General features: G+C 46.1%; 4 protein-coding genes across 5 annotated transcripts; 1 reads left to right on the top strand and 3 right to left on the bottom strand.

Moving 5' to 3' along the window:
• Positions 1-14,079: 14,079 nt before the first annotated feature.
• On the bottom strand, positions 14,080-35,148 carry LOC135883269 (cytochrome P450 2J6-like). The gene is made up of 9 exons (XM_065410290.1): positions 34,978-35,148; positions 32,267-32,429; positions 29,406-29,555; positions 27,239-27,399; positions 24,999-25,175; positions 20,839-20,980; positions 16,962-17,149; positions 15,385-15,526; positions 14,080-14,258 (listed from the first exon to the last, which is right to left on the bottom strand). The coding sequence occupies exons 1-9, from the start codon at positions 35,146-35,148 to the stop codon at positions 14,080-14,082; spliced, it is 1,473 nt and encodes a 490-aa protein (XP_065266362.1).
• Positions 35,149-43,782: 8,634 nt separating this feature from the next.
• On the top strand, positions 43,783-70,577 carry LOC135883760 (cytochrome P450 2J5-like). The gene is made up of 9 exons (XM_065411003.1): positions 43,783-44,025; positions 45,402-45,564; positions 46,177-46,326; positions 48,919-49,079; positions 58,451-58,627; positions 59,487-59,628; positions 60,756-60,943; positions 63,205-63,346; positions 70,399-70,577. Exons 1-9 carry the CDS (start codon positions 43,783-43,785, stop codon positions 70,575-70,577), a joined length of 1,545 nt encoding a protein of 514 aa, XP_065267075.1.
• Positions 70,578-71,954: 1,377 nt separating this feature from the next.
• On the bottom strand, positions 71,955-95,461 carry CAPN10 (calpain 10). 2 transcript variants are annotated; one of them, XM_065410716.1, is made up of 15 exons: positions 95,411-95,461; positions 93,128-93,204; positions 92,842-93,044; positions 89,810-89,941; positions 89,114-89,310; positions 86,505-86,722; positions 85,974-86,115; positions 82,975-83,141; positions 81,058-81,341; positions 78,846-79,048; positions 76,886-76,938; positions 76,683-76,768; positions 75,569-75,768; positions 75,083-75,128; positions 71,955-72,777 (listed from the first exon to the last, which is right to left on the bottom strand). In XM_065410716.1, exons 3-15 carry the CDS (start codon positions 92,983-92,985, stop codon positions 72,748-72,750), a joined length of 1,902 nt encoding a protein of 633 aa, XP_065266788.1. In that variant the 5' UTR covers positions 92,986-93,044; positions 93,128-93,204; positions 95,411-95,461; the 3' UTR covers positions 71,955-72,747. The 2 variants fall into 2 exon arrangements, with proteins under 2 accessions (XP_065266788.1, XP_065266789.1); XM_065410717.1 differs by lacking the exon at positions 95,411-95,461 and having other exon boundaries at positions 76,683-76,938; positions 92,842-93,037; positions 93,128-93,168.
• Positions 95,462-110,796: 15,335 nt separating this feature from the next.
• On the bottom strand, positions 110,797-140,026 carry RNPEPL1 (arginyl aminopeptidase like 1). The gene is made up of 11 exons (XM_065410296.1): positions 139,247-140,026; positions 129,655-129,795; positions 128,204-128,355; positions 125,837-125,953; positions 122,816-123,051; positions 118,548-118,661; positions 117,378-117,490; positions 115,934-116,042; positions 114,753-114,980; positions 114,407-114,549; positions 110,797-113,608 (listed from the first exon to the last, which is right to left on the bottom strand). The coding sequence occupies exons 1-11, from the start codon at positions 140,024-140,026 to the stop codon at positions 113,336-113,338; spliced, it is 2,406 nt and encodes an 801-aa protein (XP_065266368.1). The 3' UTR covers positions 110,797-113,335.
• Positions 140,027-144,179: the final 4,153 nt, after the last annotated feature.

Raw genomic sequence — 144,179 nt, 5'->3', positions numbered from 1 at the left:
TAATTGTAACTGCTAGAGAAGGGAGGGGTGGGAGGGGTAAGAGGGAGTAACAGAACAAAGGCTTACACAGAAACAGTTTGGAGTATAAAAGGTAAAAGTTGTTTGTATTTGTTGCACTGGATTTGAGACATGCTGGTCTCCTAGTGCCATTTCAGAGCTCTGAAATAAACTTGGCTTGCTTTCTCCCCTCGGTGTCTTTATTGGTGCCAAGCACACCGGGCCACGGACCATTGTTGTCCCCTCGAGCCCCTTAGGCGGGCAACAGTTTTGGCGTCCCTGGGTGGGCTCGAGGCTGAAATTTAGCCTTGCCCGGATCCCTCCTGGTGGCCGACGGATTACGACGATGACCGACGCCCAGAGCGCTCACCGGTGACTTCATCGGGGGCCTCGGCAGAGACGTGGTTTGCTCGACCCCGGAGGGCACAACGGTGCAACGCACACAGACAGTGGAGAAGCAGCTGCGGGCGACGGTGGGGAACCGGTCCCGTGGATAGGGCGACGGTGCAGAACCGGACCCTTGGATAAGGTAGGAACAGTCCAGTGGGGACTTTACCTGTTTTGACCTGGGGACACCCAGAGTCTCCCTAGAATATGGGGCAGGGACAGTGTACAGCCGGCAGGGTACAGTGTACACCCTTAGAATGCATTCTGGTGAACTGGAAAGTGTTTGGATCTGATCAGTTGATTAAAAGTAAATTGAAAAGGTTCTGTACAGTTGATTGGCCTCAGTACCAGCTGGAGTGCCAAGAAAGGTGGCCACCGGAAGGATCACTCAATTACAGCATGATCCTTCAGTTGCTTTTGTTTTGTCAGAGAACAGGTAAATGGAATGAACATCTCTATGCGTATACGTTTATGGTGTTAAGAAATAGGACTGATATTTTGCTCAAGTGCCATTTGACTCCGACAGGCTCGGTAGTATTGGCTGCTAAACCCCAGAACCCTCCCACTGTTGTAATGCCAGAATCGGTGTCCCCTTCGGCTCCTCCACCCCCACGGGCTTCAGAGAGTACCCCCCCCCCCCGTGGGATTGTATCCGTTGATTACTGAGAGTGTGGTAGCCCGTCCAGGAACACAAGAACGGCCAGCTCAGATAGTATCTGTATATTCTCATGTTGCTTTTAACCCTGTACATCTGGCTGCTTTTCAGGCAGAGGCAGGAGAATTCTCAACGAATCCAAGCAAGTTCATTTCTATCTTTGAAGGTTGTCTAGCTAGCCATAAGCCTGACTGGGATGATTGTAATATACTTATGAGAACCCTGTTGTCTGAAGTGGAGCGGAATCAGGTTATAGCTAAGGCTAAGGAGGAGGCACAGAGAAGGCATTTAAGGTTTAAAAGGGAAAGCTATTGGACACCAGAGGTTGTACAGAGTGGAATCCTCAGAAGTGAGTGTGCTCGTCCTGGTTTGTTGCTTCAAAGCTCTGTACAGAAGTTATGTTACTGGAAAGGGTGTATAATGGCAATGTGTATGTGTTAATGGTTGGAGAAAAGGTATATGAGTGAAGAGTGGAAGGTTCCTTTGGAAGTTAGAAGAAGCCGAGAAAGGGAGAAGAGGAAAAAGCACAGAATGAGTTAACTGAGAGGAAAATACAGCTAGCAAGTCCAAGGACATTGTACACAGCTAAGACTTGGCTGACAACCAAGAGAAAGGGGGGCCTGAATGTGCCCAAGCAACTATGAGATCAGCAAAATACTGCAAGGCATAATGAGGACAACAGAAGGGTTAAAAAGCACCTTTGTTGGACCGTATTGGCTCAAGGATTTAAAAATTCCCCCACTCTGTTCGGACAGGCTTTGGCCAGAGACTTGGAGGAGTGGGATAATTCAGACAGAGCCCTCCTGCTGCAATATGTAGATGACTTGTTAATTGCTGCTGTGGGTCTAATCCCTTGTCTCAGAGCTACTGTGAGTCTCCTAAACTTTATTGGACTGCGAGGATACAGGGTATCTCAAAGCAAAGCCCAAATTGCTCTTTCAGAGGTTCAATATCTGGGATTTCACATCAGGCAGGGAGAGAGACAGCTCTCAAATGAAAGAAAGGAGGCTATCTGCCAAGTTCCCATCCCCAGCAACCGTACACGGCTTAGGGCATTCCTGGGCATGGCAGGTTTTTGCAGAATATGGATTCCAGAGTTTGGACTGTGGGCTAAACCTCTGTATGAATGTGTTAATGGAGCGGAATATGACCCCTTTCACTGGTCCCCAGAAGCGGACAGAGCATTTCAGTTATTAGGTGCCTGGAAACGACCTGTGGCATACTTTTCTAAACAACTGGATCAAGTTTCAAAGGGATGGCCAGCCTGTTTGAGGGCGGTCGCAGCTACTGCTCTAGTGCTTGGGGAAGCTGAGAAACTGACACTGGGAGGAACTGTGCAAGTGTATGTTCCCCATATGGTCCGAGCCTTGCTGGACACTAAGGGTGGTCTTTGGCTCACACAGGCTCGGGTTGCTCGGTACCAGGCGAAGCTGTTAGAGAATCCTGAAATCACCCTGCAGATCTGTCCCTCCCTTAATCCAGCTACACTGCTACCAGAGACAGAAAAGCAGGAACATGACTGTCTAGAAATCATAGATGTTCAGTATTCTAGCCGCCCAGATCTAAAAGATCAGCCACTCCCAAATGCTGACTTAGAATGGTATACAGATGGAAGTAGTACTGTTGTGGATGGGCAAAGGAGGGCTGGTTATGCTATTGTGTCTCTTCATGATACCGTGGAAGCTGAGAGTTTACCGGCAGGAACGTCTGCCCAGCTTGCTGAACTAGTGGCCCTGACTCGGGCACTTGAGCTGGCAAAAGACAAACGGGTTAATATTTTTACTGATTCAAAGTATGCTTTTGGGGTATTGCATGCTCACGCTGGATTGTGGAAGCAAAGGGGAATGCTAACAGCCCAAGGCTCTCCGGTCAAGCATGGGTCTCAAATTCTCCGGCTTTTAGAAGCAGTACAACTCCCCTCAGCAGTAGCAGTGGTGCATTGCAAAGCCCATCAAAGGGAAGATCAAGATGTAACCAAGGGCAATGCCAGAGCAGACAGGGAAGCTAAGCGAGCTGCTACCCTGAAATCACCAACTGAGGAAAATGCCCAAATGCATGCCCTTATCCCATCAGTGGGTGAGCTTGCAGCCCCTCAGTACTCCCAAGAGGACAGAAACCTGGCTGACAGTCTCGGTCTCCAGGAAAAGGAGGGATGGCTTTATTCCACAGAGGGAAAAATCCTCCTGCCCAAGGGCTTGATTCGACCAGTGTTGCAGGAACTGCATCAAACCACACACGCAGGCAGAGAGGCTCTTACCCAGCTCATGAATAAATATTTTCTAACCTCTGGACTTAAACCCCTAGCATCACAGGTACAAGCTGAATGTTTAATCTGCCAAAAGAATAACCCTCGACCAGGAGTAGCAGTGCCACCAGCCACCCTGGAACCTACCCCAGGCCCAGGATTGGTGTGGCAAATAGACTTTACTGAGTTTCCCAGGACCCAAGGGTACAGGTACCTCCTCGTCTTAGTGGATCGATTCAGCGGATGGCCTGAAGCCTTCCCATGTCGCAACAACACTGCCAAGACAGTGGCTCTTAAGTTTGTCAAGGAAATCATTCCTCGCTTCGGCCTTCCCCAGTGGATGGAATCTGATAATGGAACACACTTCACATCTCAAATTGTTCAAAAGATATCAAGTGCTCTGCAAATCCCCTGGAAACTCCACACACCCTGGCGACCACAAGCCAGTGGAGTAGTGGAACGCACAAATCAGACACTCAAGCGACACCTCTCAAAGGTCTGTCAGGAGGCCTCTCTTAAGTGGCCTGATGCCTTGCCCCTTGTGTTACTTCGCATTCGTGCTCTCCCTAAGGGTAGGATAGGGCTTAGTCCCTTCGAGATTATGTTTGGAAGAGCATGGCCTATGAATGGTACCCCAGTTCTGGCAGGGGAATGGGAAGTGGGGTGTGGTTTCTTGTCTCAGTATATGTGCTCTCTGCCTGCTGTTCTTTCTTCTCTTCACAGGTACACCAAAGATTCACAGCCTCTTCTGCTGGATACTCCGGTCCACTCCCTGCAGCCTGGTGACTCCGTTCTCGTGCGGACCTGGAAGGACGAGCCTCTCCAAGAGAAGTGGAAGGGACCCCACACCGTCCTGCTTGTCACCCATACAGCGGCAAAGGTCGAAGGACACAAGAACTGGATTCATCACTCTCGACTGAAAGCAGTGCCCATTCCTAAACAGTGGACTGTCCAGCCTGCGGAGAAGACTGCTAACGACGATTTGGGACTTAAGCTGTTATTCAAAAGACAGTAAGGGTCACTGGGAATGCATTGTGATCTCTCTGAACAGTCACAGCATACTCCCCGCGAGAACCCTGAGCATTGGTTTTATTTTCTCACAGAAGGCCGACCTGCCCTATGTATTTGGTCAGACTATTGTCAAAGGTGGATGGTTACCAGCAGTAGCACCTCTGACAATTTAGGTTTGCGATCTAACTGTACTGCGGAAGCTCCTTATGGCCTACACAATGGCTCTTGGAATTCCCACTATAGTAGCACTCTTAAGCCCCAGCCTATTCGTTTATGTTCTCCACCCACTGGTCTCATATGTTATCAGCAAGCCAGTACGAGTAAACATACCTGGTTTGCAGGCATTAGTAAGTGTAGATTTTATATTGGTCCTGGTATAAGTCTCACTATTCCTGTGTTGAATGCCACCGGTTGGCAAACCGGAGCTGCATTCTTTACCCTTTCCCCACAAACCACCCTACAGGACTCACAAGGTAACAATGGAAAGGCTAGTTATGATGAAGCCTTTTGGGTTTGTGGTACTAGTGCCTACAAATGGCTTCCTAATGGTTGGCATGGTAGCTGTTACAAAGGCTATCTTGCTCCTCCCCTCCGCGTTCTACCCAAGGCTCCCTCAGGTCGTCCCAGGTACTATCGGTCCTTGAGAGCTACCCTGGAACCCATCAGTGAAGGAGACAGGTTTGGGATGATAGCCCTCCCTTCCTATGGGGTGGGACGGCTAACTCAACTTTACAGAAGACTGTCTAAATTTCTCACCCAGTTTGCCAATGATACCCTGGCCATAGAGAAACGCATAAGTGCTAAGCTGTACCAGCTTCGACTGCTGGCTGTGCAAAACCGTCAGGCCCTAGATTATGTGTTAGCTTCATGGGGCGGTGTATGTGCCCTTATTGGAGAAGAGTGTTGTACCTATGTCCCAGAGTTTTCACAGGACATTAACAAGCACATCGTGTCAGCTGAACGGGCCTTTAACCAGTGGAAGGCCCAGGAAGGGGAACCCACTATTTTGGATTCCCTTTGGGGTTGGATACCTGGTTTAGGGGAACTAGGGGATATAGGGGGAAGTATTGTTCGCATCTTGCTCACAGGTGTGGTGATATGTTTTGTTCTTGTTCTTTTGCTCATTTGCTGTAAAGTGCTCATACGTAAGAGTTGTACCTCCCATACCCCAGAAGTTCCCTTATACCCTCTCATTGATAATCCTGATTGCATGGAGCTTAATCGCATTTTGTCTTTAGAGTATGAGAAAACTCTGACAAAGGTTTGTTGAGTGTTCTCAAAGGAGGGATTGTTGGGGTCCACTAGGCATAGCTACCAGGTAACTCGGGAGAGCGGAAGGCCAGAAGTGCCGATGAAACTCTTTTGCTCTGGGCCTATCTGAACCCCCAAACTCCATCTTGTGAACTCTCACCTACTTCTATGCTAACTGCTTACATGCTCTGAAGCAGGCTGAAGCAGAAATGTAAGGGTCAGCTTTTCTCTAGCATACAGCTGCTGTTTTGCTCAGACTGCTGTAAACAGGCCTTGCAAGGCCAAAAGATAAGCAGACGAATGGGAATTTTTCTAATTGTAACTGCTAGAGAAGGGAGGGGTGGGAGGGGTAAGAGGGAGTAACAGAACAAAGGCTTACACAGAAACTGCTTGGAGTATAAAAGGTAAAAGTTGTTTGTATTTGTTGCACTGGATTTGAGACATGCTGGTCTCCTAGTGCCATTTCAGAGCTCTGAAATAAACTTGGCTTGCTTTCTCCCCTCGGTGTCTTTATTGGTGCCAAGCACACCGGGCCACGGACCATTGTTGTCCCCTCGAGCCCTTTAGGCGGGCAACACTGAGGTCTCTAGCCTCAAACAGTCTCTGGTGCTTCGGCCCTTCACAGGAGCCAGCCTGCTGGTCTGCTCCCTGTGGCTTTTTCCCTCAGCAGGATTCCCCCACTGCCTCCCTTCCCCAAGGACTCCGGCAGTTTACTCACGGGTCTCCCGGGTCCTTACAGGCCTTATCTCAGGGCCTTCCCCACAAGAGTCTGGTCTGCTCCCTGTGGGCCTCTTCCAGCCTGACTTCACCAGGCCTCTCCCAGAGAGGAAACTTCCCCACTCCTTTCTCCTGGCCAGGTCTCCTCCCCTGACCGAGTCAACAGCTCTGTTTAAATAGTCCTCTCTCCCAGGCTCTCTTCTGAAGGAGTTATGCAGGTTTCCTTTGTGGAAGAGGACTGATAGGTCAGATACAGAGCGATTGCTTTGTGAAAAGTGTTCACCCGTAGGTGATGGGATGTTTGTGTCTTGTCTCATTTTCCTGCGTGAGTTCATTCAAGAGCACAGTGATTGTCTGGTTTCACTCACGTAGTTGTTATTGGGGCACTGAGTGCACTTATGCCACATGTTGTGATAGGCATATGTAAGATCCATGGACCTTGCAAAGTGTGTTGTGGGGGGTGTTGATCATTGTAGAAGTGGAGATGGGAAGTCAATGGAGCTATGACAATTGGCAACAGCTGAGGAGCCTGTCACGGAGTTGGGGAAGACAAGGCCCTGCACCCTCGGCTTTCTGCGATTCACCGTGACTCTCAGCTGGCCAGTAAAACAGAAGGTTTATTTAGACGACAGGAACACAGTCCAAGACAGGTCTTGCAGGTACAGACAACAGGACCCCCTCAGTTAGGTCCATCTTGGGGGGCCAAGGGAGGCCAGGAGGTCTGTCTGGCCTCCCCTCCATTTTCCCAGCCAGCCCCAAACTGAAACTCTCCAGCCCCTCCTCTCTGGCCTTTGTCTCTTTCCCAGGCCAGGAGGTCACCCGATCTGTTTGTTCTCCAACACCTTCAGTTGGCACCTTTGCAGGGGAGGGGCCCAGGCTATCAGTTGCCAGGAGACAGGGTGTCGGCCATTTTCTGTGCAGACCCTTGCACACCCCTGCCCTCTAGGGCCCTGCAACAATCGCACACCCTTATCCCACCACCTAGATACTTAAGAAATGCATAGGGGAAACTGAGGCACCCACACAGTATTTAGAGAAAACATTAAGAACATTCCCACTTCGTCACAGAGCCGCTCCCTGGCTTCTACAAACAAAGGCACTGAATAGTTTGTGAACAGATTTCAGCAGTTGTTCATTTAGACCAGTGGCTCTCAACCTTTCCTGTACTGAGCTCCCATATTAAAACAGGAACAAGTTTTGCGGCGCTCCCATCTCCAGTCTAGTCATAGACAAAGTGAAAATGGTCTTCGCCCCCTGAGCCTGTCTGCAGCCCTCCCACTTGAGAACCCCCAACTCAAGATGATCCACCATTCACTATTTGTTATCTGTAGTTCTTGACGGCATGCTGGAGTGAGAGGAGAATAACAAGTGAGGAATGAAGAACACGTTTTCAGATGAGCACTTGCTCTACTAATATTCACAGAGCTTTCCAAATATATTAACATTTGCATGATTAAGCCAACAGTCCAGTGCTTGTGGACAACAAATAGTCTGGTCACCGGAATAACAGTGGAGTAAATACCCCATGTTTACTTGCTAAACTATTTGCAAATCTCTTTGTATAAGTCAATGGATTCGAATATCCTTTTAGAAGTATTTTTTGTTTTGGACTATCCTGGGCGGTGCACATTGCAGGGATAGAGAGCAATGGAATCCCATTAACTGTTACATCTCCTGTCCTCTAACCTCAGCTTTTCTAAAGATCTACCCAAATCTACATATGATGAAGACAACTTGGTTCAGATTATATTTGACTTTTTCTTGGGTGGATCTGAGTCCTTAACCACTACTCTGTGCTGGGGCCTGCTTTATGTGGTGCTTAATCCAGACATCCAAGGTGAGAGGGATATGCTTACCATGAATCTCATTCATGTAGTTAATTAGTCAATTCTGAGCCTTTTTGTAGAAGAATGCAAACACTAGTGGTGGCTGAGCTACTGTCAGAAATGGATGCATGGGGGCAAGATTTTCACTCTCTGGAAACTTAACTTAGTTTTACTGAATGCTGTCAGAATACTCCACCCTGTACAAACAACGAGAAAAACATGGTCTCAACCTGAAGGAGCTAGTCTAAATCTAAGGTAGACATAACAGTACCCATGGCTGAAGGCACTCAAGGCGAAACGGGAATTCACCCTCTACAGTAATATTAGGGTAAACATCCCTGTGCAGTGATCTCTCTGCAGGCTGCCAAAACAGAGCATCAGTAGCTGCTACAGAGCCAGCTGCTTAGGGTGACCAGATGTCCCGATTTTATAGGGACAGTCCCGATTTTTGGGTCTTTTTCTTATATAGGCTCCTATTACCCCCCACCCCTTGTCCCGATTTTTCACACTTGCTGTCTGGTCACCCTACAGCTGCTCTATCCTGTACTCTTGCTATCAGAGAAAGGAAAGGCAGAGATGAGGTTTTTAAGGTGAGGTTTTTAAGGTCAGGCTTGACAAAGCCCTGGCTGGGATGATTTCGTTGGGAATTGGGGTCCTGCTTTGAGCAGGGGGTTGGACTAGATGACCTCCTGAGGTCCCTTCCAACCCTGATATTCTATGATTCTATGATTCTATGATAAACTACGGGTGGATTGGCCAACCTAGATCAAGAGATAATGAAAAAAGCTTTCTTCCTTTCTTTTATTCTTGAGCCCAGTCTGAAAGCTGCAGAGATCCCTGTGTAGAACTCTGGGCAGGTCTGCACTTAAAAGGTGGCATCAGCACAGCTAACCCCCTCCTCTGGCCATTTTGTGCATAGCACCAATAGTCTGGTGGGCTCAGACTCTTGAGCGAATTCACAAATAGTTTTGGGTCGACCAAAACTGCATTTTTCAGCCGATAAACTTTTCACCCAGCTGTAATTTCAGTTCTGTGGGGAATGTGTTGCTCTCAGCATGTTCTATTAGTTTCCAGTTATATTCTTTTTTTTTTTAAAGTTGGGTCTTTAAATAAATAAACAATAACCAACGTATTGCAATGTGTATCACAGCAAATAAAAATGTCAGCACTAATGATCCCCTTTGCTGGGTAACAGAAACAATGTTCTATATCTATAGTAGTGTTAACATTCGTAGGGAAATGGCAGGAGAGGGATGAGGACGGGGGAAGGTCAGAGGAGGGAAAGGGGAATGGAGATGAGGGATGTAGTTGCACAGGGGGGCAGCAGCATTATGACTGGTTAAGACAGGTTGCCCTCCGATGGGAAGTACTGATGTAGCTATATCCTGTAGATCCACAGACTCTCCCTCCTTCCCAGGAAAGGGTCCTCTTCTCACTGATGAGGATCTCTCAGGGGCTCTGAAATGGGGGTGATACTCCCGTCTCATCTATGGGATCAGGATACCAGCAGGAACATTTCACCTCACTATCAGATTTTTTGTTGTTGTTGTTGTTGTTTCCTGAGTTGTCCCGAAGAACAGGGACGGGTCTACTCATTATATTCACTGTTAGGAATGATTTTGTGGTAATCCTTCTCGCTCTCCACAGCATCAGAGATGCTCTAATTTATCCCAGCCAGCTAATTTTATCATTAGGGGCCATTCTGCTAGTCCAGGATCACTGGGCCATAATGTACTAGGGCCACCTTTTCTCCTCCCACAAGACTGCTCTCCCTGTTCTGTCACATTCACGACACCCAGGGAATCTTCTACACAAGGAGAATCCCCAGTGGTTGCTTAAGCCCATTTTCCATCCTGTTTGCTCTGCTAAAGGAGCGCAATGGGAGTGGAGCAGGGCCAAAATCCTGGCCAAATATCACTTCCTTGACAACATCTTTACACCCTTTAACCTCCCTCCCCCCCAAAAAATTTAGAATATCTGGAAATGAGCAGTTAAGAGATTCACCCTGTTTCCCACAGCGACACAATCTTTCATCATTCATTCCAAGCCCACCTGACTATCACCACCCACCCAAACTTCACTTTGGCCCTAAACAGTTGCAAAAACTATACGCAAGGATCAAAGGAACAAATGACTAGAAGAGTATAAAATCCCATTTCTTATCCAAGGGGCCTACTTCCAATAATCCGTCATAATTTCTTTCACCCTTGCAATGAATTGGAATGAAATCTGTAACTCTTATTCTCCTAACAGAGTCACATACTAAGGACCATGTTACCTAGTGAAAATTATGTTCACCAGCAAGTAATAGGATGGCACATCCCATCTACCTCCCCCCCCCAACCCACGGAACTCTGATAGTCCCTAGTGCCTTAAATAAACCATCCCTTTCTAATAGGATTGGGCCAGACTGTGCCTGAGCCATCAGAATGTGGAGGGTGCAAGTCAGGATTCTGTGAATACCTTTGAGCTGCCACTGTGTGTGAGTGAGTCAAGGCAGCAGGATTCCATCATCATCACAGGTTAGAAAAGAAAAACGGTTATTTACCTGTACAGGAACTGTTGTGCTTCCAGATGTGTTGTGCACACATACATTGCACTGCAGGTGTTTGGGCACCCAATGCAATCGAGTCAGAGACTTTTGCCAGCAGTACCAGTAGACTGTGCATGTGCTCCTGCTATCCTCCTGGTTTTAGGTGAGGGCATAAAAGAGGCATGTCCACCATCTCTCTTGCCATTCCTTCACACCTCTGTTTGTAACGTCTGAAGTAGCTGGGAAGGGGGGAGAGTTGTTGGAAGAACAACAGTTACTGTACAGGTAAGTAACCATTTTTTCTCTGTCAAGTGATTGTGCAAATATACAGGTACATCAGCGTTTCCCTTGCAGGAGGAGGGGCTTCGGATCTTCTGAACAGAGAGTGTAACGCCAACTTGCCAGAGTTGGCTTCGCCACAAGAGACTTGAGTGATGGCGTAAGGTATGCAAGACAACCACATCGCTGCCTTGCAGATATCAGCTATTGGAACATTGCCCAGAAAGGCTGACGAAATGGACTGAGCCCTGGTGGACTGAACAGTTAGGAGAGACTTTAGCAAGACTGGAGCCAAGACAGAGCGAATCATCTGAAAGGAGGAAGAAGGACCCGGCACGGGTGAACATACCAGTCTCAACAGCTCCGAAGGAGCCGGAATCAATGATGGCGCCTCAGACGGGACTGCACTTGGATTTGTGAAGCCTTGATCTCATGCCAGAAGACTCACCAGAAAGCTTGGGAGAGGCCTGAAACGTTGTGCTCTTGTAAATGTCAGAATGCCTGGAGCGCTTCAACGAGGCTGGCGGTGAAGATTAAAAGTGGGATGCTTGTCACCAGACTTGTGAAACAACTGGAGGGGACACCTGGTTGATTTTGACTTCCCTTCCTCGTGATCGGGGCTTGGCACCAGTGCAGGATGCCTCAATTCTTTCATGAGGCGACCTTTTAGAGGAAAGTATCAGAGGGGTAGCCATGTTAGTCTGGATCTGTAAAAAGCAACAGAGAGTCCTGTGGCACCTTTAAGACTAACAGATGTATTGGAGCATAAGCTTTCATGGGTGAATACCCACTTCGTCAGACGCACCACGAAAGTTTATGCTCCCATACATCTGTTAGTCTTAAAGGTGCCACAGGACTCTCTGTTGCTTTTTAGAGGAAAGTCTCTGTTTTTTAGTCCTGGCGGGGAACAAGGTACAAATAGGGCATTTATCCCTCACCTGGCCCTCACCAAGACAAATCTGCGACAGGGATAACAGCCCTGCCTGTGGCACACTGCTCAAAACCTGGGGATTTTTTCATACCAAAATCCTCCAGGAAACTGCTAAACTATAACTAACTAAGTACTAAATACTACTAACTATAAACACTAAAACTATAAAATGCTGGCTAACTGATGCAAATGCTACAGGGACCTCCAACTCTCGCCATGGGCAGTGAGAAGGAACTGAGAGAGAGGCGGTGGGCGCCCCTTTTATGCCCTTGCCTGGCAAAAGTTTCCAACTCAAAAGCACTGTGCACACAGACCCCTGCAGTGGAATGTATATGGGCACACTCACTCGAAGAACAACGGTTACTATACAGGTAAGTGACCATTCTTTCTTTTCTAATCTTTGACGATGATGGAATCCACCTGCCAGGACTCACCTGCACCCCAGGAGCATTTCAATGGTATTCACTGATTCCTGACATCATCAAAGGTTAGAAAAGAACTGATGGTTGGAAGCACAGTGTCCCATACAGGAGCAGATATTCACTGCTCTGCAACTGGTTCATGAGTCCGGATCAAAGACTTACCAGAGGGACTCCAACCAGTCTTGCAAATGAAGCATGGACCCACATTCACTTTTGGAGAAAAACATATTATGCAAGAAGCTATAAGTTAGGAATAACATTCCTAAGGCACCCATCCCCACATGAACTATATGCACCTGACTCAGCCAGTCATTTTTTATTTCTCGCTTTACAATAATTTTGGATACCAGTACTTCAATAAGATCATTATCCCTCACACTGTGCCTTCTCCTTCTGCCTGATCCTGCAGTGAGATGACAGGAATCTGTACATTGCCCCAGTTGCTGAGGTCATCTACTGAGCACTATGGATTCACTGCAGGATTGAGCAGAAAGGGCCAATGATGGACTGAGAAACAGCAAACCCTGAAGAAAACGGGTGAGAACTGAAGAGATTTGTTGATTTGTAACCTTTTCAGTACTACAGACATAAACGTACAACACGTAGTGCTAATCCTTTGGTGCGCTAGAAAAACGCCAGTGCTCTAAGGGTTAAAAACCAATGTGTCTGAAAGTTCTATATTGTTGAAAGTCCCTCTTTAAAAATGTGTTCCTTTTCCTTCTTCACTAGTCAGAAATACTGTCCCCTGTTGTTTAATTCTTATAAACATCAGGTTTCATATCAATTTGACGCATCCCACATTAAAAAGAGATGGAGTTTAGCAATCAGGTTGATTTTCACATTCGCAATACTTTGACCACAACTTTCCCGAGCATGTAAAACTACTTTCTGCTACCAATAAATTTCACTTATTTCCTCAATTAGCCCATTAGACCATCAACCAACCAGAGTGTCTAAGAATAAATACCTTCATGAGGAGATCATGATGAAACTGAAAATTGATCTGCGCCCAGTTTCCAACAACTGGGAGGGGAATTGGTCCAGGAAGAAGTTGTCTTCCTGTGCCTGTCGCAACTTCAGAAACTTCACGATCAGAAGAGAGACAATCGAGGTTATGAGAACCTGACTTATGGTCAGCATTTCACTGCTTTTTTAACCACCTTGTCTGTAGCTAAACAAATCTATTGTAGCTGTGAAGGCTGCATCTCCCTGTTGATCTACTAGTTCTTCCCGCAGAGATCTAATTCCATACAACATCCGCGCATTTTCCTCCCTCTGTCCCTCCCTTGTTGCCACTGCCCTTCCCCTCCTCTGCTTCTATTGTGTTTAACACCTTTTCAGATTAAAGCATAGTAGATCTTTATGCAAAGAAACACTCAGTTGCTACAGATTTACAGTAGTAGTACATAGATCTTTACAGACTCAACACCTCAATTCACAGTTCACATACAAGAATTACAGGATTTATTATATTAAAACCCTGTCACCTTAATATTATAATAAATGACAGCATCTACCTTTTTAAATTCTTCCTCCCACTAGTCAGTTTTCAGGTCAGTGAGAAGTAAAGTCAAACGCTACATTTCTTTGCTGTAATTTTTTAATGTGTAGCACATCTGGAAGAAATTTACAAAGACTTTCTGAGCACACAACAATGATGAAACAGTTGCACTGTTCAGTTGCATCGCCCAGGGTCTAGCAGCTTGCGATAATGTGTGATGCTGACACCAGAAAAAGAATAAGAATAAGAGCTGCAAGGAGGAAAGTTATGGGGTCAAGCAATCTTGATGAATGATTCTTCTCCTGATGTGTGATGCACTGCAGCCTAACGAGGAACAACACAGAGCTTATATGGCTGGGGTTGCATTGTGCTCCCCAAAACAAGCTTTGTGCTGATTTCCTTCACTCCCTGTGGGAGGGTGAACTTGAACGCCCTCAGCAGGTTGGTGAAGAAGATGAAGAGCTCACTCCTTGCCAGCTGCTCCCCCAAACACACACGGGACCCTGAAGAAGAGAAGGGGAAGGACAGTAAGTACCCAAGGATTTCTGTCTCCACAGGCCGCCTTCCAACTTGCAGGTACTTTTCAGAAGCAAGATTGTTCATTCTCGTCAGAAAGCAACCTGACTCCCGGATATCACTGCACCTGCCCCCACTCATCAGCAAGAACTTGGCACCTATCATGGGTGTTTATGTGGCTATAATCACAAGCAAAGACACTGTGAAAAGGTGGCTGTCTACTGATCTCGACAGATTTATCTGTACAATGCTGATCATTATGGGGAATGGGCGGGGGGGCTCTGCTGCTTGAGTTGGGAGAGATTACCATAATCAAGGGGATGTTGATGTCCAGTATGAAGCTGGAAAGGTCAACAGCAACAGGCTACTGTTATATATATATACACACCCACACACACACAAAGGGTGCTGCCCTTCAATTATGAAGATTAGCAGCTCGTCTTATTCTGCTATATATTTCCAGGCACTTTCAGAACTGTTTGATTTTAACCCAAACCTTCTGTTACACAAAGGCATATTCACCATGTGAAGCTCTTCCAGTGGAAGAAATACTCCCTCTGTACACATCGGCATGATTTATATCGCCACAGGCTACCTTCTAACTTACATGCACTTTTCAGATGCAACATTGTTCATTCTCACCGGAAAGCAAAGGTATTTTTGCTGAACTTGTCATTTTCTCTTGGGACTAATTGACTGAACAATACAAAATGGGGTGTGTGTGTGTCTGTGGGTGGGTGGGTGGGTGTGGGTGTGTAAAGTTTTTTTAAACTACTACTACTTACTAACTACTAAGTACTACTAATAAACACTATAATAAACTAACTACTAAAAGAGCTGAGAGGACAAACTTGAGGTAAAACTCAACATAGACAATTGCAAAGGCTCCATCTCCGGCCAAGGTTTTTGAGCAGGAATGGAGGGCGGTTCGCCCGTGCAATTCTGCATAACAATGGCATGGAGCACAAGACTGAGTAACACCCATGCATGCACCAAACGGACACTGCTATGAAATATCTCCAATCAATGGCGCACGGGGCGCAGCGCACCTAGAGGGGAGCACCCATAGGGATATTACTCAAAGAAGAAGTGTTTATCCGTCAGTGCATTTACCTGTTGAGAATGGTAAAAAAGCTTCTCTGCTCACAAAATTTCCTTCCTTATCCAAGAAACGACTTGGGCTGAACTGTCGAGGAGACTCCCATTTCTCAGGATCAAAGAGGACAGAGTCTAAATTTGGCAGAATGAGGGTGCCCTGCAAGGAAGAAGCAGTTGGTCCAGTTCTCTGAGGGCTGGTCTACGCGGTGAGTTTGTGGGGTGTCATTTCTTGGCTGCACCAACCTGTCATGTGCAAACTGGCCTGTGTAGACTCGCTGGCACACACTAAAAGTTCCCTCATTTACATGAACGTAGTACGGTTTGAAACTGGAAGACATTAATGTGGATGAGGGAACTTCTAGTGCATGCCAGCAGGGTCCGCATGAGCCACTTACTGCACGACACACTCACGTGGAGTAGAATTTATTCTCCACTGGTGTAGACAAGCCCTGAGTCTCTCTCCATCAGATAAGTCAATAAGGAGAGGGACCTGGACAAATTTCAGTTCAAATTTATTGCAATGTGCAGAAGGTCACATGTAGAATTTGTCTGTCACATGATTTGGATTTAAATGGCCTTTTTTCAAAACCAAAAACTTTCATGTGGTTTTTCAAAATGTTTCAGTTATTCATCAAAACCAAAAATTTTGAAATTTCAGGTGTTTGTTTTCTTATCCTGTCTCTCTCTTCCCCCCTCCCCTTTTCTCCTTTCTGCCACTGAATGCAATAGAAGGGATAATGTCTAGTTTTCTTCAATTTTTCCCTTTGCCACCCTGTAACTTTTCAAAGCTTCTCCACATTTTAAAAAGTTATACGGGACCAGAATTGTAGCGTTTCATTTTTCCTTTTGACAGTCTAAAACTTTTGCAAAGTAGAAAATTCAAAATTGTTAGAAAAATATTTTGAATTTTTTTTCAAAACAAACAAACAAAAACAGTGGTTCCATTTGGAACCCTGCAAAATGGGAACAAAGTTGAAATTTCAAATATTGTAGTAAAATGGTTTTTCCATGTTTTGACCAGCTCTAGTCACACAGTGACAAGCCTGTCTACACAGGAGTAATTCAGAAGATACTGGACATTACACTGTTTATTTCAGACTGTCATTTTCAAGCTTGCTACCGGCAGCGGCCACGTTGCAGAAAAGCAATAATATTTATGTCACCAGTGACATGGAGCCCACTTTTACTTCTAATATTCAAGCTTTAAAGACACTGACAACAGTTGGGCTGTTTCAGCATTTGCTGGAGAAGCAAATTTGCTAGAGGGCCAATTCAGAAAAGCACTTAAGTCCATCCTTCTTCTGGAGATCATTTAACTATGTGCTTCACTAAAAGAGAGTCTTTGACTTAAACAGAGCTTAAGCATGTGTCCTTCATATGGATGCTTACCTGAATCAGGCCTCAGTAAGAAACTTTTAAAAAAGAACATGAGAGACACAGTGATATATTTGGAATCATGAGTTGACATGGCTTCCTAATGCACTACACCCCGTCAGTGGGAGAAGGGGGTTATAAACGTGCAGAGAGACGGCACCTCTTTCATAGATATTACACAGAAGACAAGCGTATCGAAGTGAACAATGTCTCTGTACCTTTGGAATGGGAAAGCCCTGCAGCGTTGTATCCTTCCCACTTTCTCTGGGGATCGCAATTAAAACAATGCTACAGTAACGCTGGATCTCATGAATCACGGCATTGGCGTAGGGCAGTTTCTTTCGATCCTCATAGCAGATTAACTGGGAGGGACCCAACACAGTGTCCAGCTCCTTCTGGACTTTCTCTGAGGAAAAGCATTCAGCTTTAGAGATGGAAGAAGAGCATATATTCTGCACACTGTGTATTTATTATGGGCACTTTCATTTCCCTTTTGGCTGTTATAATGATAAGAATACAATAAAGTAAATAATTAAAAGAATTTTAATTATTTGAAAACATAAAAGTAAATAAAGAATAAGAATATTTTCAAATTCCAGGACAAATGACTAAATTATCATTTGACTTTTCACATACTTCTGGGTTGCGTCTTCAGATAATTCGTTTAAACAAACACTAGGAGGCAGTAAAGTCTTACCATCTGCCCATTCCCCAGGAGATAGCTGATTTGGGGATCTTTTATAAAATTAGTCTTGCAAGTTGTTGTATTTATAGTTAGGCTCTGAGAGTGAACCATAAATAAAACATTAACTGTTTATTAAGAAATTAATTCAGTGACACCATCAAGGAATCTATTTTGCCCTCATAGGAGACAGAATGACAACACATTTAGACCACAAGAAAAACACTGCATCATCACAAAACTCGGAGGGCAGGAATATACTCCGAGAGCAAGATAACATTACCTAGCAACTACTGAGCGCTAATTAACCCTTCGCTGGTTGTCACATACCCCACAAGATTTTATTCAGCTTACAAATGTTAAAGGTTTAGAAAAGCAGTTAAGTAATAATTGATCTAAGATTAATTTCTGAAGTTCAATTAAAACTGGAAGTGCGTGCATACCCCTCCACTCCAGCATTCCAGAACCAAGGATACAAAAACCTTCCCCTCACTCAACTCAATTCCTCTCTGAATCCTGGCACACACTTTAGATCTCCAATGCTGAGGGGAAGAGGGAAGGGTCAATGTGAATCTGGGGAGGCATTGCATTCAGAAAGCAAAAGTTACTCCAGTGTATAGCCTCTTTTGCAACCTTAACTGTAACAGGTACCACTAATGCCAACACGTGGCCTGTTAACCCCATATCTAACCAATCACAATTCTGTACTATGCAACTATACCCCACCTCCTTGGTCTTCCAGTCTTCCTTTTACCTTCTCTTTGTTCAGTGGAGGGCAATGAAAATGATCAGGGGGCTGGGGCACATGACTTATGAGGAGACGCTGAGGGAACTGGGCTTATTTAGCCTGCAGAAAAGAAGAGTGAGGGGGGATTTGATAGCAGCCTTCAACTACCTGAAGGGGGGTTCCAAAGAGGATGGAGCTTGGCTGTTCTCAGTGGTGGCAGATGACAGAACAAGGAGCAATGGTCTCAAGTTGCAGTGGGGGAGGTCTAGGTTGGATATCAGGAAACTCTATTTCACTAGGAGGGTGGTGAAGCACTAGAATGGGTTACCTAGGGAGGTGGTGGAATCTCCATCCTTAGAGGTTTTTAAGGCCTGGATTGACAAAGCCCTGGCTGGGATGCTTTACTTGGGGTTGTTCCTGCATTGAGCAGGGGGTTGGACTAGATGACCTGCTGAGGTCTCTTCAAACCCTAATCTTCTATGATTCCTACTTCTCTTGTATAATCATCTCACATGTTGCCATTAATATTATTATGAAAGAGAATACTGCTATGGGTACCCGCATGGCCCCACAGTATGCCAACATTTTTACGGCTGACTTAGAACAACGCTTCCTCAGCTCTCGTCCTCTAGCCCCCCTCCTCTACTTGCGCTACATTGATGACATCTTCATCATATGGACCCATGGGAAGGAGGCCCTTGAAGAATTCCACATGGATTTCAACAATTTCCACCCCACCATCAACCTCAGTCTGGACCAGTTCACACAAGAGATCCACTTCCTAGATACTACAGTACAAATAAGTGATGGTCACATAACCACCACCCTATACCAGAAACCTACTGACCGCTATACTTACCTACATGCCTCCAGCTTCCATCCAGGACACATCACACGATCCATTGTCTACAGCCAAGTCCTAAGATACAACCGAATTTGCTCCAATCCCTCAGACAGAGACAAACATCTACAAGATCTTTATCAAGCATTCTTAAAACTACAATACCTACCTGGGGAAGTGAGCAAACAGATTGACAGAGCGAGACGGGTACCCAGAAGTCACCTACTACAGGACAGGCCCAACAAGGAAAATAACAGAACACCACTGGCCATCACATACAGCCCCCCAGGGCCGGCTCCAGGCACCAGCTTGGCAAGCAGGTGCTTGGGGCGGCCACTCCGGAGAGGGGCGGCAGGTCCAGCTATTCGGCGGCAATTTGGCGGACAGTCCCTCACTCCCGCTCGGAGCGAAGGACCTTCCGCTGAATTGCCGCCGCAGATCGCGATCGCGGCTTTTTTTTTTTTTTTTTTTGGCTGCTTGGGGTGGCCAAAACCCTGGAGCCGGCCCTGCAGCCCCCAGCTAAAACCTCACCAGCACATCGTCAGCGATCTACAACCTATCCTGGAAAATGATCTCTCACTCTCACAGACCTTGGGAGGCAGGCCAGTCCTCACTTACAGACAGCCCCCAAACCTGAAGCAAATACTCACTACCAACTACACAACACAGAAACATTAACCCGGAAACCAATCCCTGTAACAAACCTCGTTGCCTACTCTGGCCCCATATCTACTCTAGCAACACCATCAGAGGACCTAACCACATCAGCCACACCATCAGGGACTCATTCACCTGCACATCTACTAATGTTATATATGCCATCATGTGCCAGCAATGCCCCTCTGCCATGTACATTGGCCAAACCGGACAGTCTCTACGTAAAAGAACAAATGGACACAAATCACACCTCAGGAATGGTAACATACAAAAGCCAGTGGAAGAACACTTCAATCTTCCTGGACATTCTATAACAGATTTAAAAGTAGCAATACTTGAACAAAAAAACTTCAGAAACAGACTTCAAAGAGAAACTGCAGAACTGAAATTCATTTGCAAATTTAACACCATTAATTTGGGCTTGAATAGGGACTGGGAGTGGCTGGCTCACTACAAAAGCAACTTTACCTCTCCTGGAATTGATACCTCCTCATCAATTATTGGGAGTGGACTACATCCACCCTGATCGAATTGGCCCTGTCAACACTGGTTCTCCACTTGTGAGGTAACTCCCTTCTCTTCATGTGCCAGTATATAATGCCTGCATCTGTAATTTTCACTCCATGCATCTGAAGAAGTGGGTTTTTTACCCACGAAAGCTTATGGTCAAATAAATCTGTTAGTCTTTAAGGTGCCACCGGACTCCTTGTTGTTTTTGTGGATACAGACTAACACGGCTACCCCCTGATACTTAATACTATTTCTGCCACCCAGCAAAGGAGAACACTGTCATTCTAGTTATACTTTTCTGAGAGACCACTGCACAGGACAGTTTACTCTAACTTCATTGCAGAGGCCAAACTCCCATTTTATTTGGAGCACCTTCAGCTACTGTCTCACAATGTTAGGTCTGTATTGGAGTTAGACTGAGAGAACACTGAAGCAAAGACTGTGTCTTCCTCAGTGTCTGTACAGGACTGAACACTCAGACAACAATCAATAAAAAATGAAATACGTTCCCAAAGCATGACTATCCCGAAATCATATTTGCATTTCTGGTTGCAACTTATCTAAGTCGGCAGCTACTAAGAAGGAGCTTTAGCGTTTGCACTATTTCTTTTAAATATGCAGAAATGCCTATTTTTCTACATCAATCTTATGCATGGTTTGTGTGTGTCCTTGACTCACCTTGGATGTTGGGATAAACCATCATATAGAGCAGTGCCCAGCGCAGAGTGGTGGTTGTGGTCTCTGTACCTGCCAGAAAGAGGTCAAAAATAGACTGATTCATGTTGTCTTCATCATATGTAGAGGTGGGGTCATCTTTAGCCTGCAGATGTCAATCAGAAAGATGACGTTAGAGCACATAAGGTAGGACTATGTAACAATTAACCTGACTACATCACTGAAATGTGCACTGTATAATATTACATAACAAAAACATTTCTAAACGAATTAGACAATCAAGCTGATAGAATAATACAAAGAGATTTGCAAATACTTTATTGAGTAAATATGGAGAATTTGTTCCAGTATTATTCACATTGTCATGTTACTTGTTCTTCCAAAACCGTCAAATTTGTAAATCCACTTACTATTCTGTCTGTTAAACTCACCACCTATTGTAGCTCACCACACGCCTCACCTTTAACATTATGCACAGAGCTAGTCCAGCCAAAACATACCCCTCGTGTTTTTATCTCACCTTCCTTCTGTTGAACCCCTGCCCACTTGTTTGTTTCATCTATATGTTGCATATTGTCATTAACCAAGATTGTAAGATCTTTAAGGCAGGGACTGTCTTTATTGTTCTTAATCACACACACACACACACACACACACACACACACACACACACACAATTATAGCATATATATATTACACACACTCACAGTTACATTACAAGAACATTTTTAAGGTTGCAAAATCAAATTGCAAAGTTCTAACCGAAAAGTTGGAAAATGCCAGAATTAAGATTGTCTATGCAATCTGAATTCAGCCCCTTTGTGCATATGCATTATGATACATTATTGATTACATGATCACATACAATTTTTTCTATACCACCATTGCCTCATTCAGTGCACATGATAGATGGTGCTTTGAGGATGAATCGGGGCTGTGTAATGAGCAGGCTGTTGTCTGTGTGGATCTGTACCAATAATCTACTTGAAAATTACAGGTAAGTAACTCCTCTTTCTCCTTTGAGTATTGTCAGTTCAAATCCCCACTCTCTGGAGGCTCATAAACTATATTAACCTGACAGGGGTCTCTCATCTCTCTATTTATTACCTACACAAACAGCAACACTCCTAAAGATGCTGCTGCTAACAGCGCCCAGGACTAAGTTTATGACGGAAAGAGATAAAATAAGTTCACTCAAGGACTCTTACTAATAAGGAGGAAATAAGACTGAACCCAAACCCAAGTACCTTCATAACATGATGCCAAAAAACACCTGTTTTACATTAAAATCATTTAAAAAATCTTCTCACAATAAACAAAGACAAGGAGTTTCTAATGCTCACATGCAGTAAACAGCAAGGAAAGCTGATGGAGGAGAGGAACAGTAGAATCATTTGGGAACTCTGTTGAGCACAATGCTATGTGACTCATAATTAATGCATTTCATTCTTAGATGCTACAGTGATCAGTGCTCCAGAAGCACCGAAGATTAAACAAGCTGACTGACCAACCCTGATCAATTCAGTTTAGCTCCCAGCCTCGGTTTCCCTGTCTATAAAATAAAAAAGCTAGTATTTAGCTGACTCGCAGGAATGCTTGGAGCTATATTAGCGAATCTTTGTAGGCTGCTTTGAAGATATACCTCAGGATGTAAGTGCTAAGTGTTGTTATTTTTAAGCTGCCTGTTTGTCATGGAAGAAAACATGAGTCATAAATGTAGTTAAATAAGAAAGAGTCACGGGGCATGAGCTTTTAATATTAAAATGTTTTTCATGTGGACTCATGTTGTTAGATGTTAATTTTACATTCAATATAATTTTATACAATCTGAAAATATTTTTTAGATTTAAATACATATTAAAATGCACTTATTTAACCCCCTAAGGACTTTTCCTTATGACTAATGTAAAATATTTGTCTTTGTAATAAATCAAAAATACATTTCTTTAGACAATAGGTATAACAAATCAGCAGTCTCACCTCACCCCTTGAAGCTTATATCAACTATAATTTATGCAAACAAAATATGTAAACTCATTAAAAACTCATGCAGCACTGTAGTGAACTAGAGAGAGTTAAATTTGTAAAGCTGCCTAGGGGAGCCCTACTGAGCTGGAGTTTGTAAATATGACATAGACTGTGACTGTTTATAAAAGAAAACAAATCAATAAAGGAGCAGTTTTACTCTTGAGAGTCATGACCAGAGAACACAGGAATTACTTACTGGCTTAGACCCAAATCCAACATCCTGTCTCCCAAAGTGGCCACCACCAGATTTGTCAAGGGGCAGTCCAAGAAACTCCAGTGGAAAAGCATGGAACAAATGGCCTATAGCAGAAGTGTCTACCTAACCCCCATCACTCACTGCTTGTCTTATGCCCTGAAGAATGAGGTTTTATAGTCCTTAAAAACACCATTTATTTTATCTAGTCTAATGTAACTGTGGATGTTCTCTTCTAAGCCCTTTGTGAATCCTGCTTAACTTTTGACCTCAGTGATTTCTCATGTAAGAGACGGGAGAGATTCCAGAAGACTGGAAAAGGGCAAATATAGTGCCCATCTATAAAAAGGGAAATAAAAACAATCCAGGAAACTACAGACCAGTTAGTTTAACTTCTGTGCCAGGGAAGATAATGGAGCAAGTAATTAAGGAAATCATCTGCAAACACTTGGAAGGTGGTAAGGTGATAGGGAATAGCCAGCATGAATTTGTAAAGAACAAATCCTGTCAAACCAACCTGATAGCTTTCTTTGATAGAATAACAAGTCTTGTGGATAAGGGAGAAGCTGTGGATGTGGTATACCTAGACTTTAGTAAGGCATTTGATACGGTCTCGCATGATATTCTTATCGATAAACTAGGCAAATACAATTTAGACAGGGCTACTACAAGGTGGGTGCATAACTGGCTGGATAACCGTACTCAGAGAGTTGTTATTAATGGTTCCCAATCCTGCTGGAAAGGCATAACGAGTGGGGTTCCGCAGGGGTCTGTTCTGGGACCGGCTCTGTTCAATATCTTCATTAACGACTTAGATATTGGCATAGAAAGTACGCTTATTAAGTTTGCGAATGATACCAAACTGGGAGGGATTGCAACTGCTTTGGAGGACAGGGTCATAATTCAAAATGATCTGGACAAATTGGAGAAATGGTCTGAGGTAAACAGGATGAAGTTTAACAAAGACAAATGCAAAGTGCTCCACTTAGGAAGGAAAAATCAGTTTCACACATACAGAATGGGAAGAGACTGTCTAGGAAGGAGTACGGCAGAAAGGGATCTAGGGGTTATAGTGGACCAAAAGCTAAATATGAGTCAACAGTGTGATGCTGTTGCAAAAAAAGCAAACATGATTCTGGGATGTATTAACAGGTGTGTTGTGAGCAAGACACGAGAAGTCATTCTTCTGCTCTACTCTGCTCTGGTTAGGCCTCAGCTGGAGTATTGTGTCCAGTTCTGGGCACCGCATTTCAAGAAAGATGTGGAGAAATTGGAAAGGGTCCAGAGAAGAGCAACAAGAATGATTAAAGGTCTTGAGAACATGACCTATGAAGGAAGGCTGAAAGAATTGGGTTTGTTTAGTTTGGAAAAGAGAAGACTGAGAGGGGACATGATAGCAGTTTTCAGGAATCTAAAAAGGTGTCGTAAGGAGGAAGGAGAAAACTTGTTCACCTTAGCCTCTAAGGATAGAACAAGAAGCAATGGGCTTAAACTGCAGCAAGGGAGGTTTAGGTTGGACATTAGGAAAAAGTTCCTAACTGTCAGGGTGGTTAAACACTGGAATAAATTGCCTAGGGAGGTTGTGGAATCTCCATCTCTGGAGATATTTAAGAGTAGGTTAGATAAATGTCTATCAGGGATGGTCTAGACAGTATTTGGTCCTGCCATGAGGGCAGGGGACTGGACTCGATGACCTCTCGAGGTCCCTTCCAGTCCTAGAATCTATGAATCTATAAGAGTTCCAGCCTGTAGCACTGTACAGCTTTAGTTAGCTTGATTAGCAGTTTTTCAAATAATCCTTAAAGTTCACCTTTAAATCCAAAAAACCCCCAAGGAATATTTTCCGTTTAAAGCCGCAGCATCTCTTTACAGAATTCTGTTCGCACCAGGTGGCTGTAGGAGGTTTAATGGTGCTTCAGGGGAGCTGTAGTAACATACTTACTTTGGCTATCTGAGCCAGATAGAAGTCAATGAAATCCTGTGGTTTGTCTGGTATGCCTCTCTCCTTGTGGCTTCTGATCTCCTTCCTTATGAAAGAACGCACAAACTCACAGCAAGAGTTTGCCTTCTGTTGAGGCCCTGGGAGATGATGCATGAGCCAGGGGAGAAGTTCAAACAGCTGAGGAAGAGAGAAATGGAAGGAGCTGAGAGTTACTTAACATTAGAAAGGTAACGGGAGATCTCAGAGTAGACATTTTGGTAGTGGAATCAGTGAATTTATTACTCCCATGAGTACATTTCAGCATCATATCGAAAAATAACATTGGGAACACGATGTTTATATTTTGGGACTGAGAGTGCACATGCTGCATGATTTCTATCCCTGTGTTTACAAAGTGATCCTCAGAATTATAGCCTAATTCCAGCTCAAACACTACCTAGATTATCATTGCCATGACAATGCTAAAACAATCACATTAAGACACTGGGAGAGCAAGACGCAGCCTTCTATAGCAGAATCATGGACTTTTTTTTAATCCGTCTCAGCGGCTTATTAAAAAAAGTGATATGTAGGGCCAAATTCTGCCCTGACTTCAATGGGGTTGCACAGGGTGAAAGGCACAGTAAAATCTGGCCAATAAGATTCAGAATACACTTGATATGTTTAAGGATCTTTTGTGTCCCTGCATATTTATACAAAACTTTCAGAACCAAATGTAAAATATTTATGTTATAGATACTTCAAACTTGAGGCACAGAGGATAGAATAGGAGGTGACAGCTCATGAAATGTACACAGGGTTCATCTGTTGCCCTGTTCCTTAGCAGCCTGAATTCAAGTCGCTCAAGATCCCAGGTACCAAACTTCCCTATTCTCAGGTTTTCAATCAATTCCTCCCTTATAAGTAAGTAGATCCAGGTTGGCATCTCCCTGGCACATCTGCTAGAGTGAAAATGAAAAATTCCTGAACCAATTTTAACGATACAGGTTGAACCTCTCTAGTTCAGCACTCTCTGGTCTGGCAACATCCATGGTCCGGCATGATTTTATTTTGTTTTTTATGCTTTATCTACTTATTTCCTTGTGCCAATACAGTAAAATTGTGTAACAACCCTAACACTTTATTATGAAGAGAGCCAGTAAACCTTGGCTAGGCAGTGTTGCAAGCGTTGTTCCGTTTATTTGCCTCGACGAGATAAAAATAAAAAGAGACCCGCTCGCTACAATATTGACCTCCCATGGTTCAGCAAATTCTCTGGCTCGGCACCGGTCAGGTCCCGAGGGTGCCGGACTAGAGAGGTTCAACCTGTACTTAAAACCACAGAATACTGTATTCGCACCGGACTTTACTTACACTCCTGTTGTGTAGCAAATATAGCCAAACATGTAATGTCTATTGTCTACACAAAGTACAGGGCCACTTTATCATCTAGAAATAGACAATACAACCACATAGATTCCTCATTGTCTGTCCATGCTTTGTAAGTTCGCCCAAACTATTTCACATTCTCCACTACCAAGGTATATCTCCCTGACTGATCAAACACTTTCGACACAGTGCCATCCATTACTTTTTATTCCCCTTCTCTCTCCCCCGCAGGGATTATATAGTATCCCTCTAGTTAAGTGAATCATCAGCTTCAGTTATGCCACTAAGTCAAAACTCATTGGCTTACTTTACAGTGTGGTTTCCACATAAGCAACATGCATCCTCCCACAAATATTTTCACAATCCTGACATGGATTGTCTTGTGGCATGGGAGTCCTGTTTCCATTGCATAACTCAATCCTAATACCATCCACCCATTCGCCAGGAGGAGAAACCAGCAGAGGGATCATTACAGGATCTGCCCACTCAAAACCATTATTTGTCGTGCTCTACATTCATACCACCATGCCATCACAAACCCATGCCTCTGACTTTACAGGATAAACATTATTAACACATAATATCTAAAGGCAGAATATCAAATCACATTATTGAACACAAACTTTACTGTGTTACATCTTAATAATAGCAATGTTCCCAGCACATGACAGTTCAGCATCGTAAGTATCTGACCGATACTGTGAAATTTTAACAAACAGCATCAGACTCCTGCTTGAGCCACCCAGGCTCAGGGTGCTCTGTTACAAACTCTAGTAGTTCCAGGCACTGCTGAGTTCTTTAAATGATCATGTTCACAGTCAAACCTTTCATCTGCATTTTTCATTTCAAAAGAAAAGAGATTATTTGCTCACCAAAAAATGGAAACTGTTCCCAAAAGCCAATATACAGTCGAAGGCTTCAATCAGTTGGTGGAAGGTTTCATCCTCTAAGGAGAAGCGATGTCCAAAAACCACAGCACAAATCACATTTGAGACAGCATGAACAATGGGGACAGAAGGATCCAGAGATTTCCCTGCAAACAGTGTGATAAGTATTATTAATACTTCCTGTTACTGCTTCTCTATCTAGTGGGGTAGGTAAAAATTGCACACAATCCCACAGACCACCTATGTCAATTACATTGTTGGAAGAGAGACCAAAATTCAACAAGAAAAGTAAATATAAAGAAATAAAACAGCCAGCCAGCCAGAAAGCAGCTTGCTCAGAAAAGGGAAAATTGTTAAACTGACTCTCCCCAGCCCTTGTGCTCACAGAAAGATTCCAATATACAGATTCTAAAGGAACTTATATTTTAAAAAAGGCATCACAATATGTCAAACAAAACACAAAGGTAGGGAAAAATAAACCCATGTAAGTGAACCATTCAAGCAGCCAGGAATAACCTATCTAAAGACCATCCCCCTTTTCCTTTGACCCCTCCCCCATCTTACTCCAGAACAATAGAATAACTATAAATAAGACTATTTACAAGTACAATCCATTAGCCAATGGCACGATCGGATCAACATTCCCCTCTCACTAAAATAGGTTCTAGCGTCCCATGTTGAGAGAGACCTTTTGCTGAGTGTGTAATTGCTGCTCCATTTGTTGTACAGTTCCTGCACACTCGGTATCTAACTCACTGTCTTGTAAGTATATAAAAAGAGTTATTGTAAATAAAACCTATATTGATTTTCTTCTCCTATTCTCCCACCTTGTAGTCAAGCTCTTCCCTCTGGTCAGTACAACCACTGGCATTTGTTTTACATTAGAACTGAGTTGCTCTGGGTTTAAGCTCTTTCCCAAGCTATGTGGTTGTGGGGCCTTGGACACGTCACTTAACTTCCCTGTATCGAAGTTTCCTTAGCTTTAGGGCATGGCTACACTTGCAGATGTAGAGCGCTGTGAGTTAAACCCACCTTCGGAGAGTGCAGTAGGGAAAGCGCTGCAGTCTGTCCACACTGACAGCTTCAAGCGCACTGGCGTGGCCACATTTGCGGCATTTTGCAGTGGCATTGGGAGTGGTGCATTATGGGCAGCTATCCCAGCATGCAAGTGACTGCAATGTGCTTTTTAAATGGGGGGGGTGGAGTGTGACAGGGAGTGTGTTGTGTGTATATGGGGGGAGAGAGAGTGGGTTTTTGGGGGGCTGAGAGCATGTCAGCATGCTGTCTTGTAAGTTCAGACAGCAGCAGACCCCTTCCACCCCCCCCCCCCACCTCTCTATCTTACACACAGCATTGCACAGTAATGGTTGCTTTGTCTCGGAGCAGATAAGCAGCCGGCTGTCAGAAATGGAGCTTTGAAAGGGCATATCTGCATGCCTGCAAATGGAGCTTTGAAAGGGCATATCTGCATGCCTGCAGTGATTCCAAAACAATGACAAGAGTGGCCACTTGACTTAAGGGAATTATGGGATGTTTCTGGAGACCAATCAGAGCGCAGTAATGCAACACCCCGTTCACACTGACGCCCGGGCGTTGTAGCCAAGGCGCATCAAACATTATTCCACTCGCCGAGGTGGAGTACCAGGAGCGCTCTAGCCCTGGAGTCAGAGCGCTCTACATGCCTTGCCAGTGTGGACGGGTAGTGAGCTAGGGCGCCCGGGGCTGCTTTAATGCGCTCTAACTCGCAAGTGTAGCCAAGCCCTTAGAGAGGTAAGGGATACTGTGAGACTTAATTCATTACTGTTATCTAGGTACTCTGATACGTTGGTGATGAGTGTCAGAGCTGCCGATAAATAATCAATTAACACGGATACAGAAGAACGCGGACCCTAAAGCCTCCGTCCTAGCTCCCAACCCTGGGCTTTTATATGTAGCTCTTTTGAGAATGAAATCTTCATGTTAGGAATAAAATACATGCTAGTGAGACTCAGCTCTGCCTGTAGACCCGTATTCCACTCCAGTGATTCAATGAAACGGCCCCAAGAACTACAGATACTCCATTCTGGAGCAGAGGGAGCCTGCTTGGTCTCACAGACTAGTTCACATGCTGGCAACACGACTGTAGTTAAAAACCACTTTAGCAGTGACGTACCTTTCACAGTCTCAAAGTACCCCACCAGGTGACGGGCCTCCTCTTGGATTTGGTGCTCCAGGCCTTTCTTGCCCAGCCCCAGGTTCCGCAGGGTCACCAGCCCAAAGCGTCTCTGCTGCTTCCAGGTGTGACCACTTGAGAACATAATACCTGAGGCCATTGAGAATCAGTTACCAGTCACACTAATATTTATGAAAAGCAAAACTATGTACACATCCCTACAATATACTTTCTAGCATTAGGACTAAATCCAGAACCATGGGGCTTAGTTCTTTTATCTGAGATCTTGCTGTGACATAGAAACAACATGGATTGGAACCATCCGAGAAAAGTCTCCTGTTAAAAAAGGGATTGTTTGTTTGTTTTTTATTGTAAACGTGAGATTAAAAAGCTGAGGATAAATGGATGTTATTCACCAACAGTAATTCTTGTTCTCTGACTGAGTTGCCTCCATAGAAACCCAATTTAGGAATGGTTACAAAAAGTCACTGACTCTTTTGGGGCAGTGGTTGGCAGTTAAAGGGTGCGTGCCATTCCCTTGAGCTCTACACTCTACATAGCGAGGGTATACAGAACCCACTCTCTTCCAGCCCCTCAGTTCTTCACTACCCCCAAATGCCCTATTTGCAGCTGGGCTCTGAAGCAGAGGGAAGGAGGGAGGGTCTGTGTGAAGGACACACATCCAGAGAATGTAAGTTACTGTAGGCAGGTAACCCCGTTTTCTCCTTCATGACACTGTCTTTGCAAAGCTTCCCAGGAGGCATTTATCCAGCAGTGACTTCCTTGGGAAGGAGGGTTGGGGAGCCCCGATAGTCGAATAGCTGCCCTCCCAACACCAGCCTCTGCTCTTGATGCAGTGTCAAGAGAATAGTGGTTAGTAAGAGTGTGAAGCAAACTCCATCCAGCAGCCCTGTAGAGTTCATATAAAGGCTCAGTGCAGCTACGTGCCGTTGTGGCTGTCCTCTCCTGAGTTGACTGGGCCCTGAGACATTCAGACATAGGCACATCCCCTAGTTCAGGGCATGAAGGGGTGTAAATCCTTATCCACATAGATAGCCTTTAAGCCAAGGTCACTTGACTTTGAGACTTTTCTCCAAAGGCCACAAATATTCTCTTGGACCTTCTCAACAGCTTAATTCTAGGACAGACAAGGTAGGTGAGGGAATATCTTTTACTGGACCGACTTCTGTTGGTGGACGGTACAAGCTCTTCCTCAGGTCTCATTCTAAGACAGGCTTTCCCACCATTTTCATAAGATGGACCACATCCTAGTAAAGAGATTGTAAATGTTGGGAGACACAATCACAAATCCACCCCTGTGGGAATTAGAGCAGCTGCTTACCTGGACAAACAGACTTAGCAGAGTGCTTTTAGCTTCTTATAATGCACTTTGGAAACAAGGAGGCGAACTGGCACCACGTGACCAGCCAGGTTTCTGCTGGCCACCAGAAAGTCCTCAGCAGTCCATCAGGGAGGTCTTGGGGTTGCAGATACTGTTAACCAGACTTATGGGAGGTCCTTTGAGCCCATTGAGTCTTGCACTCTATACAACCTTTTGCTGAAGTTTTTCTTCTTAATGACCAGAACCTCAGTGGAGAGAATTTTGGCATTGCAGTCCCTGATGGCCCACCCACCTGATAACATATTCCACAATGACCCGGGGGTTCCAAGGCCTCATCCCAAATTTCTGTTCAACATTGTATCTGAGTTTCATTTCAGACTATACCTCTGCCTGTACTTTCCACTAACCCCATTAGTTAATACTTCAACCCAAGGTTCCCTAACTGCAGCTTGTGTGTAAGGAAGTCTTGCTGAGTTTAAGGGGTGCAATTACATCCCAGCAGCTGGCAATTAGGGGTGGTGGGACTAAGTTCCACCTTTGATGTTCCAGTCGTTAGCCACAACGATCCCCATTCACTATTGCCCTGCACCTTGTGCTGTCACTTACACCAATGCAGAGTGGAAAACATCATCACTATGATTTGACAGCATTTTGCACCCATTTCGCACAGGTGTGAATGATGACACAAGATGCAACACAACGGTGAAACAGACTCTATGTTGTATTTACCGGATGACTTGTGAGTGCAGCGTGCAGCACCCCCTACTGTGGATATCACGTGGGGCTGGGACTTCTCCAGTGCACCCAAGGGACTCCTGGTGGGGCCCATGATCTACTTAATCCTCACCTGGAGTCTCTGTAGCACATGGGCTGGAGGCACCAGATAGAGCAAGGTCAGTGTGGTGACATCAGGCCTCTGAACGGCTATTTCTGATTAGCCCCTCAGAGAAAACGAATGGAGCCCCTTCTGTTTCTCAAGAACCAGTAACCAGCGAGGGGAAAGAGAGGGAGTTGGAATTAGCAGTTTACATTTTTATTTTTTTTTATTTTGGGGCAGTCTTGTGATCTTTGGTGATTTCAGAAAAGTTTCTCTGGATTTGAGGATTACTAGCATCCATCTTGTGAATTTTGCCCTTATTCACAACGGCGGCCTTTTCCCATTACTTCACAAAGGAATGAATTCCTGATGGCAACAATTTCCCTATAGCCTCTGCTTGCCCCTAGTAAAAATGATCGCTAACCCCCTTTGTTTCCAGTGCTGCCATAAGGGAAGACAACCATAAAGCAAAGGCAGGGCAGCTAAGGAACCAAACAGGAAACGGTGAGGAGCCGAGGGACTGTGTGAGGTAGGAATGGGACTTGGAAGAGACTGGAGGGAGTTCAGGGAAATGCATATGTGCTGGGAGGTGAATATGAAGGAGCCAGAGGGAGACTGAATGTATGCGGAGGAGTGGAAAGGCAAGAGGAAGAATGAGGAGGAGGAAGAGGAACACAGTGTAGGGTGCAGGGGAAGATTTACCCTTTCCATTTGCCAATCGTTTGAAGACAGGGGTCTCCAGCCGTCCAGAAAACTCTTCAAGGTGGGTGTTCAGCCCATCCTTCACTGCTTGGAACCCATGCAGCACGACCCCAGGGGTGTGTCCCAGCCACAAAGTGAAGATGTTGCCATGAACTTCTGCCATCTGTGGGTTGGACCAGTGCCAGAACAGCACAGGTGAAAAAACATCATGCCAAACAGTCAGGATTAGGCCCTACCAAATTCACGGCCATGAAAAACACGTCATGGACCATGAAATCTGGTCTTTTCTGTGCTTTTACCCTATACTATACAGATTTCAGGGGGTCGCAAGGTTATTGGAAGGGGGTAGCAGTATTGCCACCCTTACTTCTGCACGGCCTTCAGAGCTGGGCGGCCGGAGGGTGGCAGCCGCTGACTGAGGGCCCAGCTCTGCAGGCAGCAGCGCAGAAGTAAGGGTGGCAATACCAGACCAGGGCATCCTTACTTCTGCGCTGCTGCTGGCGGCGGCTCTGCCTTCTGAGCCGGGCTCCCAGCCAGCAGCTGCCCCTCTCTGGCCGCCCAGCTCTGAAGTCAGCACCGCCTCCAGCAGCAGCACAGAAGTAAGGCTAGCAGTACCGCTAACCCGCCCCCCTACAATAACTTTGCGACCCCCCTACAACTCCTTTTAGGGGCAGGACCCCGACTATCACAACACTATGAAATTTCAGATTTAAATATCTGAAATCATGAAATTTACGATTTTTAAAATCCTATGACCGTGAAATTGACCAAAATGGACTGTGAATTTGGTAGGGCCTTAGACATGACGAACCTGCTCTCTTCTTTGAGAAGGGTGATTCAGGGGTTCAGTACTGAGGCAGGGACCGTCTTTTTGTTCTGCTTGCACAGCACAGTTATATTCATTTAGATTATATAAATAGGCCTAAAGAGTCGAATGTGTGAACATGACCCTGTCACTGTCCAACATTAAAGAGTTTTAAACAAGGTTTGGGGTTAGGTATACAGAAACCTCAGCCTGCTTAGTACCATGGCAAACACCATTACCAATCCTATTAAAGATAGAGAAAAAGAAGGGAAAACAGTTAAAGCGTTTGAAAGGCAAAGCACTAAGTAAGGCTTTCATTTTAAGAGTGTCCCTTGTTCCCTACCCCTGTGGCTGGAGAACGTTTTTAGAAGGAGACCACCCCTCTATTTAACAGCCTCTTAGTCGGAATTAAAGATGGTGATCATTGTCTTTCTGGGGAAAAGAGAAGTTAGTTGAGATGAGCTGGAGCTCCTTGTTAAAGTCCAATCCCATTTCTTGGCAGACAAAACTAGACAAACGCACACACGAGGGGAGGGAAAAGAACAGCAAAGATCAAAAATGCCATTTCTGTCTCTGGTGTTGACTCTTCCTTGCAACCAGGGCCGGCTCCAGCTTTTTTGCCGCCCCAAGCGGCGAAGCGGGGAAAAAGAAAAAAAAAAAGGAAAGATAAAGCCGCAATCGGCGGCACTTCGGTGACAGCTCCACCGTGCCGCTTTCATTGTTCAGCGGCAATTTGGCGGCAGGTCCTTCCCTCCGAGAGGGACTGAGGGACGCGCCGCCGAATTGCTGCCGAAGACCCGGACGTGCCGCCCCTTTCCATTGGCCGCCCCAAGCACCTGCTTCCTTCGCTGGTGCCTGGAGCCGTCCCTGCTTGCAACTTCATTGCTGGGAAAACACAGGCATGGCACACAGAGTGATCGGCCACTCCGAGACCTGGCAAATCTGTACTAGCATCGGGCTGTTTAGGGCATTGCTTTTAACTGCTCCTTTGACCAGGCTTACATTTGTATTGCCAAATATACAGTCTTGGCCAGCTGGGCCAGACTCTTATTAGACAGGAGGCAAAAAGGGAGAGGGATAGGAAAGAGAAGAAGAAATAAGGTGAGGAAGGAAAAGGACACACAAAGGGGTTGGGGGGAGATGACAAAGTCTCACACCTACAATTGGAGCCAGATTTAGTGGCTGGATTTTCTAAAGAGCTCAGCACATTGGTTGCTCTCTTGAAAATCTGATCCCAGTTGTGGGTGTTGAACATTTTATAAAATCTTTCCCGGTGATATCATGAAAATCTGGCCCCACATGCTCAGTGTGGACAAAACCTTTCCCCTCCCAGCTCTATTCCCCTGCATCATCGGCCACCTAACGTGTATCTTCCTCCCTACAGACTTCCTGAAGTCTGCCAGACAGGTGCCACTTTGATGGGCTTCATAAAACCTGATGGGGCAGGACTCCCTCTTCTGCACAGTTTATACACCACCACACATTAAATTATGGAACAACAGGTGTGGCAGATGACTAGATTTGGTTTTTCAGTACATATCATACATCCTTCTAAACATTTATTTAATGGGAAGTCTAAAAAATAAGCCAGCGCTTTAAGGGTCAAATCCAATATATTTGAACATTTCTACAATATGAAAATGTATTCCTTCTTCTTCTTCATGAGGCAGAAATACTGTCCTCAGTGTTGTTTAATTCTTATGCACATCAAGGTTCCATATACATTTGACACAATCCCTATTTAAAAATGACAGAATGATCCAAGTTGACTTTCATATCTCCAGTTCTTAAGATAAAACTTTCTTTAGCATGAAGAAAAAAAAAACTACCTTATACTACCAATAAATGCAACTAATTTTCCCTGTCAGCTTATTAGTCCATTAGTTAGTTATCTGGAAATACATACCTTATTGAGGCTGTCATGATCAACTTTAAAGTTCAGCTGCCACAAGCTTCCAAGAATGGGGAATGGGGTTGGTCCCGGAGGAAGGCGTCTATGTGCCCATTGCAACTTCAGAAACTGCACTATCAGGAGAAACACAACCAGCCCTATGAGAGTCTCGCATATTGTCAGCATTTTACTGCCGCTTTATAGGGCTACTCTCTGAAAAGTCTGTTGCAGATATACAGGCTGAACCCTCTTTATCTTGCTTTAATAAGCTCTGCGTATCTCTCCAATCTCCCACCCGCCCTGTTCTTAGAGTCCTAGGATGTTCACCTTCTAGAGTGTGTTTAATATATTGTTATGATGTTGTGTTAGGTTAAACCTCATGGAAACTGGTGGGCATAACAGCTATCCTTCATTGGGATAAAAGTATGAAACAGCTAATCTCCTTTATAGCTGAAGTAATAGGAGCCTCCACCCAAAACACAGGCGCATATGAGACACTTTTACAGAACTTTTAGTGCTCAGTAGCAGGGTCCGCATGGCCAGTCAGTGTGTGGCGTGGCAGGCTAGGCCACTGTAGACTTACACCCCAGCTTGCCACATGTTAACGGGCCCTATAGACATGCCTTTGAGGGCCTGTGGCATTTGCCACGGAACCTGAGTCTTTCCTGGCACCAGCCCACCAGAAGAGGAAGAAACACTAGTGAGGAAGATGGACACTGATCATCATGATCGCTGTCAGTACAGCTCTGTGTCGAATACATATAGTGGGAAAGGGGATTATAATCTGGTTCATGACAGAATTGTACTGAAAGGGGTTAGTGGCTGCCATCAACCACAGACCTGATTGAAATTGATTCATAGATTCATAGATTCTAGGACTGGAAGGGACCTCGAGAGGTCATCGAGTCCAGTCCCCTGCCCTCATGGCAGGACCAAATACTGTCTAGACCATCCCTGATAGACATTTATCTAACCTACTCTTAAATATCTCCGGAGATGGAGATTCCACAACCTCCCTAGGCAATTTATTCCAGTGTTTAACCACCCTGACAGTTAGGAACTTTTTCCTAATGTCCAACCTAAACCTCCCTTGCTGCAGTTTAAGCCCATTGCTTCTTGTTCTATCCTTAGAGGCTAAGGTGAACAAGTTTTCTCCCTCCTCCTTATGACACCCTTTTAGATACCTGAAAACTGCTATCATGTCCCCTCTCAGTCTTCTCTTTTCCAAACTAAACAAACCCAATTCTTTCAGCCTTCCTTCATAGGTCATGTTCTCAAGACCTTTAATCATTCTTGTTGCTCTTCTCTGGACCCTTTCCAATTTCTCCACATCTTTCTTGAAATGCGGTGCCCAGAACTGGACACAATACTCCAGCTGAGGCCTAACCAGAGCAGAGTAGAGCAGAAGAATGACTTCTCGTGTCTTGCTCACAACACACCTGTTAATACATCCCAGAATCATGTTTGCTTTTTTTGCAACAGCATCACACTGTTGACTCATATTTAGCTTGTGGTCCACTATAACCCCTAGATCCATTTCTGCCATACTCCTTCCTAGACAGTCTCTTCCCATTCTGTATGTGTGAAACTGATTTTTTCTTCCTAAGTGGAGCACTTTGCATTTGTCTTTGTTAAACTTCATCCTGTTTACCTCAGACCATTTCTCCAATTTGTCCAGATCATTTTGAATTATGACCCTGTCCTCCAAAGCAGTTGCAATCCCTCCCAGTTTGGTATCATCCGCAAACTTAATAAGCGTACTTTCTATGCCAATATCTAAGTCGTTAATGAAGATATTGAACAGAGCCGGTCCCAAAACAGACCCCTGCGGAACCCCACTCGTTATGCCTTTCTAGCAGGATTGGGAACCATTAATAACAACTCTCTGAATACGGTTATCCAGCCAGTTATGCACCCACCTTATAGTAGCCCCATCTAAATTGTATTTGCCTAGTTTATCGATAAGAATATCATGCGAGACCGTATCAAATGCCTTACTAAAGTCTAGGTATATCACATCCACAGCTTCTCCCTTATCCACAAGACTCGTTATCCTATCAAAGAAAGCTATCAGATTGGTTTGACATGATTTGTTCTTTACAAATCCATGCTGGCTGTTCCCTATCACCTTACCACCTTCCAAGTGTTTGCAGATGATTTCCTTAATTACTTGCTCCATTATCTTCCCTGGCACAGAAGTTAAACTAACTGGTCTGTAGTTTCCTGGGTTGTTTTTATTTCCCTTTTTATAGATGGGCACTATATTTGCCCTTTTCCAGTCTTCTGGAATCTCTCCCGTCTCCCATGATTTTCCAAAGATAATAGCTAGAGGCTCAGATACCTCCTCTATTAGCTCCTTGAGTATTCTAGGATGCATTTCATCAGGCCCTGGTGACTTGCAAGCATCTAACTTTTCTAAGTGATTTTTAACTTGTTCTTTTTTTATTTTATCTGCTAAACCTACCCCCTTCCCATTAGCATTCACTATGTTAGGCATTCCTTCAGACTTCTCGGTGAAGACCGAAACAAAGAAGTCATTAAGCATCTCTGCCATTTCCAAGTTTCCTGTTACTCTTTCTCCCTCTTCACTGATAGGTGTGCTGAGCGCCCTTTATTCAGGCTAAAGACAGAAGCAATTACATACCCCCTTTGTGGTCATGGCTGAAGCAGTGGAGACTTCCGCCCAAAGCAATGGCCACATGCAAGGCCTGGGCAGAGGTTTACCCATGTGAGCCAAAGGGTTTATCTGGGGACTGACTGCAAATGCTGGATTGGGGAATTCATCCGTTGGAGCTGTGTGTCTGTGTGGGGTAGAGGCTCTACCCCACTCAAAGCACACCGGGGAGTCTGCAGCACACCTGCCTCTATCAACAGAAGGGGGGAAACATGGGCAGTTCAGGTGTCGTTCCTGAGCTGACAGTGCTTTCGAGAGAGATTGCGAGAGTTCCTTCCAGAACTAGCCTGAAACTGCAAAACTTGCAATAACACCAGAAGTGTTTGCAACAGCAGGCATGTGAAACTTCAGGAAGATCCAGTTCTCGGGTGAGGAGGCGAGGGGACGGTTTGAAATGTTGGCTTCAAATAAGGAGCTGGCTTCAGATTTACAGCTCTGAAAACACCCTGAGATCTGAAAGTCGCACTGGTTTTTTCCTTCCTACCCATTGTCTTTAGTGCATTTGCATAGGTGGAACACTTGGGAGCTTGGCAAAGAATTCTGTTTATGATGCCATAGAATCCAGCTCTCTCCCTCTCCCTCTCTCTTTTAGCCAGTTGGCTCTGCATGGCTAACTAACAGAAACAAAAAATAAGCTGAGATGGGTCTGATACCCACAGGCAGTAGGTGCGCATTGAGTCAGAAGGGCCATCTGACCATTCACTTTAAATTAACAAGATGCTATTATTATATTTGGTACTCTGATTTCTCTTAATCCACATGGCAATTGAACACAACAAAACAAAAACTCATAGCTGAAAGGCATAATCACACCTGTAACTCAGACACTTGTTTGGCATTTCACTGAATTTCCTGGAGTTCATACTGTACTTAACGAATTATTGGCGTTAAGTACAGTATGAACTCCAGGAAATTCAGTGAAATACCAAACAAGTGTGCTTAACGGATTATTGGCACTAAAATGTAATATACATAATTATATATATATATAATTATCTCATTTAAGCAGTTGTTTCAGTGTGCCTGCTACAGTTTCCAGACTCGTATCTCTTCATCAGAATCAAGGTCACTGAATCAGACTCTGAGCACACTGTGTACCTGCTATTGAATCCAACATTTTAGTGCCAATAATTCGTTAAGTACAGTATGAACTCCAGGAAATTCAGTGAAATGCCAAACAAGTGTCTGAGTTACAGGTGTGATTATGCCTTTCAGCTATGAGTTTTTGTTTTGTTGTGTTCAATTGCCATGTGGATTAAGAGAAATCAGAGTACCAAATATAAGAATAGCATCTTGTTAATTTAAAGTGAATGGTCAGATGGCCCTTCTGACTCAATGCGCACCTATTGCCTGTGGGTATCAGACCCATCTCAGCTTATTTTTTGTTTCTGTTAGTTAGCCATGCAGAGCCAACTGGCTAAAAGAGAGAGGGAGAGGGAGAGAGCTGGATTCTATGGCATCATAAACAGAATTCTTTGCCAAGCTCCCAAGTATTCCACCTATGCAAATGTACTAAAGACAATGGGTAGGAAGGAAAAAACCAGTGCGACTTTCAGATCTCAGGGTGTTTTCAGAGCTGTAAATCTGAAGCCAGCTCCTTATTTGAAGCCAACATTTCAAACCGTCCCCTCGCCTCCTCACCTGAGAACTGGATCTTCCTGAAGTTTCACATGCCTGCTGTTGCAAATATAGGCGTGCGCATGGGGTGTGCCCGGGCACACCCTAACGCCCATGGGCTGGATCCAGACCCAGCCCCCCAGGGCTTTGGATCCGGCCCGCGGGATTTGCCCCCCGTGGTGCCGCAGGCCCCGCGCTGCTTTCAGAAGCGGCCATCAGGGCACCATGTCTCTGGGGCTAGGGGGGTTGCTCCAGGCACCGTCTCCTGAAGCTCCCATTGGCCGGGAATGGGGAACCGCGGCCAATGGGAGCTTCAGGGGAGGTACCTGGAGACGTGGCAAGGGCAGCGTGCAGAGCCCTGTGCCACCCCCCCATCCCTCGGGGCTGCGTGGGGACGTGGTGAGCGGCGTGGGGGCACTGGCAGGCAGGGAGCGCGCCGCTGTGGGTAAGCGGCGCTGGGCCGGGCCGAAGCCCGAACCCCTCCTGCACCCCCCTTCCCTGCCCTGAGCCCCCTGCCTGCACCCTGTTGAGCCGGGCTCCCCTTCCCCAGGGCTGGGCTGGCTGCTTTAACAGCCCCATGTGCGCTGGCAGCCTCCCACCCGGCAGCACCAACACAGCCGCTTAAGGTGGCCCGCGGGGCTCCTGCCACAGCCCCCCCCCCCCTGCCCCCCAAGGCAGCTGCCCCCCTCCAGCCCCCAGGGCCCCAAACCCGCCTGCGGCTCCCCGCGCTGGCTGGGGGCCCGGGCACCACCCGGGGGGGTCAGGCCACCCCTGAGTCCAGCCCACCTCAAGTGGGGCCCAGGAGCCAGCAGGCCCGGGGCAGGGGGCGAGCCCGGCCCACAGGCCCCCCCGCAGCCCGGCTGTGAGCTCAGCTCCCCGGCGCTGTTCGGGGGCTCCGACCCGGCACCCTCGGCCTTCAGTCCAGCCCTGGGAGCAGCCCGGCCCCTCTGCGATCCACCCCGGCTGCCTCTGCCCGGCCTGGCCCCAAGCGCCCAGCCCGGCCCCCGAGCCTGCCTGCTGGGACGGGGGAGCCCAGATCCCCAGGCCCAGGCCTGCCTGCAAACAGCCTACCCTCCTGCACCCCAACTCCCTGTCCTGAGTCCCCTGCCTGCACCTCTCACCCCAACTCCCTCCCCTGAGCCCCCTTCCTGCCCCCCAACTCGCTGCCCTGAGCCCCCACCTGCACCCTGTACCCCTCCTGCACCCCAACTCCCTGTCCTGAGCCCCCTGCCCCACCCCTCCTGCACCCCAACTCCCTGTCCTGAGCCCCCTGCCTGCACCTCTCACCCCAACCCCCTGCCCTGAGCCCCCTGCCTGCACCCTGTACCCCTCATGCACCCCAACTCCCTGTCCTGAGCCCCCTTGTGCACCCCAACTCCCTGTCCTGAGCCCCCTGCACCCCAATCCCCTGCTCTGAGCCCCCTCCTACACTCTGCACCCCTCCTGCACCCCAACCCCCTTCCCTGAGCCCCCTCATACACCCCACACCCCTCCTCTGTCCCAATCCCTTGCCCTGAGCCCCTTCCTGCACACTGCACCCCAACCCCCTTCCCTGAGTCCCCTCATACATCCCGCACTTCTCCTGCACCCCTACCCCCTTCCCTGAGCCCCCTCATACACCCCACACCCCTCCTCTGCCCCAATCCCTTGCCCTGAGCCCCTTCCTGCACACAGCACCCCCCCCCCCGCACTCCCTCCCTCACCCCAACCTTTATGATGTTCGCCTTTAAAAAAAAAAATTCCCTGGGTGCACACCCTAATGAAATGTGCTGCGCACGCCTATGGTTGCAAACACTTCTGGTGTTATTGCAAGTTTTGCAGTTTCAGGCTAGTTCTGGAAGGAACTCTCGCAATCTCTCTCGAAAGCACTGTCAGCTCAGGAACGACACCTGAACTGCCCATGTTTCCCCCCTTCTGTTGATAGAGGCAGGTGTGCTGCAGACTCCCCGGTGTGCTTTGAGTGGGCCAGAGCCCCCCTGAGCAGCTGTAGTGGAGCCACATCCCCTCCCTCCCAGCTCAGCATCAGAGGCCTTCTCTCCACCTGAAGTGGAGCACCCAAACGGATGCTACTCGAAGAAGGAGGAAATGTTACTCACCCTGTGCAGTAACTGTAGTTCTTTGAGTTGTGTCCCCCGATGGGTGCTCCACTACCCGCCCTCCTTACCCTCTGTTTTAGTTGTTCCCTAGGAATGACTGAGACGAGACGGAACTAAGGGCAGTTTGCCCATATACCCCTCTATTGCCTCGGTGTCTGCTATGAGAAGGCATAGGGCGCATGTGTGGGCCGAACAGGCATTGCTAGCTAGAAGTCTCTGCTCAAGGGCTTGAGAGGCGCATGTGTACCTGAAGTGAAGCACCCATAGGGACGCACATAATGCAGAACTACAGTTACTGCATGGGGTGAGAAACATTGCCTCTTGCAACTCTTGGTATTGGCAATACTGTTGCTGGAGTAGAGAATAAGGGATGAGAGTAATATAGAGGGGCAGGAGTCCAGGTGACATGGTGATGGGTGAAGTGAACTGTGGGTTAGGGACTGGGTGCCATGGAGCTGTGCTACCCGGTCTTGAAATAGGGGCTCTGGGGCAAAGGGGACTGGAGGCATGGCAGGGGAGACCTGAAATGCAGTGAGAGGATGGAAAGTCAGGTAACGGCTATTATCCCCATGTTAAACTGTAAACCCTGAACATTTTCTAGCTGATAACCTTTTCAGATGTGCTCAGGACCCACAATTGGAACCAGATGTTCAGAAGAGCACGGCTTCCATTTAGGCACCTAAACAAGTGGCTGGCAGTTTAGAAGAGCACGGTATGTTGGATGCTCTTTTAAAAATCTGGCTCCGATTCCAGCTGTCAGACACTTGAAAAATCTTGCCCCCATGTCTTTTCAAAAGTTGGCTCTGTATGCTCAATCTGGACAAAACTTCCTCCTCCCAGCTCTATTCCCGGGCATCATCCACCACCCCACAAACTTCTGAAAAACTGCAAGAAGAATGTCCCATTTTGATGGGCTTCATAAAATCTGGAGGAGCAGGGTTACCTCTTCCGCAGACCTTATATATTTGCTTATTAACAGGCAGTTTACAAGAGCTTAGCTGAGCTGAATTCTACAGTCAGATTCATTCCTCGGATACTGAAGAAACATTCATTATCATTTATTTTCAAAGGTGTCAAAAACAATAAATAAAAAAAGAGAGCTTATCCAGAAGCTATACAAGTTGGAAGATTTGATCTTCAGCAGGCGATCAATAGGGAAAGAAAGGCAGCCATTTTATAGCAAAGGTAACAAAAATTGAGTGAAAAGATTGTATTTAAGGTCCACTTCTAAAGAAATGTACACATAACAAACAAATAAATAATTCTAGGAAGCGCTGCATGTCTGGGAGTGGCCCAAAGTGGTCCATGCCAAGTCTGTTAGCAAATTTGATCATCCTAGCCAGATGCCATGACCTGACCCTTCCTGGACACACACTTTATTCAACAGCAGTGTCTCTAGGTTGCCAGTACAGCCTTTTTACCCCCGTTATCTCAGGATGCTTGCCTGTGAATAGAGTGATCCTGTCTACTTCTCCTAACTGTATTTCAAGGGCCCTGCAGATCTCTTAAATACCTACCGACTGACTACACCTCCAACTTCTGCTGGGTTTAAACAAACATCTAGTGTTTTGTAAATCAGACTAAACATAACATGAACCTAAAAAGTGTTTAGAAATCTTCCTAATTTCTATTCCAACAGGGACAGCCTGTTCTTATACGGACCCAGCCCTGCTTCCCCTCATGACCGCAGTCTAGCTCTCCGACCCCCGCTCTAGGATCCTGCTCCCTCTCCCCACAGCAGCCAACAATCCTTCAAATTCAAACCCTCCAAATCCCAAACAGGCAGACTGGGTGGAGCGTCCATCCAGGAGTCCAAGCCTCTGTGTCTTTATACACCCAGCACCAAAACGCTCCAGTGAAGAGAATCATTTTATACTCTTACTAGCCACAGGCCCCTTTCATAGTGGCTTCAGTTTAATATCATATCATATATATTTTGTCTTCAAACTATTTTCCTTATATATTCAGTTATATTAGCTGGTTTTGGTTTGTTTGCTTTACTAAATAAAGTATTAATTAACCATATACAGTATCTCGTGGACGCCTTCCCTCCCATTTGCAATTATAACAATCACTTTGTATGATAAAAGTAACATATGCTTAGCTGTTTTTAATGCATTTTAGCTGCTGGGAACACTATGAGAGTCCAGACGCCGATGGATCACAATTTCAGAGCCAATAGCATGTAGCCCTGGTATCCATCCTAAATAGGAGAGTTTCTCACTGAAAAGAGAGATAGGTCACACATTGGGAGATCACAGAACAGGGTGGGAGTGGTTTGGCTAACTGAAATGGATCACATATTTCAAAGTTTACTAAAAACGCCTTTGATACACTCTACACTTGCCAAACTAAGAGACGAAACAATAGAGAGAGTGAGAGATGACTAGAAAGGGCAAAGAACTAGAACCTAACAGAAAGTGAGCTCAGTGTATGCAGCTCCCAAACAATTTTCAGAGAGATAGTGCCCAGGCAGAAAGGAAATTGATAACACAGCACGGTGAGATGTTGGGGATAACTGAGGTTTCAGTCGCTCTGATTGTGTTTCTCCTGATTGTGCAATTTCTGAAGTTGCAATGGACACGTAGACTGCTTCCTCCTGGACCAACTCCCCTGCCCATTATTGGCAACTTATGGCTGCTGGACTTTAAACTTCAGCGAGAAGATCTTCTTAAGGTATTTATTTTAGTAGAATACTGGACTTGACTGAAGTAGAGAGGCTTGGAATGATTGGGGTGGATTTAAAATTGGTATTGCACAGGAGTTACCTATTCAGTTATATGGTATTCCTCAGCCTGACTTAATCATTACCCAAACACAAGAGACGTGGGGAACTGCATTGCTGGGAAAAAAGAATAATCACTTTCAATTGATATTTTTCTTCTTTCCTTTTGCTGTTCTCTCTCTAAGAATGTCCAAATACGTATATTTATAATGTACAGACTTTATTATCACAAGCCCAGTGTGAAGCAGTGAGACCCTGATCCAAAACCCATTGATATCAATGGGAGTCTTTCCGTTGCCTTCACTGGATCTTGGATCAGGCCCTATTGTTTCCAAAGTGGTTCTGAGACAATGTAGATATCCTGTTTTGCCAGAGGCAGAACAGGTCGTCGCTTCTCTGGTATTTCTTCCAGACTGCGAGTGGCACTAGGTAATAGATACAGAAGATTCAGCCTTCTTCTAAAAAGCAACTCATTATATTCTAGTGATGGTTTGGACTCACTCTCTGCTATATATATTGTGGGTATCTCATTCTATAAGGCATCCATGGCAGGACTTTTCTTGCAGGAGGCACTATGCTATATTGGCACTGATATCAGTGAAATGTCTCCAGGCTGTGAGAACTTTGATCTCCATAACATGGCCAACTGTACACCCTAAAACAAAATTTTGCAATAACCCAGACCATTGGTTTTAAGATGGAGCAGGAAAAACTGAATTCCTGTTTTGCTGAAGTGCCATTCTCTTGAGAAACAGTTTAAATAATTACAATAGTAAGAAATTCACTTCAACCCTGTTTCAGGAGAAAATACAAGTCTGACCTGAGAAAAGGCAATGAGAAGAAAGTTAAGAAAAATCACAGGGAAGCAGTAAGAAAAGAAACAAAGTGCAAAAATAGTTCTCTGCCTACAGTGACACTGAGAGAAGCAAACACATTCAATAATTCGCAATAAATGAAAACAAAAAGGAAAAAACAAATACAAAAAAACAAAAGAAAAAATAACAAGTGTCTGTTTATTCACTTTAACTTTGAGCTGATGTAATATTTTAGAAGAAGCTCTTTGGTTCTCCTTTTGTAGCGTTTTCCCTCCTGTTGAATGGTGTTCTATCTAATGCTTAATATCCATGTTGCATAAAATGGAGTAGGACTGGCATTCCATACCCAAAGTGTGTTACATTAGGAGGCTAAATTCTGTTGTAAACTCTAATCCAATTCAGTCAGAGGCAAATGGGTTTAGCCAGATTTATAGAAAACATCTGAAAGAAGCCTTTCAACAGATCTGCTGGTTGCTGTCAATTTTTCTGACTTATGGTTATCAACTCTCCAGTTAACCAACATCTATGGCAACATTTACACAGTGTGGATGGGACAGACACCTGTGATTGTATTGAATGGATACAAAGCAGTAAAAGAAGGCCTTCTCTCCCATTCAGAAGAGATTTCTGGACGGCCTCTCACCCCCTTCTATAGGGATCTGATGGGAGAAAAAGGTAAAAGATATTACTTTTTTGCAAGGAATAATATTGAAGTATAAAGGTGGCATTCTAAGGCAGAGAATTCTTCCCAGATACTGTCTTGCCATGTGGTACTTATACAGTTGGACAGCAAGGCTCCATTCAGAACTGCAATATTAAGAAAGAGAAAAACAGACCAAAAAAGACAAATCCTGTAATACTTACTCACATAACACATCACTGGCTATGCTTCTTTTATTTCCATAGGATTCAGAGAAAAATGTGCCTACCAAGTTGGCCTTAATTTGGCTTAATTTTAAAAAGACTGTCTCCACATACAAAATGTATTCAACTGACATGTATTCAAAGGTTTGCCTATAGAATTAAGCACATCTGTCACACCAATAGATGAGTTATTCTATCCTCTCCAAAAGCTGCCACCATGGAGTTTTCCAGGGATGTGACTATAAAAAGATATATAGTTATACTAATGGTGATAGAAACCCAAGTAACAGATCACAGCTCAAAATCTGTAAAGTATGTCTTGTTTCCTCTTAATAGAAAAATGCATCTTAATTTAAACTTGCCTTCTGATATAAAAGGGTTTCCTTCCTAGCAAGAGCATAATGGTGTTTCTATTGTCCTCAGGTATTTTCCTGACAAGCGGTCACACCTGGAAGCAGCAGAGACGCATTGGTATGACATTTCTAAAGAGCCTGGGACTGGGTAAGAAAAGCCTGGAGCACCGAATACAGGAGGAGACCAGACACCTGGTGGAGGTCTTTGCAAGTCAGAAAGGTAAATTCTTTGAAAGATTGAAATGTAAAGCTATTCTCTCTATATATAAGACAGACTTGTTATCACTCCCACAGCCTAAGAGCACTTCTGTTCTTGAATGATATAAAGATGGTGCCTCATGCTGGTGGGGACTGTTATGGGTTTCTTAATTGCCTAAGTGGATGAAGCACTTTAGGAGGAGTGCTCAGGTTTGAGTGTACAGATTGACATTTAACATTTTTAAAAATTAATACACTGAAACCAATTTTTATTTCTCATTCGTATCACTGTCCTATTGATAACACGGGGAGCTGGAACAATCCCTATCTTTAAAGTTACCTAACACTTTCCATTACACAAAATTCTTGTGACTTTTTGTGGGTGGCTTTACAATTCCATTGCCTGCAGGAGACCTTTGAAATTCGGCCGGGAGTGGGCCCTCAGGCTAGAGACATGCCTTTCCCTTTTCCCATGAAATTTCATGCAGGCCTGGATGAAATATAAACCACTGAAAATCACCATCTCCCTTCCCTCACTTGTGTTGTTCAGTAACATTGTGGCAGAATGCCAAGAGAATAATAACTGAACATAAATATTCTAAAAAGTCAGGTTTACACCACCAAAGCAGCAGCACCCTATGCTATATGGGGAATGCCTAAATAGTCCTGTCGCTCCAGAGGCAGCAGTCTCTGCTGCAATGCTGCAGGTTCAGGGTACAAACCCTGATGATGTATGGGAGGAACAGGTGGGGCTGTTATTGGTGCACAAAATATAGCTTGCTTTTTCCCTTTTTCCTTTAGAACCGCCCCCCGGGAATTACACATAGAAAACCACATTAAAATCATAGTTATTTAGGTTGCAAAGTCAAGCACTTGAAAGATAGGAAATGCCAGAATTAAGATTGCTGTTGGAACCTGAATTTTTCCCTCTCATGCAAATTCATTATAATAGCCTTTAATTACCTGTAAAAAGCAACAAAGAGTCCCGTGGCACCTTAAAGACTAACAGATGTATTGGAGCGTAAGCTTTCGTGGGTGAATGCCCACTTCGTCAGACGCATGTAATGGAAATTTCCAGAGGCAGGTATAAATATGCAGGCAAGAACCAGTCTGGAGATAACGAGGTTAGTTCAATCAGGGAGGGTGAGGCCCTCTTCTAGCAGTTTCTCCTCCCTTGGTGTTCACACCTCAACTGCTAGAAGAGGGGCTCACCCTCCCTGATTGAACTAACCTCGTTATCTCCAGACTGATTCTTGCCTGCATATTTATACTTGCCTCTGGAAATTTCCATTACATGCGTCTGACGAAGTGGGCATTCACCCACGAAAGCTTACGCTCCATTACATCTGTTGGTCTTTAAGGTGCCACGGGACTCTTTGTTGCTTTTTACAGATCCAGACTAACACGGCTACCCCTCTGATACTTTAATTACCTGATCATTCATACACTTACACATACACACACACGCCCCCAGGACCTTTATTCAGTCTGGATGCACAAGACAGCGAAATTAACGTTGCCCAGGCAATCTTTAATTTAGCATTTGCTAACTTTTGAGCACTTCTCTTTGCCACCTAAACAACATTATTGTAATGCAGTTTTGTAGAATGCAATATCAATTTAGATTGAAGCCAGGTGTATATGAAATGAATAACATACCTTACCTTTTAATGATAGCTTTGGAAATGTGAATACTTGGAAATATTCCGTTAAGGCCCCAGTCCAACTCCCACTATATCTTCCACTGCATGCATCCGATGAAGTGGGTTTTAGCCCACGAAAGCTTATGCTCAAATAAATTTGTTAGTCTCTAAGGTGCCACAAGGACTCCTCGTTCTTTTTGCTGATACAGATTGACACGGCTACCCCTCGGAAACCTGTAATCAATCAGTGTTTCCATCTCCTTTAATGGGAGCTGGATCAGGCTCTACAAGAGGAACGATGTAACAATCTTTTTCATTTTACAAGTGTACTTTTGACCCAGAGGAAAGCCTTGAGCTGAACCATGTTTGTCTTTATACTCTCTGAAAAAAATTAACTTCAGTTTTAAACTGCACCTGAGCTCCTGAAGTGATGGGTCATTTCAAAGTTTGGAAGAAACTAAAACTTCGGCAGTAGAAAGGAAAAATTAAAACTCCTGCCTAGAAACTTGAGGACCTATGCTCTTATTTCAATGCACGGCACAGAGGGGAGCAAAAATGCAGTAATTCCACACAAAACAGGCCACAGACCAAACGGGGAAACGTAGATGCAAGGTTTGTTTCCTCCAAACGTATTATATTCAGTAGTTCCAGAGTTAAGGAGATTAACGTATTATATTCATCGTTCCATAGTTAAGGAGAAGGACTAACAAAAATAAATTTCATGAATCTCTTCACAAATACCTTCAGTTCTTTTAGAAAAAGGAAGTCCTCTCCAGGTTCTAGTTCCTCTGTTTAATTTACATTAAATAGAATTCACTCCTTTGTAAAATGTCTCACTTATCTAAAAGTAGTTCAATCTCCTTTACATTGTACAACTGTTAGTACTATTGTGCAGATTCCTTCATGGTCCTGTTAACACTCCTCACCACAGTCCATTCAGTGGTTCTAACTAACACCTGCTGTATTTGCAGGGAAACCCTTCGACCCCCATACCCACATTGTCCATGCTGTCGCAAATGTGATTTGCACTGTGGTTTTTGGCCATCGCTTCTCCAGTGAGGATGATTCCTTCAACCGGCTCATCAAAGCCATCTATTTTGTGATCTTCTTCCAGGCCACTATCTGGGGCAGGGTGAGCATTCCGTTATTCCGGTTCTTATCACTGTAGAGTTTATCTGTGCTTCACCAGGAAAACCAGAGGGGTTAATGGTTACTGAACTATAACATTCAAAAAACAGTTGGAGAACACTTCAGTCTCCCTGGCCACTCGATTACAGACCTGAAAGTCGCCATATTACAACAAAAAAAACGTCAAAAACAGACTCCAGCGAGAGACTGCTGAATTGGAATTAATTTGCGAATTGGACACCATTAAATTAGGCTTGAACAAAGACTGGGAGTGGATGGGTCATTACACAAAGTAAAACTATTTCCCCATGCTTATCCCCCCCCCCCCCCCGCCCCCTACAGTTCCTCATATCTTCTTGTCAATTGCTGGAAATGGCCATTTTCATTACCACTACAAACAGTTCTTTTTCTCTCCTACTGATAATAGCTCACCTTAACTGATCACTCTCGTTATAGTGTGTATGGTAACACCCATTGTTTCATGTTCTCTGTATATATCTTCCTACTGTATTTTCCACTGCATGCATCCAATGAAGTGGACTGCAGCCCACGAAAGCTTATGCTCAAATAAATGTGTTAGTTTCTAAGGTGTCATAAGTACTCCTGTTCTTTTTGGTTACTGAATGGTTACTGTATCTACATAGTACAGAGAGATGGACATCTACCACAGGACATAATTTCAAAAAGTATTATGCAGGATTTTTGCTTATGAAGCAATAAATACACACCTCATAGATCTCATGTCTTATTTATAGGACACCATCAGTAAATCATGTGGCCCAAGACTTGAGTTATTAGTACAAATCATTACTTCTTTTGGCAGATTTCCAAATCATTTAATGTGTTTCAAAACCAAGAAATGTTTACATAAACGTGTGGGTCTTAAACCAGATTTCTAAATGCTAGCACTAAACCCTAACAAACACTCGCTCTTGGAATGCTGATTTTGTTCTTGGAAACCGAGACATAAAAGTACAGTTAATAAAATCCAAAACTTAGAAGCCCTGTCATTTTGAGCAGATTTCTGATCAGTCTCACTCAAGATCTGATCTACAAATCCTAAATGTATGTTCTATACTGCAGTCTCTCTCTCAGAATTTATGTTTAAACTAATCTGCATGTATATTCTGTATGGATGGTGCTTTTTCTTCTCCTTTTAAGGCCAGAAGGGGCCATCAAATCATCTAGTCTGACCTCTTGTATGACACAGGCCATAGAATTTCATCATGACTAAAGCATATTTTTTAACTAGGGCTGTCGATTAATCGCAGTTAACTCACGAGATTAACTCAAAAAAATTAATTGTGATTAATCGCAGTTTTAATCACACTGTTAAACAATAGAATACCAATTGAAATTTATTAAATATTTTGGATGTTTTTTCTACATTTTCATATATATTGTATTCAGGGTTGTAATTGAAATCAAGGTGTATATTTTTTATTACAAATATTTGCACTCTAAAAATGATAAAAAATAGTATTTTTCAATTCACCTCATTCAAGTACTGTAGTGCAATCTCTTTATCATGAAAGTGCAGTTTACAAATGTAGATTTTTTGTGTTACATAAGTGCACTCAAAAACAAAACAATGTAAAACTTCAGTGCCTACAAGTCCACTCAGTCCTATTTCTTGTTCAGCCAATCACTAAGACAAACAAGTTTGTTTACATTTACAGGAGATAATGCTGCCCTCTTCTTATTTACAATGTCACCAGAAAGTGAGAACAGCTGTTCGCATGGCACTTTTGTAGCTGACATTGCAAGGTATTTACATGCCAGATATGCTAAACATTTGTATTCCCCTTCATGCTTCGGCCCCCATTCCAGAGGACATGCTTCCATGCTGATGACGCTCATTAAAAAAATAATGTGTTAATTAAATTTGTGACTGAACTCTTTGGGGGAGAATGGTATGGCCCCTACTCTGTTTTACCCGCATTCTGCCATATATTTCCTGATATAACAGTCTCGGATGGTGACCCAGCACATGTTGCTCATTTTAAGAACACTTTCACTGCAGATTTCAGAAAATGCAAAGAAGGTACCAATGTGAGATTTCTAAAGATCAGTACAGCACTCGACCCAAGATTTAAGAATCTGAAGTGCCTTCCAAAATCTGAGAGGGACGAGGTGTGGAGCATGCTTTCAGAAGTCTTAAAAGAGCAACACTCCGATGCAGAAACTACAGAACCCGAACCACCAAAAAAGAAAATCAACCTTCTGCTGGTGGCATCTGACTCAGGGTATGTCTACACTACGAAATTAGGTTGAATTTATAGAAGTCAATTTTTTAGGAAGCGATTTTATACAGCCAATTGTGTGTGTCCCCACTAAACGCATTAAGTCGGAGTGTATCCACAGTACCGAGGCTAGCGTCGACTTTCAGAGCGTTGCACTGTGGGTAGCCATCCCACAGTTCCCGCAGTCTCCACCGCCCATTGGAATTCTGGATTGAGCTCCCAATGCCTGATGGGGCAAAAACATTGTCGCGGGTGGTTTTGGGTACATGTCATCAGTTGCCCCTCCCTCCATGAAATCAATGGCAGACAATCGTTTCATGCCTTTTTTCCGTGTGGGCGCCATACTGCTTTCAGCAGACAGTGCAGTAGGACTGCTAACTGTCGTCATCGAACGACCGCTTCCGCTGCCACTCTGCTCTCCTGCTCTGGCCGCAGACGGTGCAATAGGTTGGCAAAACTGGTCTTCCAACCACCGCTTCCGCTGCCACTCTGCTCTCGTGGTGGTCTCGCAGGTCCTCTATATGACCGTCGTCATCCGCCGCTTCCACTGCAACTCTGCTCTCCTGCTCTTGTCTTGCCATACCACGGCAAGCGTGCAGCCCGCTCAGCTCAGCTAATGGACACCGCCGCTGTTGTGTCCTGGCAGCAGACGGTGCAGTAGGTCTGCAAAACTGGTCTTCAATCCACTGCTTCCGCTGCCACTCTGCTCTCCTGCAGACGCCATATCACGACAAGCATGGAGCCCGCTCAGATCACCGCAGCAGTTATGAGCATTGTAAACACCTCGCGCATTATCCTGCAGTATGTGCAGAAACAGAACCTGCAAAAGCAGGTGAGGAGGCGACGGCAGCGTGGTGACGAGAGTGATGAGGACATGGACACAGACTTCTCTCAAAGTACAGGCCCTGGCAATTTGGACATCCTAGTGGCAATGGGGCAGGCTCATGCCGTGGAACGCCGATTCTGGGCCTGGGAAACAAGCACAGACTGGTGGGACCGCATAGTGTTGCAGGTCTGGGATGATTCCCAGTGGCTGTGAAACTTTCGCATGCGTAAGGGCACTTTCATGGAACTTTGTGATTTGCTTTCCCCTGCCCTGAAGTGCAAGAATACCAAGATGAGAGCAGCCCTCACAATTCACAAGCGAGTGGCGATAGCTCTCTGGAAGCTTGCAATGCCAGACAGCTACCGGTCAGTCGGGAATCAATTTGGAGTGGGCAAATCTACGGTGGGGGCTGCTGTGATCCAAGTAGCCAACGCAATCACTGAGCTACTGCTATCAAGGGTAGTGACTCTGGGAAATGTGCAGGTCATAGTGGATGGCTTTGCTGCAATGGGATTCCCTAACTATGGTGGGGCAATAGATGGAACGCGTATCACTATCTTGGGACCGGACCACCTTGGCAGCCAGTACATAAACCGAAAGGGGTACTTTTCAATGGTGCTGCAAGCACTGGTGGATCACAAGGGACGTTTCACCAACATCAACGTGGGATGGCCGGGAAAGGTACATGACGCTCGCATCTTCAGGAACTCTGGTCTGAACAGCTGCAGCAAGGGACTTACTTTCCAGACCAGAAAATAACTGTTGGGGATGTTGAAATGCCTACAGTTATCTTTGGGGACCCAGCCTACCCCTTAATGCCATGGCTCATGAAGCCATACACCGGCACCCTGACAGTAGTCAGAAGCTCTTCAACTATAGGCTGAGCAAGTGCAGAATGGTGGTAGAATGTGCATTTGGACGTTTAAAAGCGCGCTGGCGCAGTTTACTGACTCGCTTAGACCTCAGTGAAACCAATATTCCCATTGTTATTACTGCTTGCTGTGTGCTCCACAATATCTGAGAGAGTAAGGGGGAGACGTTTATGGCAGGGTGGGAGGTTGAGGCAAATCGCCTGGCCGCTGATTACACGCAGCCAGACACCAGGGTGGTTAGAAGAGCACAGCAGGACGCGCTGCGCATCAGAGAAGCTTTGAAAACCAGTTTCATGACTGGCCAGGCTACGGTGTGAAAGTTCTGTTTGTTTCTCCTTGATGAAAACCCGCCCCCTTGGTTCACTCTACTTCCCTGTAAGCCAACTGAGACCTCCCCCCTTCAATCACCGCTTGCAGAGGCAAAGTCATTGTTGTTTCAAATTCATGCATTCTTTATTAATTTGTCACACAAATAGGGGGATAACTGCCAAGGTAGCCCAGGAGGGGTGGGGGAGAAGGGAAGCACCGGGTGGGGTGGGGGAGGAGGGAAGGACAAGGCCACACTGCACTTCAAAACTTATTGAATGCCAGCCTTCTGTTGCTTGGGCAGTCCTCTGGGGTGGAGTGGTTGGGTACCCGGAGCCCCCGCACCCACGTTCTTGGGCATCTGGGTGAGGAGGCTATGGAACTTGGGGAGGGGGGCGGTTGGTTACACAGGGGCTGCAGCGGCGGTCTGTGGTCCTGCTGCCTTTCCTGCAGCTCAATCATACGCCGGAGCATATCCATTTGATCCTCCAGTAGCCTCAGCATTGCATCCTGCCTCCTCTCATCACGCTGCCGCCACCTATCATCTTGCTCCCGCCACCTCTCCTCTCACGCGTCCCTCCTGTCCTCGCGTTCATTTTGTGCTTTCCTGGACTCTGACATTGTCTGCCTCCCCGCATTTTGCTGAGCTCTTTCAGTGCGGGAGGACTGCAGGAGCTCAGAGAGCATTTCATCGCGAGTGCATTTTTTTCACCTTCTTATCTGCACTAGCCTCTGGGACGGAGATGATAGGGGGAGCGTTGAAACATTTGCAGCTGTGGGAGGGAAAAAAAGGAAGAGTAGTATTTAAAAAGACATTTTTTTAAGAGAACAATGGATAGACTCTTTCATGGTGAACCAAGCTGCTAACATTACATAGCACATGTGCTTTCGGTACAAGGTCGCATTTTGCCTCTTATATTGAGGGCCTGCCGGATTGGTGTGAGAGATCACGCACGCTGGGCCGGGCAACAGAATTCGGCTTGCAGGCAGCATGATAAGCCACAGTCTTTTGGCTTCTCTAACCTTCATAACATGTGGGAATGGTTTCAAACAGCAGCACCCTTATTTCCCATACCAAGCACCAGTTGGGTTCGCCATTTAAAATGGATTGGCCATTTAAAAGGAGGGGCTGCGGTTTTCGGGTTAACGTGCAGCACAAACCCAACTAAACCCCCCCTCACATCCAATTATCTGGGATGATCGCTTCACCCCTCCCCCCACCGCGTGGCTAACAGCGGGGATGATTTCTTTTCAGATACAGGCACACAGCCCAGCAGGAACGGCCGCCTCTGAATGTCCCCTTAATAAAATTCCCCTATTTCAACCAGGTGACCATGAATGATATCACTCTCCTGAGGTTAACACAGAGAGATAAAGAACGGATGTTGCTTGACTGCATTCCAGTAGCTGTACTGGCCGCGAATGCATGCCAAGTCTTCAGGGTAAATTAATCCTTAAACATGCTTGCTTTTAAACCATGTATTATATTTACAAAGGTACACTCACCAGAGGTGTCTTCTCCGCCTTCAAGGTCCGGGAGCCCACCTTGCGAGGGTTGGGAGGGTATTGTCTCCAGGGTGATAAACAGTTCCTGGCTGTTGGGGAGAACGGTTTCTCCGCTTGCCTGCTGTGCGCTACCCTCCTCCTTATCTTCCTCATCCCCAAAATCCTCATCCCTGTTGCGTGAGACCCCCCTTGCAGGAGTCCACGAACAGGGGTGGGGGCACCCCCTAGAATTGCATGCAGCTCATCATAGAAGCGGCATGTCTGCGGGTCTGACCCAGAGTGGCCGTTTGCCTCTTTGGTAGGCTTGCCTGAGCTCCTTACGTTTCACGCGGCACTGCTGCGGGTCCCTGTTATAGCCTCTGTCCTTCATGCCCTTGGAGTTTTTTTCAAATATTTGGGCATTTCGTCTTTTGGAAAACGGAGTTCGGATAGCACGGATGCGTCTCCCCATACAGCGTGATATCAGATCCAGTACCTCCCGTTCGGTCCATGCTGGAGCTCTTTTGCGATTCTGGGACTCCATGGTCACCTCTGCTGATGAGCTCTGCATGGTCACCTCTGCTGATCAGCTTGCCACGCTGGCCAAACAGGAAATGAAATTCAAAAGTTCGCGGGGCTTTTCCTGTGTACCTGGCCAGTGCATCTGAGTTGAGAGTACTGTCCAGAGCGGTCACAATGGAGCACTCTGGGATAGCTCCCGCAGGCTAATACCATCGAATTGCGTCCACACTACCCCAAATTCAATCCGGCAATGTCTATTTCAGTGCTAATCCCCTCGTCGGGGAGGAGTACAGAAATCAATTTTAAGAGCCCTTTAAGTTGACAAAAACGGCTTCGTCGTGTGGACGGGTGCAGGGTTAAATCGATCTAACGCTGCTAAATTCACCTAAACTCATAGTGTAGACCAGGGCTCAGATAATAAAAATGAACATGTGTCGGTCCGCATTGCCTTAGATTGTTATCGAGCAGAACCCGTCATGAGCATGGACACGTCCCCTGGAATGGTGGTTGAAGCATGACGGGACATGAATCTTTAGCGCATCTGGCACGTAAATATCTTGTGATGCCGGTTACAACAGTGCCATGTGAACGTCTATTCTCACTTTCAGGTGACATTGTAAACAAGAAGCGGGCAGCATTATATCTCCTGCAAATGTAAACAAACTTGTTTGTCTGAACGATTGGCTGAACAAGAAGTAGGACTCAGTGGACTTGCAGGCTCCAAAAATAAAACAATGTAAAATTTTAAATGCAGGTTTTTTGTACATAATTCTACATTTGCAAGTTCAACTTTCATGATAAAGAGATTGCATTACAGTACTTGTATTAGGTGAATTGAAAAATACTATTTCTTTTGTTTTTTTACAGTGCAAATACTTGTAATCAAAAATAAAGTGAGTACTGTACACTTTGTATTGTGTTGTAATTGAAATTGATACATTTGAAAATGCAGAAAACATCCAAAATATTTAAATAAAAGGTATTCTATTATAGTTTAACAGTGTGATTGATCGCGCGATTAATTTGTTTAATCATTTGACAGCCCTATTTTAAACATCTATGAAGTTTATCTGTTTATTGGGCTATGTTGCCTTTCTGGCATTCTAGTATTCACTGATAGTATTTTGGGGTACCCTGAAGCCTTCAAGTAGGGGTGCTTCAGAAGTTAAAACATAAATGTAAGTGAACTCTGCAGAAGTTGCTCTGTTTAGTCCTAGAGACCAAAATACTCTAGCCACAGACAAAACACAGCATAAGCAATGTAAAAGAAAGCTTCCCACAAATGACTTCCTAACTGTGCAACTCATCTCTGTTTTGGAGGGAACACATCTACTTCAGCCTCGATATCCACTGAGTCCTCAGTCTCTTTAGTGAGAAGGTTGAACAGGGTAACAATTGTCAGCATGGTTTTATAGTATAGGCACTGCACCTGCTCCCTAGTAACTAGACTAGGAGTACTACCACCAGCTCATTACACATAAGTCACTGAGCAGATGTCCCCGCTCTGCAGCTTCTGGTCAACACACTCCATGGCCTGGGCTCATGGTCTCGATGGGTCTGTCTACACTGCAATAAAACAGCCAAAGCTGGCCCGTCAGCTGAGTCAGGCTTGCGGGGCTATAATATTGCAGTATAGGTGTTTGGTCTGAAGCCCAGGCTCTAAGACCCTGCAATGGGGGAGGGACCCAGAGCCCAGGCTCCAGCTCGAGCCCCAATATCTGCACTGCAATTTTACAGCCCCGCAGTCTGAGCCCCGCGAGCCCGAATTAGCTGATAGCGACGAGCCAAGGGTGTTTTATTGCAGTGTAGACATAACTTAAAAAGCCGTCCAAAGCTCCAGGACAAAGACCGTGGTCAGCGACTGTGCCCCTCTGGCACAAAGGAACGCTCAACATCTGGGGGTGACCTGTGTCACAGAGTCCCCGGGCGATGCTCTGGAACTGCTCCCTATGAAGCCAGTCAGGACTCTGGTGAAGTCTCCTCTCTGTGAGCAGATTGTCTCCAGGGCAAGAAGCTCACACGGCTTCACCTTCCTGGGTCTGACCCTGGAGCATTCAGCATCCTCTGCCCCTCGGTGCGCTTCCCACAGTGAGTCCACCCAGGCGGGGTCCTGGGGAAGCCAGAGGGTCCTGCACCCCCACTTCGCAGTCAGTCGTGGCTCTTAGCCAGCCAGTAAAACAGAGGTTTATTTGATGACAGGAACATGGTCTAAAACAGAGCTTGTAGGTACAGAGAACAGGACCCCTCAGCCGGGTCCATTTTGGGGGGCAGTGAGTCAGACAACCAAGTCTGCCCCTCACTCCACATCCCCAGCCAGCCCCAAACTGCCTCACCCTCCAGGCCCTCCTCCTCGGGGCTTTGTCCCTTTCCCAGGCCAGGAGGTCACCTGATTCCTTTGTTCTCCAACACCTTTAGCTATCACCTTGCAGAGGGGAAGGGCCCAGGCCATTAGTTGCCAGGAGACAGAGTGTCGGCCATTTATGTACACTGGCCCTTTGCTCTGCAACAATTACACCCCCTTATCCCACCACCTAGAGACTTAAGAAATGCATAGGGGAAACTGAGGCACCCCTACAGTATTCAGAGAAAACATTAAGAACAGTCCCACTTCGTCACAACCTGAGACTGTGGATTGAATTCCACCAGGCACTAAGGACCATGACAGACCTAACTACTTTCCGCACCTAATGCTAGGTGCATTTCTTCAACCTGGCCTTCTCTTACCTAAACACAGAGCAACAAGTATATTTACATATATTAAAAAAAACACCCTTCTGAAACAAGACACTCCAATGTACACGCTTCTCCCTCTGGGGAGAGAATGAGAGAACAAACTACATGATAGGTGTGCAGACACGTTGTTTAATGAGCACTGGAAAGCACTCAGATACTACCATGAATAAGCACAGTATAAAAATGTATATAGAACAGAACATTAGTTTAGTCCAGATCAGAACTGACCACTTAAAGGAGAGGTTAAAGGTTTCATATTCCTACTAGAAATGTAAACCCTCCAGTCCCTTCACGCTTTTATTTAAGTTTTCAGGACACTTTAAACTCCCTCAGGTTCACTTGCTTATATCAAAGAACTCACATCATCTCCCCTATGTTTTACCCATAGATGTATGATGCTTTCCCATGGCTTATGCATCATCTCCCAGGACCTCACCAGAAAGTGTTTGTGTACAATGATTTTATGCACAATTTAGTTAAGAACGAGGGCCGAGGTCATGAGGAGAGATGGAAAGAAGATGATCCACAGGATCTCATTGACTTCTACCTGGCTCAGATAGCAAAAGTAAGTGCCCGTACTCTGTATAACACTAGCTTCTCCTTAGCCTCACTGTCCACTGCAAAGAGACTTAGTTGAAGGATTGCTAAAATAATATTATAGATTAATATTTCAAATCTTCCTGTAATTTGGGACTTCAGAAGTGTTTTTGTTTTTTTCCCCCATTTGTTGGACATTTCATGAGAAGTTTTCATCAAGCAACATTGTAACAGGGTTGGCTGCCTCCCACGTGCCCCCTTTTGGCTAGGGGTGGTGCTGCAGTACCCAGCCTCAGTTTCCTCTCTTGGTTCCTCAATAAACTCAAAAGAGGCTTCCACAAGTCCAATAACAGCACTTCTTTGGGCTGATTTTAACAACATAAAGTTCCAAAACAAACACAAGAGCTTTTCCACTCAGCCTTAAGCTGGGTAGAGCCCCTTTTCGCTGTGGTATTGTCTCTTCCTCTGTTCTCTAAGCCACTGGAGAAGACACAAGGCCTGGCCCCCTTCTTGGTCTCTTCCCTAAAGGAAAACAAGAACTTCCAGAAGGGTCTTTCTACCTAGCCCCAAATCCCTTCCCCTGGAACCACTACAGGAGAGAAATACTCTCCCTGAAGCTTCACACTGTAGCCCCCATCCATTTGGCCATCCACAAGCCTCTGTTTTTCTACCCCCACAGAGATTCGATTTAGTCACACACCTGCCTGTCACATGGCTTGATTCAGTCTCTCCACCAGGGGAAGCAAATTAGCTGTGTCACAGATGGGCTAAGACCTACGTCTCTTTAGAAGGGCCAGCCAACCTGTGAAAAATATGTTAATTACTACATAGTCAACAGTACTGCTGTAGAACCTTCTGCTTTCAAATCTTGTGACTGTCATCTTCAGACCAAAGATGACCCCACGTCCACCTTTAATGAAGATAACATGGTTCAGACTGTGGTTGATCTTTTGCTGGGAGGGACAGAAACCACAACTATCACCCTGTGCTGGGGACTCCTCTATATGCTGCAATACCCAGATATCCAAGGTGGGTGAATGCGCATCAAAGGGACACACATAGAATATCAGGGTTGGAAGGGACCTCAGGAAGTCATCTAGTCCAACCCCCTGCTCAAAGCAGGACCAATCCCCAGACAGATTTTTGCCCCCGATCCCTAAATGGCCCCCCCAAGGATTGAACTCAGAACCCTGGGTTTAGCAGGCCAATGCTCAAACCACTTGAGCTATTCCTCTCCTCCAAAAAAATAACGTCATTGAGTCCAGCTCCCTGCCTTCACTAGCAGAACCAAGTGCTGATTTTTGCCACAGATCCCTAAGTGGCCTCCTCAAGGATTGAACTCACAACCTTGGGTTTAGCAGGCCAATGCTCAAACCACTAAGCTATCCCTCCCCAGTTAAAGTTTGCACATCGTTACTAAACAAATATTAGCTCAGATTAATAGTGTGCTGTAAAATAAAGTGACCTGCCAGCAATAAACATCAGTGCTCAGCTGTTAATATCTAACAACAGCTCAGAAAGGAGAATTTAATCTATGAAATATGAAAAGAAATAGAAATGTGCTGTCACCCCACCAGCTGCCTGAAATGCAACACCAGCAGGTGCTTATATAGGCTATGGTCTCCCCCTTCATACTAAGACAATAGCAAGGGGAGATAGCAGGCTAAAGGGGCAATTTCACAAGTAAAACAAGTATATTTTCTCTTACTAATACTTTCTCATTGCCAAAGTAGAAACAGTGAACAGAACCTAAAAATTTACCTAATCTGACATGTATTTATAACTTTCCTGTCAAAAGATATGGTGAATATAATGGGAATATGTCAATGTCCCTCATTTCATCTAGATGGGAATTCGCAGGCACTTCTATAAAGATTAATTTGAAAGAGAAGTACCATTTGAGAAATTACCTTGAGCTCTGGGGACCCGCTCCCTCTCTCTAAGGATCAACTTCAAACCAATGCAGGGATCAAACCATACTCCAAAGCATCTCATGGCAACATATTTTATAAAACCCTGGACTGTATATGTCCAGTCAAGGGACACATAGCAAGTTAACACAGCTTTGTAAAGAGATGGGCATATTGAAAAGAAAATCAGAAAAAGGGATGGAAAATATTCATCTGTTATAAATAAAACCAAGTATTTCTTTGCAGAGAAAGTCCAGAAGGAACTAGAGACTGTCCTGGAACCTTCCCAACTAATCTACTATGAGGACCGGAAGAAACTGCCTTACACAAATGCTGTGATTCATGAGATCTTGCGCTACAGCAACATTACTGCTGTCGGGGCCCCTCGACAGTGCGTGAAGGATACAACAGTGCTGGGGTTTCCCATTGAAAAGGTACAATGGTATTCTCCATGTTACTAACCCCTGCTTCTTTTGCATCATTATTACTAAGGGCACGTCTACACTACAGACGTACGTCAACCTATGTTAGGTCAACTTACAGCCACTTTTACAGCCTACAGTCTACACTACAGATTTACAGCCGTAATTACTGCGGTGGCTGATGTCCACACTACCCTCCTTTTGGTGGCGTGCGTCCTCACTAGAAGCACTTCCACTGACTGAAGAGGGGCAGAATAGGGGGGCTGAGAGCCAGGGCTCTCGGCTCCCTGCGGCTCCTCACTGGGAGCCCAGCTGCCCCCGACCCCGGGCTCTCGGCTTCCCGCTGGTTGTGGAGGCCAGCCACCCAGGCTTCTTGCTTCCCCGCACAGCTGGGAGCAGGGGGCAGCTGCCTGGGCTCCCTGAGCAGGAAGCCTCCGGGCAGCAGCCCAGCTGGGAGCGGGGGGCAGCCGGGCTCTAGCTGTCCAGATTTCTTGTCAATTTCACTGCTCCAGCATGGAGCTGTAAAATTAACAAGACAGCCAACAGCCACTGTGGCTACACAGACACTGTGTCGGCCTAACTACACCAACATAAGCCCTATGCCTCTCGTGGAGGTGGAGTTATTATGTCAGTGTAGTAGGGCACCTACATCAGTGAGACAAAGCTGTGGTGTGTAACTGACATAATTAGGTCAATGTAAAGTGCCTTACATCCACCCAATTGTGTAGCGTAGACCAGCCCTAAGTATTCATGTTACACTCATGCCTAGCAATCCTAATCAAGGATGGGGGCCCCACTGTGGTAAGAACTTCAGAAAACTAGCGAAGCCGACAGTCCCTGCCCCAGAACATTTTCAGTCTATACATGACACAGGACACAACAGGCGGACAGAACAGGCAAATAGGGTGGAAGTAGGTTGGGAGTAGAAAAATGAACATAGATTTGCAGTAGTCTGGGCCTGTAGGCATCATGGCATAGAGTAGATTTTAAGGGTAGGGGGAAAGATACAGTGGTGTGCTTTATGAATTTGATTGAGCTTTTTCCCCCACACATATGAGAGGATCGTGGGAGAAAGCATAGAGGCGTTTGAGGGAGATGATGATTAGGGCTGCCATCACTGGCAAAGCGAAGGCAGGAGCCAACAGTTCAATATGCCAGTAGATCTTACAGATAGCCCCACCCTAACTGGTGAAGGGCCAGAAAAGCAAAGACAAGGAGCTAGTGTCTGATGTAGTAGGGTAGACAGACCCAGCAAAGAAATGGAAAGAGACGGCTGATGTGGTTAGAGTGACAATCCTAGTAGCAGAATTTTGAATACACTTGAGAGGGACAATGTAGCTGACATCAAAGCCAGAGAGGAAGAGATTATAGGGCTCATGGCATAAAATGTTGAGATTAGATGACAGTCTGGACACAGACAAGGCCAAATCTTTGAAATATTATATTGGTGGCAGCAGCAAGACTTGGCTGCAGTCTAGATTTGTGGGTTTGGAGAGAAGGCCAAGTTGATAACATCCAAATTATGGTTTTGCAGTGACTGGGAGGGTGGTGGTGTTATCCACAGCAATGGAGTAAATGGAGAAGGGAGAAGGCCAAAACTCAGTTGAATTGAAGGTTCCAGCTGGACATCCATGAAGAAATGTCAGAAAAGCTGCCTCAGATGTAGAACTGGATGGAGAGGAACTCAAAGCAGTGGTTACAGAAGGCATATTCTATAAGTGTGGAGGTGGAGGGGAGAGGGACAGGGAGACTGTAATAGGAGAGGTAAGTGGGGTCAAGGTTAGATTTTTTTCATGATAGGGAAGAGAAAATCATGCATTTATTGAGAGGAGTGGTTAAGAGAGAGCAAGGAAGAGGGTGAATGGGGTGAAGAGATATGGAGGTAGGGTGGGATCGGGCTGCTGGGGCAGCTAGACGGATTAAAGGAGGGCAGATTAGAAACCTCTGTGTCAGTAACAGAGGAAAAGGAGAGAGTGTGATAAAAGGAAAGAGAGGGCAGGAAGAGGGGAGGTCACATAAGATCTTGTCAATTTGCAAGAGAACATTTGAGTACAGTACTATCAGATGTGACCCTGGTGAACCAAGCTGATAAACAGAGACATGAGGCTAGACAGTCTCTGAACCACACAGCTGCTGTAAAAGGGTATAGCCCTGTTGATGTCAATGAAGCCACACTGATTTACACATGCTGAGAACCTGCTCCTGTTTTCTCTGCTTAGCTAACAAAGACTAATTCACAAATAGAAGACAATTAAGTTTTGCTTTTTTTACAGGGCACAATTATATTGCCAAACTTACACTCTGCTGTATACGATTCTGAACACTGGGAGACCCCATGGAAGTTTAACCCGAGTCACTTTCTCGATTCAGATGGCAACTTTGTAAACAATGAAGCATTCTTACCTTTCTCAGCAGGTATGTCATTGGCATCTAAATCTGTCTGGTCTGTATATCTCACTGCGAGAGCTAAGGAAATTATAGGTTACTAAAGTTAAAAAAAATGGATGATGAATGACTCAGGCAAAATTATCTTACTAACAAACAGCAGGGATTCAGGTCAGGGGTTCTAATGTACACCTCTACCCCGATATAACGCGACCCAATATAACACGAATTCGGATATAACACGGTAAAGCAGCGCTCCGGGGGGGGTGGGGCTGCGCACTCCGACAGATCAAAGCAAGTTCAATATAACGCGATTTCACCTATAACGCGGTAAGATTTTTTGGCTCCCGAGGACAGCGTTATATCAGGGTAGAGGTGTAATAGACACAAAAAAGTTATGCATCTGTCTAGCATTTCACAACTACACATAATCACATTGAAGATGCATACAGGCGTCCCCCGGGTTACGCAAACCTGACTTACGCAAATCCGCACTTACGGAAAAAGTTCCATAAGCTAGAAATAGGTTTTTGGTTTTTTGGGGCGCGTAATGGTCGGGTATACGTTTCCGACTTATGCAAAATTTGAGTTACGCAAGGCGTTCCGGAACGGAACGCTTGCATAAGTTGGGGAGCGTCTGTACAAACAAGGGAGAAACCTGTCTATCTGAGGTAGACCCATTTCCATAGCAACTCAACACCTCACAATCTTTAATGCATTTATCCTCACACAACCACTGTGAGGTAGGGAAGTGCTGTTATCCCCATTTTACAGATGGCAAACTGAGTGACAGAGACACTACATGGCATACAGGAAGTCTGTTGTGGGGAAGGAAATTGAACCTGGGTTTTCCAAGGCCTATGGAAATACCACAGTCGCTGGACAATCTTTCCTCTCTAGTAGCTAGAGAAAACTAGTATCTAATATCTTCAGTGGAACATCGCTAGGTAGATCTTCAGTTAGAATCAGACTCTTCAACAGCAATATTACACACTACACGGCATGAGAAACAAGTATCTAACCTTTGATTAGACAAAGAAACAGACAAAAAGTACTAAGGAATTAGCCCTGCAAGTATGCACATCAGATTGATCTGGTGATCATGTTGGAAACAAAAGCAGTACAGAGCAGCAAACAGGTCACAGTAACTGGAGATTTAATTGTAAAAATAAATAAAAATACTGACAGAACCACCAGTCACCCAGACAGAATGTTAATTGGGCAGCAGCAATGTAAAAAAGGATTGCGGGTTCAGCGTAGGTGACAGATTAACTATGGGTATGTCTACACTACGAGGGTATTTCGATTTCACTTAAATCGAATATGTGGAATCGATATTGCAAAGTCGAACTTGTGTGTCCACACTAAGGACAGTAATTCGACTTTGTGAGTCCACACTAACGGGGAAAGCGTCGACATTGGAAGCGGTGCACTGTGGGCAGCTATCCCACAGTTCCCGCAGTCCCCGCTGCCCATTGGAATTCTGGGTCGAGCCACCAATGCCTTCTGGGTAAAAAAAAAGGGTCGAGGGTGCTTTTGGGTAATTGTCGTCATCCGTCTGTCAATACCGCCCTCCCTCCCTCCCTGAAAGCGCCGGCGGGAAATCAGTTCGCGCACTTTTCGGGTCAGTGACAGCGCTGACGCCACAGCACTGCGAGCATGGATCCCGCTGCGACCATCGCTGCAGTTGTGGCACTTGTGAACGCCTCGCAGGTTATCATCCACCTTTCCCAGAGGCAGATGCAGATGAATCAGGCGAGGAGGCTACGGCACCGCGGTGAGGGCCTGAACTCTGAGAGGGGCACAGACCTCTCACAAAGCACAGGACCCAGCTCCGAGGACATCACGGTGACAATGGGTCATCTGGATGTTGTGGAACGGCGATTCTGGGCACGGGAAACAAGCACTGACTGGTGGGACCGCATAGTGCTGCAGGTCTGGGACGAATCCCAGTGGCTGCGAAACTTTCGCATGCGGAAGGGGACTTTCCTGGAACTTTGTGAGTTGCTGTCCCCTGCCCTGAAGCGCAATGACACCCGGATGCGAGCAGCCCTGACTGTCCAGAAGCGAGTGGCCATAGCCCTCTGGAAGCTTGCAACGCCGGACAGCTACCGATCTGTCGCGAACCAGTTTGGCGTGGGCAAATCTACCGTGGGGGTTGTTGTGATGCAAGTAGCCAAGGCAATCGTCAAGGTACTGCTCTCAAAGGTAGTGACCCTGGGAAACGTGGAGGTCATCATAGATGGCTTCGCCGCGATCGGATTCCCAAACTGCGGTGGGGCTATAGATGGAACTCACATCCCTATCCTGGGACCGGACCACCAGGCCAGCCAGTACGTCAACCGAAAGGGCTACTTTTCAATGGTGCTGCAAGCACTGGTGGACCACAGGGGACGTTTTACCAACATCAACGTCGGATGGCCGGGCAAGGTTCATGACGCTTGCGTCTTCAGGAACTCTGGTCTGTTTAGACGGCTGCAGGAAGGTATTTACTTCCCGGACCACAAAATAACTCTTGGGGATGTGGAGATGCCTACAGTGATCCTTGGGGACCCAGCCTACCCGCTAATGCCCTGGCTCATGAAGCCCTACACTGGCACCCTGGACTCTGAAAAAGAACTCTTCAACTACCGGCTGAGCAAGTGCAGAATGGTGGTGGAGTGTGCTTTTGGACGTCTCAAGGGGAGATGGAGAAGCTTACTCACTCGCTGTGATCTCAGCGAAACCAATATCCCCATTGTTATAGCTGCTTGCTGTGTGCTCCACAATCTGTGTGAGAGCAAGGGGGAGACCTTTATGGCGGGGTGGGAGGTTGAGGCAAATAGCCTGGCATCTGATTACGCCCAGCCAGACAGCCGGGCGATTAGAAGAGCACAGCGGGACGCGCTGTGCATCCGGGAGGCTTTGAAAGCCTGGTTCCACACTGAGCAGGGTGACCAGTGACTTTAAAGTTTCTGTACAGAGAAGCTGAACCTGCCCCCGTTTCTTTACCCAGTTAAGGATGACTATCCTCTCCAGTTACAGACCCCCTCCACCCCCTTGCAAAAAAATAAATTTAGTTTTATTTTGTTAATGAACACCGTTGTCTTTATTACTGTTTTCGCGGGAATGTTTTAAACCTGGGACGCAGACTGTGGTGGGGAGCGGGTGTAGTGTACTGATGCAAATGATCCTTCTAAACTCCAGGAATGACAGGAATCGCAGTGGCGGATTGGTTGTTTCCACGGAGCCTGCCAGCCCTCCTGAGCGGGACTGCGTGTATGTGGGGGCTATGTGACTTTATGGCAGGGGGAGGAGGGTTACAGATCCCCTGCTGCGTGGCTCTGTGATCCAGGACAAGGATCGCTGCATAACATCTGTAACTGCCCTCCCCCGCCACAAAGTCACAGAGCAACCCCCACCCCCACCCCACGCACAGAACATGAAAACCACCTCCCAGACTGACCAGGGTAACTAGTCAGTGCACTGTGTATGTGCCCTGCTGCTGGACCTGCCCCCGCCTCTGTAGCCTGCTAAAGGTGACTGTCCTGTCCAATTACCAAGCCCCTTCCCCCCCTGCAGACAGACTCTCCCTCAAAACAGCATGACTGAAACAGTAATGAACAAAAACGTATTTTTTATTAACAACCACACATGAAACTGGGGGGTGAAACTTGGACGGGGGCTTGCTTGAGGCGGCCAGGAAAGGACTTTTCAAATTTTGGGGAATGACAGCCTTCTGGTGCTTGAGCAGTCAGCAGGGGTGGAGTGAGAGTTTTCACGGACTCTCCCGCCCCTCCTTCTTTGGACTTTGGGCGAGGGGGGTATGGGACTTGGTGGCGGGGGAGTGCGGTTCCTGATAGACTGCAGCGGGGCTCTGTCCTCCTGCCTCCGTTCCTGCAGAACATCAACAAGGCGCCGGAGCGTGTCCGTTTGCTCCCTCATTAGTCCAAGCAGCGTTTGAGTCGCCTGCTGGTCTTCCTGCCACCACCTCTCCTCACGGTCCATGTGTGTCCGGTGCATTTGGGACAAATTCTCCCTCCACTGGTTATGCTGTGCTGCCTGGGCTCGGGAGCAGCCCATAAGTTCAGAGAACATGTCCTCTCGCGTCTTCTTCTTCCTCCGCCTAATGTGCGCTAGCCTCTGGGAGTGTGATTCCAGGCTGGGTTGGGAGACAGTTGCAGATGTGGCTGTGGGAATGAGGAAAAGGCAGTGAATTCCTCCGAAAGATAAATGTAGTTGTGAATCAAGAACCTTGATTCACAAGAACATAGTCTTTCTCCGTGAACAAGACCATGAACCACACCTATCACATGCGCACTGAGGACAAGGTCGAATTTTCGAACCTCGCCTTCAGTGCCTGGGCTTTTGCACTGCCGATCTGGGAACCGGGGCAGGACACGGTACTCTCTGTAGCAGGCAAAGATGGTAAGCCATAGACTTGTTGCAGATTAAAACTTTAGGAGTACCACTGGCCACCTTTCACATTGAAAGCAATGCCAGTCTGTGCTGGCATCAGTCGGCCAAGCAAGAACTGTGGCCCTGTCCCACCCCCTCGCGGATGTGCCAGGGAAAGATCCCTGGACGCTGACCCTCTCCTGCCCCCACCGCGTGGCTGTAAACCAGCGGTCACAGTTCTGTAAAGGAACTTGTTGCAAGCAGTCCCAATACTAACAGTCCCCTACCTAATTCAAAGCAGGTTGTCATGACCGACATCACCCTCATGAGGATCCCGGACACCGAGATCCGGAGGATGCTTCGAGAAAGCATGCAGAGACCGGGGCCCTATGCTGCCATGATCTGCAAGGCGCTGATTCCTGAGTACCTGCTTGTCTCCTGGCGCGGGAACGTCTCTTACTTTGGAGGACCAAGTAAAGCCGCTCTCCCCAGGAACCTGATGAACAGGCTATCCCTTTACCTGCAGGAGAGCTTTGTGGAGATGTCTGTGGAGGACTACTGCTCTATCCCCGGACATATAGACCGGCTTTTCATATAGCTGCAGTAGCAGCGACAAAAAAGAGTGGAGCAGCTTGGGCAGCACAATCATGCACAACCGGACACTGTTTGATTTTTTTACAAATACTTGTTAGTGATTATTTAAGCGCCCAGGGGGAAGAAATCATGAATCAAAGATTGTTATTAGTATTAATATTCAAGTTTTGTACAAAATACAGGTTTATATGTTTAAAGCACTTACCGCTTGATCCTTCCCCTGAATCTGTGTCCGGGTTACATGCTGGGGAGGGTTGGTAGGGGATCTCTGTAAGGGTGATGAAGAGCTCCTGGCTGTCGGGGAAATCAGCTTGGTAAGCGCTGCCGACTGCCTCGTCCTCCTCATCTCCTTCCTCATCTTCCCCGTCCGCTAACATGTCCGAGGAACCGGCCCTGGACAATATCCCATCCTCAGAGTACACGGTCAGTGGTGGGGTAGTGATGGCGGCCGCACCAAGGATGGAATGCAGTGCCTCGTAGAAACGGGATGTGTGGGGCTGGGATCCGGAGCGTCCGTTTGCCTGTTTGGTCTTCTGATAGCCTTGTCTCAGCTCCTTGATTTTCACGCGGCACTGCGTTGCATCCCGGCTGTATCCTCTCTCTGCCATGGCTTTCGAGATCTTCTCATAGATCTTTGCGTTCCGTCTTTTAGAGCGCAGCTCGGAAAGCACGGACTCATCGCCCCACACAGCGATGAGATCCAAGACTTCCCGATCAGTCCATGCTGGGGCCCTCTTTCTATTCTGAGATTGCACGGCCATCTCTGCTGGAGAGCTCTGCATCGTTGCCACTGCTGCTGAGCTCGCCACGCTGTCCAAACAGGAAATGAGATTCAAACTGCCCAGACAGGAAAAGGAATTCAAATTTTCCCGGGCCTTTTCCTGTGTGGCTGGTCAGAGCATCCGAGCTCGGACTGCTGTCCAGAGCGTCAACAGAGTGGTGCACTGTGGGATAGCTCCCGGAGCTATTACCGTCGATTTCCATCCACACCAAGCCTAATTCGATATGGCCATGTCGAATTTAGCGCTACTCCCCTCGTTGGGGAGGAGTACAGAAGTCGAATTTAAGAGCCCTCTATGTCGAACTAAATAGCCTCGTGGTGTGGACGGGTGCAGGGTTAATTCGATTTAACGGTGCTAAATTCGACATAAACGCCTAGTGTAGACCAGGCCTATGAATTTATCATGTCATGCTGTGGCAATAAAGGCAAATACTATCCTGGGAAATATATACAGTAGTCACATTAAACAAACTGTGCAGATTTGGCAATCACGTATGCAAACAGGCACTCACACAACTGCAGAAAGACAATCGAGGCAACCATTTAAAAATTGGGCATGGCAAGTTTTCTTTGGTTTACACAGATTACATCATAGAAAAACAGAAGTGGGTATCTCAAGGTACATTCTGAAAGCACATCGCTAGGATAAAACATTGACAGTAACTGGAGTTTTACGGTTATCTTCCTATGCACATCTTCAAAATGTTACCCCATGATTTTTTTCCAGAGTGACTCAGAACTTAACTCCTAAACTGAAGTGTTTTGTAATTGGCACAGAACAGGGGACAGGAAAGGCAAGAGATAGAGGGTGCAACTTCATCACTGTAAATATACCATAGTGACAGAGGCTATGCCTATACTTAGAGCTGGGGATGCAATTTCCATCTTAGGCCAACATGTCAGCACTAGCTCTGAGCGAGCTAGCACACTACAAATAGAGGGTAGATGAGGCAGCACAAGTGATGGGTGGAGCTAGCTGCTCCGAGTATGCAAGCATCTGTGATGCTAGCTACATACATGGGGCAGCTAGCCCTTCTTGCTGGTCCCACCGGGGCAGCCATGCTTTATTTTTAGTGAGTTAGCATGGGCATGTCTCTGCGACCTGCCTGTGAATTACATCCCCGGCTCGAAGCATAGACATACCCAGGGCCAGATATATATCTAGCATCTCTCAGCTAAAGAAAAATACATAGATTATGTCCCCCTGAGGCAACTTCTCACCTTAGAGTCCAAGAGATTCAGTAGAATTTTGTTTGGAAATTCACTTTTCTCTGACTCACTCTGTGCAATCACTTGTAGGAGTAATTCCCTTCTCTTGTTCCTTCTGTAGGGCATCGGGTGTGTTTGGGGGAACAGATGGCAAGAACTGAGCTCTTCATCTTCTTTGTCAACCTGCTGCGGGCGTTCACATTCCAGCTTCCAGAGGGAGTGAAGGAAGTCAATCTGGACTATATTTTAGGGGCTATATTGCATCCACATCCATATAAGCTTCAAGTGGTTCCACGCTAGTCTGAAATGAACCATAAAGTGGAGGTGATTCTGTCAGGGATTTTTAATATCCATCTTGTACTTTATCTTATTAGTCTTATTTGATAATTCAGTATTGTGACAGTGGATGGAGATATTTTAATTTAGGAACTTATTAAATTTTAACTTTTAAAAAATAAATGCATTTGCCAAAAATCAAGAGATCTTCAGTGTACCCAAGTGCAAGGTAACACCTATTGGAAAGAATTATCTAAACTATTTCTACCCAGTAGAGATACTGATGAACTAGCTGTAGTACTTTAGAAAAGATCTGTGCATTATCATGCAGCGCTCACTACAGATGCCTGCTCAATGTGCTAATAAGATGTTAGACTGTATTACAAATGAGTTAAACACAGCAGAAAATGAAATGGCATTATATGAATTGGTGATTCAGTCCCACCACTGCTGCACAATTGTCCAGATACAATAAAGATGCGCTATTTTAACTGAACTTCAGTGTGTACCATTCACTCGTCTGTGTTCACAAAACCTCTCTTCTCTCTTTCAAAGTCCACTTAACATGTTTTTATCCAAAGGCTACCAATGTACTTTGGGTCCCCTTTCCTTTTACTCTCTTTGGGAGGACTATTCGAGTAGTAAAGTTAAGTATACGCACGACTGCAGTATTAGGGCCTCTCACAATCACCGTTCTTTTGAACATCTCTTTGGATTTGGCAATGTGACATGTCACTAGAGTGTAATGGATACTTTTTTGTACGCCGCCTTCTCCTGGTTTCCTCATTAAATGTTTACTGTCTCTTTACAAGTTGCTTATGCATCTGTTTTATTATATCAATCATGGCATCTTTAGGAACCAACTATTTTTTTCTTAAGAATCCCTCATTTCCTCTTACAACTCCATCTTCTTTTGAGAAGTTAGTGGAACAACATTCTACTACTGGTTACTTTAAGTAACGGCACTGGACTGTCGAGAACTGAAGAAATTAGATCAAATTACCATCATTTCTTAGGGCCACCCCTAGATATAGCACCATTCTATGAAAATTAAGGGTTTGGTGCACTTGGTACTATCTTTTATTGTGTCACCATCCCACTAATCTCCACAAAAATATATAGTCCTCTATTGATTCCACTTCTGAAAAGGTTCTGCTTCCAACTCGGCTGCATGCAGCCTAGTTTTTTCGGTTTCTGAAGTTTAATAGGAAAGCGTGTAAAAGTCAACGTCAGAGGAGAATTGGACCCTCTAGCTCTGCTTTTCAGCACCCACTTAGCGGAAACCTGGGGACTCCAAAAGATTGCAAAGCTTGCCACAACACAACAAATAAAGCTTAAAGCAACACAAAGATTGAAACGATCAATGATATTAACAGAAGACCTTTTAAACTCTTTAACATCACCATATATTTATTAAAGAAAATACAATATCTAAAAAAACCCACACTTGAGTAAGAAATATTTTAACAGGAATTAAGAAAACAACATTCTGGTTACTAGTAACAAAAATACTGTCTTATATGGCGTTTCAAACCAACAGCTTTGCAAAAGTCATTTCTTCCTTTCTTTCCAGGTGTTCACATGGTGTAAGACAAACTCATCTAAACTCATCCTTTCCAAACTTACAGTTTCATGACAAACATTCATAGTAGCAGGACCATGATAAAGTGCTCAGTAATAGATATAGATCTGGTCTATCCCTATTCCAGTGTACATTGTTGGATCCTAGTCTTTCCTTCCTGAAAAAGGAACTCCAGTTTCTTTCCCCTACACTCCTCCTATCCTCCCCTGGTCTCCTGAGATTGTTTTGTAAACTTGGATATTCTTCACCAAATGTTCTTTCACTATGTACACAGATCACATTTTTTTCCTGCTTTAATTTTAAAACTGCAGCTTGAGTTAAAACATGTGCACATATCCTTTGTCCATATTTTTGGAAGAACTGAGGTATAGCATTAAGTCCAGTTGTATGTCGCTGGTAGTAAAACATATGGAGGGGACGAATGCTCATCAGGATGCATGTGGTCAAGGAGGTATCTTTTCAGAGAGGACATCACCAGGCTGGAAGTCAGTCTGAATGGAAAACCACCGGGCTCAGGGTATTTTCTGGTTACTTCATTTCAAATTGAAAATAGCCAAAGGTCAGGCTTTTCTAGTCTCTCTACTGTTATGATGTTGATGTGAGAATTCCAAATTACCTTTTCATCACAGCTGTAAAGGAGACCTGCAAAAAAGAGACTGAATTGAAGCTATTTCATAGGTTAAAACCTGTAGTTTGTAACATGTTAAGAGTCTCAGGGGGGAAAAGATTGGCAGATATGCCTTAGCTAGACAGAGAAAAGGAAAATTCAGGAATTAAGGCCATGTATCGTTACACATTCTCTTCCTGTTAATTGATACACTTAAATAGTCTCAAGGAAGTGATGCAAATCCCATAACTTCAGTACTTTGGAACTAGACTGAACAGAACCCTAGGAATATACAATACAGTATACCACTGGCACCAGCTCTACATCTCTCTCTCAGTGCCATTGTCCACTTGTCCCAGTGCCCGAGACACACAACTACCTGAATGAAAAGCAAGTGGTGAGGCTGGTAGGAAACAGGAAGGCACTGCGTAGTCTCATAGTCCTAAGTGGACTCGTCACCATTCCTACTCAACCAAACAGCAGCTGTAACCAAAAGTGCTTTAATATTTGATTAACAGGGAGACTGCACCTTTTTCTTTCAGATGTAGACCCAGCACAGTAAGCCATGTTTCCATCTCCTTCAGGCTAAATTACTGCAGTGTACTCCACCTGGCATAGACCAGGAAAGGCACATTATTGTTTAAATACACAGCAGCCCACTTTTAGGTAAGGCAGACTAACAAAACCACATCACCAAAGTGGTCTATGCTCTCCACTGGTTCCCCTTCAAAAACTTGAACTGCATCGAGGTTCTAGTCTTTATAACCTTCACCCAGCTAGGACTTCTTAGACTCAGAGATCATCTCTTTCTGTATCTTAGCTGCAATCAATGAGGAGATTGTGCCTGTCATCTCCAAACTGAAATTCTCAGGAAGTCTGAAGCAGGGTATTCTCAGGGGAGTGCTACTGTCACTTTACCCTACCACTGGACAGCAGGGTAGGCCCAAGTCTTACTACCCTTAGGGAATAATGTAAGAATCATCTCTCTAGATAGGCTGTTGTTACTGAGGGATGGGCCTATCAACGTTTGCCCTAGAGACAGGCAAGAACCACATCTAAGGAAGAAATGAATAATGAACAAGAAATGGAAATAATGCTATTACTACTTAGGTGTTACAGCTCCTAGATTCCAAAGCAATGGCCACCATTAGAAATGTACATATACGTTTCCATCTCTAATTTCTGGGAAATAAAAGTCCAGTTTTTTGTGTGGTTTTGAGGACAAAGTATAATCACTGGTCACCACAACCTAGAGCAAGAAAATTAGTAAGCCAACTGATACCTGGTGTGGGTGTTTTTTTGTTTGCTTTTTGTTCTGTGTATAATTGGTCTCTTTCCCTCTTGGAGGTTTTATCGGGTTGATATTTGTCTTGCCTAATAAGTAAACAGTGTTATCAAGAACACTCTCTGATTTAAAATGCAAGTCAGATTTTATTTTAACACAGTTGCAAAAAATAATATTTTTGGATCTTTTCCCCCCAAAATAAAAATATCTTAAGTGCCAGGAACTCAGAACTCATGCCCAATCCTGCAACAACATTGTGCACATGTGTAATGGGGAAAAAAAAAAATCAGTGAAATGTTAAACATGTTGCATTTACTTGACCAAAACAGCTCATAGCCCAATGTGAATTATCATTATAGCATATTGTGTGTGCAAGCAAACACAAATGTAGACCTACTAAGGCGTGCAGGGCAATCATCTCCAGGTTTTCCCTCCTCTTTTTTCCTGTATTAGTAGTATTAATTTCTAAATATTGCAGTAGTGCCTAAAGTCCCCAATACAGGTCAGAGCCCATTGAGTGAGGAAAAGGACTGAATATATAAATAAAATGATAAGAGTGATGATGGTGACAGAAAGGGAGAAGAATACAGTTAAATATATGTATATATACACACACATATACACACGTACATACTTTATTAATATTAATAACTTTAAAAATGCAAATATAAGTGTCAATTATCGCCATAAGCCCATCACAGCTATTAGTTCACCAGCTTCTCACAGGCTTTACAGCAGAGGTGGGTATTGAGGATGGATTTGAAGGAGTCAGTATGGCTTTATAGATCATTTCAGAGAGGGGATTCCATGTGTATGAGGCAGCATGAGAGAAGACAGAGTTATAGTATAATTGCTACTTTGCAGACTGGGAAAACGAAAAGAGAGGTTTACTGATGTGCCCAAGAACAAACAGTTAGCAATGGAGTGGAATTAGAACTTGCAAATTCCTGTCTCCCAGTCCCTGGTGCAAATGATTAGCTAATGTGTATCTGTTTGCCTCTCTGACTTCCAGTGTACCTCAATCTCAGTGCCACTGAAATTCAAATGCCACCTACTTCTTCCAATATTTGTCCAAGGGTCTCCTGGCTCTGAATGCGTTTCCTATTTGAAAAGAAAAGAGAAAATTACTTCAGTGCAAAGCATTAGTAGTTTCCTACTGTCTCATCTCCCAGGAAACTCTACCTGTCTCTCTCAAGATCTAACCTCCCTACTTCCTGCAGACCTTAGATCAGAGCCTCCCACAGGCCTAACCTACTTCCTGTAGTTCCTCTTTCTGAGGCCCAAGTGTTCATCAGGTTAACACCTGATCCCATTAGTATCACGCCCTCAGATGGGGGGCTGGTAATTATGGCACAGATGGAGCCAGCCCTTGTTCCCTTAAAGGGCCAGTCATCCCAGTCACTCTGTGGTAGTGGTACAAAGACATTATAATAAATATGAAAACATTACTATTATAAATGATTGTGTAGTGTTGTCCTATGCTCTGTTACATGTGAATTTAGAAACAGTGTAAACCCAAACACATACCTATATATTTTTACCTGTCTATTTTGGTTGTTATGACCACTGTGAAATTGCCTTCAGTATTAGGCAAGTACGTTGAAGGTACAATTACATAATTCCCTGCAGAGAGTCGGCACAGTTGGCTCACTTCCTGTGAGTAGCAGTGAGGTACACAGCTAACCAGTGGCTCCAAGTGCAGAAAAGAACAAGTATGTGGTTTCCAACTGCTGTTAGGCACCTGAAGACATTAAAATAATTTCAGATCTCACACCTTTAAAACAAACCAGTGTGTTCCATAAATAATCCACCCCTCCAAATACACATCCTATTTCATATAATGATCACTGTTTGCTCAGGATCTCTTATCAGTTGACAGGAAAAAAAAAATATTTGTTGGGGAAGAGGGGCAGGAGAGATTCATGCCCGATTACCAAGATTGGGTCTTAGTCACCAAACATTCCGAACCGTTTGCATCTGTGCAAAAATGAAAAAAAATCCACTCATTTTAAAGAAGTGTATAATTTAATATAGAGTTAACTAGCTATAGTCTTAGTGTTAAATAAAACCCTTCAAATGTTCAGAAAATGGCTGCTGCATGACTTCTAAACCAGAATATGACAAGGGTTCAGTGAAACCAGAAATTCGGTTGCTATGCTATCCAATCATGCATTGTAATACCATACACTCTACTGTACCTGTGAACTAATACAGCTCAAATGTCTACTTGTATTGGCCCAAATGTAACCATTTATTGGCTGCATTTCCATTCTCCAAGGTAAGAGGCACCTGAATAAGTGATGGATATAGGCCTGGTCTACACTACCCCCCAAATTCGAACTAAGGTACGCAACTTCAGCTACGTGAATAACGTAGCTGAAGTCGACATACCTTAGTTCGAACTTACCGCGGTTCAGACGCGGTCCACACGCGGCAGGCAGGCTCCCCGTCGACTCCGCGGTACTCCTCTCGCCGAGCTGGAGTACCACAGTCGACGGCGAGCGCTTCCGGGATCAATTTATCGCATCCAGACCAGACGCGATAAATCGAACCCAGAACTTCGATTCCCAGCCGCCGAACTAGCGGCTGGGTGTAGACCTGGCCTTAGTTGATTCTTGTAAATGAAACAATCAGATTGACTGGGGTAAATCATACCTGGAAGATATGAAACCCTATTGGATGACACTTGCTATCTTGACAGTGCTGGCGGAGGGTGACTTTCATGCTGCGCTCTTCTGTTCCTGCAGGGACGGAGAGGGGAAAGCAGGGATTGGTATGGAAGGAGTGGAAGTTCCTGCTACCTCCAGCACTTTGGCCATTTTTCCAGCATCCCTGTAGCTGCACAGTCTCCCATTCACCTGGTGGGAGCTCTTCACAGAGGGTAGCATCAGTGGGTGGCGGTTTTATCTCACTATCAGATGTAAGACAGAAAGGGAAAGTAGTGTACAAAAGGTAAAAGATTTCCATGACTGCAATTCACCATCCTTAGTGCTCAGCTGACAAAATATGGACAAATACTAGTAATGAAATGTGTGTCAAGAAATGCAAACTCTTGCCAGTCAAGCATTCCCATTAACTGTCAATTCAATGCCAATCATTGCCACGTATAAATATAATTAAATGCAAAACCTGAACAGTTGTGGAACAAAGAAAATAAATACCATAAAGTAAAAATTAAGATCTCTACAGCACCTTTAATCTGGCCACATTGCACAATATAAATTTAAAGTATAAGCACATTAAAATATGTATTTAAGAAATAGCAATAGAAAATACAACATGCTGCATTAGTTTATTGATTAAATTTATCTTTTGAATTTCCTAACATTGATGCATTTAGTTTCTTAACCTTAACGTTCCATGAACTTACATTTTTGCATTTAATTTCCCTAGGGTTCCCCCCACTAAATAGGGCAGGGGGGAAAAAGAAAGAAGGAAATATGAAAACAATGTAGCTCTCAGAGTCCTTCCCCACTACCCACAGAGCTCCAGAAGACATCTACCCTGGATGAAGTGAGCACATCACAGAACTGTGCAACATCCAAGATGTACTGATGCCTGCAGTAATTGTGCAGCAGTAAGATTCTTGTATAAAAACACACCAGACCCTGGATGAAGTATATTCTCCACAATGTACACACTGCAAAGAACTACACCAGTTCACCTCTGAAAAGCGTGCACTTCTTCCAGACACTGGGCCTCTCTTGGGTCAAAAAGGGATTTAGATGGCCACCCCCAGGTCCCTTGAGGTACTATAGTAGGGGTGGGGAATCTTTTTTCTATCAGGGGCCATTGACCCACAGAAAAAATCACTCAGGGGCCACACACAGCCCTGGGATGGGATCAGAGGCTTGAGCAAGTGCTCGCGGCTCCAGCCCCGCAAGAGGGGGGGGAGGCAAGGGGGCACGGAGGCTCTGGGACGGGGCCAGAAATGAGGGGTTCCGGGTGCGGGAGGGGACTCCAGGCTGGGACAGGGGGTTGGGGTGCGGAAGGGGGTGCGGGCTCTGGGGTGGGGCTGGGGATGAAGGGTTTGGGGTGCAGGAGGGGGTGCCAGGCTGGTGCCAAGGGATTTGAAGTGCGGGAGTGGGCTCAGGGCTGTGGCAGGGGTTTAGGGTACGGGCTCCGGGAGGAAGTTGGGATGCGTGAGGGGATTCAGGGTGTGGGCTCCAGCCGGGCGGCGCTTACCACAGGCAGCTCCTGGTTGGCGGCGCAGCGGGGCTAAGGCAGGCTCCCTGCCTACCCTGGCTCCGCACTGCTCCCAGAAGCGGCTGGCATGTCCAGCCCCTAGGCGGAGGGACCAGGCAGCTCAGTGCGGTGCGCGCAGCCAGCGCTCACAGGCGCTGACCCCGCAGCTCCTGGCCAATGGGAGCTGCGGAGCCGACAGTGGGAGTGGGGGCAGCATGCAGAGCTTCCCTGATCGCCCCTCCACCTAGGGGCCACAAGGACATGCTGGCGATCCGGCGCTTGCAGCTCCAGCCCAGTTGCAGGGGGGCCGCTGAGGCTCGGGGCTTTCGGCCCATAGCGCGGAGACCTGCTGCAGGCCGGACGAAATGAAGCAGCGGCCCGGAGGTTCCCCACCCCTGTACTATAGGAAGGATTTCAAACATCTCCGCGACCCCATTCAAAGAGCCGGGAGACGTGCACGTTATAGAGCCACACTAATTACCTGAACTCAAAAGATTTAGCACCTTCTTTACGTGTACCTCTCCTAACCATAGTTCAGGTCACAGCAAGCCCTCGTAAAGGGTATAATGCTTTACATAAACTGTCAACAGGGTTTTTGTGGGATTTGCTACTTCTCTTCCTTTGCGAACCTACCTGAGGCAGATTCTCCCCGTTGAGAATACACGAAGCAGAAAGTCGCTCTCTGCATCCTTCAGAAAGGTGCTAGGGACAATAAGGTAATAACCAGGGGCAAGGTCAGAGTGCAGATGTACTTCTCTGTCATAAGAATGACAAATGGTACCTACAACCGGAGGAGCAGAGAGGGTCTTTGGTAGGTTAAACCGCCTCTTCTCCACCTAAAATAGACACATAATGTAGCATAGCATTGTAGGAAAATTGACAAGATTATAGCGAAGTTAAACTGGGTCAAATATTCAGTCAACAAACCCCAAATCCATAGCACCATAAGTGTGTGTTTTGCCATCTGGCAGACCATGCGCATGGTGCAGATTTTATTTCCAAACCTGTCTCGAAGGGTCAGATTCAGGATAGCACTCATGAGGGTGAGCAATTCGGGGTGGGGAAAATGCTTCCCCCTTCTTGTGCCCTTGAGCAGTGCTGGACAGAATTTCACTGGGGACTGTAGTCCCTTTTCTCACACAGCTTCCCTGTGGAAGTTAATGCCAGAAAGGGGGCAAGAAAGGGTGAGGTAAGTACAGGGAAATGGTCCACCATCTCACCCATGCATCAGCCAATAGAGCAGACCACACATATAGCACATTACACCATCTCAAAAGGCCACAGAGCATTGCTCTGGCATATTTATCCTGGGAATTCTGTCTCAGCTAGAATTGCTCTTGGGGATATCAGTTACAAACCAGCCCCACGCAGAACTGATCCAGCATGCTTCAGGGCAGAATTTTGCCCAAAGGAAATACATTGTTGTGCTTTCATTCAGATTAGATTTACCCAGGAGCCAACATGGTCAGACCATAAACCATGGGAAGCTCTCATTTTCCATGCAAAGTTCAGTGGTGCTGAACCTTGCTCATGTACAACAGCTACTTTTTCAAACAAATACTTTTGGGGGAAATCTCATGTATTCTCAGGGCAGGTTAAGGCTCAGCAACTACCAGAGCACATTTTGTAAAGTGAGCAACTGTTATCAAAAAAAGTGAAAACAATTTGTTTTAATTTGCTCTCTTCAAAACAAAAACAAAACAAACAAACAAAATGAACAGGCTGGAGCAAACCAGGCCCAGACTGAAAACCTGTCTGCCACGTTTCAGCTGAAATGAAACGTTTTCAGTGAAGGGCAAACATTTTAACTCTTACACTTTGTTATACCTAAAATATTGTGTAACAGAGATCTGTGGGGAATTAAAGGAGATTAGGAGAAAAATACTGCTCATATTTTGAGTTAAAGAGTTTGGCCTGAGCATCAGTAAAATAAGCCTTCATCCACTACTAATTATGTTCTTGTTTACAAAAGTAATTAAGAAGAAAAAAGCTGTTAGAAGATATTTTCATAGTGCAAATTACACTTGGAGGTGAAATTATATTAATGAACCCAGGGGCAGATCACTGTGCAACTGGCAAGCATAAAAACCCATTTCTGAAGTTTTTGAACACCTCCATGATAGCCTGAGTATGCAAAACAGAGTTGCACAAAATTGCATATACAAATGAGTAGAATTATTTTCAGTTGTACTAGGCAGCTCTGAAATTAGTTTTCTTCCTATGCACATTGTGTTGCATTCTGGGTACACACATTATTAGACAGAGTTTAAGAAACTAGAAAGAACCCAGAGAAAAGCAACAAAACAAGTAGGGTGGTGAAAGGACTGACTTATGAGAAAAGATTAACAGAGATTTTAAAAGATTAAAACATATATAAGAGGTGATAATTAAGGGAGAGACATAACAGTATACAAACATGTGAAGGGTGTAGACACCAAGGCGAGAGAGGAACCTCTTAGGATAGTACAAGGGGGCTGAACTAGGAGAAAGGAGTCGACATTAAGAAAGGGAAAAATTAGGCAGATTATCAGGAAAAACTTTCTAATACTGCAATGTCCTGACTGGGGGAAACAGTCTCCAAAGAGAAGTAGCGGAAGCTTCACTGCTTGGAAGGTTTAAAAATAAACGGAATAAAGCCCTGGTAGATGTACGATAAGCAACAATCCTTCAATGACCCTGTGAGATGGGGAGGCTCGTCTAATAGGTCTTTTACACCCCTGACTTCTATGAACAATTGACACATGGCATTGCTATAGCAAATGAGGGACTATGTCAGATGCTCCTGTTTTTCTGGAAACTTTTCTTCTTGGCCCAACTACAAGTTTGAAAAGTTACCCCTAATTACCTTCCAGATATGCAGTCCCACAGCCTGGTAATTCTTCCCTTGAATGCCTTCAGTCAGAGATGAACCTTCCTCTGCTAAGCGGGTCAGATTCCGAGTTCTTCCAGCCCAATCAGCAAAGTACTTCCTGGGTTTCTGCAGAAGAGCAATGCACACCTCACTCTGCTCACATATCCTCAGCCAGAACTTGGGGTTAATAGGGAAGCTGTTGTTGTTACGGCAACCACCTGCAGACTGGCCTTTCACCCAGGATCCACAGAGATTCTGAGTATGACTCAGCACTTTCTCTAATAAAGAAAAACAGGTAACACACATCAGCAATTGGAAACAATTCATTTTTGTGGCTCAGGAGTCTCCAGACTGACAGCATTGCTGTGGCAGTGCCATTTTCTGTGAGCTAATGTTCACAGCCAAGATATCCCAAGCAAGTCAGAGTGGGAAGCTGAGGAACTTTATCCTTAAAGATCATATGCAGAACTATTTCTACAAGTCTGAAACCTCAAATTTGTCTCCCAGTTGGAAGAGATCATTACAGGGCTCCCCAATAAAATTTTCTACGGGAAAGGACTAACCCCCACACCAAGGGGCCAGACATAGCAAACAATTCTTCAGCCTGAAAAAAAAGGCTTTAAAACTCCTGTGCAATCTCCTTCTTTCCTCCCAGCAGCAACAGACACAGGAAAGGCCTACAGGTTGGGAAGGAAGAGAGTAAAATACTGGTATTTCCGCTTTTAAATATTTTGTATCTGATATTGCAGCAAACGAGGACAATAAAATAACCTAGATAGAGATTGTCTCATTTGCAAACATGAGCTGATGTTAAGAACTTTACAGCAAGCGTAGGTCGGAATTCCAATTCGCTACTCCATAGATCATCTTGAGGTGGGATGAAGGTGTAACTGCAACACCTACACCTCTGGGGGTGTGGAGGAGCAGGAGGAGGAGAACTTACTACACTACTTAATGTGACCTGAATTCAGCAAACAATCTGTATTCCACAAAGAACTTAAGCACATGATTTAATACTTTGGTGAATAGGAATTGACGTACAAACGTGTTTACATATTTTGCCAAATCGGGGCCAAAATGCCTTCTACTGGTCTTTCCCTGGAGTAAGCACAGAATCATAGAGATGAAGGGCAGAGGAGAACTTGAGGAGTCATCAAGTCCAGCCTCCTACACTGAGGCAGGATTACGTAAACCTGGCTCCATTCCCCAGGCTTCTGTTCCTCCGGTGCTGTTCAGATGACCTAATTCAGAACCAGATTCTCCCCGTGTGTGCCAGGGAAGGTGAGAGTTTGTAGATGGCATCAGCAACTTATCTCCCCAGGCTTCAGCTACTGCACTGTTCTCCACACAACCTAGCTTGACAGCTTACACTTCTGTTTTACCCCTTCGCTGCCTGTGAGCTGAACTCCAGCTATCATTCCCAAACCTCCTGATGCCTAGGCTGCATGGAATAGTGCATGGAGTATGCACTGTAACCATAAGGGCTAGAAACATTTTTTTAAATGAAAGTTGAGATTTCGGAGCATAATTCTATAGCAGGGAGGTCAGCTCTGCAGCAATCTCCACAGCCTCAAAGTATGTGAGTCCCTGAGCTTTGCATAACCATTTTCACTTGCAACTCTTAAAATTATTGGCAAATAAGGAAGAGGATTTTTCCAGTAAATCAGAGAAATGTAGAGAAAGCAAAAAGTTAATAAGTTTAATTTACTTACCAAGTCGGGGCCAGTTCTGTTCTCCAATCTCACCCAGAGTACGCACTCAGTGCATACTCAATAAAACTTGGAAAAAGTTTTGGAAACCACAAAGGTCTAGTGCTAAACAAGTCTAATTTTGGCCCTTTTTAATTCAAATCAGACTTCCCCATTAAACTAATCTGATTTGTTACGAATAGTCCCTTTGTCCACATCGTACCTGTATAGAGGCTCTGAAGCTGTCCATCTTCAGTGACTGGAAATCCAATGGTAATCTCATCAAACTCCTTGAAAAACTCCTCTTCCTCAACCCAGAATTCTCCTTCCTGGATCTGGGAAAGCAATTCTGAAGCAACTACTGGATCCAATTGGCTCCACCCTTGACCACTGCAAATAAATTCACAAAAGTCAATGCCTAGGCTGTTTGCTCATACTCCCAATAGAGTTCTACAAAAATCTTCTATCAAAAATTGCTTAGTGAGACAAAAAAGTAGTTTTTCATTTTACTGTTGTGTTCATCCATACATTTCCTCTAGTTATTAATCATTGGGACTGGAAAGAAGAAATTATAGATAGGCAATCTCTGTGAAGGAAGACCTAGAAACCAGCTAAACCAGAGAGTAAGGGATTATGGAACATGCTCCCAGGTAAAATAGATAACTTATTTACAATGAACAATGAACAATGTGAAAAGTACTTGTACTTTTGTTTATTGTTGTTTTTTAAAAAAATCAGGTTTTAGAATTTGTGCATGATGGAAAGAGGAAGTGAAAAACACAACTCCAAACACAAAAAAGTGGTTCAACAAATAAAATTAAATATGTCTGTTTTAGAAGGGTTTTCTGGAGCCACTTACTGAGCCCCTTGCATCAGCGACACACCATTTCCATAGAGCAGTAGGGCAAGACCTTTTTAGCATGTTGGCTTCCAAGTTACTACAAGTTGAAGATCTGAGCCACAACTAATTATTTAGGGTCCTACTAATTGCAATTCCAATTAATTTTACTGAGACTGAAAAACATTCTGCACTTTACAGAACAGGGTACTACAGCTTTAAGTTCTTTGAGGCAAGGAGTGCGTCTTCCTTTATGTGCTAGACACCACATAAAACAACACTAATTTTTAAATTAGGCTAACTTTTTCTCTATACAGTGTTGTTGTAGCTGTGTTGACCCCAAGACATTAAAGACAAGGTGGGTGAGGTAATATCTTCTACTGGACCAACTTCTGTTGATGATAGAGAACCTTTTGAGCTTACATAGAGCTCTTCTTCAGGTCTGGGAAATGTACTCAGACTATCACGGTTAAATACAAGATGGAACAGATTGTTTAGCATAACTAGTGATGAGCTGCCAAAGTCTTAAGAACCGGTTCCCTACTGGTTCTTTGGCGGTACGTCCTTGACTCACTCCGGGTCTTAGGCGGCACTTCGGTGGCGGGCCCTTCAGAACCACCGAAGACCCGGAGCGAGTGAAGGATCCTCCACCGAAAACCCAGTAGGGAACCGCCCTGTGAGTACAAGCCCCGTCCATCCGTCCCCATCCAACCCCCACCCACGTCCTGCCCCCCTCAGAACCCGCAACCCATCAACCCCCCCCCGCTCCTTGTCCCCTGACCACCCCCTCCCGAGACCCCCCACCCTAACTGCCCCCCTGGACTCCACCCCCTACCCAACCCCCCCCCGTTCCCTGTCCCCTGACCACCACCCCAGAACCTCCACCCCCTCCCTGCCCCTTATCCAACCCCTCCTCCCAGCCCCGGCCCAGCCCCCTTACCATGCTGCTCAGGGCAGCGTGTATGGATGCCGCGCGGCCCATTGGAGCTCGCAGCCCCACCCCCTTACCATGCCGCTCAAAGCGGCAGGAGCTGCTGAGCTGCCCAGGAGCAGTCCAGAGCGCTGGCGCCGGCGGCATGGCACGCTGAGGCTCTGCGAGAGGGGGAAAGGCAGGGGAGGGGCCGGGGAGCCTCCCCAGCTGGGAGCTCAGGCGGACCAGATGTCACCCACGGGCCGGAGTAACGACAGAAAAACCTCCCTCTCCCAATTGCTCACCCCTTTAACAACCGGTTCTAAACCGGCTTCTAAATTTAACAACCGGTTCACGCGAACCAGCTCCAGCTCACCACTGAGCATATCTAGTTAATACATATTTCAAGGGACCATTCAAGTGAAGTGGCCTGATAACACACTTTTCCAGCCACTTAAATAAGAAAAAAAAATCTGGGGGAGAGGGGATTAAGTGAATTACAGACAACAACTATTTAAGTCAGTGGTTTTCAACCTGTGGTCTGCGGTCTATGTTTAAGGGGTCTACAAAAGGTAGACTATGAAAATAAAATTTCAGATCAAGAAAAGGTATTTTGTTTTTCTGATTAATCAAAAGTATGTAAATATCCCCAGATCAAAACCTGGAAGTGTTGTCATTACCATACAAGTCCACTGTCTAGCACTCTTTCTCATACTGCGTCAAATGTTGTGCTGAGCATGTGCAACATGTATAGTTGAATTCTGTTCAGTCAGTTTTCAGTCTAAGACGTCTATGGGAGGGGTCCACAGACCACAGGTTAAATTTCCAAAGGAGTCCACAACTCCACTCGAAATATTTGTAGGGGTCCACAAATGAAAAAAGGTTGAAAACCACTGATGAAGGTGAAATGAGACAACCACTATGCTCTCAGAAGAACTCATACAGAAATATGATAAAAGACAAGCACCATATCACCTGTGGGTGAACACTTTTCACGAAGTGATCACTCTATATCTGACCTCTCAGTCCTCATCCTCAAAGGAAACCTGCACAATCCCTTCAGAAGATGAGCCTGGGAGCTTAAATTCACACATTTTCTAGATACCAAAAATCACAGATTGATAGCTTATTACAACAATCTATAACCCATTTAAACTCCCCCGCCCCCCCCCCCCCACACCACCACCAAAAAACATATTTCCTATCAATGTATCATGTATTTGGACATCTGGATTGCCAGACCCAAAGCCTCAAAAAATTAAGACCCACAAGATCCATGATGATGTATGTTGAACTCATAAAAAAGGTTCTATGAAATAAGGCTACCGTACTCTGTAACTCTTCTCTGTTGTAGCCTATTACGAATACTATTCTCTGTAATATACACACACACTTTGTGCTCAACACAATAAATATCTTCATCTTTATGGTAGTACCTTAAAAAGAGTATTCTAAATGAAAACAAGCCACTTACCCTTCCCTCCAGTGTCCTTTCCAACACCGCCTCCCCCAAGGGTTTTGTATCCGTAGCAAGATGATTTCCTTGCCCGAGACTCTGGAGAGATGAAGCATATCTGAGACAATAAAGGCATGAAATTCTCCCAGTTCACTGGCACCTGTACAGGAAAGATAACCATCGTTAGGAGGTAGAAAACTACCCAGCATTCTTTTTCAAGGCAAGAGGAAGTAAGCTCTCCATCCACTGTGAAAAAGATTCACTTTCTACTTGAGAAAGTTGCTACAAGTCCACTGCTCTGCCTGTGAACACAACAGATGAACATGCAACCCACACTGTACACAGAGACAAATAACTGCCTGGTTTATGTATCTATGATCAGAAGAGTGAAGAGAAATGCTGATCACCAGAATCCCTAGAAACATGCTAGTTAGCTTTGAGTATCCATAGACCAGTGGTGCTGAAGCACTACTTTCCCTTACTTTTTTCCTTTTATGGGAAGAGACAGACAGTTGCCATGTTTAAGAATCTCTGGAATGCTCATATTACCTTGCCTGGAGCTGAGGACTGAGCAACTTATCACACATCGTTCCTTCAGGTTCATCAGTCTCCTAAATACCATCTTCTCCAAAACTCTACCAGTCCTCTCTCTTTCCATGCTTCTTCCAGGGTCTTTTAGGGTCCATCTCTCAGCTAGACCTCCAGTCAAGTCAACTAAAGCATCTGCCACTTGCCCTGCCCATAACTGCTCATAAGACCCATGCACCCTATAAAAAAAAAAAAACAACAACAACAACAGTGGCACATATTTCAAACTTTACTCCTAAAATGAACATCATTTTGTCTTTATTTTAATCACACATATGTCCCCACTGGGAGCCTGACGTTAGTATGACATAAAAGGTGCCACTGCAGCTATAGAATATTTAGGCCATCAGACACCTCACGTATTCAACAAAGTATCTAGGTGACTGCTGGTGCCTCTGCTATGATTCTATGAGGTACCAGAGGACCTTGTCCAGATGGTGATGGGTTTGTATGACAGTTTCATGACAAGTGGACACACACACCAGTGTAACAGAGTGTTTTGAGGTGAAGGTTGGGCTCCATCAGGGTTCAGTGCTTAATCTATTACTATTCATGACTGTGATGGACTTCATAAGTAAGAAAATCCAAATGGAAGGTGGTCCAAAGTTGATGTATGGAGACCATATTGCACTAATGGCCGATAGTGCAGAAGATTTGGTCCAGGAACAGGAAACTAACAAATTATGGCCTCAAAAGGACTAAAGAAAAGACTGAAGTAATGTGGGTGATTCACATGGGACCAAAATAGATTAATATTAACATTGAGGGCCAGCAACTAAATCAGGTTTCTGCATTCAAGTACTTTGGTGGCTGGCTAGCAGCAAACAGAGAAGTCAACAGAGAACTGTGCGTGAGACAAAACTTGCAAAGATAGATGGTGTGATTTATGATAAGCATATGCCCAGACTATTTAAGAGACAACTATACAAAACTTTGGTAAGACCAGCTCTTCTCTACAGATCAGAGAAATGGGTGACCGACGAGAAGCACTTGAGAAGACCTGAAGTCATTGAAATGAGATGTTTGAGGGCAGTGAAAGAGGTGACATTGCTGGAACACAGGTGGAATGATGACATCAGGAGTGAGACCAAGGTCTGCGGTATCAGACAGAAGCTGCAAGAGAGGAAGCTGAGATGGTATGGGCATGTTTGAAGGATGGATAAGGAAATCTTTTTAAGGAGACATTTGGGACTAAAGTTCACAGGCTGCGAACAAGAGGATGGCCAAGAAAACGGTCAATAGACTGTTACGGGAGGATGGAGTAGATATGGAGTGAGCGTTGGACCAGCAAACCTGGAAAGACCGATAGGCTACCTGATGGGAAAAGGGAAAGAAAAAGGAAGACATCCAACTGCCTTATGGAAAGCTTGATACAATCCTTTCCTGTACAGAAACTGCTCACTGCTTGTCATTTGCACCTCATCATCTTAGAATTTTCATCACCATTCATGATGTACAATATAGTTAGTAATGTTTAAAAAATAACGTTTCTAACATACCTCCCCTTAATATATTCTTTCTTTGCTAAACACAGTCAAACTAGTTTTTTCTCCCACCAGTTTTATTTTGTGGGATCAGGGAGGTTGTGTTATTATTTGCGGTAACTACAAAGCAGAGTGAATGAACACACTGAAAGAGTACTAAACCAGATTCATAAAATTTCTGTAAGAAATGGTCAAAACAATATTTACCGGGCAAACCAACAGTAAGAAGAAAAGGTTAATGTGCCAAAGGTGCCTTGACAGAAACATGTACCTTAACTTCAGCATATCTACAGCTAGCTGGGTAACTTCACCTTAAAAGGTGTTTGTCCTCTGATGGGGGCTAAACAAACCCTTCTCTAAGATCTTGTAACAGTTTGGTGTCCACCTTATCCAAAGCATTTGGTCTCTGAACTGCTTTGTCAGTCTACACTGTATTGTGGGCTGAGATCGTATTTTGCTGCTTGTTTTATAAAACAATGGCCCCACTATCAAACAAAACAAAACAACAACAACAACATTCCAGGGTCCATAACTCCTGACAAAACCAGCAAATGAGTGACAAGGGATGGTTAGGCAGCAGTATGCAAGAGAGAAATATTCAGAGCCTGAGCCTCAGTTAACATAAATTGGCGTAGCTTCATTATTTCAGTGGAGCAACATATATTTTCAATAGCTGAAGATCTGACCATTGATGTCTACCTTAAATCTTCTCAAATAATGCAATAGGGAAAACTTTATTTCGGTCTTACTAAGCTAGGTGATCTGCAGCTAGTAGCTAGCTGAGCATCACTGCAGTCTATCAGCTGCTAGGTCATTATAAAAAAAAAACAACGCTTATTTTTTCACAATTCCTTTCAGTAAGAAAATCTCACCCTGTGTGAGGGTGGAACTGTATCTGGGTGATCCAGGATAAACTCTGGCAATTATCAGTCTATATACAGTGAAATATAAAGAGTTCAAGTCCTAGAGAGGGTTCTGGAAGCCCACATGGCAGGAATGCAATCCAATCAAACAAAGCACTATGTAGAAAATATGTGCTAGTTATTACTGCAATTTAAATCTCCTCCTCCAATGAAGTTCACATACTTGGCATAGACCTTTTCCAGTAAGGGAAGCCAAAACACATCTTCTGTCTGACACTGGGAGAAACAGAGTTTACCCCCAAGGCAAGGCAGGCGATCATCAATGGTTACCTCCACCCAATGTCCAAATTGCCAGACTTGACAAGTGAAACAGCCTGTGTATGTCTCATCTGTCCAGCTGGGCTGACCTGGAGGAATTACCTGGAAGAAGACAAAGCAATATTAACAAAATCAAGACAAACAGGGACTTTCTTTTGAGGAAACCACCACTTAAAACATGGTCAATTGCAGCTATTCTACATCATAGCATAGATAGAAATAATGTCATAACATCAAAGAGTAGAGACAGAGCATCAGAGTACATCATAGAAGTTTCATTGAGTTGGAAAAGGCTAGGGAAAAATAAAAATGTTAATGGAGCATACAGGAGAATCCGCTAGGACAGTGGTTCTCAAACTTTTGTACTGGTGACCCCTTTCACATAGCAAGCCTCTGAGTGTGACCCCCCTTATAAATTAAAAACATAATTTTTATATATTTAACACCATTATAAATGCTGGAGGCAAAGCGGGGTTTGGAGTGGAGGCTGACCGCTCGCAACCCCCCATGCAATAACCTCGCGACCCCCTGAGGGGTCCCGACCCCCAGTTTGAGAACCCCTGTGCTAGGACATGAAACATTACAAGAAGCTGTTCTATACCTTAGTTAGCAGGTATTTACTCTTCTGCAAAGCAACACAGGCACACAGGAACCAACAATCTCCCAAAATCCCTTGCTTCACTTGCACCTCCTGTGCATTGTCTGAAAACAATCGAGGAGCAGAACAAATTTCCTAAAATAAAGCAAACATTAAGGTTAAATCCTGCATGACAGTCTAAGCCAAACAAGTCTATGTTTTGTGGAATCGGATGGCTCATGAGACGATTAACACAATAAGGGGCCTTCCACCTTTCATTCCTGTTTGAATACAGCACAGGTTACCACTAACTGAGAGTTGTAGTAAGGTGAGGCCCTGAAACATAACCTCTTGTGTCAAAGGCCCAGTCTGAAGCCTGAACCAAAGTACTTCCAGGCACTGCTAAGCAAAAGCTGGGCTGTGAGACAGAGGTAGGCCCCACTCACAGAAGGTGGCAAGAAGAGGGCTGCTAGAAGCAGGTGCATCTTAAAGACAGGGTCAAAAGGACAGCGTGATGGATAGAAACAACATGATCAAAGGAGGAGACAGCCCCCAATGAGTCATGGGGCTGTACCTCAATACGTCAGTAGGGATGAGTAATCTGTCCTGTAACTGTATAAAAGTAGGTCCCGGAGTGCGCATCTTTGGCCAGCCTAGGGGGCAGTGGAAAGTCCCGCCACTGACTGAGCTGTGTCCATTGCCAGGGGGCACATATTCGTAGTATGTCCTGTAGAGTCTATAGGAAACTATTACTGTGCTTCGTTTGACAATAAACCTGGCTCGGGTTCCTTCGTACCTTATCAGAATCTGTGGTCTTTGGGGGTTTTCTCGGGGTCTGCTGCGTCAGCTATCTGCGCAGAACTGGGGCAGCACACAGAGGGAACACGCATGCAGCCGACTGTTATCATCGAACAAGAGCAGAGCACCACACCGGTAGCTACTGACAACAAGAGTTGTTACAGTATGACTACTATTCAGTAGGTCACCTATGTGAAATAAGTCTGGTGGGTCTCAGTCCAGATCTTGGTAGATAGATTCCATCATCAATAATACATTACTATTGATAATCTCAGCAAAGAGACAAGAAGTGAATGAACAAAGAGAAATAACCCACTCCCTAGTAGTTGTGCAGGTCACAACTCACAAGCAAGGTTGAGGTACATTATCAGGGCAGCATAGGATGCAAGCTATGAAAGAATTCAGCATCCCAGTACAAAAAAACCCAAAACCCTTATCTGGCCAAGCAAAACACAGTTTGCCATTGCTAAGCAAGCTATTGATCTAAACTGCAAAACAACCAATTAGTCTGATATGATCATAGAATCATAGACTTTAAGGTCAGAAGGGATCATTATGATCATCTAGTCTGACCTCCTGCACAACACAGGCCACAGAATCTCACCCACCCACCCACTCCTGTATCAAATCTGTGTCTGAGCCATTGAAGTCCTCAAATCATGGTTTAAAGACTTCAAGATGCAGAGAATCTTCCAGCAATGTTGAAATTAAGAAATGGATCTCCCTTCACTTTTCTTGTAAACATTACAGAGAGCAGGAAATTGAATGAATTAGCCCTCCTGAGCTGCTGGTTTGCAACTTTTCTGTTTGGCTAGCTGAGCCCCACACTGGGAAATATGCTTATTAGTTATCATTTGTTTTACCATATGGTCTAGGAGCCCCAGTCATGGACCAGGACCCCATTGTGCTAGATGCTGTACAAGCAAAGATCAAAAAAATGGTCCCTAATGCAAAGAGCTTACAATCTAAATATACAACAAGAAACAACAGATGGATATAGAAGACAAGGGAGTACAAGGAAACAATGAGACACAACAGGCGGTAGTCCCAGCACACCAGCAGCTTGTCAGGTTTTTGTCGGCAAAGGAAAGTAATTAGATAGCTTTGCAGTATTTATGGTGCGCTCCTCCCAAGGATGACGGGCAAGCCCAGGAGAAGGTACAAAGGTGATAGTTTGAAAATTTAACAAATGGGCTATGGAGATTGGCATCGACATTTCAATACCGAATGAGAGATGATTGGGTGTGTGTGTGTGGGGGGGGGTGATAGGGCATAAAGGCCTTCAAAACTGAAGACAAGTAGCTTATGTTTGATGAGACAGAGAAGGGGGAGCTAGTGGAGGGATTCAAAGAGAAGGGTGACATCGTCAAAGTGACGAACTAGAAGAATAATCTTTGCAGCAGTGTTCTGAATGGATATGGGAGGGGCAAGATAGCGTTTATCAAGGCCAGAGAAAAGGATATTGCTCTAATCAAGATGTGAGATGATGAAAGCCTGCATGAGAGTTCATCTGGGCGGATGGACAGGAAAGACAGTATGTTTGAGATGTTGTACAGAAAGAATGGGTAAGATTTAGACATAGTCTTGACGTGAAGGCCTACAGAGAGGCCTGACCTGAAGATGACACCCAAGTTATGGTCCTGAGTGACAGGAAGGATGGTGGTGTTGTCCACACTGACTGAGAAAGCTTGGGGGGGTGGGAGAAAAGGACTGGGGGGGGGGGGGAAGACTAAGAGCTCTGTTTTAGTCATGTTGAGTTTGAACTGATGGCTAGACATCCACAAGGAGACTTCAGAGAGATAGGCCAAGATCTTAGTCTGGACAGAAGGAGACTGATCTGGAGTAGAGAGGTATTCCTGTGAGTCTTCAGCATAGAGATGGTAGTTGAATTTGTGTTTGCAAATGAGATTATCCAGGGATAAAGTGTAGAGGAAGAAAAAAGGGAAAATAAACAATACTTTGTTTTTTAAGAAGGCCATTAAGTTATCATATTCACCACTAGTGACAGAGTCCTAAAGGGAAGAATCACAGGTGCCAAACTTAGTCAGACTTGCTGGGTAAACACATTTGATACACAGAGTACTTTAGTCCAGGGCTCTCAAAGTGGCCAGAGATACAGTTAGCCCAGCAACCATAACACACTACTTTTGTCATTTTTGTATTTCAGAACCATACAAAGAACTAGAAACAGTAACTGAACACTGGTTAATGGAAAGTCAAATTTTGTTAAACCATTAAGCTAACATCTCAAAACTCACCTGAGGTCTCAGCCAGGAAATCTCCCCTCTGAATTGTGATAGTGGGGTGGAATAGTTAAAAAATAGGGAGGTGTCGCTTGCTGGAAATGTGGGGTCTTTGTAAAGATTTTCTTTTGTAGCTGACTGCACTCTGCCTCCCAGCATTTTCAACACAACTGAAGCTCTGTCGGCCTCTTCCAAGACTTTACGTCTCCAACTGAAATCTATAAATTAAAATGAACCAGGAATCATAACTTTGGGAGTGGGTGAGAAAGGCTGATAAACTCACAAACGAAAAGTCACTAACCGTTTCCACTTAATCGCTTGAACCATATTAGCTGAAATCTTATTCAAAACCAGTTGTTGGCCATGAAGAATCCAATACTGCAAAAAAAGAACACATCAAATGGTCTGAGTAGTTATTACTCCAGAGGGCATTCTGTGCCAGAAAAATAAAAATTCTGCACAGAGTATTTTAAAATTCTGCAAACTTTATTTGTCATCAGATAAATGCAGAAGCTCCAGCATGGCAGTGGGGAGCACAGGCCACTGGCTGTACGAAGGTGGGAGATCACCCTGCAGCATTCCCACCCCCAGGACATAGACTCAGTGGTGATGCTGCACCTGACCCAGCACAAGGCCTGGGCCTACCCCAGAAACACCCTGGGGCCCTGCCCCTCTGTGCCAGGTGCACCAGGTGTGGGGCAGGCAGGCTCAACCAGGCAGGATCCAAGTATGTAGGGGCTCAGTGTGGGGGGATAGGAGTCTATGTGGGACAATCTGGGTGCAGGCAGCTCAGTGGGTGGTCTAGGTGTGGGGGGATCTGGATGCACAGAGGCTTGTGGGGGGGTCCAGGTGCAATGGGACTCTGCAGGGGCTTCCAGGTGAAAGTGGTTGGGGCTCAGCAGAGGGATCTGGGTGCTGGGGGAGTGGAGCTTGGTGGGGTGGGGGTCTGGGTGCAGCTATCTGGAGGTCAGTGGTGTGGGAATCTGGATGTGGGGGTTTGAGTGCAGGGGGTCCGAGTTCAGGGGTGGTCCAAGTGCAGGGGGGGGGGTCCAGATGTAGGGGTTGAGGTTCAGTGTGGTAGGGGCCAGGTATGGAGGACTAGAGGGGTTCTGGGTGTATGGGGTGAGGCTTGGCCCGGTGTCTCGGTATGGGAGATCCCGATGCATGGGGGTTGGGGGAGCAGCTCCCCGTACAGTGACCCCTCCCCCCGCAGCTGAGGAGCAATGGCGGCAGGAAGCAGGGGAGGATGCTGAGCTTCCTGCAGCTGGGGGAGGTTTCTGGGGGTGAGTCTGACACAGCCCCAGCCACTCCTTGCAGAGGAAGAGGAAATCCCGTCCTCTCCTAGCAGCTGATCGCTCAGGGTAGGAGCCACTGGCTGGAGTGTCCCCAGCCCTGCGGTGATTTACTTCTCCACCGGCTGCTCTGGGTGCCTGAAATTATTTACTTACGCAGCTATGGAGTGGTGTGTGACTGCTCTTGCACCTTCCCTTTGCTTCCCTGTCAGAAAGTCATTTTTCTGCAGGGAAGCAATCTGCGGGGGACATGAATTCTGCGCACATGCGGTGGCGCAAAATTCCCCCAGGAGTAAATTATCCCAGTGCAGCCTGACACCTTCCTCTCATATAAGTAATCTCACCATTAACTGACAGGCCAAGCTAGACAAAAGTATGAAATAGAGATAAACCTCACTGTGAGTACACACACCTGCTACTGCTCAGGATATGATCTCACAAGGTATTTGGAGCAATACTCACTCCCCTCTCAGTCATGCCCTGTTAATCCCCCTCTCTACGCATGCCTGGCCAGATGCCTCCCCAAAGTTTTTCTCCTAAAACTTCCAAGACCCTTCCCCAACAAACATGCCAACCCAGACCCAACCTTCACAGTCCCCCCTCAGACCAGTCCATCCATACACATTCCCCAAAGACCTGCCTGCCTAGATTTCTTACACAGGGCCCCTCACAACTGCCCTCCCAGACCCCTCCTCAAACCCCTCCCTCCTCCACACCTGCCCTCCCAGATCCTTTCCCCTCAGAACCCTCCCTCCGTCCTTCCCACCCAGACTCTTCACCCCCCCAACAGTTGCCTAGACCCCTCCCCAAATCCCACCCTCCCCCCCACAGCCGCTCCCAGACACCTGTCTCCCCAACCCCTCCCCCCACAACCTCTCCCAGACACCTGCCCCTCCGACCCCTCCCCCCCAGCCGCTCCCAGACACCTGCCCGCCCAGACCCCCCAGCCGCTCCCAAATCCCACCCTCCCCCCCACAGCCGCTCCCAGACACCTGTCCCCCCAACCCCTCCCCCCACAACCTCTCCGACCCCTCCCCCCCAGCCGCTCCCAGACACCTGCCCGCCCAGACCCCCCAGCCGCTCCCAGATCCCTCCTTCCCCCCCACAGCCGCTACCAGACCCCTGCCCCCGACCCCTCCCCGCCAGCCACTCCCAGGCACCTGCCCCCCCAAACCCCTCCCCACAACAGACCATTCACATCCCCTCCCTTCAGGGTTCCCTTCCCACAACCCAGCGCCCCGCCCCGGGCTCTCAGCTCCCATCCCGGGACCCACCCGCTGCCGGCCCGTTACCTGGGCTACATCCGGCCCGCTCTACTCGGTCCGGAGGCAGCTGACTGGACCACCAGCCAACCAGGAGCAAGGATCGGAGCACGTGACAGTGTACAACCAATTATAACCCCTCTAGGCAGAGACGCCTGATCCTAGCTCCCCAAGAGGGGCTGGCGAACTACCGATCCCAGCATGCACCGCGGGACAGAAAGACTACAGCCCCCAGCATGCATTGCCAGTGGGCTCTCTCCCCCCCCCCCCCCCACGTGGGGTACAGGCAGTGCTGAGGTCCAGGCCCTCTGCAGCTGCCTCTTGTGAAATGTGTCCAGTTCCAGGTGCAGGGAGCCCTTGTGCTGGAGAAGAGGGAGTGGGGGGGCGGGGGTGTCCTACAGGCTGGGGGGAGTTTAGGGGAGGCAGAGTCAGCCCAGGGTCCTGTCACCTTTGGACCCTGCTGAACAGATTCCAAACTGGCCAAGAAATACAGGCAGCCGACCTCTACACTCGGGGGCTGCACAACGACCTGCTTTGTCAATGCAGCCTCCGTTGGTCGATGAGCGTCAACTAACCGGACTTCATAATCTAATTTTTCTGAGGTCATAATGTAATTATGTAGTTCATAACAATTGAATCATTATTAAAATAGTAAAGATACCAACGATCGACACATTCAATAACTAGAATATGAAAGAAGTGTATAAATATGCTGAAAATAGCCCCCCCCCCCCCCCCCAAACACACACACTTCTTCAAAAGCAAAAAAACAAAAATCAGTGCCTGTGCCTTAAGCATTTGAAAATCATGAGTTAGGCCCCAAAATATCACAAGATTGGCTTTAAAATCATGATATTTAAAAAAACATAATAAATGTTGGGTTCTTTTTAATGGCCTAGTTTCTGAGCCTTTTCATTATAGTTGGGTCACGTTTTCAAGACTCTTTCTCCAATAACAAGGTTAGAAACTACGTTTGTTTGTTTTTGGTTAATGGAAAGTGGAGATTCTCATAGACTACCATGACTCCAGGAGGTGGGGCTTTAACACATAAAGCAGATATTTTGTGAGACTCCTGGCACTTTGGAAAGTCAGCGCCTGTGCCCCCTCTTTGCTCAGAGGCAGGAATTTACTCTTTCCCAGCCATGCTTTTCTATACTACACTCCAATTCCCCCAAGAAGGCAAATACATCCTGTCCCAATGAGGAACCCTGTTTCCCAAATTCAAATTCATTTTCCAAGAAGTACCTGCCTTATCAACATCAATTCTGCGTATGGAAGACATATGTGCTCACAGCAATATGGAAGTTAATGTCCATTGGCTGTCCCTCAAAGATTATCTCAAGCAGACCTCAGAATTTTCCTCCGTGCAATTGTCATCGCAGAAAAATTAGATTATGAAAGCCTATGAAAGCTAAGCCTCATTCACCATCTCCATGCTCACACAGAGGTCATGTTAAAAATCCCAGCACATGGGGAGGGTCTCAGAGCCCGGACTCCAGTCTAAGTGGAAACATCTGTATTGCTATTTTTCGTCTTGTAATATGAACCTGAGTCAACTGACCCAGGCTCTGAGACTGCTGCTGCCACGTTGGTTTTTGTTTTGTTTTGTTTCAGTATAGACATATATTAAGTTGCTTTAGAAAATGGGACGTATGTGATTTTGAGAATTTTATCCCTAGCCCATAAATCCACATTAGGCACATAAATGAGACACCTGATTTTTGAAGCAACAGAGCACCAGTAGCTTCAGTGACTTCATACTGGCACTCAACACCTTTGAAAATCAGACCGTTTATGTAGGTGTCTAAATATTAGTTAGTTGCCTTGGTTCAAGAATCCAATCTTGAAAAATGGTGGTGGTGTTTACCGGTGGAAGGAAATAACTACAATAAATGACAGAAATTATGTCAGCACCTATAGATAAAAGTGCATTGATAGTCATATAATATAACAATACAACCCTAGGTAGAAGTGCATTCTGCACTAGACAGGTGTGTCCCCAGGCATTTCAACACCTCACAGTCACCGGTATCTCAGTGGCAAACAGCACAGTGAGCTCTGACTTGGGCCTCATCAAGGCGAGCAGCCGGACAGGGCTGAAGTGCTCACCAGCTGGTGTCTTGAGATTACCAAGTAATTGGGCACTGGCACCAGCCAACTCAGCCTATTTATGAAAGTCTTAAAGTTATTAATAAAATGAGATGGGGAGAGAATAATACAATCCATCTTCAGAGTATAAAACTGACCGCTCCCTAATCCCCCTTTGACAATGGTCAACACTAATCATTAAGAACGTAAGAATAGCCACACTCAATCAGGCCAAAGGTCCATCTAGCCCAGTATCCTGTCATCTGACAGTGACAAATACCAGGTGCTTCACAGAGAATAAACAGAACAGGGAATCATCAGGTGACCCATCCCCCGTCACCCATGCCCAGCTTCTGGCAGACAGAGGCTACGGACACCATTCCTGCCCATCCTGGCTAATAGCCATTGATGGACCTATCCTCCATGAACTTATCTAGTTCTTTTTTGAACCCTGTTATAGTCTTGGCCTTCACAACATGCTCTGGCAAAGAGTTCCATGGGTTGACTGTGCGCTGTGTGAAGAAATACATTGCCTTTCCACCCCTTTTAATTTTTTCCATGGAATCAGGCATGGCTGTTCGGTATTACACTTGTTGTGTACTTTGGCTATAGAGTCCATAGTCTTGAAGATTAAACAACTTTCTTTGATCAGGGAGTGGAAGGGTGACATGGGAGCAGAGGCCGCACCAGGCAATGTCCTCTGTGGGTCTGCTCTGGATGCCGCACCTTGGTAATTTGCTGGAGCAGCACAGGGCAGTGCCAAGGTACAGAGTGAACCATAGGGAAACATCTGACTGGTGTTTCTGCCTGACACCACCCAGATTCTTTTACCCATGTAACTTTAAGTGGCTCGTCAGCAGCACAATGATTTAGTGCATGCATTTCTGCCAGTTTGGCCAGGCTATTTATGGTGACTTTCCCCAAAATAATGTCAGGGAAAACGTTGCAAGAGGGATTGTTTTTCAGTGACAATATTACATACTGCTATCACCCCAACCCACTACTGGAACTACGAGTGCTGGGGGTGCAGAAGCACTCCCTGGCTTCATGTAGTAATAAAAACCAGAGACGTGGTTCCAGCTTTCAGCACCCCCACTATGAAAGTTGTTCCAGCACCCCTGTATAGCCTCCTCTATGCCAGTCAGAGACCTCAAGGTCTCCTCCCGCCTTCTGTCCACTCAATGTCATCCTACCTGTTTTTCTAACTAGCTCCCTTCTCATCTCCACCCACTCGCTTGTCCTTAACTTCTCTTCCCTCTCTGGGCTCCTTTCCTGCCGCTTTCAAGCAGGATCTTGTTTCCCTTATCAAGAAGAAACTCAGTCTCAAAATCATTTGTCTTTCTAGCTACCAACCCTTCTCATTCCTTCCCTTCCAACCTGTCTATTCCAGCTGCCTCCACCTCCTTCCCTCAGTCCCCTCCAAAATGCCTCCCATCCTCACCAACCAAAAATGCTCACGCTGAAGTAATTAGCAACCTCTTCCTGGCCAAATCTAAGGGACTCTTCTCTATGCACCGTCTCTTCCATCTCTCCTCTTTATCACTGTCGACCTGCCCCTTCTCCCTCACACCTTTCCCCTCTCTGTGCTTCTGACGCTATCTAGATCCCTTCCTTTCCCACCAACCACTCCTTCTGCGTCTCCCCTTTGGTGACTTCTCATCCTCCTCGCTCCTGGCATTCATCAGGATCCAGCCTCAGACCCTTCCTTTTTCCTCCCGCTAAACTAATTTCCCAAGCAATTTCATGATACATGAATGACTCTCAAATCTAACTCTACCCCGGGCCTGTCACCTCAGCTGTAACCTCCTCCTCTCTGGAGAACCACTATTGCCGCGTTCTGTGACCCATCTGTGCAGTTTGAGAGTTGGTCCCTCTGTGACACTCTACACCCCATAGTCACCATGGTGATGTAATTATGATATGTTTTGAACAAACTATGCCTTGTGTGGTATCATTTTAAAAGTCTTAATTGGCTGACCATTAATATCCTGTGAAGTTGTATGTGCTATCACTGTATATGAAGTTTTGCTACGTTTGTGCCACTGAAACATGGTGTGAGGTTGGAAACACCCACAAGCAGCCTTTCAGGTACAACAATAAAAAGGCCAAACAACTTTGATGGCTCACTGAGGCGAATACAAACACTGACAAGGGTTACCCCAGGAACTATGCACAATGGAAACCTCTCAGAGATTGCGCATACCCAAGGGAGACTGTTTGACTCATGTCACAGCAAAAGACCTTTCCAGCAAGTTGGAAGAAGATATAAAAGGGGGAAGTGGCCTCATGACTTGGCCTCACTCCCCCTACATCAGAGCACCTGGAAACACCTTAGGAACAAAGACTGACCTGGGAAGGGGGGCCCCAGGTGGGAAAAAAGGAAGCCTGCCTGTGTATGGAAGCTGGGTGGACTGTTTGTACTATCTAACAGGGTGAGACACTGCTCGATTCAAATCCTATCCAACTTAGAGAACGTAGATTGCGATTTTATTTCATCGGTAATCTGCTTTGATCTGTCCGCTGTTACTTATAATCCCCTAAAATCTCTCTTTCTGTGGTTAATAAATCTATTTTATATTTACCTAAAACCAGCCTGGTTTAAGTGAAGTGCTTGGGGGAAAATCTCAGCTCAGTCAACGGCTTGTGCCTGTTCCTCTCCACATTGCGGGAGAGGCGGACTGGGTAATAAATTTATACTGGGCAGGCTTTTGACCAGGGCAAGACGGTACAGCTCTGGGGTCCTAGGCTGTGGAGCTGGGGAGAAGCCTTCATGTAACTGCAGCTGGGTGTGTCCCTGCCTGTGTAAAGGTTTGTGTGCATGCAGGACTGGGGGGGCTCTGCAGCTTGTCACAGCAGCACAGGGTGAGAGGGAGCCCAGGCTGGTGAGACCGAGGGCTCAGTGGTTCCCCAGTTCCAGGTTGCACCCTGGGGGGGTCCTGTCACACCCTCCTCTTCACGTCAGTCAGGAAAGCTGGCAAACAATAAGAAAGCAGCTTACTCGGATCCCTCAGCAGGAGCAATGCAACCCTCCCTCTGCTTCTGGCCAGGCTAATCCCAGTTTCCCATGGAAGCAGGGAAACGGAGGTTGCTCCATCATCAGCTCCTGGTGTCTTTCCTGCAGCGCCTGATTGTGCCTGGTTAGTGAAATCTCTTTTCAAGCCAATGCCTTGCTGTAGGTCTAACTCAGGGGTGAGCAAACTTTTTGGCTCGAGGGCCACATCTGGGTGGGGAAATTGCTTGCAGGGCCATGAATGTAGGGCTGGGGCAGGGGGTTGGGAGGGGGTGCAGTGTGCAGGAAGGGCCTCAGGGCAAGGGGCTGGGGCAGAGAAGGGGTGCAGGGTATACGAGGGGGCTCAAGGAAGGGGGAGGGGGTGCACAGTGCAGGAAGAGTCTCAGGGCAGGGGGTTGGGGTGCAGGAGGGGTGTAGGGTGTGGCAGGGGCTCAGGGCAGGGAGTTGGGGTGCAGGATGCAGGAGGGGTTCGGGGTGTGGGCTCCAGGTAGCAGCGGCATGCACCAGGGCCAGGGCAGGCTCCCTGTCTGCCTGCCCCAGCCCCGCGCCGCTCCGGGAAGTGGCCGGCACCACGTCCCTGCAGCCCCCGGGGGAGGGGGTACAGAGGGCTCCGCATGCTGCCTTTGCCTGTGGGTACCTCCCCCAAGCTCCCATTGTCTGGTAACGGGGAACCGTTCCCAGCCAATGGGAGCTGTGGGGGAGGTACCCACAGGCAAGGCTCCATGCGCTGCCCCCCCCCCCCCCCCCCCCGCCGGGGCCTCAGGGACGTGGTGCCAGCTGCTTCTGGAGCAGCACGGGGCCTGCAGCAGTACGGGGGTGGCAATCCCGCGGGCTGGATCAAAAGCCCTGAGGAGCCGGATCCAGCCCACAGGCTGTAGTTTGCCCACCCCTGATCTAGCCAAACATCCCAGACTTTCACTTGACTGAATGCATTCCAGTAGCAATTGCTCCCTTTTTAACCTAGTAATATGTGCACTTGAAAAGACAAGGGCCCCCTCTTCTGGCCAGTACATGAACTACGGGGACTGGAAATGCAAGAATGCCCCATTGCAACATATTGACAGGCTCCAGCAGACGAAGGACAGCCCAGGGCCAGAGTGAATTTCTTTTCCGCTGCAGGAAGCAGGAGTCTGAGGGCCATCAAATAATCCTGAAAATGTCACCTTGAACGTCCTGTCTCAAGAGTGAACGTGCTTGCATGAGCAGGTTTGGGGGTTGGGGTTGTTGTTGGTGTTTTTCATTTGAGGCAGATATGAAGTAAAGTGGTAACTGAGAAGAAGTAGGAAAGATCCTGAGCAGCAGCAGTTGCCTTGGAAAAGATACTTGAGTACAAGAAATAAATATTTGAGGTTAAGGACTGTGACTGAGTGTTAGGCAAGAACCCAGCAGCTCCAATCAAACAATGCAGAATGGAGCTAGTTAAACAGAGCTTTGCTTAATTTGTGGATGGAGGGGAGCTGGAAGGCTAATTAAACCATTAGTCTGAGGCTAGAAATAGGCACAGGAAGGAAGGGGGGGGAAACAGACAGAGGGGGAGGAGAGAGATTGCCCTTCCCTGCTTGTTGCAGGAGTTGCGGGCTCCCTAAGACTGTTGGAGCAGAGCTGTATATAGTGTGAAGGAGGTGGATATCCACATTGCAAATAAATTACACAAAGTGTTTGACCAGCGCAAGACACTCTGAGCAGTTTGTCAACCAGAGCACAGGGTGGGATGAGAGAAGCCCTCAAATCTGACCGCTGATTTGGCTAACTGCAACCAGTGAATTGCAGGTACCCTTTGGATTAATGAGCTTGTGTTGCCGGACGTCTCTGTCCCAGAGTCCTTCAAAGTCCCAATAAAGACACTTAACATATGCTAATAATCCTGGAAAACATTTATGACTCTTGAAAATGATTCAGTTCTAAATCTGGCTCATCCATCACTTGCAATGGGACTGTAAGGTTCTAGAGAGAGGATCACCCCCAGCTAGTATTTCAGGCTCAGCTTGGGAAGTTGGAAGTGGAATCTCCAAATCAGTGAGGCAAAGACGAAAAGGTTCATGCTGGTCCCAGACTCCCCTGAAAAATACATCATCCGAGAACACAAAGCTGAATGGTTCACGCATCTGTAAAGATAGAACAACATACACTGATGTGTGTGCACTCTCCACGCACAGGATTTATTGAATAAAGCGCTCAGTGTTCAAGCCTGCTGCCTTCAGACGCCCGTCTATTCGGAGGCTGTTGTAACTCAGTGCACCGCAGCTGGCGAGCGCTTTCCCTCCAGCTGTGTCTACCGTATTCTTCCTCTGATGCTGTGCTACAATAACACTCCCTCCTTGGGCTGTACCACCATTACAGACTTCACCAACGCCGCAGGTGCCTCACAGTAAACGGAGGAAATGTTTGGTTGGTTTTTTTTTAAATGATAATAAAGAATTCATAGATAAGCTAAACTAGTAACCTTGTGAAAAGGAAAATGGAAGAAAAATATTTCCCTTGGGGAAACAAACAGCAAAAAGCTGCAGCGAGAACAACTCAACTGGAGAGAACAGTTCAAGCTGTTACTGACCATTACTCCTCAGCATCAACTAGAGGAGGTACACGTCACTTGTGAGTGCTGTGGCTTAACAGACCAGAATGTTAGATATGGAGCACTGCAAACACAGTAATGTGTTGGCAGAAGGAGCCCAAGAGTCGGTATCAGAGATCAAGAATAACAGGTAAGTAATAGATAGAAAGGTTTACTCTTGTTTTAGTCCCAAATGTAGGCCTGCACAGAGCTAAGAGAAAATGGCAAGGGTAATTGTATCTATGGAAAAGGGAATAAAGGCTTCTTTCTCCACAAACTTTCCATCTGCGTCCAGGAAACTGGGCTGAAGAAAGAAGGGTTCGGGTTCTCCCAGTGTTGCTGATCAAAGGTCACAGAATTCATATTCAAGATCACCACAGTACCTTAAAAAGCAGAAGGGAAGATCTATCTGAAATCAGCACTTAGTATAGAGTCAGAGCTCTCCCACTAAGGAAGAGCTAGGATGAAGAATTAACCCTTTCGTATGGTCCGTCTCGGAAATACTACGCTGTCCAGCAGGAATAGAATATGACATGAGAAATATCTGTTCTCAATCTTAGTATTGCTGCTGCAAGGTATCAGGCTTTTGACTGGGAATTCATATTTGAAGTCTGTATGGGTATGCGGCAAGCCATACTGTAGGGTAGACCACATCTCAACAGAGTATCTCATGGACCAACTCTCCTCCCATTAGTAGTCACTTGACCACCCATAGTAACTAAAGTGATTCCTTACACAGAAGTGGAATACTAGAAACAATGCAGATTAGCTATCTTCATACAGTTAGCAGCTGGAAACGAGGACAGCCAGCAATACACAATGAGCTGTCTCTCCACTGACCAGCAGCAGCTGCTCCACAGACCGGTGTCTGCAAACCTCTGAGCTAACAGGATAATTGAATTAGAAGCATCAGTCTCTGTAGCAGTAGAACTTTTCATAATGTGCATTAAAAGGCTCAAATTACTGAGGGCCAAGTTAAAAACAATTTTTGGTGCCAAACACGGTTATGAGATTCAAACAGGTTTTGACAGGAAATTTTCTGAGGTTGAATATTTTTTAGAAGTGATATTAAAAGGTACGAAGGATCTGCAGAGAATCGTCTGTCTATCTGAACTGCTGTGGAGGCAGAAATAACACAAGTGAGCTCTTCGTTGGGCAAAACCTACCTGGCACCAGCATCTCATGGGACTGACCTGCCTCCAGAATTCCAAGTTCAGACTGAAGAGCTTCATTCTTGGATCTATGAACCTGCCTGGGAATTTCATTATGTGAGTGGGAGGGAACATCACCGAATTTCAGATTTTTTCTAGCTGCTCTCACGCGGTCTTGAAACAAGAATGAAAGATTTTTAAAAAGCTAAACTCTACCCACTACTTACTTTAGGAATTAGGTAACCATGAAACTGGACATCCCCATGGACCCCTGTTGGTGTGATGTTGGCAGGGAGAATTATAGTGTAAAACAACCCGGGAAATCCCATGCTAACTGCCACTTTTGCACTAACCTAACTGCCAAATGTTAAATGGCCCAGCCTTCAGCTCAGATGAGAAATACATTTTAAATTCAGTCTCTCAAGCAATTAATAATTGGCCCAGAGATGCATGTTTGTCCTACATTGGTATTAGACAGATTACTCCTGGTTTATCTTTCCTGTTCCTCCTCCTTTTATGTAGCCAAAATTTCAGCACAAACAGCATTTCATGCATAGACGTCTATTGGCAAAAGATAACACACAGAGAATAACTGGGACATGCTCTTCCTCCTTCCAGAAAAATTCTACACTGAGATTGACAGCAACATTGGCCATTCTTTCCCACCCTGCCTGGAGGTCCTTCATATTACTTGCCTTGCACTTCATGATGTTTCAGCAGAAAGAGCAGTGCCCAACGCAGAATGGTTTCAGGGCCAGCAAAAAAAAAAAAAAAACCAACACACCATCTATGAAAACATAAACCAGGTTCTCTTCAAAGAACGTGCTGTCAGCTCCATCCTGCATTGGTTGATAGAGAATATGCCAGTCACATGCATCTGTGCAAAAGGTTTGGAAAGATCAAAGCCATGGGCAATGGGGACTACTCTGTGGAAGCTACTAACTTCAATACACCAGAGCTTGGAACCTCCCACATCAAGAATCGCTGAGAGAGCTGCAAGTTACTAGGGAGAGCAGAAATGGTTAGATAGCCCTCAGCCCTCTCCCTGCTCACCCATAAAAGTCCAACTAAACTACATGAAGGAAGAGGGGGTCAGACTTGCACCCAGAAGTCAACTAATGGCTTTCCTACAAATAATAAATAATTATAATACCACCACCACTCTTATATAGCACTTTTCATCAGTATATCTAATGAAAGTGCTTTACAAAGGAGGGTCAGTATCATTAGCCTCATTTTACACATGGGGAAACTGAGGCACAGAAAGGGGACGTGTCTCCACTCCCCTTGAATCTCTTAAATATTTCCTTTTTATTTATTTTTTTTAGTTCTCAATAAGATTTCCCAATCCAGATAAGGCTGTTAGTCCACCAAGCCCAGTATCCTGCCTCTGGCAGTTTCCAATAGCCGATGCTTCATAAAAGGGCAAAAAAATTCCAGATAGAGTTGGAAGAAGAATATCTTTCAAGATGATCGGCTGACCCCATGGAGCATGAAACCCAATGGTCACCATTTAACTGGCAAAATATTGGGCACAAATTATCCCTCTTAATTTTAAATCCTCCCACAGCACACTCAATCTTGTCCTTAATTTTCTCCCCAGAAAAGTTACAGGTGGCAGGTCCAGCACAGCTAGCCTTGTCAATGTCGTCAGCTGTTCCAGTCCTGGCAGTCTCTAGGGTGAAAGCTCTCCTATTTACCAGCGTGAGATGATCTATTTCATTCAGCAGTCCATGAAATCGATCGGCTCCTCTAGGTCATCGCTCTCCAAGTGGCAGCTGATCTGTTCCCTCACAAACTGCTTGATCGCCTCCCAGTTACAGGAAATCCTCTGATGTTGCCCTGGGCCGATTTCCATGAGGAATGGGAAGGCATTGTACAGCTTCAAAAAAATCCAGAGAAGTTTAAAAGCTATTATTGGCAGAATTACAGTGGTATCTTATTGCAATAGGAACTGACACCAAGTAGGCAGCTGCATAACAGATATTTATTGGGTAAAAGCGTAACCTAACATTATCGACCCCCAAAAAGTTTATTTGGCATGACATTCCCTCACTACTCACACTAATTCCTGAATGGCAATTTGATACTCACAGACGTCTACCAGCTGGGCGATCTCCCATAGCACTCCAGTGCAGGGCTAGAGTATTCCACACCACGGCCAGGCTGTGCACCACTTTGGAAGCTCTGCTTTCAGACAATTGCAAAGCTGATGCATAACCTGCACCGGCCTAAATGCAAGATCATCTCAGTCACAAATGGTACCAAGGCTAACCCCCAATACTTCAGAAAAGAGTCATAGTGTCTCATGATGGAAGTGCAGACCAACTGAATAGGAGTCTCACTATTTCTAGCAGTGACATAAGACAAAGCAAGAAGAGGCTGGTGCTCAGATGTGGAGTGCAACTAATACTGTCAAATGCACATTCACATGCAATGTAATGACAAAACAATAACACTATGTACATCGTGTAGGATGCAGCTGTAATGGACTCTAAAATGAAGGGTAGTTCAGTCGTATTATTTGAAAGCACCAGGACCTCAACAAGGAAGCTGTTCTGCAAAGACAAAGGCTTGAATTAAAATGTAACAACTCTTTGGCAAACCTTGGGATTCTACCACACCAGCTGCTCTACACACCATGATGCAAAAACTAAAATCACAATTCATGAAAACCTTGTGTGACCAGGGGAATCAATTACCACAAACTGGAAAGAAATCTGGGTTGTTAAAGAAATTGTCTGGATATTTGAAACTGTAGAACAACAAGGGAGACTTTACCGTGGAGGAGAATAAACCCAATACAGAATCCTGTCGCATCTCCTGCCCAGTAGTGTAGCTAGCGGGGTGCAGGGGAAGCAGCCGCTTCCCCTCAGCACATTTTCCAAAAGCGGCGCCTGCTGGGCCGGCGCTGGGGGCAGCACGGCCGGAGGAGCTATGGGGGGGGCGTGGCAGGCGTGGCAGGAGGAGCGAGGGGGCCGGCTCCTCGGCCATCGCGCCCCACGCTCAGCGCGGCCCCAACATCGCTGCAGGCGCAGCCACCTCCTGCGGTGGCTCAGGGCTCGGCGGCCAAGCGCTCCCTGCCCCGAGCCGGAGCCGGGATCTGCCCGTGGCGCGGGGCCGGGATCGGCCGGGGACAAGCGGCGGCGCAGGACGGAAAGTGAGCGGCGGGGGTCCGGTGCCTTGCACTGGGGGGTCCGGGCGAGGGGCTCCCCGGGGCCGGGCCCGCAGGGCAGGAGCGCAGGCCGCGCTGTCTGGACAGGGGGCCCTGGCGTGGCGCAGGAGCCTGGAGCCCGGGGGGCGGCGCAGCCTGGCAGGGAACACCTGCAGAGCGGGCTAGGCAGGAGAGACTCTCCCGGGACCGCGGGGGGACGGGGGTATCCGCCCCCCCGGGAACCCAGCAGGAGTCCTGAGCCGGGCCCCAGGGTTAATCTGGGGGGGAAACCGGAGGAGCCAAGGGGGGGCGTGGCCAGAGGAGGAACCAAGGGGTGACGCCTTTTTTATGTTTGCTCCCCCTACACTTAGACCCTGGCTACGCCACTGCTCCTGCCTGTACCCAGAGCCTCCCATCCACTTCTGTAGACTCTTCCAGCAGGGCTAGAAACCACTGGTCAAAGCAATTTCCAAAGACAATGGCACAGATCACATTTGAGGTAGCTTTATTTATCATTAAATGGAGATGGACAAGCTGTGGTGACAAAAAAAAAAAAAAAAAAAGCATGGATCTCCTTATTTATAATGATCAATATATTTCCTTCCCCAACAACCTGTAAAGAATCACAAAAGCAGTAAATCCAGAAATAAAGGTGCCAACCCATCCATACCTCACCTTTATTAAACCATATAAAATATGAACCCCTGCAGAGTGACCCTTGCCGTGGGACAAGAGACAATAGTGCCAGGTACCTTCCCAGTGCTTGTAGATTACACACATACCCTTTAACCTTATTCTGATTCAGTGTTTTAAAAAATGCCAAGGCAACATTATTGTGTCATCAGAAGTCGGTAAACTTCAGAGCCAAGCTCTCACCAGGTGGGATGGCCCTTTAAGGGAATGCAATCTTGTCATAAACATACAGCTAAGGGTAGCATAAAATCCCTCCTTTACCTGTAAGGGGTTAATCAGTTCTATTAACCTAGTTGGCACCTGACCAGAAGGACCAATGGGAAAAGAAGATACTTTCAAATCGGGGGGGGGGGGGGGAGGGGAGGAGGTTTTGTTTGTCCTTCATTTGTGTGTTCCCTCTTAAGACAGAGAGAGAGACCAAGCAGGTAATCCAGCTCCTACTGAAATGATACATCTAAAATTACAAAAATTGTAAGTAATTGCAAGGAAATGCGTTAGATTATCTTTTGTTTTAGCTTGTGAATTTTCCCTATGCTAAGAGGGAGGTTTAGTCCTGTTTTGTAACTTTGAAATTGAGCCTAGAGGGGGATCCTCTGTGTTTTAAATCTTTTCATTACCCTGTAAAATTACCTTCCATCCTGATTTTACAGAGGTGCTTCTTTTACTTTTTTTCTTTATAATAAAGTTCTTCTTTAAAAACCTGATTGGTTTTTAGTGTCCTAAAAACCCAAGGGTCTGCTCACCTTGTTAACCTATTTGGTTGGTATATTATTCTCAAGCCTCCCCAGGAAAGGGGGTGAAGAGGTTTGGGGGATATTTTTGGGGAGGTAGGGCTCCAAGTGGCCCCTCCATGAATGTTTGTTTAAATCACTTGGTGGTGGCAGCAATACCGTCCAAGGACAAGGAAAGGAATTAGTGCCTTGGGGAAGTTTTTAACCTAAGCTGGTGGAATATAAGTTTAGGGGGTCTTTCATGCAGGTCCCCACATCTGTACTCCAGCGTTCAGAGTGGGAAGGGAACCCTGACAGATCTTAACTCTCACCTCTGACTAATTCGCTCCCTCCCACGTGATGGGTCTGTGGCCAAGGATAAAGTGATAGCCATCAGATCACCAGGCCCTCAAATCCAAGCCCAACAAGAAGCTTGGTTAGGGAGAGACACCCCTGCTGGAAGCAGACAGTCTCCTGCAGGAGACTCTAGATTGGAACAATGAAGCAGTAACTGCAGTCACCCTATCAGGTGTATCAGGCTTTACTCTAGCAAGTTGGAAAATGTATTTAGGGGCCCAGTTACTGTTCTGACAACTCAAACAACAGGATATATTTAATCTGAGTAACAATAATAAAACTAGCTTTTGGAGATGGTTCAGAATATACAATCAACCAGCACTCTTGAGACTGTTACTGGAATACTGCATCTAGTTCTGGTGCCCACACTTCTAAAAGGATGTTGAAAAACTGGGGAAGGGTCCACAAAAGAACTACAAGAATGTTTTGCAATGCAGAAAACATGCCATACAGTGAGCAACTTAAGATGCTCAATCTATTTAGTTTATTCATGAGAAGGTTAAGAGGTGACTTGATCACAATCTACAAATATCTGCATGGGGAAGAGATTTCTGATGATAGATGGCTCTTTCATTTGGCAGAAAAAGGCACAGTGCAAATCCAGGGGCTGAAAGTTAAAGGTAGACAAATTCAGTCTAGAAATCAGGCACAATTTCTTTTTTTTAGCAATGAGGGTAATTAACAGTTGGAACAACTTATCTAGGAACATAATGGATTCTCCTGATTTAAAGACTTTAGAAAGACATACACTCCACCATTTAAAAGATACACTATAGTTCAAACAGAAGTTATGGGCGTAATGAACCTAACCCCGCGATTTCTTCTATGAACTGTGTTATGCAGGAGGTCAGACTAGATGATCATAATGGTTTCTTCTGGCCTTAAAATACATGAACAGAGACATGTAAAACAAGTATCACTATATTTATAAAGGATTTAAAATGTCAGAGCAGGAGGCAGCCTGAAGGATTTTCTTACTTTGTATGTTTACCTTCCACAAATGTGTTTCCATTTTTTTTAATCCCTTTGCAATAAACAGAAATGCACCCCAGAAAAACACTTCTATGAATATTCAAGGCAGCCACCAGACCCTATAATAAGGCTAACCATGGCCTAGACCATCGAGACCATAACCATTGGAATTATTTGGCATGCCAGAGATAGGATAGGACCCTCATAGACCACCACTAGTCTCCCTACTGCTAGGTCTACACAAGGATTGTGTGAGTATGCCTATGACATGACGCTGGACATAAAATTAATATTGCATTACTGTTACACTCTTGTTTGATCAGAACTTGTGTGTGTTTACTAACCTTGTTAATAAAACTATTGAAAGCTTAGAACATTTTTCTTAAGTGTGACTGTTGTAACCACGCATTTCGGGGTTTCCAGTTTAATCGTAATTCTAATAACTCTGGACCTGGCCTAGGAACTGAAACCTGTCAAACCTCAGAGTGTTAATTTGTCAATTGGGGATTATTAAATTATTAATACACAATAAATCAGGCAACAATTTCAATCTACTGTAATATAATAGATAACATTTACCTTACACTGTGGACTTTTCCCTTTCTCCGAGGCTCATGCCATGTTTTTGCCAGACAGCTCTGATGTAGCTTCTAAAATCCAGGTGTGCGGAACATCTTTTCAGCAAATAACAAAACAAAGTCAACACACCCTGCTTGCTCTTCCATCTGTTTATAATATGCCACCAATTTTTATTAAAAATTGCACAGCATTCGGATGGGCGCAAAGGACAAAAATAGTCACCCTACATTAAGATTTGAAAAATTCTTGTTTAGTCTATTTCCCACAGATTACTTCTGCACTTCCGACACAATTGTGTGCCTTTCTCTCACACACCCTACTCCCCACTCCTCTTTCCAACCATGATCCTTTGTCTTGTTTCCTCTCAAGTTAACAGTACAAAGCTCGTCGATATCTGGCAGGGACACAGTAAGGCAGAAAGGTTAGACACGTCACAAAACTTAGTTTAATTTGATATTTAATCATAAGGCATCAATGTAAATTAAAAAATTTCCACCAGGGTCATATACATTCTCCCGCAAAATAAAATGCTGTAAAACCAAGGTCTGGTGCTGCAAATGAGGCTAGTGGTCACTGGTTTTAGCCAGGCTGTCACTGCCGGCAGTGGTGTCCAGGATACTCAGTTCCAACAATGGCAATAAAGGAAGTGGAAAGGTCAATTTGCATAAATCATCATAACAAGGTAACAATGAACAAAAGGAAAGAGAATTGTACGGAAAACCCCACTGAACAAAAAAGGTTAATCCCGTTAAAAGAGCAAAGAGCACAGCTTGGAGATGTCAAGCTCCCAAATGCTGACGGTACATTTTGGAAACGACTGTAGTACTCTGCAGGCCTGAGTTCATTATTGCTTTATCCCAGTTTGGCCCAGGCTAAGGCGAATGTGAAATCCAACTTCATTTAAGGCCAGAAAAATAGATCAATAACAGCACCTAAATCCCCATCAGTACATGGGTGTAAACTGATTTCATTTGGTGTAATATCTCCCAAGTTCCCTTCCTTGCCAATGCTATGTACATCTTCACAGCAACGCTAAAACGTCTGTCAGAACAAATGATGTTACATGGAAATCACTTTTTAAATGGGGAGGTCACTAGAGCAGGCATGTCTAACAGGCACTTAGTAACAGCCCCTCTCAGAAAACGCAGACAGGCTTATTTTAAAAACACCCTTTCGTCCGAAAAAGGCAGCTTCCAGCTCAGTTCTCCTTTAGCTGAGACTACTCTGAAGCGTTCACCGTTTACTCAAGCTAGTTTACTTGCTACAATGCTACATCAGTTCCAAGAGAGCTGCAGGACGCCCACGGAGAGGCACTTGGAGACTGCCCACACTTCAGTACAGAAAAGGTTCTTTAGAATCTGCACTGTATTGCCTGTGTTGTGTCATTTATTGGGGCTGCACTAGCGATTCCCAAAGGATTCCCCATGTGTTTATTTCTGATGAGCAACCACAACAATGCTTTGCCCACGGGGAACAGACAGTGGAGATTCTCTCTCTCTTTTTGCTAGGAACAGTCAGGTGTGCCTGGCCAGCGATCCTGGGGAACCACTCTGGGTAGCTGCCTTGGCACTGCACTGCCTTTAGGAGTCACGGAGCAGACTTGAGTAAACTGGGGTTTAGGCTCCAGCGTTTTGCATCCAGAGAAAGGTTGCTTCCCTCATCCCTCTAACAGACTATTATTCAGACCAAGGGAGGGGAAAAAAAATAGAAAATAGAGTTTTAGCATGGTCACCATCTCCATGGTTGTCTTGCAGGTCCAGTGCACGCAGGTGATTTTTTAAAATTAAATAAAGGTCCCATTTATTATTCCCAAAGGAAAGTAAGTAGGAAGAACACACAGGCCATTTGAAGGATGCAGATGCTCTACATGCCAGGAAACTAGTGAGGGATGAAGCTGGGCTTATCAAAGGAGTTTAAGGGATTTAGGTTTCCAACTTCCATTGAAATTCAATGGCATTTGGGCACTGAACTCCATTAGGCCCCTTTGAAAATCCCAATCTGTTTGCTCGTCATTCCCAATCAGTGCAAAGGGAACACAGAGGGTAGGGTTGAGTTAATGGGGAGGATTTTAAATCCTCCATGAGGTTTCTATGCTCTCCATATTTATCCATCTGCTGTTTTAAACTAGATTCTCAATTATATAAGCATTAGTTCTCCACCTTCCAAATCCCACATTTCTGTCACAGAAAGGAGCACAAGCAGAAAACATGTTCGCCACCACTTCAAATTCTTAAAAGTCTATTCTTTACAGAGCTCTGGCCCAAATCCCCATTATCCTGCTTCTTGACCCTCCTGGCAACACACACACACACACATACACACAGAGAGCAAGTACTGTGTGTCACCTCCGATTACTCAACACCAACAAACCCATCCATAAGAGCCCTGAAGAAGAGAACTATCCACTTGCAGAGGGGAAACAACTCCATGAAGTCCCTGTCCGTGATGCAATGAATCAAAATATCCATCCCACAGTAGTTCCTCCTCGCATCTGAAAAAGATCCCTGAAACCTGGCCGTGTCACTGGGTTGGGCACTTGAAGGCACATTTGCTTTGTGTCCGGGGACTTTAAAAAAATCCAGTTACAAAAGACTGCAGCTGTAGGGCTGAGGAAAAGGAGGCAACACCTTGTATTTCTCCTCTGTTCCTGTCCCGCTCTTGAAGCGTCGTGCCTGGCATGAGATGGTGATCTAAGCAGACACGTTAACATCCCTGAGTGAAATGGCACTGTTAGCGGCCTCTGAGGGTTTGTCCTCAAGCACCATAGTTGGTGTGTCTGTGGCAACTGCTGTAGTGTCTGTGGTGGGAAGAGGATTCAAGCCCTGTGTCAAAATCTGCTGAATGGTTTTCCGCAAGTTGGGGTGCAGCTGGTTCTGGGTCTGGTAGAAAACTTCTAAGGCAAAGGACTTCAGGGTGCCAGTACAGATGTCCTCATACAGCGGAATTGTGTACATTCGAGACATCTACAATAAAAATAAAACTGGATAACACATAATACATATAAAGGTTAAGAGACTCAGCTATGCAACGAATACACCAGACAGTTCTCCATGACCTAAGATCATAGGCAGTTACTATATTTCTTCAAACTCTCTCTTTGGTGAGACTTTTATGAAATTACTTTAAATCGGGTGAACCTGAAGCCAGATTGGTATCAGTAAGACAACAAGCTTTTCTTTGAATGTCTGTCTAAGAATATTTAATTCCACTACTCATGCACAACAAATAGCTCAACCAGCAGGCGAAGGGGAAAAGACACAGTGATGAAACCCAACAGCTTTTCACTTCTGCTCAATCAAGCAACTAATGAATGGCGTCTGATAGGCCTCAACCTAGTCCATGGATATTTATCCACTGGACAACAAAACTATCACACAGATTGGTATGGGTTGCAGTCTCTGCTCTAGAGAGCCCAGACCTGGAAAAGCAGGACAAGACTGAGGTGGGCAGAGCTAGGTTGGGGGTGGGGAGCCAGACTAGAATAGTACAGACTATGCACAGGCAAGTCAAATTATGTCCTAGCCAATCCTTCATCACAGAAGGAAGGCGCCAAACAGAAATATGGTCAGGACAACGTTGTGTTCTCTAACTTGCCGCCATCCCCACCCACTAGCAGGTGAACCAAGCTCAGCCCCTTCGCAACACACCTGATCTATACTTGGCCAGGAAGCAGAAGTTCCAAGGTTCTTTCACGTCGCATGTCTCATGCACATGTCTCATGCACTGAGAGGTGCAGTGCTGTTTAATCCAGCAGTTAGTACCTGGTATTCCAAGAAGTGTCGGACTTTGTAAAAATCTGGGTAATAGTCATTTCGGACTACGATCTGCAACCAGCGGATACGGATCTCTGCATTCATGGTGTCCAGCTGAGAGGAGTAACATTCTGAAAGCTTTTTTATCACCTCTGAAGAGAACACATACACAAAGAGAGAGAGTTTGTTACTAGGAGATATTTTGGCAAGTTTAAAAGAAATTAGACAAAAGTGGATGAAAAACATTAACCTAGGGTGAGGGGCTGTGTGTTAAGAGAGCAAAGTTAGCAATAACATTATTTCCTTCACTGTTTGTACCAGGAACACTTGCCTACTGCTTTGCTCCAGTACTCACCAGGAGGCAACGGTGACCCATCCAGCAATCTGTCCAAAAAAAGCACAGTTTGGAACGGTCTCCATTTAGTGATGTCAACACTGCTAGCAGCAGCAACGGCATCAAGAGGCTCAGTGGTCCAGAGTTTGAAGAGTGTCTCCACTGGTCTGATCAGACTGGATCCCTGAGATAAGTCTGGCTCAGCTAATGGAGGTCCTGTAGCATTGAGCCAACGTTCAAACTCCAGTCCTGGAATGAGGAGCACCGAAAGGGTCAAGCAGGAGTCTCTGCAGCTGACTTGACTGTCTCAAGGCCCAGGACTGCTTCTAGCATAGTTAAAAAAAGTTCTAACAAGAGCAATTGGATCAACTTCTAATGGTAGCAATACAGCAGGGAGCAAGATCCTAATAGTGACCCTACCAGTCTTAGCTATTTTCTCTGCACTATATAGCATTTATCGGGTTAGGCTGTTGCTGGCTCCCTTCCAACCATAACACATCTCTGTTTAATACTAACCCTGATGCTATCTAGTGCTTAGTCACTGTGATGATGGTAACTCAAAATACCCAAGATGATAATGTTGAGATAGACAGAAAGGAAGATGAGGCATCTTGGATCCAACTCTCTCAGACTCCCCTTCATGCACGTCAAATTCTCGGCAATTTTAAGACCTCAGTTCTGACAGAGACTCAAGTAGAGACTAAAACGCAGGTAAGAATTGGGGGAGAGCTCCAGCTCTGTAGAAAGGGGGACAAGTGACTGCCCCACTAGTGGGAATGTAAATGATTTCAGATTTATTCCCACTATCAAAAGAAAGACCAAAATAACCTCCTTTAATGCACAGAGCCCTGCAAACCCATTTGTAGAATCAATGGCAGGATACAGAAAAGCATTTATACATGAACTTCAGGGAAGTATACAGGCTGCTGCTTCATAGTGAGAGAAATGTGTAACTAAATTCCACTATTTTAATTATAGAAAACGTTTCTTTTCTATCCTCTTTCTCTAGCTTCGATGACTGACATTACAAGCAGAGTGATAACGGCATGAATCACGTTTATAACGGTTTGAATGCCAAAGATGAATCAGTAAAGAAGTTTCATTTTCTTCAGATCCAGCATTTCCCTATACACCCTCTAATCCCAGCCTAGGCTGTTCCTTTCAAACTGTCTTTGCTTAAACAAAGAAACTCTCTTTCCCACCTGCTTTGTTGTCAACACTTTGCTCTTTCAGTTCTGGAAAAAAATTCAGGAAGGAATCCAAAAGATCTTGGGCTACAACGCTGGTGAACTTGTATTTCTCAATGTATGCCTGAAACAGAGTGAAAGAGTGAATTATGGTTAGGAAGACAGTGAGAGTTGGTGGGAGAATCATGGAGCCTGATGTGAAAATACAGAGATGGGAGAGTGAGAACAGCTATTGGAAAGGGGTTCTGGTATAAAAGGAAGGTGAAGAGGAGGGGAGATCTGTATAAGAAGCTAGGTAAGGGAAGCACCATTGTATGCAGAAAAATGGTGCAGTCACAGAAAGGTTCCCAGTTCAGTACAAACTGCCCTAAGCAAGAGCTCTGCCACACTGAAGTATCAATGGCAGGAGGGGAAGGTTTCAGCACATTCACACTTGTGAAAATTAGAACACAACTGACCACCAAGCTATTCACCAACCGGGTATGGATTACAGGAGACGTACAGACGTCTCTGTACATACTTGATGTATTAAGGAGAGAAAGAAGATGAGCCAGAAGATATTGAGAGAAAGAGAGCATAGTGAGGTGACAGCAATGTGAAAGTCAAGGAGAGAAAAGTCAAGAGAAGAGCAAATGAGCTTGGTCGTCAGTTTTTAAACACAATTCAGCAGAGACAATGTATACAGCATTTGCCATAGTGCTGCTGGATACCAAGGCTTCCCCACCTATAATAAAAAGTTCTCTATCCAGGGAGTCCTGATCGTTGGGTTTGCTAGCCACGCATGCAAAAACCACAACAAACTAGGGACTCTCATTAGTAAACTGAAGGTCATCTCAGTGATAACTACACTATTCCATGCAGTGTTTTCCACCGAAGCCCCAAACGAGTTACAAAGATACACTGATTGTCAGAGCACTATTAATTTAGTCATTGGCAATCTCATGACACCCTTTCAGCTTGCAGCTGGAGATGGATGGGAGCCTGTCCACGTTCAGTTAGGAGATAACCCAGGAGATACTTCTCTCTTGTGGTGTCTGTCAGAATTAGAGTGATGGCAGTATCGTTCTTCTGCTGTCTCAGACCTAATTGCCTCCCAGTCTCTCCTCACTTAGGCCATGTCTACACTACCACTTATGTTGGCAAAACGTACGTCGCCCAGGGATATGAAAAAAACACCTCCCTGAGTGACATAAGTGTTGACGGCATAAATAGTAGTGTGCACAGCACGTAAGTGGTAGTGAGAAGGTAGTTTTACTAGGTCAACAGTAGAGCTCTCTCCCGTCAGCACAGAACGGCTACACGAGCGATTTTACAGCGGCGCGGCTGCATCGGTATGGCTCTGCCACTGTAAGTTCGCTAGTACAGACATGGCCTTAGCTGCAGTGACAAAACCGGACACAACAGCAGTTAGAAACACAGGTGGAAATGTGCGCAGGACGCGGTATGTATTCACACTAACTCTGAGGAAGGAGTCGAAGTGTTTGGGGTCTCCGCAAAGCTGGGACAGGTAGTAAACAAAGCAGTAGCCTTTCTCGTAGGTGAACAGGTTCATCAGATTACTCGGATTCACCCCTGAAAGGAAAAGATAAACAACAGCATCTTAGGGCACTGTATAGCCTGGGATATTCTCTAAACTAAGCATAAAATCCCTATGATTTGAGCCATTTCAAATTCCAGACCAGTCTCTAAGGCCTCTCTTTGGAGAGGGATCTTTTTCTCAGTTCCATATTCTTCAATGCAAACCTTCGGAACCTCTCAGCATACACAAAGTCCTTGTCAGTGACTCTTGAGGTGCCAACGCTTGGCACCTTCAGTATTTTTCAACCTGTACTAAATTCTTATATGCATTTTATTTTGCTCTATGTAGACTGTAAGACTACTTCGTGGCTCTGTGTCCCTTTACACAGTCAAAAAATTTATATACCAAGTACAAAGACAGAAAACCAGCACCAGAAAAAAACCCACATCCGGGAGTAGAAATAAATTTAGTTGAGGGTGTAACAACAGATCAGCCTCTAATACTGCAGAGCTGTATCAACAGGAAAGCAAACCATGCATTTTAATGTGTGCATATATCCCTGTGTGTGCACACGAGTATATACAAATATGTAATTATGATATATGTGCACACCAGGGCATCTAATAGAGCAGACTTTCACCTAGGTTGCAAAACAAATCGTTTTCATTATAACCACTTATTCTCACATGTTCAAATTTTCAAAAGTATTCAGCTTTCAGGGCAAAAATTTTCAGGGCAGAAAGACGTTTTGTCTTTGCCCAATGATGTTTATTTAAGAAACTGGGGGGGGGGGGGGGGGGAAATCCAGTCAAACATCTGAGTTTAGCAAAGGTTAAAAAAAATACCCTTTCCAAAAATATATATATATTTTTTTAATTTATTGTTAAGACAGGGCTAGAATGAAAAATGCCAGGGGACCAGCTGCTCACCAAAGGCAAGTTCCTTCATTTATTTAAATTGATCGTCAAATTAAACTGACTGAAAATATAGGCCAAGATTTAAAAAAAACTGGGTGTCTACACTTAGACTCCTGAGTACATATTTAGGAATTTAAATATATGGGCTGTTTCTCGCAACAGCAACTCCCAGCAGTTCCAGGATCAGCCGTACCTGGCTCCAGTTTAACCTGAAGCTTGCTAACAGGGTTGTCCTCCCCAAGGAGCTTCATCTGTCTGTGGAGGGCATCAAGACGGAATGCAGTCTCCAGGCATGTGAAGGCAGCACCTGCCCCACGAGAGAGAGAGATTATACACACTATCCAGTTCCAGGCAGACAACTGCCTCACTGGTACACGTAAAAGATACAGGTTACTGGAAAGTGAAAGACAAATGTCACAACAGGAGAAAATCAAATGAAAGTACTTTACAGGGAAACCCACCATAGAAATCCCTTGCAATTAGTGAAAAATATTTGCAATGAAAGTCTGAACTTGAAACATTGTATTTCCGAATTCTGGCTACATATCAGTCTGAAACAAAAAGGAACTCGTGGAATTAATCAACACAAAAACAACAATAGGTTTCCCACTGCAGGCTCTTCTCCGATTAGATTTTACAAGCTAAGCAGATTGGTACCTGGGCAATCTTTGAATGGGAAACTTCCAAGGAACACCCAGGTGATACAGGAAGTGATATTGGGAATAGAGTAGTGGCACTTTTCTTACCGTTCAGTATTTCATCAGTACCTCAGCCTGTTTGGGACACTGCTGAAGGATATGCCATCTCACGGAGGAGATATAGAGAGACGTTCTGACAAAGTGTGGCTATTAAAGGGTCTATAGCTCTTTCTGAAGCAGTAAGGGCTTTACCTGTAGTCTCCTAGCCAAATTCTGATTCAAGTTGTATCTCCTTCTCTCTCTCCTGTAGCTGAAATTAGGTAAAATTATTCTACATTTCCTGTCCCTAATTTCTGTGCAGAATTGCCCTGTGCTGTTAAGGCACTGCTGCTTTCACCCTACAGCTGGCTGCAGTTTTTTGGTGACTGACATGATCTCACCTATACCTTCACAGACATAGGGCGGTGTTGGAGAGAGGGCCTAAAAGCTAACTTTTGAGTAAGAAAATGACTTAAGTCCAGGCCCGCTACAGGATCTTTCTCTGAAAGGTTTCAAATTCCACTTGCAGGGTCAGCTACACAGGAGCAACATCAGAGCCTTTCAGTGTCTGGAAAGGGCTATGTAAAGAAGGGAGGCAGGAATTAAATGTATCAGGTCCTAGGGAACTCTGGGGGGGAGGAAGAACCAATACAGGAAGGATGAGGGGGCTCCACATTAACCAAACTGGAATCAACTGCTAGCACAGAAAATTTACAAGATTTGGGGCCATTTTTTCAACTAGGAGCAGGGAAAGACCCAATTGGTGCAGAGGAGCACTCAGATTGGGCAAAGACCTAGGGATGTCAGTAATACAAAGGTATCAATCTAGTAAAAAGACAGTTCATAAATTACTGCAACTGCTAGTTCTAAAGGCGAGAGGAACAAGACTGAACCCAGCAAGGATCTTCCTCTACCCCAGAGAGAGAGAGATGGGAAGGGTAACATGTATTGGAAAGAATAATTTAAACTGGAAGAGGGCTAAGATGAGAGGTACTGTCTGGAAAAGTAACAGGGTGTCAGACAAAGGAGTTTAATAAAGAGCTGTACAGCAATAAAATAAGATCTGTAAGAGTCTAGCAATGGGAGAAGCTAGAAGATCAAGTTAAGTGAACTAGAATGCCTGTGGTGGAAGAGATCTGGACAGGAGACCATGGTGAAATGACGAAGTCAGAGAATAATGTAACACCGGACTATAAATCATATAGAAAGGATGAAGAAGAGATCAGAAGTCAGGTGACATTGTACTATACCTAAAAGATTCCACATAATCTAATGAGGTTCAGTTTTTGAGTGAAGAGGACCATACACTAGAACAGTGGTTTTCAAACTGGGGGTCACAACCCAGTACCGGCACTGGGTCACGGCGGCTCTGGTCGGCACGGCCGACCGGGCCGTTAAAAGTCCCGTCGGCAGTGCTGCCCGGCTAAGGCAGGCTAGTTCCTACCTTTTCCGACACTGCACTGCGCCCCGGAAGCGGCCAGCAGCAGGTCCGGCTCCTGGAGGGCGGGGGGGGGACCACAGGGCTCCGTGCGCTGCCCCCGTCCCTAGCACCGGCTCCACGCTCCCATTGGGAGCTGGGGGTGGGGGGTACCTGTGGGCGACAGCCGCGCGGATCCACTTGTGCACCTCCACCTAGGAGCCAGACCTGCTACTGGCCGCTTCTGGGGTGCAGCGCGGTCCGCGGTGCCAGGACAGGCAGGAAGCCTGCCTTAGCACCCCCGCTGCGCTGCTGACCAGGAGCTGCTGGAGGTAAGCCTGTGCCCCAAACCCACGCCCCAATCCCCTGCCCCAGCCCTGAGCCCTCCCTCAAACCCGGACCCCCCTCCTGCACTCCAAACTCCTCATCCCCAGCCCCAGCCCAGAGCCTGCACCCCCAGCCCAGAGCCCTGACCCCCTCCCGCACCCCAACCCCTTGCCCCAGCCCTGAGCCCCCTCCCACGCCCTGAGCCCCTCATTCCCAGCCCCACCTCGCAGCCCTCACCCCTGCACCCCAACCCTCTGCGTCTCCCACACCCCAACCCTGAGCGTCTCCCACACCCCAAACCCCTCAACCCCAGCTCCATTGGGTCGTGGGCATCAACAATTTTCTTCAACTGGGTTGCCAGAAAAAAAGTTTGAAAACCACTGCACTAGAATATGGATACAAATACTAAATCACAAGACTACCAATAGGTTTATACTCCTGGCCTCCTGGTCAGGAAAAGGATATTAGGTAAACTGTGGAGGAGGGAGCTCAAAGAGGCAACTAAGTCTAATGAAACAGCATTAACAGGTGACTTTATATATGAATCACATATAAAATGATCAATTGTCACATCAGGACAACATATAGGGGAGCAGTTTTTCAACACCCTAAACAACTGCTTTTTGCAACAGCTAGTTCTAAAGGAAGGAGAGGAGAAGAGACTGAAACCAGCAAGGATCTTCCTCTACCCCCACAGAGATAGAGATGGGAAGAGTAACAGGTATTGGAAAAGAATAATTCGAACTAGTCATACATATGATCTTTCACCAATGGAACTGTGACCACTCAGGAAAGAGACCTGAGCACTAATGTGGGGTCTGTTCAATGCACAATGGCAGTCAAACAAGGGAACAAAAGGTTACAATGGAATCCAAAAGATACTGACAAATATTATAATGAATGCCTTTTTGTAAACTGATGGCATCCCTTCTCCTAGAGCTCTGTTCTGGTAGCCCTACCTCAAAAAATCAGGATACATGAATCCAGGAAGGGACAGCAAAAGTGATTAGAGGCATGGCAAGGCTGCTAGGAAAGACTGAATAGAAAGGGACTGTTTAGTTTAGAGAGGAAACATACGAGGGGACATGACACTGGTACACAGAATAATGAACGGAAGAGAGAAGGTAAATTGGGCACTGGGGCTGGTTGGCCCTGGGGTTAACAGTTAAGGCGGATTAACCGGTAAGACTAATGCTTACCGGTTAACCAGTTAACATTTTACATCCCTAATTGAAAGATGACAAATTAAGAAATGATCAAATGAAACACTATTTTTAAACCCACAACACATAATTGACCTGTGAAATTTACCATCACAAGGTAGCACTGAGGCCAAGGGCTTAGCAGGATTAAAAATATACATCGATATATATGGACAGTGAGACCAACCTGAGTTAGATTTGATAGGGTAACTTACGGGATATAAACTCTTACATTTCAAGGCATTAGCCAGCCACTGACTGAGGACAATTAGGAAGAAACTTCACATGAGCAGGTTATACCGTAAGTAACTACAAGTTTTCTCACACTTTTCTCTGAATCACCTGGCACTAGCCATGGTCAGGCACAGGTTACTGAACAGAGGGACCGCTGGCCTGATCCAATACAGCAATTCCTTCTACTGCATGTAAATCTCTTTGAGATCTTTGGCTGAAGCACAATGTAGGAACACCAGTCTTATGGTATCCAGTGTGACATCAGCCCAAAGCAAATCAATCCAAAGAGATTCAGTATTCACGGTGCTACGCTCATCAAATCCCCTGTGGGGTATGCTCACAAACAGTAAGAAAAAGAACCAGAAGCATTAATGGCAGGGTTCTAGTTGTTTTATGACACTATGGAGCTCCCAACACTAATATTTTATATTAGGACTTCGAAATCCCAACTCTCAGTGCGAAGTGGTTAAAAGTCAAATCTTTGCGTGCCTTCTTCCTCTTATTCTATTTAAAGCTCAAATATTCCTTAACCCTCTCCCCATGAGCTGGGAGAAGTACAGCGTCAGACACACATGTCAAACAAAAACAATCGCAACATCTATACCATAGGTCTCGGTGGTGATCCGGCGCTGTGCATATGTGGCCAGCCCCTCGCTCAGCCACATCTCCTCCCATGTGGCGTTGGTGACTGCATTGCCAAACCAGCTGTGGGCAATCTCATGAATGACGTCGATGATGAGGAAATCGTCACTCTCCAGAATGGAAGAGATTATGAAGGTCAGGCATGGGTTCTCCATAGCAACGATGGGGAAGGATGGAGGAAGAAAAACAATATCATACCTGGAACGGAGGGAGACAGAGAAAGAGAAGCTAGAGGAGCCAAATTACTTTAATTTATCCAAAATTACACAGAAGCTTTATTGACGGAAAGCTTACTTGAGGGTTAATGTGTTTTCCCCATTTCACCTCCTAACCCATTACTTGAGCCCTCTAGTCAATGCACTCCAGGTCAGACTGCAGCAACCCCCCGATCTCCCCCACCAGGTGATCAGCACTGGCCCATGATCAGAGAGCACTGCAATCAGCTTTGGTGGGTAGGAAAGCTTTCCTCCTGCCTATCCTTAACAAAGAAATGCAGAAGCCCTGTGTACGTAGCTTACCCTAAGAACAAAAGCAATTCCCTCAAAAACAACAGACTCATCTGATAGTACCAAGGCTTCGAGTCAAAGTCAGACTGAACTCCAACAATCAGTTATAGGGGGTGTAGGGCCCTGTAGTGAGGCGGTGTGGGTCCCCGCCACCCCAGAGAGAGACAAGCCCCTCCGGACACCAGAATGGGTGGAGCCAGGGAGCTCTGAGCCCACCCCCAAGAGGGTCAGGCGTGGCACAGGAAGTATAAAGGCCCAACCCCAGAGCTCACTGGGAGGGCAGCTGCCGGGGAGACCAGATGCCTCTGGCCTACCTCCCGGTTGGGAAGCCCCAGCAACCTGCAGCGGACCCAAGGGGTGGCCGGGCCTGCCCCAGGCCAGCTACCCGGAGGACTTGCCGAGCCTGCCCGAGGCCAGCTATCCCAAGGAACCCATGGTGTTGGACCCCCCTGAGGATACCGTCCTGACCCAGGTACCTGAAGAGAGGGAGTCTGGAAGTAGCCTGGGGGCAGCCGACCCTCGTCTGGCTGCAGCACTGCCAGAGCCCGGCCCCAGCACTGCCAGAGCCCGGCCCCACGTCAGTGTGTTGCGGCCAGGATCCCCACTGACACAGCAGCGGGTCTTCTGCTGCTGCTAGGGCCCTGGGCTGGGACGCAGTGGAGTGGGAGGGCCTGCGTCCCCCCTGCCACCCAACTCGCGGGTCGCTGTCTCCCCCTCTCTCAGGCCTTCGGACCCAGGGCCTGGGCTCACTGTTTATATACTGTTACTGCTCATCTCCTGCCTGAGGGCCTGAGCACCTGACTCACCATTGCCCCACCCTGACGGGCTGACGACTAACTGTGTTGTTTCTGCCCTCACAAAGGCCACATAGGTAGACTCCTGAGGCCAGACTAATTCCCTGCTAGACCTCTTCCCGAACTTAGTGAGGCAGTGTGGGTCCCCGCTGCCCCAGAGAGAGACAAGCCCCGGCTAACCTCTCTACAGACCCACCCCTGCAAAGTGCTAAGCGCCATCAACTCCCACTTCAATAGGAGATGAGCGCATTTAGCATCTCACAGAAGGCTCTCCACACCTTGCAAGGTTGGGCTCCAAGCGAAGTATTGACTCTTACACTTGGCTTGGTGAGGCTCAAGCCCACCTTGTCCCCAGGACGTAAAATAAAAGTAAAAGGAAAGGGTTGGAATGAAGGAAACGGGGAGAGAGTTTGGGCTTAGTCCCCAGAGGAAGGAAGGCTACATCACAAAGTGCTATGGCACGTCTGAAGGACTTCACCACTCCACAAGACCCAGTGTCCAGAAAGCTCCGGTCCTCAACACTGCCCACCCAGATGATCAGGAGTACAGATACCAAATGGTGAGAGACAAATGGATTCTCCAAAGCAAAAATAAGAGGGAGATTGCTGTTCTTGTTTTGAATAAATTATGCTTCCCCCATATTCTTCCTTTTTGCGACATGCTGAATTTCAGAGATTGATGATCTAACCATAACATGGACCATTCCCCCTCCCAAGCGGAATGCTGTGAAAGTTGAAGTAAAGACATTTTCCATTTTAACAAAAAAGAGTGTCGGCAAATCCAGAAGGAACTTTTATCATCTGCCTTCACATTATTACACAAGCTACACAAATCCAGAGGAAGATAATGTAGCAAAATACACAAACGGTTTAAATACTGCAGGATGACACATGAAGTCAAGTGGGAGTTAGCAAACATTAAATTTCTCAACTCAGCTGAAAATTCCAAAGTCTCCTGGGGAATATGGTGTAAAGAATAATATTGATTGCTTTCAGAGTAGCAGCCGTGTTAGTCTGTATCCGCAAAAATAACAGGAGTACTTGTGGCACCTTAGAGACTAACAAATTTATTAGAGCATAAGCTTTCGTGGGCTTATTGATTGCTACTCACAAAAGAAAAAAAAAACCACACTGAGAGATCAGCATATGATCTAGAACTGGTTAAGGCTACGCAGAGCCTAGTTAGCCCAGATTGTCTGCAGCTTCCTGGAAGGCACTGAACTTTCCCCTTGTGCCACATCCTTTAAGCTTTTGCTGAAGGTCAATTCTAGCTAGCTGAGCTTCACTTTTTATTTTAATGTTTTGTAGTATTTTATTGTGCAGAACTTATAGAGCACGTATTGAGCGGTATATAAGTGTGCTGACTAGATAACGTGTGTTATTAAATACTTTATTTTATATGTATGCTGTGTTTATAGCATAGATTTTCTTGTAATTTTCTTTTGGAAAATTAAACTGAAAAACAAGCTTGTGTGTTCGATCCTCCGCATTGACTTCCGTCAAAAGCAGGTCCACTGCTGAACCGAGACTCTGCAGTCAGTTATTAACTCCACGCCATACACTCCTGAGATGCTCATCAGGCCCGCCAGATACAGTGACCCTTATGATGGAGCTCTATGTCCATCTTCTACATTCCTTTATATATTCCTGTCATGAGTATCCAGAAGAATTCTATTGAACTCACCTTCCCCATATGTAAGGGCCATAGAGGCTCTCTGCAGCACTCAGCCAACGCTCCACCATGCCAGACAGCTTGCTGATGGCTGTTGGCAGCAGACAAGGTTCTGCCCACACCCTGCTCCTGTCACAAAGCAGAAAATTGGAGCCAATAATTCAAACAGAATTAATTCCCTCTCTGAAAGAATAAAACCTCATCTTTCCACCACACTTTTATTTTATATCTGTATTCCAGTAGTGAATAGAGAGGTCTCAGGTCAGGATCAGGGCCCTTCTGTGCCAAGCACTGCATGGACACACAGGGAAAGATGGTTGCTGCCCCAAAGATCTTACAATTTAAGACTCAAGTAGATGTGCCCATCGGAAGGAACACGGAAGCTTGGTTGAGGGCAAGTAATAAACACACATAAATTAGGGCTGTCAAGCAATTAAAAAAATTAATCGTGCTGTTAAACAATAATAGAATACCATTTATTTAAATATTTTTGGATGTTTTCTACATTTTCAAATATATTGATTTCAATTATAACACAAAATATGAAGTGTATAGTGCTCACTTTATATTTACTTTTGATTACAAATATTTGTACTGTAAAAAATAAAATAGTATTTTTCAATTCCCCCATTGCAAGTACTGTAGTGCAATCTCTTCATCATGAAAGTTGAATTTACAAATGTAGAATTATGTTAAAAAAAACCTGCATTCAAAAATAAAACAATGTAAAACTTTAGAGCTTACAAGTCCACTCAGTCCTACTTCTTGTTCAACCAATCGCAAAGACAAACATTTGCAGGAGATAATGCCCGCTTCTTGTTTACAATGTCACCTGAAAGTGACAACAGGCGTTCACATGGCATGTCACAAGATATTTACGTGCCAAATGCCCTAAAGATTCATATGTCCCTTTATGCATCAACCACCATTCCAGAGGACATTTGTCCACGCTGATGACGGGTTCTGCTCGATAACGATCCAAAGCATGTGGACCGATGCATGTTCATTTTCATCATTTGAGTCAGATGCCACCAGCAGAAGGCTGAGTTTCTTTTTTGGTGGTTCAGGATCTGTAGTTTCCACATCACAGTGTTGCTCTTTTAAGGCTTCTGAAAGCATGCTCCACACCTCATCCCTCTCAGATTTTGCAAGGCACTTCAGATTCTTAAACCGTGGGTCGTGTGCTGTAGCTATCTTTAGAAATCTCACATTGGTACCTTCTTTGCGTTTTGTCAAATCTGCAGTGAAAGTGTTCTTAAAACAGACAACATGTGCTGGGTCATCATCCGAGATTGCTATAACATGAAATATATGCAGAATGTGGGTAAAACAGAGCAGGAGACATACAATTCTCCCCCTCAAGGAGTTTAGTCACAAATTTAATTAACGCGTTGTTTTTTTAACAAGCATCATCAGCATGGAAACATGTGCTCTGGAATGGTGGCCAAAGCATGAAGGGGCATAAGAATGTTTAGCATATCTGGCACGTAAATACCTTGCAATGCCAGCTACAAAAGTTGCCATGCGAATGTCTGTTCTCACTTTCAGGTGACATTGTAAATAAGAAGTGGGTAGCATTATGTCCCGTAAATGTGAACAAACTTCTTTATCTTCGGGATTGGCTGAACAAGAAGTAGGACTGAGTGGACTTGTAGGCTCTAAAATGTTACATTGTTTTGTTTTTGAGTGCAGTTATGCAACAACAACAAAAAATCTACATTTGTAACTTGCACTTTCACGATAAAGAGATTGCACTACAGTACTTGTATGAGGTGAACTGAAAAATCCTATTTCTTTTATCATTTTTAGAGTGCAAATATTTGTAATCAAAAATAATATAAAGTGAGCACTGTACACTTTGTATTCTGTGTTGTAACTGAAATCAATACATTTGAAAATGTAGAAAAACATCCAAAATATTTAATACATTTCAATTGGTATTCTACCGCTTAACAGTGCGATTAAAACTGCAATTAATTTTTTTAATCAGGATTAATTTTTTTGAGTTAATCACGTGAGTTAACTGCGATTAATCGACAGCCCTAATACAAATAAATAACAACAATAATATGTTAATATAAGATCACAGTGCCTAGGCGCCCCAGTCTTGGACCGGGACCCCATTGTGTAGGCGCTGTATAAACCCAGGACAAAAAGACAGTCTGAAGAGCTCACACCAAGTACAGCTCCTGCAGTGCAATTCTGTGGAGTTTCTTATACCCAAGTAGACCTCCTGCTCTCTGAAGGGTCACAGCTCTCAATCCCAGATGGTAGCACAATATGCTGCATTAACCCTTACCCACACTACCGTCCAACCCCCCAGCACAGCTTTATATGGACACAAGGAATAAAGTAGAAGCAGCTGGCTGCCAATCTCACCTGGGGCCAATGTCTGCAGAGATAAGGTCCCCTGCCACCAGAGCCACGAGATAGGCAGGAACTGGATATTCCATATAAAACTGGTATACGTCCTCCTGCTCCAGGTAGGTACTTTGGGTGGCACTCATCAACACTTGGATACCCGCGGGGGCCTGAAACACCAACACACATCTACTTAAGCTGGTTCAACAGGCTCAAGGGGCCAGACTCGCAGATCTTACTTTTCCTGGAAGGATGTAATTTAATGGATGGGAAAACATTTTATAGAGAGAGAAAGAGGCAGAGTAAGGTCAGATTTTTTTTTTTTTTTTAAATCTGGATAAGCGGTCTGTGAAGTGACCATGACTAACCCCATTACAGAATGTACATGTGACTATTGGTGTTCCAGGATGTAAGAGGGTCCAGACTCACCCCTGCGGCGCCTCCTGCTGGTCATCCAGGGAATTAGCTCACCAGCCTCTGGAGCGCCCTCTGCAGGCCGGTGATCCAACTCGTTCTCTCCTTCTCAGCCCCCGTGTCCCTCCCAGGACCCCGGTGCCCCTTGCTCTGGGTGCTGCCCCCTGGCAATACCCACACACACGCTAGGTCTCCCCTCCCAGGGGAACCCCCACCCACTGTCCCCACCTTGCCTCAGCACTAGGCCACTGCCAGTCACCAACTAGCCCCCACTCCCTGGGGCAGACTGCAGTATAGGCCACTCATCACTGGCAAGGAAGGTTTGGACCTGCTGCCTTAGCCTAGCCCTAGGCTGCCCTCTGCAACCCCTAGTACCTCCTGGCCTAACACTAGGCCGCAGCCTGGGGCTTTCCAGGCTGAAGCTCCCCAGCTCCTCAGCCTTTCCCCAGCCCTGCTCCACCCAGGTACTCTGCTCTAGTTCCCTGCAGCCAGGCCCTTCTCTCTCTGCACTCAGAGAGAGACTCTTTGGCCTCTGGCTCCCAGCCTTTTTATACAGGCCAGCTGTGGCCTGATTGGGGCGTGGCCCAGCTGTGGCTACTTCCCCAATCAGCCCAGTTTTTAGAGTTGCAGCCCTCCTCCAGGGCTATTTTAAACCCCTCAGGGCAGGAGTGGGGTAGCCACCCCGCTACACAGGAGCGCTCACATACCAAGTGGCTCCATCCACCCAAGAGATCACATTACCTGGTACTGCTTTTTCAGAACTGTGCACTGCCTAGTCATCAATGGGGAGGGTTACCCCCCAATAACCACTGCTGGAAGCTACCACCTAATCTAATTCTCTCTTTCATAATATGCGCTGCAGAACGAATGGTCCCAGAGGACCTTGGCTATTGGAATGCAAGGCCTGGGAGTTGCTTCAAAGTGGCTATGCTGCTTTTGTTCAGGGAGGACCTAAAGTCTCATGTTTGCTACTAGATCACCATTTCTTCTCTCTCATTAGCTGTCACTGGAGCACTGGGTTGTTCCTACCCAAGATTTCCACTGCAGTTACCTACCTTGACTGTAGCTGAATAGGTGCATTTCACTGCTGGTGTGTCAAAGCAGGGAAAGAAGGACCGATTACACACTGAATGGCCCTGGGTGAAGACAAACGGCTTGGCTTTGCCACAAGTTAGCTCTGGGTCCAGCCACCAGATCTGTTGGAATGTCAGATGGAGCAGAGGTGAGCAAAAGGAACAAAATTGATCCAAAGGGCAGAGGAGCTGAAATTAAGAGGTATGCTGAAAGAATCAGAGGGAGTTAGTGATTCTTCATTCATACGCCTGGGGTAATGCATATTTCCACTTCCAACAATTTCAGCCGCCATACATTTGCCATGGCCATCCAAACAGAGTAATTTTCTTTCACTATCTGGCTACATAATGCAGTGCACAGCAAACCATAAACCCGCTCAGCTCAGGCCCTGCAATAACTGGAAATACGGATTTTCTTGGGGAGTAATCACCTGCCAAACCTGCAAAAAAACATCTCCTTGAGTAAAATGTAGTGCAGATGTTACAAAAGTAAGAACATATGGGGTCAGTAGTGCAAGCTTCCAAAAGCAGGTTCAAACAGTGTAAATATCATTATAGGGTGATAATAGCCAATATGGATGTGTCAAGAACCAACCAACCAACCTAGTATTAATATAAAGTGGGTGCATAACTGGTTGAAAAACCATACTCAAAGACTAGTTATCAATGGCTTGCTGTCAAACTGGGGGACATATCTAGTGTGGGGTCTGTCCTAAGTCTGGTACTATTCAATATTTTCATCAATGATTAGGATAATGGTGTGGAGGGTATGCTTATAAAATTTGTGGATGACACCAAGTTGGGAAGGATCGCAAGTGCTTTGGAGGACAGGATTAGAATTCAAAATGACCTTGATAAATTGGAGAATTGAAAATCTGAAATCAACATGATGAAATTCAACAAATACAAGTGCAGTACTACATTTAGGTAGGAAAAAATCAAATGCACAACTACAAACAGAGAATAACTGGCTAGGCAGTAGTACTGCAGAAAAGGATCTGAGGGTTAGGGCTTGTCTACACTTGCTGCAGGATCGACACTGCAGTGATTAATGCATCAGCGGACGATTTAGCAGGTCTAGTGAAGACCCGCTAAATCGACCGCCGGTCACTCTCCTGTCGACTCCTGTACTCCACCTGATCGAGAAGAGTAAGGAGAGTCGACGGGAGAGCATCTCCCGGCGATGTCACATAGTGTGGACCCCACAGCAAGTAGATCTAAGCTACGTCGATTTGAGTTACACTATTCATTTAACTCAAATTGCATAGCTTAGATCGACTTTTCCCTTTAGTGTAGACAAAACTTCACAGGGGATCACAAATTGAATACAAGTCAACAATGTGATGCAGTTGCAAAGAAACCTAATATTCTGGGGTGTATTAACAGGAATATCACATGTATGACATGGGAAGCAACTGTTCCACTCTACCTGGCACTGGTGAGGCCTCAGTTGGAATGCTGTGTCCAGTTTTGGGCACCGCACTTAAAGAAAAATGTGGACAAATGGGAGAGAGACCAGAGGAGAGCAACCAAAATTGTAAAAGATTTAGAAAACCTAAGAGGAAAGGTTAAAAAATCTGGGCATCTTTAGTCTTGAGAAAAGACAACAGAGAGGGACCGGTTAATAGTTTTCAAATCTGTTACGGGCTGTCACAAAGAGAAAGGTGGTCAATTCTTCTTCACATCCACTGTATATAGGACAAGTAGTAATGGGCTTAATTTGCAGCAAGAGAAATTTAGGCTAGATATTAGAAAAAGCTTTCTAACTATAAGGATAGCACTGGAATAGGTTACCAAGGGAGGTTGTGGAATCCCTGTTCATACAGGTTTTTAAGAGCAGCTTAAACAAACACTTGTCAGTGATGGTCTAGGTATACTTGGTCCTGCACAGGGGGATGGACTAGACGTCCTTTCAAGGTCCCTTCCAACCCTACATTTGTATGATTCTATGATCACTGGTCCCCAAAACAGCCCTGCTAACTGCACCACCATTGAAATGCAGCCATCTCTGGGGGGAAATGGCAGCAGCCAAACAGAGGGGTACACAGCATACACACCATATTCAGAGAGTAGAAAATTTTGGCCAATGACACCAAAGCAATGCTTTAAAAAAAAAAAAAAAAAAAAAAAAAAAAAAGGGCAATGGGATCTTTAGTATCCAGCAAAGCAATCAGCACCTGTTTCTTCTGTCTCACGCATGCAGGCAGGCTAAGAACTGTATGGAAAAAGAGAGCTCTTCTGTTGCCTCACATTAGCCTCAGAATTATTACTACTGAGTCACATGGGCGAACTCAATTAGTTCCAACCAGAATATAAAGGGAGAGTAGCGTCTCTTTGGGCCACTTATACTGTAAACCAGTGTTTCCCAAACTTGGGACGTCGCTTGTTTAGGAAAAGCCCCTGACGGGACGGGCCAGTTTGTTTACCTGCCGCGTCTGCTGGTTCGGACGATCGCAGATCCCACTGGCCGCGGTTCGCTGCTCCAGGCCAACGGGGGCTGCGGGAAGCGGCGCAGGCTGAGGGATGTGCTGGCCACCGCTTCCAGCAGCCCCCGTTGGCCTAGAGCAGCGAACCGCGGCCACTGGGAGCCGCGATCGGCCGAACCTACGGACGCGGCAGGTAAACAAACCGGCCCGGCCCACCAGGGGCTTTCCCTAAACAAGCGGCGTCCCAAGTTTGGGAAACACTGGTGTAAACAGACCGGTTACTGAGTCCAGGCAGTGCTGCTACAGGTGCTGGATAGAACCGGACGTAGGGACATAGCCTGGGAGGCACTGATTGGGGAAGGTACAGAGGGGAGTACAGGGAATTAGGGTGAGCAAGCAGGACCTTTTAAATATATATTTTTAATTTGTTTAAATTCTTAGTGTTTTCTAAATGTTCTAAAAGAAAGAACTTACAACACAGATGAAATCCTCCCCTTCTCCATTATCCATATCCCTGAACCAGGGGAAACACACATGCCTCTGATGGACTTCTAAGGTCTGCAAGAAAGATGCCCCACTTTGGTGCACCTCATAAGCTCTGTTGAAGCAGAGCTCCCCTCCTATAGGCCTTACGCACCAACATGATTTATACTAACAGCGAGGTTAAAAAACAAAAAAACAACCACCACCAAGGAAAGTCCCAAATAAAATAAAATAAAAAAAAACTTAAAAGAAGAACTACAGCTGGATGCGTGTTTCAATTGAGTCCACTTAAAGCCCAAAAATTCATATTGCATTTTCTTTAAAAAATAAAAGAATGGTGAAAGGATCTAGTCCATTCTTCACTGCCACATAACCCTTCAGCATTCATTAAATACTCCAAACCAACTTCTAGCACACTCTCAACTTTAGATTTGCCAACAAATTAAGTAAAGCCAACAAATTAATACATTATAAAATCCTATTTCCTTTTCAAGGATCCATCTCCAACATTCTGTAACATGAACACACTACAACATTACTCAGTACGACATATATATTAGCTGCAACACAGTTAACAATAAAAGGTATAAACTTGCAACATCTCATGCGGTTACATAAACCAATTATCATCTTACAATCAACACATATCCTACTGCAACAGATCGCTCCAATCCTGTTCAGAAAAATATCCCGTCTACCCCACCATCACATCCCCCTGTGCTGCGTGGTGCTACTGAGGGGTGGCTCAAATGACCCCACAAAGAGCCATGCCCCTGCTTGTGTTGCTGCCTGCCCCTGAGATTGGAAAAAACCTCACTCTTCCCCATAGCCACATCACACATGCTGCTTTCCTTACCATCCAGTCGTGGCTTTCCCTGTCAGACATTTCCAGGTGTGTGAAATACCCAGCGTCCCCTACCTTAGAGAAACAGGGGGATGGCTGCTTTGCCCAATTCCCTCCACTGAAAGAAAGGTGGTTTCCCACAGTCTGACTCTCCCTCTCCCACATGAGAAGTGGGGCACTGACAATGCATCTCAAGCCACCAGCGCAAAACTTCATATTTTACTGAACCAGATAAGCATTTGTATGTATTCGCTGTGTGCCCACAAGGCAGATAGCTGTGCTTCCTGCAGTTCTGAAACCAACAGCTGATACGGTGTTTATTATTGGTCAAGCCATTGGAAACACCACCAGTGCCCCAGTTTCTCTGCAGGGTTGGCATTCACACCCGTGGTGAGGAATGGGCTGCTCCATCTGAAACAAGAATCTCAGTTCTATAGGAAGCAATTAAACTGCCCATCTGAAATACAGAGGACTTGGGTAAAAGAGAGACACACTTGGGGAGCAGGGAGTGAAGTGTCACTCAGTGATGTAGGAAGAACTATGACATCTCCAACTGAAATGGTACAGAGGTCAGCTGCTGTCTGAACACAGGTTGACTTTTGTGCTGTATCACAGGGAGGAGGAAATACTAACCATTTTTATAACCTGAAATGCAAACCCTGGCTTGTCTCATTGTTATGGAAAGAAAACAATAGTGGATGACAACATATTAAATGCCAAGTCAGGGACATGTCACATCTGGAGATTTGAAGTGCATGTAGAATTTACTTTCCCTGGAACGGCAAAAATATTTTTTTTTTTTTGCAGAACATCTCTAGTCCTGAAAGGTTGGGGCTGAATTACCCTCACTTCAACATATTTCACTACTGTATGAAGTCCACACGCCACTAGGGTAGTGCTGTGCTTAACACACGCTTGCTCCTGGAGTGTGAAGGTGGTATACAGATCGTAGTTCCCTAACAGAACACAGCCCCAGAAAGGAACTGGAATACTCTGTGAAAGACAGATTTAATCTCCCAGCTGTCCCTTAAGAGCCATCCACCATAAAAAGATATTGGCTCCTGCCAGATCTGCATGAGGAATAATGGACAGCTGAACAACATACACGGATAGCTAAAGCCAAATAAATAAATGCAACACAATTCCATGTTTCAATCAGATATTTCTAGCCTCTCATGCTACCTTACTGCTGATACCTCTATGCTGGATTGAAACATTAATTTATTATTTAATAACACCACCCACAAATGTACTAGGGGCCTCACAGGAAACAGTCCCTGCCCCCAAAAAACTCATCTTAAAAAAGATCTCGCAAAGACTGAAAAGATCCAGGGAAGGGCAATGAAGATGGTTCTAAGTCTAGGTAGGACTTCTATGAGAGAAAAGTCTCAAAATCTAAAGTTATTTAGCCCGCAAAGAGAAGAGAGTTTGTGAGGAATTTACTAATGTATTGACAATTATAAAGAATGAAAACAAATCACTCTGAACACCGCGTCACCTGTACTTACAGTGTAGTGCTACACTAAAAACAATCATAAACAATGGCACCACATTCTCACCACTCAATTGCCCTAGAGCCAATAAGACCGAAAAAGTGTAAGTGACAGCATAGGCTCAGACATGATGGGGCTGAGGAGCAGATGTTCACTGAAGGCATAATTTGGCTTGCAGAGTATTTATGCCAATGTGCAGGTCAGAAAACACAATGGGGCTTTGAGATTGTGAAGCAAAGGTGACACCACTCTCTGCTGCCAACAATATCCTTAGGACACCAGGCTTTGTAACTGTATTTCAACAGAATCAGTCAATGCAATCAGAAAGATAGCAAAAAGGCCGCAAGAGAAAAGCCCCAGGAGAAAGAACATCTGCCTCACACTCAATCCCGGAAAGACCAAACCAATGATGATGGGACTGGAGAATCCGGATGAGGGTCTGGACACAGCATCCATGCATTTGTCATCTCCAGACTAGATTACTGCAATACATTGTATCCAAGGGTAAAAGCAGAGGCTCCTGCAGAACAAGGCAGATCACATAAGCAGGATGAGACAATAAGAAAACATCACCCAAGTGCTCTGCATTCTCCACTGATTCTCAGTGCACTTCTAATGCCAACAGTCTTGGCTCAGGACGTAGCTATGTCTGAGACCACTTCTCCATCCATGACCCAAGACAATTCTGCCTGTGGCATAATGCAGCTGGCAAAAGCCAGCACAAAGATAAAACATTCTGTCAAGATGACTAGACTGTGGAATCAGCTTCCAGAACAAGCATGTACACCTCTACCTCGATACAACGCTGTCCTCAGGAGCCAAAAAATCTTACCGCGTTATAGGTGAAACCGCGTTATACCGAACTTGCTTTGATCCGCCGGAGTGCGCAGCCCTGCCCCCCCCCGGAGCGCTGCTTTACCACGTTATATCTGAATTTGTGTTATATCGGGTCGCATTACATTGAGGTAGAGGTGTAGATCTAATTTACCGTTTCAGTTCTTAGAAGCTACAGTGAGGAGCTCTATAAGAACAACCAAGACAGAATATATATTGTTATATAGTTCATGAGGTGACAGCCAGAGATACTCTTTTCTTACTTCTAAGATGAGCAAATTTGATATGGAGTTGTGGGGCCAATTTTTACTGTCACTTCTCAGGACAGAACTACACTTGAAATATCAGCACATTTAGACCAAAAGGAATCATCACTTTAAGTAGCAAATAGCATATGCAAATCACTGCCACGGTTGAGTCAAATTTTTAAGTGGCGGGATAATTTTAGATCACTGAGGGTTTTTGCAGAGTTATAAACTATGATAAGACCTAGATACCAGTGTTCACAGTGCTTTAGAAATGCTGTGTGATTAGGTAATTTTATGCCCTATTGCCGGCCATTCTCATGAGAGAATCCCCATTTCCACCCCTTGGTACTACATGCAGCAAATGCGCAATTGGCCAAGTGCATTCTGGAGGTTTTTCTTCCATACCATCAGGCATCAAGCAACATCAGAGGCAGGATGATGAAACTGATCTGATCATATCAACATGGCAAATCTAATAGGGCCCACCAGTTTCATGACATGGTGGTCACGCCTACCAGACAGTCTGGGCTTGACGGAGACAGAGATCACAGCAACTAGAAAAAAAATTCTGCATATTCTGAATTTTAACCACTTTCTCAAGTGGCAACATTGCTGTTTATTTTCTGGAATGCTCTAAATCAGGCAGAGAGATGGCTCTTCATGGGACATTTCCAGGATGATCATCGTTCCTGACCCGGCAGCTGGGGACTTAATGAGAAAAGTTCTATAGCACCCCAGCTAAAGGTTCTAAAGTCAAGATTATAGAGACTTCGTGTGAAGCACTATAGAAAGAGGAATACAGAAAGGAAGGTCCAGTGGTCAGGGTGCTAATCTGAGACCCAGGTTCAATACCCAGCTCTGACATAGGCTTCCTGCGTGAATTTGAGCAAGTCACTTAGTCTCTCTGTCCAATGGGGATAACAGCCCTGCTCTACCTCAGTGCAGGTTGTGAGGTGCTCAAGTACTATAGTAATGAATCGGGACCCGATAAATACCTGAGAGAGAGAGAGAGAGAGAGAAATCTGGTAAATCACTTCTACCTGGAAATCTGTTCTTTTCACAAGGATGTGTGACCTACTACTTGTTGTCTACTAGATTATTTTGCCATAAACTGATTTTTTCAGTTTTTTTCCCCCTTAGATTTTCTGTCTGAATAATTTTCAGCAATTAAAACAATTACATGTGCTAGTCCCATTACTTTTGTGACCCTAAAGCTAGATGCAGCGCATTATACTAAACAAACAAGCTGCAATAAGTAAGGGTAAATCACATCAGATAAAAAGAGCATGTCCATCACATTAGAGTATCAAAGTTTTGCGAGTCTCACAAAACCCTCATGAGACCTTATTACATTTTGCAAAGGGACGTATGCAGCCCAAGTGAGCAAAGCACCTTCGTATTACAGCCAAATACAAAGAGAACGGATATTGTACTGTTCAGTTACAGAGAGCTGAATTTAACTTAATTTAATAAAGTCCAGTGATTGCTTAGATATGTTTATTTCCATAATCCCTTGGAATTTCAAGATCAGCTGGGTAGCGACTGAAAGTTCAGGGTCCAAGTGGTTACAGAGAATTATAGGAATCCAAATGAGCAGCAAGCTTTGTAAAGATCTCTCTTTACTGCAGAAAAAAGTTGCTTGTCCCATGCAGATTAGCCAGTCAGGGGCCACCACTAGGTGGGCCTGTTGAGCATACTGTGTTATAATCCAATTAAACACTGCCAAAGCCAGACACATCCAATAGAATGTCTTCCCAAAATACTGGTACATGGCTATTCATGCCTGAATTGTGTATTAAATGCAAGCATCACAATTCCAGCTCCCTGCTGTTGTTACCAAAATGTAACTGGCTATCTAAAGCCTAATTTTTGCAAACATTTGGCAAAAGTCCACTGTATTCTGGCTTACTTGCAGATACCCGACCTGCTCAGAAGCATTCTGAATGAGGCAGAAAAGGAAAGGAACCAAGGCCAGGTACACATTACAAACTTTTGCTGGCATAGACAGGGGTACTATGAGGTGTGCTTTATGACCAAATACATGTGCCAGCAAAAGCCCTTAGTGTAGATGCAGTTATACTGGCAAAACTGCAGCTGGAGCTTAAAATAATGCATACCCACAACATGCAAGGAGTGCTTTGGCAGTATAGATACCAATATGGCTATACTGGCAAAGCACTTCTAGTGTAGACCTGTCTGAGTGTACACCGCTTGCCAACAACTATGTTAATTTTAAGGGCGTAACTCTGAGCTGCTTATGCCCATAGTGGCAATGAACAGAGGCATCAACTTTTGAGAGCCATAGAAAGAGCAAGTGGCTCAGTCAGCGCATGTCTTGTAAAAAGCCTTTGTTGCACCCATCACAGGTTGGTGCTTCAGAAGAGGGCTCGTGTTTATTCAGTGTCACATCCTGAGGTACGCCCTTGTTGAGTGAAGAGAGATGTCACACACACTGACTCAGAAGGAGCACGCTGAGTAGGAAGGGGAAAGCTGCTGTTTACACACAGACCATCTGGTAATCAGAAAAATGGCAGGATAACGTAGCAGTAAAATTCTGATTTTCCTCTAACGCCAGCCCACACGCACGCACCAACTTCAAAGACAGGGAATTATAGGTCAAAAATGAAAAAACAATAATATGAAAATAATTAACCTCATGATATTACATAGGGTAGACGCCCCCTCATTCCTACACCTCCACTTGTCTGCTGTCATCTCCCCCTGGGTCAAGCTGTGGCTAATCTAACCTAGACTGCAAGTGCCTCAGATGGGCACTGTGTCTTCATAGGTGTCTGAAGAGCTACCCACGCTTACGATACATGGATAACAAGACAGTGAATTGCCCAAGATAGTGAATTGCCAATATGGGAAACCAGCTCCACTGTCACTCCCATGTAATCAAACCACCTACCGCTACCATCCACAGAAGCAAATGCTTCAAAATGACAGGCAAGGTCATTTAGGCTGGGCCCAGACAAAACCCCAGGAGAAAGCCCACGAAACCCCAAAGCACAACCTGCCAGTGAAGACTGTATTTCAACCCACACCTTCTGCTGTACCCTGGCAAAAGGAGAGAGAAATCCAGGCCTAGGTCTGGGAAGATAGCCGAGGGCACAGACTATACCTCCTGCCAGACTCCCACCTGGCCGCTGGTATTTTTGCTGCCCGTCAGGGTACCCAGACACCCCCTCCAAGAAGGAACAAACATTCGAGCAAAGGAGACAGGGGCTCTGAAAGGCTACTTACGGCCGGGCCGTCGGTGGTGGTGTAGCGGACGATGATCTGGAAGGGCTGGTGAGGCTGCAGGGCAGCGGGCAGGGAGATGGTGAGGGAGGAGCCATAGTCAGTGAAGGGGTCTACCCTGAAGACGAGAGGGCAGGAGGCTGCGGAAGGGTCGGGGAAGGTGGGGAAGGGAGGGGGCGGCAGGTCGGGCGCAGGGGGGAAGTCAGGGGAGGGACACGCCAGGGGGCTGGAAGGGAGGGCAGCGAGCTGGGCCTGGGCCCCGGGGTCAGGGGTCAGCACCGGGCTGGCAGGCGCTGAGAGCGGGGTGGAGGCGGTGGAAGGGGCGGACAGGGGGGACGAGGAGACGGTGGAGGGGTCGGGCAGGAGGGGGGTGAGGGCACAGGCGGAGCCGCAGGGCAGGAGCGGCTCGGCCGGCAGGGGGCCGGGGGGCCCGGGGCCCGCGGGGAAGGCGAAGGCGCAGGGCCCCTCCCCGGCCGGGGCGCGGCGGTAGCCGGCCGAGAGGACGCGCAGGGCCGGGTGCGTGTCCAGCACCAGGGCGCGGGGCCGGGCCCGCAGGGCGCAGAGCTCCAGCACCAGGCAGCCGGCCAGCGCGCGGGCCGCGGGCCGCAGCTCCAGCCCCAGGTGCAGGTGGCGGAGGCGGAAGAGCTGCGAGCTCGAGGCCGAGGCCACGTCCGGCGGGGGCTCGGGCGGGGGCGGCGGCGGGGCCGGCGGCGCCTCGGGCCCGGGCGGGGGCCCCTTGCGGCAGCAGCACAGGCCGGGCGGCCGCGGAGCCGGAGCCGCCATTGAGCGGAGGAGGCGGAGGCGGCGGCGGCCGCTATGTGAAATCCATGGGCGGGCGGGGAGGAGGGAGGCCCCGCGGCCGAGGCCACCGGGGGGAGAAGAGCCGCGCAGGCCCCGCTCGGCACCGGCCCACGGGAGCGCCGGACCCGGCCGGCAGCACGGAGAAGGGGCGGGATGGCGGCCGCCAGGGGGCGCCGGGGTCAGAAATCCCGGCCGCGGCCGCCAGGGGGTGCCGGAGGGCGCGAGCGATCGGCGGGGCGCGGCCGCCAGGGGGCGCCCGGGAAGGGAACGTGCCGGGGACGGGCGCCTGGAGCCAGGGGGTCGGACCGGGGCAACGCCCCCGCTGGAGTCGCTAGGCGGGTGCTTGGCTCCCTAAGGCCCCAGCTGCAGGGGCACCACCAACGCCTGGCATAGCTGGGAGGGCTGGAGTCTGTTGCTGGCTAGTGGGGGCGGCCCAAACTCAGCGTCCACCCATGGCATAGACACCTCCTCCTTAAGGGCAACCCGCCACCCACCTGCCACCCAGACACCTCTCCTCCTGGGGCACAGCCTACACCCTGCGTCCACCCACAGACGTCCCTTCCAGGGGTACAGCACATGCCCGGCATCCACCCCCTTCCCCCACAGACATCCCCTCCTCCAGGGGCACAGCCCGCACCCGGCATCCACCCACCCCCCAGACACCCCTCCTCCTGGGGCACAGCCTACACCCTGCGTCCACCCACAGACGCCCCTTCCAGGGGTACAGCCCATGCCCAGCATCCACCCACCCCCCAGACAGCCCTCCTCCTGGGGCACAGCCTACACCCTGCGTCCACCCACAGACGTCCCTTCCAGGGGGACAGCCCATGCCCAGCATCCACCCACCCCCCAGACACCCCTCCTCCTGGGGCACAGCCTACGCCCGGCATCCACCCCCCGCCCCAGACATCCCCTCCTCCAGGGCAACCCATCATCCACCTGCCACCCAGACGCCCCCTCCTCCAGGGGCACAGCCTATGCCCAGCATCCACCCCCCCAGACATCCCCTCCTCCAGGGGCACAGCCCACACCCGGCATCCACCCATGGCACAGACACCCCCTCCTTTGGGGCAACCCGCACCCACCATCCACCTGTCACCCAGACACCCCCTCCTCCAGGGGGCAGCCCATATCCGGCGTCCACCTCCCGCCCCCCCCCCCCCCCACACACACAGATGTCCCCTCCTCCAGGGGGCAGCCCATGTCCACCATCCACCCATGGCACAGCCACCTCCCTCCTCTGGGGGGCAGCCCACACCCACCATCCATCCATGGCACAGACACCCCCTCCTTTGGTGTAACCCATCCCCGGCATCCACCCACCCCACAGATGCCCCCTCCTCCAGGGGCACAGCCCACATCCAGCATCCACCCACCCCACAGATGCCCCCTTCTCCAGGGGCACAGCCCACACCCAGCATGCACCCACCACACAGATGCCCCCCTCTGCCTGGGAATGGCCCGGACCCGGCCTCCATCTGCCACACTGATGCTCCCCACCCACGACCCAGACACCCCCTCCTGCAGGGAATGACCCTGAGCCAGTGTCCATCCACAACACAATTGCCCCCCTCCTCTAGCTGGGCAGCCCGGACCTGGTGTCCACTCATGACACAGACACCCCCTCCTCCAGAATGGCTGCTCAGACCCCTTGATCTGCCCAGAGCCTACTGTCTCCCAGAGAGGAATTTACACTGCTGGGGACAGGCAGGACACAAACCCAAGTGGCAGCAGTGCTGCCCTTGCCCATGGTCCCGAGGATGACAACAAGGTCTCTCTGATGCTGTCCTTCTTCACACCCGCTCCGCCCAGTGGTCTGTTAACTTCCACAGATACACACGCTGCACCCCATCCCAGCTCTCCCAGTCCCAGTGCCCAATTCAAACTGCCCTTCCCAACTGCCCACATTCGAACATCCCTATTCCCAACTGTCACCTCCCCAAAACCCCATTCAAAATGTCCTCCACAACAACTGCCAGTCAGACCATCCCTCCCCACAACCAAACTCCAACCGTCACAGTCCCAGCTGCCCTAAATCAGCCCTAAATCCCATCTGTTGCTCCCAGCCATCATCCCCTTTTCAAATTCCCTTCAAAAGGACCCTTTCTTACCAGCCATTTCTCATTCTCCCTCCCAGGTGCCCCAACTCCCGATGGCTCAGCTCCCTCTTTCCAGTTCAAACTCACTCCACACGGCAAATTCAAACTCTTAGGCCTGGTCTGCACTAAAAAGTTAAGTCGGCCCAGCTGTGTCACTCAGGGGTGTGAAAAATCCACAGCCCTGAGCAATGTACCTATACCCACCTAACCCCTGCTGTGGACATGCTAGGCTGATGGAAGAATTCTGTAGACCTAGCTACCGCCTCTTGGAGTGGTGGATGACCTATGCTGATGGGAGAACCCCTCTCATTGGTGTAGGTAGACTACAGCAGAATAGCTGTAGCTTTCCAAGTGTAGACAAGCCCTTACTCTCCTGTGACCTGTCACTCCCAACTAATGCAGATCCACAGGTCCCAATTTAAACTGCTACTTCCTGAGTAGCTGTTCACACCTGCCTAGTTCCAACTGCCCTTCCCAACTGTCCCAGTTCAAACACCCCACCCCATCCCATTCCAAACTGCCACCACGACCAGGCCCGGTTCCACCTGTCCCTACCAGCGTTCCTTCTGGTCTGTGAATGTAGAATGACAGCGCTCCAGTTCAAACCCTGTGGTCGCAGCAGCATTGGCAAACAGGGTCGGAGGCTGGCATGGTAGCACCAGGGCAGACTATTGGGAGCCGGTGCGGTGCTTGACCTTGGGTACTTTCTCTGGTAGTGGATGCAGAGGGCCTGGCACTAGCTTCCCCAGCAGCAGGAGAGGGAGTCTACTCAAGAATGGTGCTTCGAGCAGCACTGACTGAACTCCATGAAGGGTGCATCTATGTGCAGCTTCTCGGATATCCAGCCACTGCCCACGTGGAATTGCTACAGGCCCCCCTGGAACCTTGGATCTCATTGCCCCAAACCATCCAGTTGCAAATTTGAAGCCTTTGTCTTGCCAGGGTACAATAAAATTGCTGATTTCCACTGCTCTCTTCCTAGCCCCGCCACCCCCATGGCTTCCTTGAAGTTAAGTAAGGGACACAGTTTTGCCAGGGTGCTTGCAGTGCAGATAGAAATGTAGCTACCTTCTACTCCCAATCACAGTGATAAGTGTCCATCACCTGCTCTAGCCTCCAGCTTCCAGACCCCACTGGATTAAGAAAACAGGCCCTGTTTAATTTTCAAAATCTGGTCACCCTCTGTGCTGTGGCTATGATGGGAACTTGTCACCTTTGATGTACGTGTGTGTGTTTGTGGAGGGGGTAGCTACACTTCTTTCTGGTCACTTATCCCCTGCAGCAACATTGCAGCGTGGAGTGGAGATAGGGTGACCAGATGTCCCAATCTTATAGGGACAGTCCCGATTTTGGGGTCTTTCTTATATAGGCTCCTATTACCCCCCCCACCCCCGTCCCGATTTTTCACACTTGCTGTCTGGTCACCCTAAGTGGAGAGGGGATACACCATCAGCCTCTGTTAGCACTAATAGCACCTTATGCATAACAAATACCTCCAGGCCCCAATTCTGAAGCCTTTATATCCCGCATAACTTGCTTTCTGATTACAAGGGAACATGGATGCTACTACCACAGGATGGGAAAGGGGCAGGAACCGTTTTGAACCAAGAAGTAACAAGTTTCTCACACATTATACTCACTTGTTTCTGTCTCTATTAAACTTTTTTTTTTTTTTTTGCAGGCGGGGGGTGGGGGGAGAGAAGTAGGTGAAAGAGGGAGGTTTGCTGGATCTAAATGTAAGTAAATCCCTCAAAGGCTGAGGCCCACCTCTCTAGGGATGGGGTACAGGAAACCTGGCTCTGACCCATGCTGACTCCAAATTCCACTCCCCGTTTTGTTGAGGACACGTCTATTCAGCAAGGGGCAGCAGGGTTGGTGAAAGCGTGGGGGGAGTGGCAGCAGCTTGGAGAAACCTCCACAACCCTGGGGTAGGCCCAGCTGCAGCTTCTGATTGAGTTCTCCCTGGATCTCCATATTTTTCTTTCTGCTTAGGAACCGAAGGCAGGAGCCCCTGTGCTAGCCCGTTGGTGTGAACT

This window comes from Emys orbicularis, chromosome 9 (assembly GCF_028017835.1).
Source record: "Emys orbicularis isolate rEmyOrb1 chromosome 9, rEmyOrb1.hap1, whole genome shotgun sequence".
NCBI lineage: Eukaryota > Metazoa > Chordata > Testudines > Emydidae > Emys > Emys orbicularis.
The sequence above is the reverse complement of the archived record's forward strand: the minus strand, read 5'-3'. Positions and strand labels throughout refer to the sequence as shown.

Coding starts and splice junctions, on each gene's coding strand:
- LOC135883269 (XM_065410290.1), bottom strand. CDS start 35,148: ATGCTGACAATATGCGAGACTCTCATAGGGCTGGTTGTGTTTCTCCTG. Junction 25,176..27,238: donor GGAACAGTTTCCATTTTTTG/GTGAGCAAATAA, acceptor TCTCTTCCTCAG/CTGTTTGAACTTCTCCCCTG. Junction 17,150..20,838: donor GGTTTATCCCAACATCCAAG/GTGAGTCAAGGA, acceptor GCTTTTCCTCAG/AGAAAGTCCAGAAGGAGCTG.
- LOC135883760 (XM_065411003.1), top strand. CDS start 43,783: ATGCAGCTCCCAAACAATTTTCAGAGAGATAGTGCCCAGGCAGAAAGG. Junction 46,327..48,918: donor GGTCTTTGCAAGTCAGAAAG/GTAAATTCTTTG, acceptor CTGTATTTGCAG/GGAAACCCTTCGACCCCCAT. Junction 58,628..59,486: donor ACCTGGCTCAGATAGCAAAA/GTAAGTGCCCGT, acceptor TGTCATCTTCAG/ACCAAAGATGACCCCACGTC.
- CAPN10 (XM_065410717.1), bottom strand. CDS start 93,153: ATGGTTCAAGCGATTAAGTGGAAACG. Junction 86,723..89,113: donor CTGGAAAAGGTCTATGCCAA/GTATGTGAACTT, acceptor TTTTTTTTATAG/GGTGCATGGGTCTTATGAGC. Junction 72,778..75,082: donor TTGGACAAATATTGGAAGAA/GTAGGTGGCATT, acceptor TCTTTTTTGCAG/GTCTCCTTTACAGCTGTGAT.
- RNPEPL1 (XM_065410296.1), bottom strand. CDS start 140,026: ATGGCGGCTCCGGCTCCGCGGCCGCCCGGCCTGTGCTGCTGCCGCAAG. Junction 128,356..129,654: donor CCTATTCAGCTACAGTCAAG/GTAGGTAACTGC, acceptor TTGGTGTTTCAG/GCCCCCGCGGGTATCCAAGT. Junction 116,043..117,377: donor ACTTCGACTCCTTCCTCAGA/GTTAGTGTGAAT, acceptor ACTCTGTTTCAG/GCATACATTGAGAAATACAA.